This window comes from Ipomoea nil, unplaced genomic scaffold, assembly GCF_001879475.1.
Source record: "Ipomoea nil cultivar Tokyo-kokei standard unplaced genomic scaffold, Asagao_1.1 scaffold1978, whole genome shotgun sequence".
Taxonomy (NCBI): domain Eukaryota; kingdom Viridiplantae; phylum Streptophyta; class Magnoliopsida; order Solanales; family Convolvulaceae; genus Ipomoea; species Ipomoea nil.
Window position 1 is genome coordinate 1,268,302 of NW_017618406.1, and position 121,896 is coordinate 1,390,197.

Sequence of the window (121,896 nt, forward strand, 5' to 3'; positions counted from 1 at the left end):
CACTTTTAGTCCTTCTCATGACTTTTCTTATTTTTAGTAAGGGCATATTTGTCTTTTCATATTTTTCTTTTGTTATTTTTTCCGGGTTCAACCGGTTTAATTGGTTAAGAACTTTAGGTAGCATCTGATTGAGTAAATTTCAATTTTACTTCACTGACTATTGAATTTCTGTTAATTGCAATCCCTGACTTTCAAAAGTGTTAATTTAGTACCTTAACTATGCAATTTTTTCTCAATTCCGGTCACACCGGCCAAATCATCGGTGAAAAATGGCCGAAAAAAAGATTAATGGTAAAATAATGAGGGTATTTAATTTTGATCTTTTTCTTCTTCTCTATTCTTCTTCTCCATTGGGCTTCTTCTACGCGCGGAACTGATGATGGGTTTGTTTGCATCCAGAGCACTCAAACCAAGAAAATTGGCAACAATGGCTTCAACTACAGTAGTAGTTTGATTTATAACTACAACATAAAACAAGCACATCTAGCAAGATAAACTATCAACCTCATGTGGCAAAAATTTAAGGAATTACCTAAAAATTTATGAGTAGTTTGAAGCTTAAAAGTTAAAACATATGACAAAGGTCAAAAAATCAGAGATAGCCCAAGGATAAGTTCCAAAGGGATTGTAACTAAAGTAGATTATAGACTAGAAGGTGCCATGCTTCCATTACTAGAAAAAAGTCACATGCAAGATTTTACAAATTTCTAGTGATTGATAATTTGAATGTGTTGAACTACCGAATTTTAAGAGTGTTTTTTTTCTTCTTCTTAAAATTCAAGCAAAACTTGCAGAGATTTGAATCCTAATCCACATTTCTCCATTAGACTCTAAAAGAATTAGAGAAACAGACAAAGCTGTCTCATCTTATACTTGGGCCAGACGACAAAGTCGACGGAGACGGTAGGGTTTAGGTGAACTATCTGAATTAATTCCTCTAGTTTATTAATTACCTCATTTGAATCCGAGATGAGGGGAAATTTTTCCGGTGGTATAGAAGAGACCCAATGGAGAAGACAAACAAAGAAGAAGCAAAAAGACCAAAATGCCCTCATTATTTTACCATTAAAATTTTTCTAGCCACTTTTCGTCGGTAATTTGGCCGGCGTGACTGAAATTGAGAAAAATTACATAGTTAAGGTACTAAATTAACACTTTTGAAAGTCAGGGATTGCAATTAAAGTTCAATAGTCAGTGAACCAATATTGAAATTTACTCCTTCTAATTTTTAGTAACCATATTTTTCAACCGGTTTTTAGTAAAGTCCTAAACCAATTAAACCGGTTGAAATCGAAAAAATAACAAAAGAAAAATGTGAAGAGACAAAAATGCCCTTATTAAAAAATAGAAAAAGTCATGAGAAGGACTAAAAGTGTCCAAAAAATAATAGTGTGGAATGTTAAATGACAAAAACGATAGTCTGAGACTAAATTTAGAATTGCCACCAAAGACAAGGGACCTCTGGTGGAATTAACTCATTTTTGTATATATTATATGCACAGCTTCTATTTCAATGAAATTGTAACTTTCTTGAATATTTAATATATGGATTAATATTTGATACACCGCCAGTGTATAGATGCTATACACTGGCGGTGAATGAGGAGATGACACATCATTAAAGAATAAAATCAATGTTAATCGGGTCCTTTTTTGCAAAATATCTAAGACTTGTATTCTTTTAGGAAACTCTTTTATTTATAATTAACAAAATATATCTACTTTCCAAAACATATTTATTACTTAATTATTATATATTTAATTATCTAATTAGAAATAATGAAAACCATTCTTTTATTTTTAATTATCACGTATCACAAATATTAATCCTGTACGTATCACTTATAATAATAATAATAATAATAATAATAATAATAATAATAATAATAATAATAAATTTCTAAATATCATTCCTGTAAAAAAATTCAACATACATTCATTATCTAATTATTTCTTCTTTTGTTTTAAAAAATTATTTCTAAATTATTATATTTATAACTAAATTAAAACCTTAGTCACAATTAGAAACAATTGTCACATCTTGTAAGAATATATATATATTCAATAATGTATAAAATCAACACTTAATAAAATATTATGTAATAGTCAAATTATATCTTAAAACTTATTAAAAAGTTATAATGTAATACACTCCATACAACAATATCCAATAATGTAAAAAATTAAATTTGCAAACTAGGACGATAAAACATAAAACGAGCCACATTTCTTATGTCTTCATTATTCTCATCAAAATCAGTTCTTTTCATTTGTCCCAATTGGCGATTGTTGTCCATCTGCAATTAAATTCTACAATAAGTGATTAAAGAGAATTATTATTATTATGAACATTAAATAATATTTAAAAATAAAAAATTTAAATGGAACTATAAAATAAGTTCATACTACATACCATATTTTTATTTTTCAGTGTACAAGTACGCTTGGTATGCCCTTTCTTTTTGCAAGTTGAACATGTAACTCCATTACTTTTAAGCTCTAAAGCTCCTTTCATTCTGATAGACCGAGGACGACCTTTAGTAGTCACACGAGGAGGATCGCGCATTGCTACATTATTATCATCATCATCTTGATGACTTATGATGCTTGTCAAACAACCAGTGCTACTAGTTATGCCATCATCAATCTTCAATGCATCTAATTTTTTGAATAAACATTGCATGCCTTCTATTGTGGTGTCATAATGCTTTTTTGAACGTGAAGCTTTTTCAGAAAGTTGTAATGAGTGAACCATGATATTATTAAACAATGTTGTTGAACACATATTGACATCACTCATCTCTTCTTTATTTGATGTGCTTGTAATTTCTCCCTTTTTAGCATCTGTTGTCCACCTTTTTAAAATGTAGTGCTTCGGTAAAGAGTACACATTTTTCTTGATAAGAACCATCAACTGGTGTCTACAAAGGATGCCCAAAAATTCAAACATGTGACATGAGCACTCTATGGTTGTTGACGAACTCATGAATGTCACTATGTACTCTAATTTTTCTTTGTCAAACTCATGCACCCTATATACAGACTCATGCTCAATAGTAATAATTTTTTTTGCAACATATTGCTGAGAATGAATCAATTCGTCTTGAAACATTCTAAACATCTTTCTTGTATAAACCTTTGAAGCTTCTTCCTCCATTGGGTACAATGTCTTTAAGATAGGTTTTGAATTCAATGTTTTGAAGGTTTTCTCCGTTTCTTTATTGTACCTTGCGTCAAGAGCCTTGTCATATTGAACAACAAACTTACTTATTGGTGTATTAGCATTTATATAATCTTTAAAGTACTTATTCATACTTTCACTTCTTTGAGTAGTAGACATTCCAGCACAAAAACTAGTACGTACATAAACAGGAATCCATTTTTCACAAATGGAATACAACTTCTCAAGCCAACTATTTCCTCGTAAACCATACTTGTCAAGAATTTTTTCCCATTCTACTTCAAAGTCATTCGGGATATATATCCTATGGATACAATGTGAAAATTGAAACTTAAAATCATCAAACTTATGATAAACATGGCTAAGATTTTTAGGAAATTTTTTCTCAATATGCCACATGCAAAAATGATGTGCAGTATTTAGCAAGACCTTTGCAATTACAGTAGTTATAGTTGTATCTTGATCTGTAATTATTATTTTTGGATGGCATCCATCCATTGCTCCTAACCAAGTATTCAATAGCCAAACAAATGTTTCCACTGTCTCATCCCATAATAGAGCACAACCAAATAAAATGGACTGGTGATGGTGATTGACTCCAGTGAAAGGAACAAATGGCATTTTATACCTATTTGTCAAATAAGTTGGGTCAAAAGTCACAACATCTCCAAAAAATTTATAAGCCACTCTAGACCTTGAATCTACCCAAAAAAAATTCGCTAGTTGACCTTCTGTGTCCATTTGTATTGCATTAAAAAATCCTGGATTTTTAGATTGACACTCCTTAAAATAATTCAACATTGCTTGTGCATCTCCTTTCTCAAGTTGCTTTTGCCTTTTGTTACTTAAATAATTTTGAATATCTCGCTCAGTACAACCGACCCTATCTATTCCTCCAGATTCAGTAACCAAAACTGACATTATTTTACTAGGACGAATTCCAGATTCATCAAGCACGTCAATCAAATTCCTTTGAGATTTTGTCCTCTTTCTATGAACTCGATGAAATCGAGCACTACTAGGAGAAGCAAGCACATGATTATGATCTCTAGTAAATTTATATATTATCCATTTGTCTTCGTCTTTTCTAGATACATAAATCATGGCTTTGCATCCCATGCGTGTTTCATCAGATGGAGGTTTTTTCCTATTGTCTCGCTCTAAATATTTTTTTGCACGGTAACCTTCTTTTGAACAAACAAACTCTTGTCCAATAACCATTTGATTCTTTCTAGACTTTTGTATGCGGTTTTTGCGAATTCCAAAACCTTCATGTTTTGCATAATTAGTATAGCACATTAAAACATCATCTAGTGATTGAAACTCCATTCCAATACATAACTCTATTGTCTCATTATTCACATCACTCTTCGCATTTGCACTGGCATTTTGTTCAATCTCAACTATATTAAATTCACCACTATTCACTAATTCATCATGATTGCTTTCACTCAATTCTGTAGTAATTTCACAACCATGATCTTCTTCAATTTCGACTATATTATGGTCTTTATTATCATGGAAAGTAGCCATCATTAATCTGTAAAGAAATATATAAAGGGATTAGAACACAAGTAAACCCATGAATAGGAGCATATTTCAGTTTAAAGACTATTGTCACCCAAGTACCAAAATAGTAAAAAGAGAAAACATATGAGAGCTGAAAAATATAGTCATTACAATGTTCATCATTGTTAGCCACTAACAAAATTATACATATTATGCTCTTAAAATTGAAGACCCGAAATGCATAAATCAAGTTCCAAACTCTATCTTTCCCCTTTATATCAAAACTATAGTTTTTTAGAGTTTACAAATTAAAATAATAATAATAATAATAATAATAATAATAATAATAATAATAATAATAATAATAATAATAATAATAATAATAATAATAATAATAATAACTTACAAGAGGCATTCAAAAAAAAAAAAAAAAAAAACTTACAAGAGAATTTCAACAATAGAAAATAGATATAAAAAACCAACTTACCTGAAGAGAACTCTTTACTAATAGAATACTGATAAAGATTCAGACAGAGAGAAACGATTGACAGGTTGGGTTCTTCTGACAGAGAAAATTTGGATTTTGATGAATATATTTTCTTACAAGATGTTGCAATTGTTTCTAATAGTGACTAAGGTTGTAATTTCAACAATAGAAAATAGATATAAAAAACCAACTTACCTGAAGAGAACTCTTTACTAATAGAATACTGATAAAGATTCAGACAGAGAGAAACGATTGACAGGTTGGGTTCTTCTGACAGAGAAAATTTGGATTTTGATGAATATATTTTCTTACAAGATGTTGCAATTGTTTCTAATAGTGACTAAGGTTGTAATTTAAATTTAGGAGTTTAGAGGTTTAAATAGATTTAGGAGTTAAGATACATATAGAAAATTAGATGATTTTTGTTAATTAAAATTAAAGTATTCTTAGTTATAAATATAATAATTTAGAAATAATTTCTTAAAACAAAAGAAGAAATAATTAGATAATGAATGTATGTTGATTTTTTTTACAGGAATGATATTTAGAAATTTATTATTATTATTATTATTATTATTATTATTATTATTATTATTATTATTATTATTATAAGTGATACGTACAGGATTAATATTTGTGATACGTGATAATTAAAAATAAAAGAATGGTTTTCATTATTTCTACTTAGATAATTAAATATATAATAATTAAGTAATAAATATGTTTTGGAAAGTAGATATATTTTGTTAATTATAAATAAAAGATTTCCTAAAAGAATACAAGTCTTAGATATTTTGCAAAAAAGGATCCGATTAACATTGATTTTATTCTTTAATGATGTGTCATCTCCTCATTCACCGCCAGTGTATAGCATCTATACACTGGCAGTGTATCAAATATTAATCCTTTTTTTTTTAATAAAATGGGGGGCACCAAGCTAGCACGTGACTAGCTCTTCACAAGCACAACATGGGCACAAACACCACCGAGAGAGTCGTTGTAAAGGGTGTTGCTATTTGCATCACCCTTTAGTCAAAAATGGATATAAAGTATCTTGAAATTGTAAAAAGGTAAAAACTTTCAATAATTACATAAGTGTTGTAAATAGCCAAATGGAGGTTCATTTTGCTATTTGCGCCACTTTGATCAAACCTCATTTATGATATATAATTAATAATTTTTTAATTCAAAATTTAATTAATTAAAAAAATTAAAAAAAAATTAAAAAAAAAAAAGATGAAACCATCACTTTTACTGTTTTTTTTTTACATTAAATTAAAACCTCATTTACTATTTTTTTAATGCCTAATTATTTATGCAATATTTTTTTAAAATTTTTATTTTCAATACAAATTTTTTTTAAGTTTCTATTCTCAATACGTCTTTTTTTGTTCAATATATATATTTTTTGTTCATTACATATCTTTCTTAGTCAATATTGATATTTGTGAGATGAAACTATTGGTAATTTGTATTGAATCTCATTTTTAATGAGTTTGAGAGGTCAAAAGCTATCGGGTTCACTTTTGAAAATTGTGGATGTTAATTGCGAACAAATTGTAGACTTCCATGTGCACACGAGCAGGTAACATATTTTAACAATGATAAGTCTATCCCAATTGATTCGATTGACATATTTTAGAGGAACCTCGACTTATCATTTTCTATCTCTCTAACCAATGAGGATTTTGGTGTTGAGCATGAGCTTCATATGTTTAAGGACCAGTTCAAGAAACAATCAAGAACTGGTAAATTCAGCATATTGAGAAAGTTGAGGGAGTTGATCGCGCGCCATCTACAACTTTGATTTGTGTGCCAGCCATGCAAATAAATGTTCGTGGGTGTCCCACTTCAAAATACAAATCTCTCATAAGAACTCTATCTCTCAAAAAAACTCAAGCCGAGCCAAATAATATTCTGTTTCAAGAACTAGCTCGGAATAGTTGTTCAGCTGCATCAATATATTCATCAATATCCGGTTATATTCCATCCTTTCATCATGCAAATGCAAGATGTGAGATCCGACGGGAACTGTGGATTTCGAGCAGTAGCTCTCTTTCTCAGTTTTAAGGAGGACGAATGGTTCAAAATTTGATCCAATTTAATCGAAGAACTAGAGTCTCACAAGATGGAATATACCAATATATTCGGAACCACGTTGAATTTTTTTGCACAAGATCTGTGTGCACCAATTAAGCATTGGATGGCTATGCCGGAGATGGGTGTACTAATTGCTTCCCGATACAATGTGATACTACATGTTTTGAGTATGGCCGGCAATACAACATATTTCCCACTCCTATTTAGCCCACCACCTTGGTACGAGCATGTAGCAATTGCCCTTGTTTACATTAATAATAATCATTATGTTAAGGTAACATTGACAAGAGAGTACCCAATACCTACTATTGCTCCACAATAGATTTATTTTAGATATGATTGTGCAAATGCATGGATTACTCCATATATGAATCGGATTGAAAGTTACAATGAGCATGTACGCTCTAATTGTACTCAAGGAAAATGTTATATTAGATTGAAATTGAATAAAATTTGTCTCTAAGGACTCTCAGCTCGGATCTTTCGAGCACATCCCGTCTGCAATTAAGTCTTTGAACAAACTAAAATTATGCAATTAAATCGAAATTAACAACCGACTACTATGTAGTGTGATTACACCTCTATTACTGTTCCAAATGGGTGATCACATAATCGAACTTCGATTATGATAGGTGTTTCACCCCCTGAAAATATGCTATTTTAAAGCCTTAAACATGCAGAACTAAACCAAACAACAATCACAGCGGAAGACTGAAAGATAGGTGTATATAAATAAACTGGAATACGGGGTACTATGCCACGCTCACCAAAGAGATGAACGCACAGGCAACATCTGCAATGTTTAAATCTAAACCAAATATCTCATTGTTCTACATCTAAGCTGGCTCACAGGCCACAAAAACATAAGGGAGAAGCTATACTAGCAAGCACTAGACCGCGCACTCGTCTAGACATCACCTGAAAGAACACAATAAAACATGGGACGACGCCCGGTCAGCGAATAATGCTGGTAACCCACCAATACTTGTGAAATAACATACATAGGTAAGATATAATTTGTAAAGCCATTTTCGAAACGGAATACATATATATAAGTAAAAAACCAAGAGTAATGATCAACACAAAACTTAACACTCTCAACAAGAACACGGGAACACATCCCAAAACCACAAAAGACAACAACGACTCACAAGAAGTCTCAAGGTATGGTCTATCATCACGCAATATACCAACACCCGACATGCACAACGCAAAGGAAGTAAAGACACGACATACGGCAACACATGCCTTTGTGACTACACACGTCACAAGAAGAGAACACACAACCACGGCTACACAAGCCCTCGTGACATCACCCATCACGAGTTGATATGCCTTCCTTATGCCCTGTTCCAACATTATGGCTACCCCCAACCTTATATATAGTTCCAACCTTTACCTCCTGGAACCCTGTACACCAAGTCCAACCTTATTCCCTCGGGAACCGTCGTTCCCACTCCAACAGTCCCTCCAACAGAACCACCGATTTCATAGTACATGAGGGTACCGATCACACATGGCAACACATGCCCTGGATAACACATGTTATCCCATAAATAAACACGTGAACCTTACACAAAGGCCACAGCTCCATAATCACGTCATGGCCACCACGAGGACCGCTGCAATACCTTGGTGACTAGTGTCCCATACCACTAATCGTGCAATCCATGTAAAGCCACGCACACATCACACCTCAACAGGAATCAATCAACGGATCACAACGAAGATATGAAACCATACTCAATCAAGGAATGGATCACAGTCCACAAAAACAACGATGAATAACACAAGTTATCATCAACCAATAAGAAGGTACAAACAACACACACGCTGGCATTTAAACACCGAACTAGAATGCTTATCAAACGGGCAAACCAAACGTAGTTCCGAAGAACACACAAGACCCATCATGGTTCAACGAATCACAATGTTGAACACTTAGCACGATTCAAGACACCAAAACCTATATGGATACCTACCACATAGTTCTAGACATACGAAACATCAAGAAGACATTCAAATAGATCCACAAAAGAACATCGGGAAGTCAAAAGACCAAATACCGAGTCAAAAGAATCACGGGGAACAAATCCCAAACAAACACCATAGTGTTCCCCGCGGGTAGGCCCACGGCTAGGCCCCTACCCGTGGTTCCGCCCGCGGGTACAGGCCTCCATTTCCTTTGTACCTCGCGGGTGGGTGGCGGGTTGGACCCCTACCCGCCGTTCCGCCCGCGGGTACACACCTGTGCCCAAAAAAATCCCTTCGGGGATTTTCAACACCAAGCTCAAATTCAAGTCCAAAACATGCCAAATCTCACCAAATACAACAAAATGACTTGAATCAAAGGAATAGCCAAGCAATGGCATACAAGAACCCTAAACACAAGCTCTGGATATGCATTTTCACAAGACAATGCATAAACACTCACATTTCATAGCAAAACACATGTAGAATCCAAGAAATCATCATATAGGTAAGCAAAATAGATTTTATAGAGCATGGGTTACCTCTTGTAGACTAAAGACTTCACTTTACACCTCAACAAGCTCTTCACAAGGCTCACCTTCCAAACCCACTTCAAGAACATACCAAAAGATCATAAAGATCCTATCTTTAAGAAAAGACACCTAAGATAAAATCAAAAACACAAGATGAACATAGATCTTTCCCTCCTAGATGCCCAAATATGTGAAAGGTTGAATCTTGGAAGTAACTCTTGAAGTTTTGGCAAGGCTCCAACTTGGCTTAGAAGAAAAGCTATCTACCTTTTTAGAGAGAAGGTGTAGCTAGATTTTTAGAAAGTGTAAGGAAAGAATGAAGGTGGTCTACTTGGTTAGGTTACAATACTAACACCAAGTGAAAGGTCAAGAATACCCTTACTAACATAAGGAAGTGTAAGGGAACAAGGGAACTCCTTACAAAGCTTAAGGTACAACTTTGACTTTGGGGTTGACTAGTCAATTACTAGTCCCCAACTATTAAATTTTCAGGATTTTAGGATTAATTCACCAATTGAAATAGGATTAATTACTCAATTAATCCCTTAATTAGATTTGGATTTTGGGGTGTCACATCCTCTCCCCCTTCAAAGAAGCTTCGTCACCGAAGCTTGGGTACGACGAATTAAAAGCAAACGGTGAAAGGAAACAACAGTGTGACAAGAGGTTCAAGAACAAACTCTTTTGGTCAAAACTCAAAAGGATTCACAAGAATTTCAAAGCAAGAAAGAAGGCATTTCAAATCAAGGATTGGCAAGAGTTTAATCAAACGAAAAAATTGAGCATCACGAATTCTAGTCTCAACACAAACACCGACTTCTAGCCAACCACTAAGAACTAAACAACTAACTCAAAGCACCAACTACTACTAAGCTAACAAAATAACAAAACAACAAGCAAACGAGCACAAAAGCGAACAACAAACAACCAACAACGGCTAAGGAGACACAACTACAGAAGGAAGGCGAACAAGATAGCAACAGCTTCAAACTAGAAGGACTCGCTCTCCGACTCCTCGGTATCTTCATCAGACTCTTCGTCGACTCTTCCTCAGCTAGAACTGACCTCAAGCTGGTCCAACCTCTGGTTAACAGCGATGGACGGCTTCTTCATAAAAGCGAAGCAACTAAACCAACTACTCAAACTACAAGCTAACAACCACGGCAACCAAGAGAGGATGACTAAGCACAACCGAAAAGCGACAACAACAGAGCGGTAACAGCAAACGAGGGAAGAACGAGTTACCACAACAAAACGGTCGGCTTGCGAAACGAATGGCAAAGCTTAAGAGATGAGCTGCAAACGAGGTTTTAAGCAACAAGGGTATTCGCCACTAACCAACGTTAGAGACAGCAAGGGTTTAAAGTAAGGTAGCAAGATTGATAGGCTTGGTCACAATGAAGTTCAACACCAAAACCGTCGGTTAACAAAACGAGAAACAAGATTTAGAGATAGGTTGAGGGTTCACAAAGGTAAGACAATAAAGAAAGATAAGGTGATAGATAAAAGATTTACCAGAAAGGAAAGCTAACTTCACACCGAGCCTAACCCCTGCTCAAAACTAGGCAACGATCTACTCAAAACGAGACGGCTCAGCTAAGGAACAAGCCACAAACAGAAACTAACACCACAAGAACCCTAAACTAGATCACTCGGGATCACAGAACCAGGGTTGCATCTTCAATTGATCTCTGCTGACTTCTTTAACCAAAGGAAACAAGGTAAACACACTACGCAACTTGAGCTCGGCATCCGCTTGAACTTGGCCCTTCACTTCCACACAAAGACTACAACTGCCAGCTTCAAAACACGAGCAGGATGAACTTCTCCCTAACTCTTGGGCTAACTTGATGCAGCCTGCCAACTTAACACTTGCATTAGCACACCACTTCCAACTCTCCACAAAGCAACGTTTGAAAACTCCAAGGCTTCGGTTCGGATGAAAGGTCCAAAACAGGAACGGTAACAAAGGAGAAAGGTAACTCAGGGGAAAAAGGCTCACAAGAAGGGATTCGGTTCAACGGAAAGGGATTAGAGCGAAAGGTTTGGGTTCAGAAACTCAAGGACCACGTTACTTAGGAGTAGGATCAAAGTCATCAAAGTTGCAACTTAGGAAATAAGGTTGCCACCTTGCACAGAATCATTAGAAGCGGGGAATACAAAAACGAGGTTCGATTCAAAGGGAAGGATCAAGGTAAAAGTTTAGGTTCAACAATTCGAGGACCATGTTGATTAAGAAGAAGAGAATTGTAAACGAGGTTATAGCTTAAGGAGTAAGGAAATCAAAATGAGGTTTTAGGGAGTTGAAAGAATTTCCTCACGGAGGGTACCCGATTTAAAACTCAAGGATAGCGTTGATTATGAAGGGAATCAAGATTTTCAAAGTCACAACTTAGAAAAGATGAGGTTGCAACATTGAACAGAATCAATTCAAGAAGGGAACAAGAACGAGGTTTGAAAAGATAGGAAGGATTTCTCGAAAAGGGGCAAGGGATTTGACGAGGGTAAGAGGGGAAGATCGGCTCAAGAGACACAAAGGGTTCACGGCTTCTGGCGAAGCTTCGGCTTGACGCTGATCACTACGCTTGTCGAACTGAAGGCTCTCTATCACGACTCAGACGCGGCTTAACTCTTAGACCTTGCCAGATTCCTTCATAAGCTGATGACACTGCCAACTTGCACAAGATGATTTGGAAAGAAACAAGAACAAGGTTCGGAAGGAAAGGATCACTTGGCAAAACGGGTGATTGGATTTGTCTAGGGACAAGAAAAGATTACAGAGGTCAAGGGTAACTCTCGAACAAGATAACGCCCGAAACTAACACGCAGGGAAAGGGCACAAAGATGAAGGAAGGGTGCAACAAAGAGGTACAAGAGCTTACTTCAACGGTTCGCACTTGCATCAGACTCACAACTGTGGATCTTGCCTTACCGAGGTCCCGACTTCGTACACAGGTCCTGATTGTTACTTCCACTTCGATGCTTACCTCCCGACCGGGGCCTCACACTACCAATTGGTTTTGAGCTTGCTGAAGTCTTCCTCTTAAACTTGCACTCGAACGACCGGTGACCTTTCTTGCCACAAGCAAAGCACTCTATCGGTTTCCCAAGACAGACAATGCCGGGGTGGTCACTTCCACACTTCTTGAAAACGGAGCGCCTTCCCTTAGCCTTGATTTTTCGGATTGGCTGGGGAGCCTTACTTCTCTTAGAGCCATCTCTTTGAAAACTTCTTGTTGATTCGACATCGGTAGCCATCAAACTACTAACCACCGGTGAAACACTTCCGTCAAGCTTCCTCTTACGGTTCTCCAGGATTCCTTTCTGAACTTGCTGAACTCGGTAGGGTCGGTTGCACAAAGGTAGGCCTCCTTGGCATGCGCAGGATAGGACCGCTCACGTAACTTAACCTTCAGGTCTTCTCAACTGAACTCCGGATCTTGTCTACAGGCTGGCCTTTCAAGCATCCAACACAAGTCCGCTTCATGCCGAGGGTAGAACGTAGCTAACTGTTCACTGGTGACTGCTTCTGAAGACTTTGCACGACGTCTCGATGGTGCCATCCTCGACTTCTACAACAACAACACGATCACGGGAAGAAACTCAGGGCCCACACCCGTACCTGGTGCCTTAACTAAAGAGAACCAAAACTAAAAGGAAAACAAAGCACAGACAACACAACAGAAAACGATAAGAGAACTCACAACCTCACCGCGCAACCTAGAGTCCTAAGCCTAACACTTAGATTCTTAAGGTCACTTTAAGGACTCAAACCACATTTAGCCACTTAGAAAGTCTAGACTTAACCCTCCTAGGCTCAAACCTAGGCTCTGATACCAACTGTAACACCCCCTGAAAACATGCTATTTTAAAGCCTTAAACATGCAGATAACTAAACCAAACAACAATCACAGTAGAAGACTGAAAGATAGATGTATATAAATAAACTGGAATACGGGGTGCTATGCCACGTTCACCAAAGAGATGAACGCACAGGCAACATCTGCAATGTTTAAATCTAAACCAAATATCTCATTGTTCTACATCTAAGCTGGCTCACAGGCCACAAAAACATAAGGGAGAAGCTATACTAGCAAGCACTAGACCGCGCACTCGTCTAGACATCACCTGAAAGAACACAATAAAACATGGGACGACGCCCGGTCAGCGAATATTGCTGGTAACCCACCAATACTTGTGAAATAACATACATAGGTAAGATATAAGTTGTAAAGCCATTTTCGAAACGGAATACATATATATATATAAGTAAAAAAAAAAAGAGTAATGATCAACAAAAAACTCAACACTCTCAACAAGAACACGGGAACACATCCCAATACCACAAAAGACAACAACGACTCACAAGAAGTCTCAAGGTATGGTCTATCATCACGCAATAGACCAACACCCGACATGCACAATGCAAAGGAAGTAAAAACACGACACATGGAAACACATGCCTTTGTGACTACACACATCACAAGAAGAGAACACACAACCACGGCTACACAAGCCCTCGTGACATCACCCATCACGAGTTGATATGCCTTCCTTATGCCCTGTTCCAAGCTTATGCCTTCCGTCGCAAACGCCGTCGCTAATCCGTCACTAAACCGTCTCTAAATATCTATTTAACCAAAAAAATAAAATCTGTCACAAAGTCGTCGCTAGACCGTCGTTAAATTAGCAACGGAAGTAGTCCATCGCTAAATCCGTCGTTATTTCGGCGTTTTTTTGTAGTGTAGTTCCAACCTTTACTTCCAGGACACCTGTACACCAAGTCCAACATTATTCCCCCGGGAACCGTCGTTCCCCCTCCAACAGTCCCTCCAACAGAACCACCGATTTCATAGTACACGAGGGTACCAATCACACATGGCAACACATGCCTGGATAACACATGTTATCCCAGAAATAAACACGTGAACCTTACACAAAGGCCACAGCTCCATAATCACGTCATGGCCACCACGAGGACCACTGCAATACCTTGGTGACTAGTGTCCCATACCACTAATTGTGCAATCCAGGTAAAGCCACACACACATCACACCTCAACAGGAATCAATCAACGGATCACAACGAAGATATGAAACCACACTCAATTAAGGAATGGATCACAGTCCACAACAACAACGATGAATAACACAAGTTATCATCAACCAATAAGAAGGTACAAACAACACACACGCTAGCATTTAAACACCGAACTAGCATGTTTATCAAACGGGCAAACCAAACGTAGTTCCGAAGAACACACAAGACCCATCACGGTTCAACGAATCACAATGTTGAACACTTAGCACGATTCAAGACACCAAAACCTACATGGATACCCACCACATAGTTCTAGACATACGAAACATCAAGAAGACATTCAAATAGTTCCACAAAAGAACATCGGGAAGTCAAAAGACCAAATACCGAGTCAAAAGAATCACGGGGAACAAATCCCAAACAAACACCACAGTGTTTCCCGCGGGTAGGCCCACGGGTAGGCCCCTACCCGTGGTTCCGCCCGCGGGTACAGGCCTCCATTTCCTTTGTACCCCGCGGGTGGGCGGTGTAACACCCCCTAAAAACAAGCTATAAAAAGCCTTAAAACATGCAGATAACGGAACTAAACATTCAACACAGCGGAAGTCTGAACGATAGATAGATAGTTAAAGTATGAAACACAGGGTGTTATGCCACGTTCACCATAAGGATGAATGAACAGGCAATATTTGCAATGTTCACAACTAATCCCATAAGTTCAAAGTTCTACATCTACACTGGCTCACAGGCCACAAAACGAGAGGGGAAATCTATTCTAGCAAGTACTAGACCGCGCGCTCGCCTAGACATCACCTGAAAGAACACAATAAAACATGGGACGACGCCCGGTCAGCGAATAATGCTAGTAACCCACCAATACATGTGAAATAACATACATAGGTAAGATATAAGTTGTAAAGCCATTTTCGAAACGGAATACATAAGTATATAAGTACAAAACCAAGAGTAATAGTCAACACAAGACTTAACACTCTCAACAAGAACACGGGAATACATCCCAAGACCACAAGGACAACAACAACTTAAAAGGATAAAGACAAGACCAATGGCAACACATGCATTTGTGACTACACACGTCACAAGAAGAGAACTCACAACAACGGCTACACAAGCCCTCGTGACATCACCCATCACGAGTTGATATGCCTTCCTTATGCCCGGTTCCAACCTTATGGCTACCCCCAACCTTATTTCTTCTTCCAACCATTACCTCCAGGGCCCCTGTACAACCAAGTCCAACCTTTTCCCTCCGAGGACCGTCGTCCCCATCTGCCGACAAACCGCCAACAAAACCACCAATTTCATAGTACACGAGGGTACCGATCACACACACGGCAACACATGCCTTCCCAAGAAAATACGTGAACCTGACACACAGGTCACAACTCCATAATCACGTCACGGCCACAACGAGAACCGCTGCAATACCTTGGTGACTAGTGTCCCATACCACTAATCGTGCAATCCAGGTAAAGCCACTCACACATCACACCTCAACAGGAATCAATCAACGGATCACAACGAAGATATGAAACCATACTCAATCAAGGAATGGATCACAGTCCAACAACAACAACGATGAATAACACAAGTTATCATTAACCAAAGGATGGTACAAACAACGCACACGCTAGCATTAAAACACCGAACTAGCATGCTTATCAAACGGGTAAACCAAAGGTAGTTCCGAGTAACACTCAAGACTCATCATGGTTCAATGAAACACAATGTTGAACACTTAGCACGATTCAAGACACCAAAGACCTATATGGATACCTACCACATAGTTCTAGACATACGAAACATCAAGAAGACACTCAAATAGTTCCACAAAAGAACATCGGGAAGTCAAAAGACCAAATACCGAGTCAAAAGAATCACGGGGAACAAATCCCCGCCATCACCACAATACGTACCCGCGGGTAGGCCCACAGGTAGGCCTCTACCCGCGGTTCCGCCTGCGGGTACAGGCTACCCAACCTGTGTACCCCGCGGGTGGGCGGCGGGTTGGACCCCTACCCGTCATTCCGCCCGCAGGTACATCCCTGTACCACAAATAATCCCTTCGGGGATTTTCAACTCCAAGCTCAAATTCAAGTCCAAAACATGCCAAATCTCACCAAATACAACAAAATGACTTGAATCAAAGGAAATGCCAAGCAATGGCACAAATGAACCCTAAACACAAGCTCTAGATATGCATTTTCACAAGACAATGCATAAACACTCACATTTCATAGCAAAACACATGTAGAATCCAAGAAATCACATATAGTTAAGCAAAATAGATTTTGTAGAGCATGGGTTACCTCTTGTAGACTAAAGACTTCACTTTACACCTTAATAAGCTCTTCTCAAGGCTCACCTTCCAAACCCACTTCAAGAACAAACCAAAAGATCATAAAGATCCTACCTTTAAGAAAAGACACCTAAGATGAAACCAAAAACACAAGATGAACTTAGATCTTACCCTCCTAGATGCCCAAATATAAGAAAGGTTGAATCTTGGAAGCAACTCTTGAAGTCTTGGCAATGCTCCAACTTGGCTGGGAAGAAAAGCTACTCACCTTTTTAGAGAGAAGGTGCAGCTAGATTTTTAGAAAGTGTAAGGATAGAATGAAGATGGTCTACTAGGTTAGGTTACAATACTAACACCATGTGAAAGGTCAAGAATGCCCTTACTAACATTAGGAAGTGTAAGGAACAAGGGAACTCCTTACAAAGCTCAAGGTACAACTTTGACTTTGGGGTTGACTAGTCAATTATTAGTCCCCAAGTATTGAATTTTCAGGATTTCAGGAATTAATTCACTAATTGAAATAGGATTAATTACTCAATTAATCCGTTAATTGAATTTGGATTTTGGGGTGTCACAGGCGGCGGGTTGGACCCCTACCCGCCGTTCCGCCCGCGGGTACACACCTGTGCCCAAAATAATCCCTTCGAGGATTTTCAACTCCAAGCTCAAATTCATGTCCAAAACATGCCAAATCTCACCAAATACAACAAAATGACTTGAATCAAAGGAAATGCAAAGCAATGGCACAAATGAACCCTAAACACAAGCTCTAGATATGCATTTTCACAAGACAATGCATAAACACTCACATTTCATAGCAAAACACATGTAGAATCCAAGAAATCATCATATAGGTAAGCAAAATAGATTTTGTAGAGCATGTGTTACCTCTTGTAGACTAAAGACTTCACTTTACACCTCAACAAGCTCTTCACAAGGCTCACCTTCCAAACCCACTTCAAGAACATACCAAAAGATCATAAAGATCCTATCTTTAAGAAAAGACACCTAAGATAAAACCAAAAACACAAGATGAACCTAGATCTTACCCTCCTAGATGCCCAAATATGTGAAAGGTTGAATCTTGGAAGCAACTCTTGAAGTTTGGGCAAGGCTCCAACTTGGCTTGGAAGAAAAGCTATCTACCTTTTTAGAGAGAAGGTGGAGCTAGATTTTTAGAAAGTGTAAGGAAAGAATGAAGGTGGTCTACTAGGTTAGGTTACAATACTAACACCAAGTGAAAGGTCAAGAATACCCTTACTAACATAAGGAAGTGTAAGGGAACAAGGGAACTCCTTACAAAGCTTAAGGTACAACTTTGACTTTGGGGTTGACTAGTCAATTACTAGTCCCCAACTATTAAATTTTCAGGATTTTATGAATTAATTCACCAATTGAAATAGGATTAATTACTCAATTAATCCTTAATTGAATTTGGATTTTAGGGTGTCACAATAGGAGCTTTGATTCTTTGGGTGAAATAGATTGGTGAATTTTAGTTTAGTTGCATAATCTTGAATTGTTTAAGGATTCAATTGTAGTTTTTTAATTTGATGACCAAATTACTCATTCACGTGTAATTCGGTGACTTATTTAAATATTATTCATTTCATATTATTTTATTGACATATATATTAATATTAGTCTTTTATATGCGCAATGTGCAAAAAATAATGCACAATGTTAATACTTAATATTAAAATCTTAGCTATATTGAAATATTTTTTAAAATAATAATATATATTTTTTTAATTTCATCGCTTTAGAACTAATATTATAATAAATGTATATTTGACAATTTGCATAATAATTATGATATAATTAATAATTGGTTAAGTAAGAATACTAGATATAGTAAATGATTAAATATAATTATGATAATATTTAATATATACTAATAGAAGTTTAACAATTTATGGGTATCATTTTAGGCACACATATCTCTGTGGCCACATAAATACATATAAATAAAATATATATGTACTAAAAAATAAAAGTTATAAAGAGCAACTACAATCAAATTTATTATTGGATAGTTGACTTAGAATAAGGAGGATCACAAGGTGAGTTTCACTTAAAGCACACAATTAACTAACAATCACAGGCTTTATTGTAACTTATAAAAATAAGAATTACACCTTCTTAACATAAACCTACAAATTAAGTCAATAATTACTCATTTTAGTATAATATAGTTTCTTTACATTCAGTAGATTGAGAAAATAGATATAAACAGATACTACATTTGTAATATGGTGTACTAAAAAAAAAAAATTCTTTAGCTTGTTTTATTTATTTATTAATTATTCGAATATTATTTTAATATAATAATAATTTAAATATAAAGCATCAATGTGACACACTCACTCACACATTGGCACATTGCGTGTACAAAAACTAATATAAAGGAATTATGGGCAAATAACCAAATAATTTTTTTAATAAAATATAATTACAACTATCAAACTCCAAAGAATTTCCTTTCAAAAAAAAAAAAAAAAAAAAAAAAAAAAAAAAAAAAAAAAACTCAAACAGAATTTTTTCTTTAAAAAAAAAAAAAAAAAAAACTCAAATAATTCTAATTAAGTACTTGAAATAATTTGTTCCAAAGTTTTTAAATGGGGAAAATGACCCCCCGAATTATAGGCTTATAGCACTTTTTCCAATAGTTATTGCGTGGACCGTAGTCTATACAGCTATGTAGATCACGGTCCAAAAACGACTCCATTTTGCTTAATTTTATTTTTTCGCGCGTCCAGTTTCAACATATACATTTTTATAACTATACATTATTCTAAAATATAATGTACATTATTCTAAAGTATAATATGTACATTATTTTAAAACATAATGTACAGTATATTACCCAAATGTTTCATTATTCTAAACACGTAATATACATTATTCTAACACGTAATGCACATTATTCTAATACATAATGTACCCTATTCTAACACATAATGGATGACCACGGTTCGATTTGAACCGAACCGAACACTATTACAACCGAACTGAAACAGTATGGACGGTTCGTGTTATGATTCAGAACTGGAAAAAATAAAATAATTGTTGAATTTAGACTATTTTAAAAAAATTTACAAAAATAAATAAATAAATAAATTTTGAAACGGCGATTCAAACCGTAACTGGAATCAGAATTAATGTGAATTGAAACCAAACAGATTGATCATTTACAAATGGTGCTTACAAAGTTGTTCGATTTTGGTTCGCATTTATTCTGATTATAGTTTCGGTTTGAACCGCCGGTTTAAAATTTATTTATTTATTTATTTTTGTAAATTCTATTTTCTATTTTAAAATAGTCTAAATTCGACAATTATTTTATTTTATTTTATTTTTTTCCTGTTCTGAATCGTAACAAGAACCATCGCTACTATTTCAGTTCGGTTCAAATTGAGTCGTAGTCATCCCTACATTTGAGGGGCAACATTTACACCACTAATACTTTAAGAATGACATTGATAATTGACATATTATGAAGGAGCATAAATTACAATTTTCCCTTAAAAAAATTAATAATAGATCAGAGTTGGCATTTCATACTATTCAATTATATATCTCTAGAGTTGATTTGTCAGACGACGACGACGAAAACAACGACGACAACAACAACAACAACAACAACAACAATAATAATAACAATAATAATAATAATAATAATAATAATAATAATAATAATAATAATAATAATAATAATAATAATAATAATAAATTTTGAAAAACAATTATGCTTTTGGTCCTTTAGTTATTATGTTGTTGAATTTTGATCTTTTTAATTATAAATTTAACACATTTGATATTGTAATTATCTTATTATTAGTTTTAGAGTTACTCATTAGTTAATATAAGGTGATCATATCACATTTGGTTCTTTAAAAAAAAAATAAATAAATAAAATAAAGAGGGTAAATAAGGGAATATTATTACTACTAAACAAACTGAAACTAAATTACAAATGCAAGTGGAAGTCCATATTTACAACTTATAATTAATGGATCTTAGAGGAGAATACAATGTCTCCTTTACTTTCAATGATTCAGACTTGTCTCCATATGATTGCACATATTCGAGGACGAATCATTTTCAAGAAGGGGAGGATAATGCAACCCAAACTACTGAAGGTCCAAGTTGGGCCAATCACAAGGTCTAAGTCCAAACAATTAAGACAACTCTTCATTGGTTATGTTCAAAAATGGTGGAAATCCAATTCATGCCCAATTGCAAATGATGGCGAAGAACTCAAGGCTTTTTATAATTGTTTAAGTGCTGATTTTGGTGATTAAATTAGGCCCAAATCAGTCCTATTATTTTTGGTCATCATTAATTTAAATTGTTTGGCATAAAAGAGAAAACACTAGTTGTATTTAGAAAGGATTCCTTAAATCCTTTTCTAAATAAAACTCTATTTACTTGTTTTCTAGATTAGGTTTAGAACTCTTTTTCCCATTGTATTTAGAATTATAATGTTGTCCCTATACCTATAAATAGGGCACATCCATATCAGTTTCGATCAGTCTTCAATTCAATAAAATTCTTAAGTTTTTCTTTACACTTGTGTAAGAAACCTTATGGCTAATTGTGGACTCAATTAGTGGCTAGTCGTGGACTCGACTAGCAAATTTATTCGTGGACTCGAATCAATCTTACTTTCTTCAACCTTAGATTTAGGTTCGTGGACTCGTTCTTGAATCGAAGGAAACTTGATCCGACTCTAGTTGATTGAAGATTGCAACATCAAGGTACTTGAAGCTACATGGGATTCTTCCAAGTCTTTGAGGATTCAAGACAAAGGGTTTCTCGTGAGGTTTAAGGTATTTTGATCCATCTCTATCTTTATTTTGAGAGCATTCTTGGGACAATACTCCATCTTATTTGAATCTTAGACTAGGTTCATATCACTTAAGGAGATATGGCCATATGTAATCGAGGTGGAAATGGACGCACAACAAGTGGTGTATGCCTTACGGGATGATTCCGATCCGGGAAGGATTAGTTTTGTTTCATTATAGACGGTGTGAAAGAAATTGATTTTATTACTTTTGTTTGATCGGTAAGAACCCCAAAATCATGTCAACTATATTTACAGGGAGTTCACTAATTCTATCTCTCAGCTGCGGCATCCGCTGGCATTTTCTCCCCATAGATAACTTAGCTTTAATATATGAAAATTAAAGAACAAATAAATTAAAATCAAAACATAACCTTAAGATTGGTGAAATCGTAAATAGTAAATTAATAATTATACTGGTTTTGAAAGAGGTAAGATGAAAATTTAATGCTAACCCACAGAAGTCATTATGAGCTTTATGCTATAGAAAGAATGAAGGTAAAAGGATTTGTTCACCCAAATATTTGAAAAATCAAGACAAACTTCTTAAGATGCATCAATATCACAAAAACAATACTCTACAGTGAAACTCTGTCAGTTAATGTTGAGGAAGGAACATATCAACACAGAAACGATAATGAAGCTAGTTTCAGCGAGAGGAAGGAAAACTGGAAGAATTTATACATACAATACAAACACTCTGGCGCACAGTAGATTGGATTTGAGAGAAAGCAGTAACCGAAACGGCGAAACGGAGAAGTGTTTGAGTTGGGAGACGTTTGCAGCAATTGTATAAATCCCTGTAAAAATAAGGATGGGATAGGCATCTTAAATGCCCAAGAGAGTTAAGCCTATAATGGGTAGAAAAAATGATGGTCAATTTTTTTAATCAAATGAATGGCTCAGATTGGTCAGATTTTAATTTTTCTTTAAGATTTCATAATTTATCCTTAATGAATATGAATATCCGTTAACTTTTCTGTTAATTTCTGTTAGTTCACCGTTAACTTACTCATTGATTTCAATAAGAAAAGTTTTAGGTTCGAACCTCATCCCAATCAAAGTTGGCTTAATTAGTACTCTATTTTACTTTTATTAAATTAAACAATAATTTAAAAGTCACAACAAAAAATAATACATATGCATTTCTTTAATTTAGAATTATGTGTCTAAATGTCTTTATTCAAAAAAAAAAAAAAAAAAAAAAAAAAAAAAAAAGTATTCAAATCAAACACAACAAATTGAAATGGGAAACTACCTCGCAATGTCCTTGTTTGGCAATCAGCAGTTGGCTCTTCAATATTAGTATATATTTAATATTTTTATACCCTAATTTTTATTCGTTCTCCCTTATGTCACGTATTTGATTTCAACTATACCTATACAATTATTTTATTGACAATTATAATCAATCTTGACTATATTATCTTGCATTTGTAAACTTAGAATTACATATTTAAATACGCAAATTCAACATTCAATTAAAATATATATACATATACATACATACATACATACATACTGATAAGTGCCAAAAACTCCTCTTTTGAAGGCCGTTTTATAGGCCATTTTAAGGTAGAATTGATCGTTCATGTCTAAGTTTGAGGTCATTTAAGCTTGTTTTCCTTTATGCTTCAAAAAGAGTACCATACTTTCGGATTGTATACTTTTACAGGTGAATTCAAGCGAAAACAAGGCGAAATGGCGCATCCCAGAATCAAGAGGGACAAAGAGTCAAGCAGGGCCAGCCAACGCACGCACCTTACAATGTGCGTTGGGCAGACGTTGTGAAGATGAAGCAAAGCTTGGGATTTCCAGAAATATCAACGCACGTCACAACTTGCGTTGTGGCCGGCGTTGACGCGTCACTTACGCGATTTTATGTTTAAAAGAGGTCAGGGTAGAGGGAGAGACATTTTTTCAGATTTTCATTTTTAGATTAGAGATAAGGTAGAGTAGAACTAGAGAGAGAAGAGAGAAGCTATTGGATTGGATTGATGACTATGTAATTGAAGATTGGAATTGCTTAGCTTGGTAATCTCTTCCTTTAATACTTTTAAAGCTTTTCTTAATCTTTGTTTCTCTATTTTCCTTGCTTGAAATCCATGCTAGATTTAGGGTTCTTGTTTGCAATGATGAGTAATAGCTAGATTTGCTTGGTTGAGTTAGGATCTAGGTTCATATGACCTTAGGATTGTTTGCCTTGATCTAAGTGGATTATGTATTCAATGAATCCTTGTGTGTTGAGGTTGAACGATTTGGACTTTGTTTGATTGATGGCCACAATTAGGCAAAGGATTAGGTTGGAGAGAGGAGCAAGAGATTGCCCTCTCACCATAGCCCCAAGGCTCACCATCCCCGCCCTACGATCCAAGAGGGCTAGGTCCGGGAGGGGAGGTAGACCAAGTGTTCGATGAAATGCCTCCACCGACGTAGGTAGAAGGAGAGGCTAGGTTTGTCGTGATTTAGCATTGTGCCGAGTACCCTCGCGAGAATTCCATTGATTGGCATATCCCGATTGCTCTTATTAGAGTTGTGTATCCTAAGGTCGTGGAACGGAAGAGATTAACTCAACCAAGTGCTTGCGTTTGTGTGATTCTTCCTTTTCCTTCCCATGTTTAGTTGAAATGTTCGTTTTGTTTCTATCTTAGCATTCTAACCCTTAAGTTTCCAAAAGTAGAACGAGCTAATCGACTCCTACTTGTCATCCCTTGAGAACGACAACCCCAGGAATTCCCTTTCCCAAACTTCTTTCCACCCCTCGCACTATACCCATTTGTCACACACACACACACACACACACACACACACACACACACACACACACACACACACACACACACACACACACACACACACACACACACACACACACACACACACACACACACACACACACATATATATATATATATATATATATATATATATATATATATATATATATATATAGGGTGAGGTTCAAGATAGGCGAGGGTGTTAGGTGAGGACTGTGGACATATTGCATCCATCATATCAGACCATCTAACGGCGCCGATTGCACAAGGAGAGAAATTAAAAGGGCAGTAAATCAGACAAGTAATTGTAGTAGTAATTAATATTGGGGGTAAAAGGGTAATTGTATAATTGTATGTGCAAGACAAGAAAGGAAGGAACGAAGTCTCTGGGTTTGTACGCGTAGGGTTAAAACGGTGGAAGTCTAGGGAAGGTGTTGGCATTGCACAATCAACAGAGAGGAAAACGAAAGCACAAACGACAACTAGGTGAAGAGGTGGGGGCGGCTACACAACCGGGATCTATGGCAGACGGAACACCAAGAAGAAGTCAACGGCGTGCATCTATTGAGGCAACGAGTAGACTAAGTAAGCAAAACATTTTATTTTTTTTATTATGTTTTTATTTTGATCGATTGCCAGCAAAATTGGATTGAATGTTTGTGAAATTGCATATTTGTAATCATTGCTATTGTGTGGTTTTTTTTTTTGGATAATAAACATTGACCGATCCTGGGTGTTGATGGTCGCGACTGGCTTGGACTCCGTTGGAGTGTCGCCGGAGGGTGAGGGCAGCAAATTGAGGGTGGGAACAAGGGGGTGGATTCCGGGAATACATTTGGTGTTAATTGTCAAAGTTTTTTTTTTCCGGTTTTTTATTCTTTTTTAAGAGGGAGGTTTATACGGTTCAATAAGAGCCACGTACCATAATAGGGGTGGAAGTATTGGACTGTATGTGATGGCGTGTGACTCTGCATTGGCGGAGAAGTGGTTAGTTGTGAGATAGTGCAAATACAGAGAATGCACAAATAGGTAGGGGACGGAGAAGACAAAATGTATACTGACTAAGATGTTATAGACAAAGTGGGAAAAGGATAGTGATGTAAAATAGGACCATGAGAATATGCTAAAGGACAAAGACGGCATAAAATGGAAGAGTGAATAGGCGACACATTTATCAATAGCCTAACTCGATGAGTTCGACCAAATGTAGGAACACCCCTCATAATCCTTGTAAAGCATCACTCCTTAAATTCAGAACAGAGAAAGTATGACCACATTAGCAAAAATATTTAGGAGATCACACACAAATATTTACAATCATGAGTAGTATGTCCAAAATATATCACAAGCACCAAATCTAAACACCATCGGTTACCCAAAAATACAAAGGGTCAAAGGGGGATTATCCAAAATAAACAAAATCCGTGATAAGCTCCAATACTAGGACTAAGACTCCTAGTTTCAAAATTCACATTCGAGACTCCACCACATGTGCTTGTGCTATTCACATGTCCTTAACTACTTTGGAATATTGGAACAATACTAATAATGAGCAAATGCCCAGTAAGTGGCACTCCTCTCAACCCCGGATCAAGTAACCCCAATAGAATACAAAAAGCTTTAGAGTAATAAATAGATGCAAAACTCAATCCTTAAACTATATCTAGGTCATAATATACTTCCATCATACTATACACAAGTTCCCAAAACAGAAAACTTTAGCTACATGGGCATCAACATCATTTCATAATGCAATACTTTCAAAAGCACAAAGCATTCCTTAACATATGACTCATTGGCAACCTACAACAACCATTATATCCTGTGGCACAGGCCATTATCAGTATAATGGTCTAAAAAGACTCGACGATTCGGAATGAGTCAGGCTCGACGGTTCTGAATGAGCCGCATGGAACGTTCCAACAAATAATTCAAAAGACTCGACGATTCGGAATGAGTCACGCACGACGATTCGGAATGAGCAATTAGAAACGTTCCAAGACGAACAAAACAAACAACAAAATGTAGGTTGCCTCATGAGTTTGACCAAATATTCAAACTAGTTCTTTAATCAAATAGCCCGATGTAGCAAAAACCATTCACTTAAAAATCAAATAACAAAGTACATATCCAAAAGTGATATGAAATCGGAAACTAATAATTGTCAAAATTAATACTTGATCCTCTTTTAGAGCAAAACACCTTAGTACAAATCATACATATACAAATATAATAAAAAATAGCCATTTTCATTTATTCACAAAATCCAAACTTAGGCATGCCTAAGGATATCTTTAGTCAAGTTTAACAGCTCAAAAACATAGCATAGCTCAAAATACTTTTAACTCATACAAACCCTAGAAAGGGCATTAAAAGCAGTAGAGACTCCAAAATAGGTCATGGGTTTTGCAAAATAAGGAGAGAAGAGTTAACAGTTACCTAAAACATCCAAATCTTAGCTATTTAGCTCCCCCAAAAACTCATTGTCAAAATCCCTAATATTTTCAAACATCAATCTTAGCGCTCCAATGATAAATCCAACTCAAAAAGAGTGAAATATGGAGGTCAAACTCACCTAGAATACTCCAATAGCTTTGAGATCTAAGCTTGAAGAAGATGGAGATCAAAGCTTCTAAGGGGTCGTTTACTTCATCTCTCTGTTTTTCCATTTCCAGTTTTCCAATTTTCCATTTCTCCAGTTTTCCTTCTCCATTCTTCCAATTTTCCATTTCTCCATTCCTCTGTTTTATATTTCTCCATTCCTCCAGTTTTTTTTTTTTTTAAAAGATAATAATAAAACCAACAACAACAACAACAACAACAACAACAACAATAATAATAATAATAATAATAATAATAATATAATACTAATAATAAAATAGCAATAATAATAATAATAATAATAATAATAATAATAATAACAATAAGAATTTAATAATAATATTAGCAAAAATTAATAATAATAATAATAATAATAATAATAATAGTAGTAGTAGTAGTGGCAATAATAATAATAATAATAATAATCTAATAATAATACTAGTGAAAATAATAATAATAATAATAATAATAATAATAATAATAATAATAATAATAATAATAATTTAATAATAATAATAGTAGTAGTGGAAATAATAATAATAATTTAATAATAATAATAATAGTAATAAGAATTTAATAATAATATATGAAGAAGAAGCGACGGCACGCGAAGAGGAAGAAGGTTGAAATCATGAAAACATGGCAAAGGGCGCTACTCAGAGTCGAACACGGGACGTCAGGGTCAGAGGGCGCTACTGTTCACGCATGTGTTTCCAATTCTCCATTTGGAGAAGTTGGATTTTGTATTCTCCAAATTCCTTAAGAAAGTTGGAGATTGGAGATGGAGTAAGCATTTGGAAGAAGATATTTGGTAAACAACTTCTCCAATTTTTATTTTTTCCACTTCTCAATTTCTCTATTTTTTGGAAAATTCTCCATTTTTCCAAGTTAGTAAACGACCCCTAAGTTTTTCCTTCCCTATCTCTCTAGCTAATACTCTTGTTTTTTTTTTCCCCTTTCAAATGATATGTTCCTCCAAGATAAAAGGGATTCCTTAAGCTTTAAGGATAAAGAGGGGCAATTTAGTAAATTTATCTAATGTCCATTTTAATAAGCTTTGACTTGTTGACCTAATTTAATAAACATAGATATATTTTTATTTCTAGGGTAGTGGGTATTACATCTTTGCTTTGGTTATAAATAATCATTTAAAAATTATTAATTTATTAAAATTAAAATTAAAATTATAAACAATTTTAAAAACCTCTCAACCACTCATCTTTTAAACAATTAGAATGAGTTTGCAAAAGCATATGTTATTGTTAGTTTGAACCCAAACTTATGAGCCCATCACACAAGATGAGCTTCAATTGGCCTACAGATCTCCAAATACTTATACAATTAATGCATCCACTATGAAATTGCTAGCAAAATAAAGCATATTAATTAAAACTAGATTGTGAAATGCTAACAATTTTTATGTTGCTAAAGACACGACTAAATGTGTAATTGTGTAAACTCCAACATAAATAATTTAAACTTTTCATTAGCATCAAACTTTTTCTTTGTCATTAGGGTTGTCATGCAGGTCGTACCGCCCCACTGTGGGATAGCAATTTGGTGGGCCGGGCCTCGAAAATCGTAGGGAAAATTTCTTTGGTCCTAACATGCCCCATGCAGGTTGGCAAACCTTGCGGGCCTGCCCACGGGCTAGCTTAAAATTTAAAAAGAAAATTACTTTTTAATAAAAATAAACATATATTAGATTACATACAATATTTTAATATAAAATAGGAAAAATGATGTTTTAATGTTTTATTTATAATCATAGCATGTACTAATGTCTCTATGTAAAAGTATTAATTTATATTTATATTATACAAAATGCAATGGACAATAATGTATAATATGGTTTTAAAAGTATAAATATTTATATGTAATAATGAGTTATAACATTTTATTTTTTTAAAATAATTATATTTTAATATTTGACGACCAGTAGGTTGGCCCGCGGCTCACACTAGTAAACCTGTATGTAAGCTCGAGAGGCCCGCTTCCTTGCAAGCCAAATATTTTTACCCTAACCTGCCCCATGGTTGGGCGGGTTAGGGCCAACCCGCGGGCCACAAATCTCTTTCACGCCTCTATTTGTCATACAACTTTCTCAAATATGCACATAACACTTTGATTATATACATGTGGGCCATTGCGTCACATAATAAGGTAGTGTTGGATTTTGAATTTCGAGGCCTAGCAAGATGCAGGCCGCATGAGCATGCGTTGTTAAGGAGTGGGCCTACCATTAAAATTCCCTAGCTAATTCATAAACCCTAGCTAGTTTCGTACCCAATAAATAGTACATTATAACGAACCCTAATTCTTATTCCATAACATCCTCTCTCTCTCTCTCTCTCTCTCTCTTTCTTTTTCTCTCTCTGTCTACCCATCTCTTTCTTGCCATCTCCCTCTCGCTCACAAACGATCAACAACGACACTAATGTAGCCTCACCAACACCGCCCTTTGACATAGATTTAGCTTTGTTGAAGTAAGATATTCTCTTGCTTTTTTGGTGTTTGTTCTTAAATTTTGTATATTTGTTTCTAATTTGTGTTGTGCTTGATTCCCTTTTTGGTTGATTTTTTATTTTTTAAATTAACTTTAAATTTAATTTTAAAATTTTTTTAAAAAAAAAAAATACACACACACATACAAATTGTCGGCTTCTCCATCCAACATGACGGAGCTAGGCACTCAAGCAGGCCTCTGTCTAGTTGGATGGGGAAGCCGTCGCCAGAGGCGACTTCTTTAAAAAATTAATTATTTTATATGAATTAATAATATTTTTTTAATTTTAATTTAATTACTTTATGTGAATTAATAATATGTTTTTTTAAATTTTAATTATTTTTAAAATTAAAAAAAAAATATCTAGGACCTAGAGCTAACCTGTTAATTAACTTAATATCATAAAAATGAAAATGTTAAATGTCTAATTGAAGCTTCTTTTTTTTTTTTTTTAATTTAAGAGGCTAATTGCACTTCGACCTATAGTCGAATGACATATTTGACCAGAGTAAATACCCAAAATGGTCATCGACTATAATGATTTTTCTCAATTTCGTCCTAAACGACTTTAGTGATCTAATGTAGTCTCAGACTTTGTGTTTTTGCTCAATTTAGTCCTCTGTTTGTAATTCCGTCCATTAGGTGTTAAATAGAGAGACAATTTAGTAATTTCAATATTAGCATCTCTTTATATATTCCTAGACCTGCGAAGTGCGAAATCCCTCTTTCTTTTACGAATTACTCCCAAACCTGCGAATATAAATTTTGATTTGCAGGTTTAGGAGTAATTCGTAAAAGAGTAAAGAGATATCGATATTGAGATTACTGAATTGTCTCATTATTTAACACCAATTTGACGTAATAATAAACGGAAGACTAAATTGACTAAAAAACCCTAAAACGTGAGACTGCATTAGGTCAACAAAGACGTTTAGGACGAAATTGAAAAAATCACTATAGTTAATGATCATTTTGAGTATTAACTCTATTTGCCCATTATCATTATTTGATTTTTTTTTTCCAATTGCAGTACATAAAGCTATTTAAAATTATAAAAGTTTTGAAAGAAAATTATCATATATAAATAATAAATATAAATTGAAATCATTGTAAATTTATAATGATGTATTCAATAGTTTTTAAAATCTATAAATATATAGAATAAACATCTTATACTATTCAATATATATATATATATATATATATATATATGTCAATTTAATAAAGAGCAATCATTATAATTATAATTACTATAGCAATTAATAATAATAAATTAATAATATATTAATTTTTTGAATATTTTATATTCATTAGTGAAAATTACCCTACCCCAAATGTTGAGTGAATTCCATTTTTGGTCTTACTGTTATAGGGGCGTTTTCAATTTTAGTCCACCTTAAGTTTTTTTGGCCACTTTATAACCACTATTATTGAATGTGTTTCACTTTTAGTCCCACTGTTAGTATTTCCATCAAGTGGTCGTGTAATCTAGGGGTATTTTGACATTTCTTCTCATCCAAGACTGTTTGACTAAAGAAATGAGAACATTAAACCTAAAACCTAAGAAACCTCGCCGACCCATGTTGGAATGAACGAAACAATGTAGCTTTGGCTTCCCATTCTCGTTGTTCGAAGAGCCATCTTCGAATATCGGAGGAGGAGGACGAAGCGCCTGAATTAAAAGAGAAGAGACAAACATAAAAAGAACAAAATACCCTTTGATTATACGGCCTCTTAATGGAAATATTAACGGTGGATTAAAAGTGGAACACATTCAATAACAGTGGTTGTAAAGTGACAAAAAAAAAAAAAAATTAAAGTGCACTGAAATTGGAAACGCCGCTATAACAATATGACCAAAAATGGAATTCACTCCCCAAATGTTTAATGAAAATCTTTTCTTACCTAAACTGAAGTGATAACAAGTTGTACATAGGAGCCTATATATACAGGCTAATCGCGCGACTCAGTCACTCATTTGAATTTCAAAATGAGTAGCCAAGAGTCATTTGCTAACAACCTTCTCACATGTTACAACTTAGCTTGTCATTCCAAGTATTGCAATTAAACCATAATCAAAATTTAATCTTAACCTGCTATGTGAGAATATCAGAAAAACTGCAAGGATACTCAAATTAACAAGTATACATCACTTAAATGTATATAGAAGGTATGGAATAAATAAGACAGAAATTCAATTCAACACAAGTACAATAAGATTCTTAGCCAATAATAACTATTTTCACTTTTGTAGAGGCACAAGAAAAATGCAAAAGCTCCTCCTTGTATTTTTCAAAGTCATCATCATTGTAGCACATTGGTGACCGAGTGATGACAACCTCCTCAAGTGCCGGAAAGCAAGCAAGTAGCTCCTTGATGAAAACAATACAATCCTCAAACGCTTCAAATTCAATCAGCTTCAAATACTGTAGCATTTTAAGACTTTGAGCTACAGTACGAAATTCGTCATTGTTTGGAAAAACATCAAAAATCTTCATAAAAGCAAAAAAAAAAAATAGTTAAGACATTTACACAACAAAATTGCATAAAGGAATGCAAAATAATAATAACAACAACAACAAAAACAGTAATAACAATAATAATTAAAACAACTAGAATCAAGAAAATTACCGATAAATTTAAATCAAGTTGACATAATTTTGGACATATTCGAAGCAAATGAATGAATTCTGAAGAAACGTCACTGGTCAAATAAGTGCTTTCTGATACTTCCAACAGTATCAAGTATTCCACATTTAGTGCAAGTGGTTGTGGTTGCAGTCCCCTTCTAGTACATCCTTTAACAAAATCCTTTGAAACCAAATAGAAATGAAGTTAGATTTGTTCCTAACAAATACTTTAAATAAATAATTATTCAAACAAAATAGAGGCTGGCTAAGATACTGACATACCGTGAGAGAATAATTATCCAAATCAAGAGTACGAACAGAACTCAAATCCAAGCTAATAGGGAGTTGGAAAACATGGCAATCGTTGATAGTTAAACTATCGAGTTTTTTAGCAGTAATGTTCACATTGAACATGTTATCACATCTCATAAATGAGAGATTCTTGAGCATAGGAAAATCAACCTGAACCGGAAGATCAACACCATCAAAGTCAACATAATCAAAACAAAGTGATGTGAAATTTGGTAATGTGCAATGGCCATTTATTGATTCAACAGAGATTCCATTATTAAGATGCAATCTCCTTAGTGTTGGGCAAGAAAATATGCAATTCGGAAGCCTGTATTCATCTTCATCCATAAGACTAAGGTAAATTTCTTCAACACCTTTTCGTGTGACAAAAAGTAACCACTGATCCAAGTCAAATGACCGAGGCCTAAGCGTATTCCTAACGAGATCCTTAAAATCAATGAAAAATGTGCAAATAAGTCCATTGTGCTGGTTGAGGACTTTGTTGATTATATACAAAGCTGCAGCCACCCAAACATCACTGTTTTTCTTTTCCTCTTGTGTGGTTTGGGTCCCGATATCACTGCAAGCATGGGAATATTTTCTCTGAATGCGAACAAAAAACATAAAGTCAAAGTGGAGCTTTGTAAGACTGAACCACATATCTCTCCAAAAGGTAGACAAAACAGTCATTCTAGCAGCTTGTTCAATCGGTAATAATCCCAAAATCATGTCAACTATATGTGCTGGGAGTTCACTGATTCTATCTCTCTGCTGGCGTTTTCTCCCCATAATTAAACAAAACCTTAAGATGGGTGAAATAATCGACAATAGTAAATTAGTAATTGTAAATTGCAAGCCTCAGCTGCAGGCGGGAAGATACTAAATTTCAAAGATGCAAGACACAAAATTTGACGGAGTGCCTATCCTAACCCATTGAAGTCAGATCAGTACGAGATTTATGCTATATAAGCATGAAGCATGATTAAGGTAAAAGGATTAGTTCCCCAAGCATTTAAAAAATTCAAGACACACTTCTGCAGAGTGAAGAACTGAAGATGCATCAATACCACAAAAACAATACTTTACAATGAAACTCTGCCAGTTAAAAGAAAAGAAGGAACATATCAACACAGAAACAACTTTTTGTGTTTTTGTCAAGGTGACTAGTACAGGAAAAAGTGCACATTTTTAGACAACAAATTGAACTTGGATCAACCAAAATTCATAAAGCAGGCACCCTGAACTGGGAGATATGATTTTTAATCCGCAATAAATAAATGCAATTTTTTTCACAATAACACCAATGGTGATCTTATATTCCCCATCTTTAATTCGAACAAAACTGCATAGAAGAAAAAAACAGTCTACAATATTTCAACATCACTTATTCAATTTCAATCGCTCTATGAACACATATAAAACATTTATCCTTAAAAGATGAAAGATCGAGTTGTGTAAATCACAGTATGAAGCTTTGAGCGAGAGAAAGGAAAGCCGGAAGAATGTATACATACATACAAACACGCTGCCGCACAGTAGATTGGATTTGAGAGAAAGCAGTTATCGAAACGGCGAACCGGAGAAGTGTTTGAGTTGAGATAAAGCGGTTATCAATGCTATGTTCCTAGTCCGACTACTGCAATCGGATCCGAAAATTGAAAAATCTCCTTATATACGGCATCGTATAAATCCCGGTAAAAATAAGGATGGGATAGGCATCTCATATATATTACAATAATGTTCGAAATAGATTACTGAATTACACACAAATATGCAATTAGGGCCATCACACTTAAATAATTGTAATTAAGCCTTTTTTTTTTAATAAAATGGGGGGCACCAAGCTAGCACGTGACTAGCTCTTCGCAAGCACAACATGGGCACGAACACCACCGAGGTAGTCATTGTAAAGGGTGTTGCTATTTGAACCACCCATTGGTCAAAAATGGATATAAAGTATTTTGAAATTGTAAATAGGTAAAAACTTTCAATAATTACATAAGTGTTGTAAATAGCCAAATGGAGGTTCATTTTGCTAATTGCACCACTTTGATCAAACCTCATTTATGATATATAATTAATAATTTTTTAATTTAAAATTTAATTAATTAAAAAATTAATTTTTTTTTTAAAAAAAAAAAAGATGAACCCATCACTTTTACTGTTTTGTTTTTTTTTTTTTAAACATTAAATTAAAACCTCATTTACTATTTTTTTTAATGCCTAATTATTTATGCAATATTTTTTTTTAAATTTTTATTTTCAATACATAATTTTTTTACGTTTCTATTCTCAATACGTCTTTTTTTGTTCAATATATATATTTTTTGTTCAATACATATCTTTTTTAGTCAATATTAATATTTGTGAGATGAAACTACTGGTAATTTGTATTGAATCTCATTTTTAATGAGTTTGAGAGGTCAAAAGCTGGCGGGTTCACTTTTGAAAATTGTGGATGTTGATTGCGAACAAATTGTGGACTTCCATGTGCACACGAGCAGGTAACATATTTTAACAATGATAAGTCTATCCCACTTGATTCGATTGACATATTTTAGAGGAAGCTCGACTTATCATTTTCTATCTCTCTAACCAATGAGGATTTTGGTGCTGAGCATGAGCTTCATATGTTTAAGGACCAGTTCAAGAAACAATCAAGAACTGGTAAATTCAACATATTGAGAAAGTTGAGGGAGTTGATCGCGCGCCATCTACAACTTCGATTTGTGTGCCAGCCATGCAAATAAATGTTCGTGGGTGTCCCACTTCAAAAAACAAATCTCTCATAAGAACTCTATCTCTAAAAAAAACTCAACCCGAGCCAATAATATTCTGTTTCAAGAACTAGCTCGGAATAGTTGTTCAGCTGCATCAATATATTCATCAATATCCGGTTATATTCCATCCTTTCATCATGCAAATGCAAGATATGAGATCCGACGGAAACTGTGGATTTTGAGCAGTAGCTCTCTTTCTCGGTTTTAAGGAGGACGAATGGTTCAAAATTTGATCCAATTTAATCGAAGAACTAGAGTCTCACAAGATGGAATATACCAATATGTTTGGAACTCAAGGATGGTATAATGTCTATAACACGTTGAATTTTTTTGCACAAGATCGGTTTGCACCAATTAAGCATTGGATGGCTATGCCGGAGATGGGTGTACTAATTGCTTCCCGATACAATGTGATACTACATGTTTTGAGTATGGCCGGCAGTACAACATATTTCCCACTCCATTTAGCCCACCACCTTGGTACGAGCATGTAGCAATTGCCCTTGTTTACGTTAATAATAATCATTATGTTAAGGTAACATTGATAGGAGGGTACCCAATACCTACTATTGCTCCACAATGGACTTATTTTAGATATGATTGTGCAAATGCATGGATTACTCCATATACGAATCGGATTGAAAGTTACAATGAGCATGTACGCTCTAATTGTACTCAAGAAAAATGTTATATTAGATTGAAATTGAATAAAATTTGTCTCTAACGACTCTCAACTCCGATCTTTCGAGCACATCCTGTCTGCAATTAAGTCTTTGAACAAACTAAAATTATGCAATTAAATCGAAATTAACAACCGACTACTATGTAGTGTGATTACACCTCTATTACCGTTCCAAATGGATGATCACATAATCGAACTTCGATTATGATAGGAGCTTTGATTCTTTGGGCTGAAATAGATTGGTGAATTTTAGTTCAGTTGCATAATCTTGAATTGTTTAAGGATTCAATTGTAGTTTTTTAATTTGATGACCAAATTACTCATTCACGTGTAATTCGGTGACTTATTTAAATATTATTCATTTCATATTATTTTATTGACATATATATTAATATTAGTCTTTTATATGCGCAATGTGCAAAAAATAATGCACAATGTTAATACTTAATATTAAAATCTTAGTTATATTGAAATATTTTTTTAAATAATAATATATATTTTTTAATTTCATCGCTTTAGAACTAATATTATATTAAATGTATAATTGACAATTTGCATAATAATTATGATATAATTAATAATTGGTTAAGTAAGAATACTAGATCCAAGGAAAAAAAAAAGTAAGAATACTAGATATAGTAAATGATTAAATATAATTATGATAATATTTAATATATACTACAATTTATGGGTATCATTTTAGGCAAACATATCTCTGTTATAAATAAATATAAATAAAATATATATGTACTAAAAAATAAAAGTTATAAAGAGCAACTACAATCGAATTTATTATTGGATATAGTTAACTTAGAATATGGAGGATCACAAGGTGAGTTTCACTTAAAGCACACAATTAACTAACAATCACAGGCTTTATTGTAACTTATAAAAATAAGAATTACACCTTCTTAACATAAACCTACAAATTAAGTCAATAATTACTCATTTTAGTATAATATAGATTCTTTAGATTCAGTAGATTGAGAAAATATATATAAACAGATACTACATTTGTAATATGGTGTACTAAAAAAAAAAAATTCTTTAGCTTGTTTTATTTATTTATTAATTATTCGAATATTATTTTAATATAATAATAATTTTAATATAAAGCATCAATGTGACACACTCACTTTAGCTTGTTTTATTTATTTATTAATTATTCGAATATTATTTTAATATAATAATAATTTTAATATAAAGCATCAATGTGACACACTCACTCACACATTGCGTGTACAAAAACTAAGATAAAGGAATTATGGGCAAATAACCAAATAATTTTTTTAATAAAATATAATTACAACTATCAAACTCCAAAGAATTTCCTTTCAAAAAAAAAAAGTCAAAAAGAATTTTTTCTTAAAAAAACTCAAATAATTCTAATTAAGCACTTGAAATAATTTGTTCCAAAGTTTTTAAATAGGGAAAATGACACCCCCGAATTATAGGCTTATAGCAATTTTTTCAATAGTTATTGCGTGGACCGTAGTCTACACAGCTGTGTAGATCACGGTCCAAAAACGACTCCATTTTGCTTAATTTTATTTTTTCGCGCGTCCAGTTTCAACATATACATTTTTAGAACTATACATTATTCTAAAATATAATGTACATTATTCTAAAGTATAATATTTACATTATTTTAAAACATAATGTACAGTATATTACCCAAATGTTTCATTATTCTAAACACGTAATATACATTATTCTAACACGTAATGCACATTATTCTAATACATAATGTACCTTATTCTAACACATAATGGATGACCACAGTTCGATTTGAACCGAACCGAACACTATTGCAACCGAACTGAAACAGTATGGACGGTTCGTGTTATGATTCAGAACTGGAAAAAATAAAATAATTGTTGAATTTAGACTATTTTTAAAAAAATTACAAAAATAAATAAATAAATAAATTTTGAAACGGCGATTCAAACCGTAACTGGAATCAGAATTAATGTGAATTGAAACCAAACAAATGGTGTTTACAAAGTTGTTCGATTTTGGTTCGCATTTATTCTGATTATTGTTTCGGTTTGAACCGCCGGTTTAAAATTTATTTATTTATTTATTTTTGTAAATTCTATTTTCTATTTTAAAGTAGACTAATTGACGACATATTATGAAGGAGCATAAAATACAATTTTCCCTTAAAAAAATTAATAATAGATCAGAGTTGGCATTTCATACTATTCAATTATATATCTCTAGAGTTGATTTGTCAAATTAATCAAAATTGACGACGACGACGACGACAACAACAACGACAACAATAACAACAACAACAACAACAACAATAATAATAATAATAATAATAATAATAATAAATTTTTTTAAAAAATTATGCTTTTGGTCCTTTAGTTATTATGTTGTTGAATTTTGATCTTTTTAATTATAAATTTAACACATTTGATATTGTAATTATCTTATTATTAGTTTTAGAGTTACTCATTAGTTAATATAAGGTGATCATATCACATTTGGTTCTTTTTAAAAAAAAAAAAAAAGAAAAAAGAAAAAAAAAAGAGTAAATAAGGGAATATTACCAAGACTATGTGGTCTAATGGTATCCGGGTTGGACTTCCAATTGGAAGATTATGAGTTCAAGCCTCAGTGGAGGCGTTATTGGTTCTTTGTGTTTCAGTAGGTTGAGAAAGTATATGAACAGATACTACAATGTAATAGAGTCAGTAGCTTTCAAAAAAAAAAAAAGGGAATATTATTACTACTAAATAAACTGAAACTAAATTACAAGTGGAAGACCATATCTACAACTTAAGGAAATAATTAAAATTAAAGACCAAATGCATTTACCTTATAAATAAGAAACCACATTTCAACATATAAAATAATTGAGGTACCAAATATGTGATTTTTTTGTAGTTTTAAAAAATTCAAGAGATCAAAATCTTCTTTTGGCAAGCATGTAACAACGCTCTTCTCTACCTACGTTGGATAATTTACATTTATTTACAGATTGTGAGGTTGCTAAGCAGTGTTGGGTAAAGGCTGGTGTTGGGGTTCCAAATGAAGGCAATGAGGCGTTTTAAATGTGGGTAAAGTTTTTTTTTTTTTAGCATGATTTGCATGCATTGACAAAGCCTTTGGTGGGTGTTTTAAAACTCAATGTAGCTAAGCTAGATAGATGTTTCAATTTATCACAATCATAATTGCATGGGTTTTGGATGGGTCTTACGTGATGCATGGGGGTCGTTTGTAGCTGCTAAATTGTGCTCTTGAAAAGGTGTCTTTACTACTCGTGAGGCGGATATAGTGGGGGTTAGGGAGGCTCTTTAGTTGGCTTAAGGAGATATGGCCATATGTAATCGAGGTGGAAATGGACGCACAACAAGTGGTGTATGCCTTACGGGGTGATTCCGATCCGTGAAGGATTAGTTTTGTTTCATTATAGACGGTGTGAAAGAAATTGATTTTATTACTTTTGTTAGTTTGAATTTCTTGCTTGTTAAGTGCTTTGCGAACCAATTCGCTCATGCATTAGTTAGGAAGGCACTCTTTTGTGCAGCGGGCATTTATTGATTCAACAGAGACTCCATTAATATGCAATCCCTTTAGTGTTAGGCAAGAAAATATGCAATTTGGCAACCTGTATTTATCTTCACTCATTAGAGTAAGATCGATTTCTTCAACACCTTTTCGTGTGACAAAAAGGAACCACTGCTCTAAGTCAAACAACTGGGATCTAAGCGTTTTCCTACTGTCACCAAAGGGATCCTGAAAATCAATGACAAATTTGCGGATAAGACCATTGTGCTGGTTGAGGACTTTGTTGATTACATACAAAGCCGCAGATATCCAAATATCACTGTTTTTCCTTTGCTCTTTTGTGGTTTGGTTCCTTAATTATGGGAATATTTTCTGATAATGTGGGAAAGAAACGAGTCAAAGTTGAGTTGTGTAAGATTGAACCACATATCTCTCCAAAAGATAGATAAAACAGCCATTCTAGCAGCTTGTTTGATCGGTAAGAACCCCAAAATCATGTCAACTATATTTACAGGGAGTTCACTGATTCTATCTCAGTTGCGGCATCCGCTGACATTTTCTCCCCATAATCCAGATAACTTAGCTTTAATATATGCAAATTAAAGAACAAATAAATTAAAATCAAAATATAACCTTAAGATTGGTGAAATCGTAAATAGTAAATTAATAATTAAATTAATGCTAACCCAGAGAAGTCATTATGAGCTTTATGCTATAGAAAGCATGAAGGTAAAAGGATTAGTTCACCCAAATATTTGAAAAATCAAGACAAACTTCTTAAGATGCATCAATATCACAAAAACAATACTCTACAGTGAAACTCTGTCATTTAATGTTGAGGAAGGAACATATCAACACAGAAACGATAATGAAGCTAGTTTCAGCGAGAGGAAGGAAAACTGGAAGAATGTATACATACAATACAAACTCTCTGGTGCACAGTAGATTGGATTTGAGAGAAAGCAGTAACCGAAACGGCGAAACGGAGAAGTGTTTGAGTTGGGAGACGTTTGCAGCAATCGTATAAATCCCTGTAAAAATAAGGATGGGATAGGCATCTTAAATGCCCAAGAGAATTGGTCACTGATCTCAGGCCTATAGCCCTCAGCAATGTGGTTTATAGGATAATGGCAAAGGTAATGACTAACAGAATGAAACCCATAATGGATGAATTAATATAAGCTTCGCAGAGTGCTTTTATACCCGATAGACTCATTACAGACAATATATTGATAGCTGCGGAGGTGGGTCATTACTTGAACCGGAAGCAGTGTGGAAAGGTGGGGTGGGGGGCTCTCAAGTTAGATATGGCCAAAGCCTATGACAGAATGGAGTGGTCTTTCCTGCGCAACATGCTTGTAGCGCTGGGATTTGACAACAGATGGGTGGAGTTGATTATGTTATGTGTAACCTCGGTGTCCTATAATTTTTTGATTAATGGTTCACGCAGTGACACGATTATGCCTACTCGTGGATTAAGACAGGGGATCCTTTGTCTCCTTATCTTTTTATTATCTGTGCAGAAGGGCTCTCTTTGTTGTTGCAGTAGGCACAGGCTAGAGGTTCTATTCATGGTTGCAGGGTTGCAAGGGGTGCCCCCCAATATCTCATTTGTTTTTTGCTGATGATAGTCTGCTCTTTTTCAAAGCCAATGCCCAGGAAGCCAGTGAGATTAAGAATTGCTTATCTGTGTATGAAAACTTATCTGGACAGGTGGTTAATTATCACAAGTCAAGTATATGCTACAACAAGAATACTGGTGAGATTGATAGGATTGAAGTGGCACAAATTTTGGGTGTGGTCCAGGCTCCTAACTTTGGTAAATATTTGGGACTCCCATCGTTTGTATGAAGGAATAAGAAAGCGGCCTTTGCATATATTGAGGACAAAATCAGGCACAGGATTGGGTCTTGGAATAAGAAGCTGCTGTCACAGGCTGGTAAAGAAATCTTGTTGAAAAGTGTAGCACAATCTATGCCTACCTTTTCAATGAGTGTTTTTTTGCTACCTGCGAGTTTTTGCTACCTGCGACTATGTGTACGACAATTGAGAGAGTTATGAACCGTTATTGGTGGGGAGCTGGTAATAATCAAGGAATACATTGGAAAGCATGGGACAAGTTGTGTATCCCGAAGAAGCATGGGAGACTGGGCTTTAAAGACCTGCAGGCGTTTAATTTAGCCATGCTAGGGAACCAGGCGTGGCGCCTACTTACCAAACTAGAATCTTTGGTGGCGTCTGTTTATAAGGCTAGATATTATCCCAGAAATTCGTTTTATGAGGCAGAAATGGGGAACTACCCTAGTTTTTGCTGGCGAAGTATTATGGCAGCGAAGAGCCTGGTTTGTAGTGGGGTCAGGCGCAGGATTGGAAATGGTAAGACCACATCTATATGGGCACATCCATGGATACAGGGTGATCAGGAACCTATGTTACAGACAGAGATGCCCTGTGCAATTAGCGGATCCATGGATACTTACTGATTTGTTCCAACCTATAGATGTGGAGAATATAAAGAGGATACCTGTTTCCCCAGAATATGACGACTCTTGGTATTGGCATGGGGACCCAAAAGGGATCTACTCAGTCAAGAATGGGTATAGACGCATTGTTGGAAACTATGAGCATAATGATGGATCTTTTGATAAATCGCTCACCCTATGGAGTCTCAAAATCCCACCCAAATGGAAAACTTTTCTATGGAGGGCAATTAGTGATATCCTCCCAACCACTACAAATTTGATTATAAAGAGAGTGGAGGTGGACCCAAATTGTGCTATGTGTGGAATTGTTCAAGAAGATACTATGCATGCTTTGGTGTTATGTGATTTTGCGAAAGCCATTTGGGAACGATCTAGCCTTCCATTCCCCAATATTGTGACGAATGTTTTTCATACTTGGTTCTCTGATCTCCTAAATATTCTAGACTCTAATGGAATATTATATGCAACAGCAATCTTATATCATATTTGGAGAGCACGGAATGGAGCAGTATGGGATGCCGCTATGCCATACCCACGAAACTCCTAGCCAGGGCCACGGCAACCGTGGAAGCATGGCGCAACGCACGGCTGCCGTCCGCACCTGTGACACAGCCACAACAACAGGAGCCCGTTGGAGGACTGCCACTGCCACATGGTCTCACGCCCGCCATACCCCCCAACACGGCGACAGTGCTACCCAAGACATGCCGCGTGGATGCCGGCTACCTTCACGACTCGGGAGCGGCAACGGTAGGGGCGGTTTTACTCGATGCAAATGGTGGATATGTGGCAGCATTCAGTGCCCCTCTTCCAGTTTGCTTCTCACCACTCATGGCGGAGGCGTTTGCGTGCAAAGAAACATTATCATGGCTTAAAAACCGGGGTGAAACATCAGTACATCTTTACACAGATTGCCAATCATTGCAACGAGATCTCGTTTCACCCCCGTCTACAGTTCGTTCGTATGTTGGTTATGCTCTTGATAGCTGTAAGTCTATTGCAGCTTCGATTGATTTTTGGTCTTTTAGTTTCATACCTAGATCAGATAATTATTTGGCTCATGCGCTAGCATTCGCTGCGTTCCAGCAGCCTACTATTATGTATTGAGATCTATCCCCACCTGACATTATTGCAGCATATTTCTAATGAAAGCACCATGAAAATTTCAAAAAAAAAAAATGCCCAAGAGAATTAAGCCTATAATGTGTAGAAAAAATGATGGTCAAATTTTTTAATCAAATGAATGGCTCAGATTGGTCAGATTTTAATTTTTCCTTAAGATTTCATAATTTATCCTTAATAAATATGATTATCCGTTAACTTTTCTGTTAATTTCTATTAGTTCACCGTTAACTTACTCATTGATTTCAATAAGAAAAATTTTAGGTTCGAACCTCATCCCAATCAAAGTTGGCATAATTAGTACTCTATTTTACTCTTATTAAATTAAATAATAATTTAAAAACTACAACAAAAAATAATACATATGCATTTCTTTAATTTAGAATTATGTGTCTAAATGTCTTTATTAAAAAAAAAAGTATTCAAATTAGTACTCTATTTTACTCTTATTAAATTAAATAATAATTTAAAAGCTACAACAAAAAATAATACATATGCATTTCTTTAATTTAGAATTATGTGTCTAAATGTCTTTATTAAAAAAAAAAAAAGTATTCAAATCAAACACAACAAATTGAAATGGGAAACTACCTCGCAATGTCCTTGTTTGGCAATCAGCAGTTGGTTCTTCAATATTAGTATATATTTAATATTTTTATGCCATAATTTTTATTTGTTCTCCCTTATGTCACGTATTTGATTTCAACTATACCTATACAATTATTTTATTGACAATTATAATCAATCTTGACTATATTATCTTGCATTTGTAAACTTAGAATTACATATTTAAATACGCAAATTCAACATTCAATTATCTATGCATGAACAATTCCAATATAATCTTGCATTGATATACTTTAAAGTACTTATTTAAAAAAAAAAAAAAACATTGGTCATTATCTCAATCGCGCAATGCGCGTAAAAAACTAGTATTAGAATAAAGTTGAAATAAATCACCGAATTACACATTAATATGAATCATCGAATTTAAAACAATTGCATCAAGTCTTTGAACAAACTAAAATTATGCAATTAAACCAAAATTAACAGTCAACTAATATGTAGTGTGATTACACCTCTATTATCATTCTAAATTAATGTTTACAAAATTGAACTTCGATGATAGGAGCTTTGAATTTTAGTTTTTTGAATTTGATGACTAAATTACTCATTGATGTATAATTCAGTGACTAATTTGAATATTATTTATTTCATATTATTTTATTGACATATATAGTAATATTAATCTTTTCTATGCGCAATGCTCAAAAATTGATGCACAATATTAATACTTAACGGCGCCAATTGCACAAGGAGAGAAATTAAAAGGGCAGTAAATCAGACAAGTAACTGTAGTAGTAATTAATATTGGGGGTAAAAGGGTAATTGTATAATTGTTTGTGCAAGACAAGAAAGGAAGGAACGAAGTCTCTGGGTTTGTACGCGTAGGGTTAAAACGGTGGAAGTCTAGGGAAGGTGTTGGCATTGCACAATCAACAGAGAGGAAAACGAAAGCACAAACGACAACTAGGTGAAGAGGTGGGGGCGACTACACAATCGGGATCTATGGCGGACGGAACACCAAGAAGAAGTCAACGGCGTGTATCTATTGAGGCAATGAGTAGACTCAGTAAGCAAAACATTTTTTTTTTATGTTTTTATTTTGATCGATTGCCTGCAAAATTGGATTGAATGTTTGTGAAATTTCATATTTGTAGTCATTGCTATTGTGTGGTTTTTTTGTTTTTTTTTTTGATAATAAAAATTGACCGATCCTGGGTGTTGATGGTCGTGACTGGCTTGGACTCCGTTGGAGTGTCGCCGGTGGGTGAGGGCGGCAAATTGAGGGTGGGAACAAGGGGGTGGATTCCGGGAATACATTTGGTGTTAATTGTCAAAGTTTTTTTTTCGGGTTTTTTATTCTTTTTAAGAGGGAGGTTTATACGGTTCAATAAGAGCCACGTACCATAATAGGGGTGGAAGTATTGGACTGTATGTGATGGCGTGTGACTCTGCATTGGCGGAGAAGTGGTTAGTTGTGAGATAGTGCAAATACAGAGAATGCACAAATAGGTAGGGGACGGAGAAGACAAAATGTATACTGACTAAGATGTTATAGACAAAGTGGGAAAAGGATAGTGATGTAAAATAGGAACATGAGAATATGCTAAAGGACAAAGACGGCATAAAATGGAAGAGTGAATAGGCGACACATTTATCAACAGCCTAACTCGATGAGTTCGACCACATGCATGTAGGAACACCCTTCCTAATCCTTGTAAAGCAACACTCCTTAAATTCAGAACAGAGAAAGTATGACCACATTAGCGAAAATATTTAGGAGACCAATCCAAAACTTGCTCAAAGCCTAAATCATCTGCTAGGTTAAAGCCTAATCTTGCAAAAATTCAAACTTAACTTCTTGACCAACTAAGGATTTAAACCTAGGCTCTAATACCAACTCTGTCACGCCCCACGTCTAGGACATGACTCGATCGTATAGTTACGTAACAACCTGTAACAATACGAAGCCTAACCACACGTATATGTCGGAACCTTCATAAAAAACACTTGAATACATAGTAATTCCACAACCCAAAATCAGAAAATATAAGCAACTTGTTCTTCCCAAAAACTCATAATATCCACACACAAATATTTACAATCATGAGTAGTATGTCCAAAATATATCACAAGCACCAAAACTAAACACCATCGGTTACCCAAAAATACAAAGGGTCAAAGGGGGATTATCCAAAATAAACAAAATCCGTGATAAGCTCCAATACTAGGCCTAAGACTCCTAGTTTCAAAATTCACATTCGAGACCCCACCACTTGTGCTTGTGCTATTCACATGTCCTTAACTACTTTGAAATATGGGAACAATACAAATAATGAGCTAATGCCTAGTAAGTGGCACTCCTCTCAACCCCGGATCAAGTAACCCCAATAGAATACAAAAAGCTTTAGAGTAATAAATAGATGCAAAACTCAATCCTTAAACTATATCAAGGTCATAATATACTTCCATCATACTATACACAAGTTCCCAAAACAGAAAAATTTAGCTACATGGGCATCAACATCATTTCATAATGCAATACTTTCAAAGCACAAAGCATTCCTTAACATATGACTCATTAGCAACCAACAACAACCATTATATCATGTGGCATAGGCCATTATCAGTATAATGGTCCAAAAAGACTCGACGATTCGGAATGAGTCATGCTCGACGGTTCAGAATGAGCCGGATGGAAAGTTCTAACAAATAATTCAAAAGACTCGACGATTCGGAATGAGTCACGCTCGACGATTCGGAATGAGCAATTAGGAACGTTCCAAGACGAACAAAACAAAAAAACAAAATGTAGGTTGCCTCATGAGTTTGACCAAATATTCAAACTAGTTCTTTAATCAAATAGCCCGATGTAGCCAAAACCAATCACTTAAAAATCAAATAACAAAGTACATATCCAAAAGTGATATGAAATTGGAAACTAATAATTGTCAAAATTATTACTTGATCCTCTTTTAGAGCAAAACACCTTAGTACAAATCATACATATAAAAATATAATAAGAAATAGCCATTTTCATTTATTCACAAAATCCAAACTTAGGCATGCCTAACGATATCTTTAGTCAAGTTTAACAGCTCAAAAACATAGCATAGCCCAAAATACTTTTAGCGCTCCAATGATAAATCCAACTCAAAAAGAGTGAAATATGGAGGTCAAACTCACCTAGAATACTCCAATCGCTTTAAGATCTAAGCTTGAAGAAGATGGAGATCAAAGCTTCAAGGTTTTTCCTTCCCTATCTCTCTAGCTAATACTCTTGTTTTTTTTTTTCCCTCTTTCAAATGATATGTTCCTCCAAGATAAAAGTGATTCCTTAAGCTTTAAGGATAAAGAGGGACAATTTAGTAAATTTATCTAATGTCCATTTTAATAAGCTTTGACTTGTTGACCTAATTTAATAAACATAGATATATTTTTATTTCTAGGGTAGTGGGTATTACATCTTTTCTTTGGTTATAAATAATCATTTAAAAATTATTAATTCATTAAAATTAAAATTATAAACAATTTTAAAAACCTCTCAACCACTCATCTTTTAAACAATTAGAATGAGTTTGCAAAAGCATATGTTTTTGTAAGTTTGAACCCAAACTTATGAGCCCATCACACAAGATGAGCTTCAATTGGCCTACAGGCTACAGATCTCCAAATACTTATACAATTAATGCATCCACTAAGCAATTGCTAGCAAAATAAAGAATATTAATTAAAACTAGATTGTGAAATGCTAACAATTTTTATGTTGCTAAAGACACAATTAAATGTGTAGTTGTGTAAACTCTGACATAAATAATTTCAACTTTTCATTAGCATCAAACTTTTTCTTTGTCATTAGGGTTGTCATGCAGGTCGGACCGCCCCACTGTGGGATAGCAATTTGGTGGGCCGGGCCTCGAAAATCATAGGGAAAATTTCTTTGGTCCTAACATGCCCCATGCAGGTTGGCAAACCTTGCGGGCCTGCCTGCGGGCTAGCTTAAAATTTAAAAAGAAAATTACTTTTTAATAAAAATAAACATATATTAGATTACATACTATATTTTAATATAAAAATAGGAAAAATGATGTTTTAATGTTTTATTTATAATCATAGCATGTACTAATGTTTCTATGTAAAAGTATTAATTTATATTTATATTATACACAATGCAATGGACAATAATGTATAATATGGTTTAAAAGTAAATATTTATATGTAATAATGAGTTATAACATTTTATTTTTTTTAAATAATTATTTTTTAATATTTGACGACCAGTAGGTTGGCCCGCGGCTCACACAAGTAAACCTGTATGTAAGCTCGAGAGACTCGCTTCCTTGCAAGCCAAATATTTTTACCCTAACCCGCCCCATGGGTGGGCGGGTTAGGGCCAACCCGCGGGCCACAAATCTCTTTCACGCCCCTATTTGTCATACAACTTTCTCAAATATGCACATAACACTTTGATTATATACATGTGGGCCATTGCGTCACATAATAAGGTAGTGTTGGATTTTGAATTTCGAGGCCTAGCAAGATGCAGGCCGCATGAGCATGCGTTGTTAAGGAGTGGGCTCGCCTACCATTAAAATTCCCTAATTCATAAACCCTAGCTAGTTTCGTACCCAATTACAATTACAATTAATGCAAAACTGTAATTAAGGGATGCCAAATACTAATCTCAGTTTACCACATAATAATTAACCATGACTATAATGAGTCATAGTAGGGAGACTGAAATTAAGGTATAACTAGATTACCATTGTAAAGGCAATATATCAACTATGTACATTGCTTGCCATAAAAAAAATACTTATTGTTAAGGCCCTAAAAACTATTAATAAATTAAAAACATAATCAACTTAAACAATAGTTATAATTCTTAATGGCCAAAACAATAATTATAATTCTTAATGACTTCAAATGGTAATTGTAATCCTTACACCCTTAATGACTTAAAAAATAGGCAAAGACAATAATTATAGCACTAAATTGCTTAAGTCAGGCCCATGAACCTTAATGGCCCAAGTTAATTATAACATGAATGATAAATGTTCTAATATTGAAATAGATTCAAATATTACATTATTACCAACGATAATTACCGTTAACAAAATATGATAGTTAGTAATAATTCCAACTTAATAAACATGTTATAATCAAATAAAAGTGCTACAATTATTATTAAAATATTAATCAAGTAATGATGGGATCCATACTTTAATGACCAAGATAGATCCTAAATAGCTTGTTCAAAATAGGTTTGAAAGTCCCAAGTGAAAAATAGGACTAAAGTATGCTCAAAATTAAATGAGAAACCAAACAAGCTGTCTTAACAGGTTATAATGTCCAAAATTAACCTAAGGATCCAAAATTGAACGATATTTAACATAAAACTATGAGTTAATAATATGCTATATCCAATCTTAATATATGCTTTTCTAAATGTACAATTATAATAAAATAATTTATGAATATACAAAGCATATTTGGATTTTTGCATATTAATATATTATTAACTCATGAATCCTAAATAAGTTGCAATACTTCAAGCAATTTAATATGCACCTTAATATTAAATTAAAATTCAAATTAAACAGCAAATTAAAATTTAATATTTGCTCAAAATTGAATAATAATTTAATTGTGACTAGAATTACTGTAATGGTACTAATAATGGCAATAATTCAATCACAAATAATGCCCTAATTAATCTCAATTTGAAATTTTAATGCCAAAATTTATAGAAAAAACTAAAGAGCATTATTATTTCAAAACAAGCAATTACTTAATATTTACCATTTGCCAAAATCATTTACAATATTAATTAATATAATATTAATATGGCAATATTAAACTAAATAATTACCATTTACCAAAACTAATATATATATAAATATATAATTATTAAGTAAGGAAAATATAAATATGGTACCATTTGCCAAAATCATTTACAATATTAATTAAGGTAATATTAATATGGCAATATTAAACTAAATAATTACCATTTACCAAAATTAATATATATAAATATATAATTATTAAGTAAGGCAAATATAAATATGGTAAATAAAACTAAATTGCTCTTTTATTAAAGCATACCAGGAAGATCGCAATTGTTCTGTCATCCCCGTCGTCTTCATCGCAAGAGGAGCAACCGCCGCCGACTTCATCGCATGAGGTGCAACAGCGTCTTCATCGCGCTGTCACCACCGCCGACGGCCTTAGTCACGCCTGCCGTCAAGCTCGTCGTCGTTGCTCATGGCAAGCGGCGACCGGAGGGAAAAAGACGCAAATCGATAGGAGGGAGCTGCGTCCATGGCGGTGTCCTCCCAGCGGCAAGGCTCACAGCAGAGAACCAAAGCCGAAGCCCCACCATCCGCCGCCCGCGACCCCAAGCCGCGTCGTCCAGCAGCATCGCCTGAAGGAGGGAGGGGCACCGACGTCGCCGGAGTCAGCGCTCCCTTAAGGATGGGAGACAGCACCGGCGAACCGAAATCCGTGCCCGCCTTCGCCGGACCACCATGCCGCGACGCCAAGCCTAGTCGCCGCCGTCTTCTCCAAATCGTGATGCCACCGCCGCCTGAAGAGATGAGGGCAGGGCCGCCGCCGTCGTCTTCATCACGACGCCACAACCGGCAAACAAGCGCCTTAATCACGTCGCCTCTCGTCGCAGCAACAGTAAACCACTGCCGCTGTCGTCGCAAGCTTGGTTCAATGGCATCTCCATCGTCCAGAAACCACAGCAACGAAAAAAATGGAACCAGCAATTCCTTTTTGTCGTCACCCAATGGTGTTGGTTGCAATCACCGTGTCTCCCCTCGTCGGAGTCGTCGACGTCACCCATGAACCAGTCGCGAGCACACGGTGCTGACAAACCAAAAAACAACAAAAACCAAGCAGTACATATCTCCGAAAAAAATATACTGTACTGTAATTATGCTTGTACATTTCGTTGGTTTCCAGAAAACAACAAGAACAAATATATTTTTCAAAATATATATTTGTTACTAATTAATCAACCAGGCAGATAGGGCTCTGATACGAAATGTTAGACAATAATAATGCTAACATAAACTAAAATAAGGAGTAACCTGAATCGTAGTAGCGGAAGCTTCAGGATCATCTGAATATCCCTTGCCATAGTTGTTAGTGTTGCCACTGGGATGATAAAACTGCAGAGTGTTTTGTGTACCACTTCTCTCCCGAATACCTAATGATGCCTGTATTCGGGAGCTGTGGAGGACTGTTTTGCTTAGAAGCCTACATGTCATCAACTTAGGCAGATATTCAGTTAAAGCTTAACTGAATATCCTGAGTTGCCTAACAGATTAAGTTACTAATTGACTCAATCTCCTACTTGCACCACAACCACCCAATAATACAATATATTAAGTCGGGTCGGGGTGTGGGGGGCCCTTAGGGTTGGGGTTCAGCCTTTTGGAAGAATATATTAAGAATATATTATAATATATTGTATTCAGGGAAAATACTTACATAGTATTCCTAAATTAGAGAAGCTGGCTTTCTGCTGTCTTAATAGTGGGATAGTTAGCTGGGTAGCCGCCCACAAGATTCCTTTGAATTAGATTACTTATCTTCATGCAAATGGAATACATATATACACGCAATTAGTTGCTATTGATTTAATATATATAATGTTTTTCAATTCATTCTGACTTGTTAGTGTTCTTTCAAGTTTAAAATTTGCTCTTTATTATTATATTGTTTCTCTTTCAAGAATGCAAAACTTGCAGAAGCCCCAACGGCAATAAATCTACAAGTAATCAAGCTATATCGTTTCAAATTTGATTGTGAGAGGCACTTAAACTTGTTATACAATTGCTTGAAAAATCCCCCAATCTATGCACACTGGAGATTGCTGCAGAGAAACATGTGGGACATATATGATCATATATATATATATATATATATATATATATATGTATATGTATATGTATATACATATATATTTGTCAGTCTTGATTTCTTTTTTCTTTCAAATTTAATTTCCTCTCATTTCTTGCTGAGTTGCTGGAGGAATGGATCGATGACAAAGAAGGTCCATCTAGAATTTTTGAGGGTCCGGACATTATAAATAAGAATTGGGAGATGCTTAATACGGTGAAGATTGAATGGTTTAAAGGATCCCGACATGAAATGCTTTTCTTGAAAGCACTGCTCTCAAAATCTATTGCACTAGACAAAATTGTTGTTCTAGAATTACGTAATAGGCACAATGCATTGGCTCTTATCAACTCAAGGAAGTTGTTTGACTTTCCTCGTGCATCACTAAAAGTACAAATTATCTTCATGGAATACAACTTTAACTATAGACTAATTGATCCTCCAGAATTTTAAGAATGAAATTAGTATGATTCAGTTTGGAATTTGGATGCAGCATAGAAATGTTTTTTTTTTTTTTGGTCTTCTAATGGAGTACGATGCAACTTATGACTTTGTGTGATGCTATATAGTTCTGATATGTGGCTCAGTCTTAAAAATAAATTTGTTTGCTCAATAGATTTTGTAGTATTATGGCTCTGTTTGGCAACGCTAAGCTAGGAGCTTATAGCTTATTTTAAGCTACTAACAAGCTATAAGCTCTGTTTGGTAATGTTTCCAAAATAAGCTCCTAGCTTAAAATAAGAGCTTATTTTGGAACGCTACTTTATGTAGCTTTTCAAAATAAGCTACTAGCTTCCTAACTTTTTTTCCATCTTTACCCTTATTATTTTAAAGTAATGACATATTTTAACCTTATGAATTAAAACCCTTTCTCTTCCCCTATCCCAACTTTCACGTCAATCCCTTCCTTAGTCTTGTTTCCTGCTAAACAATTATGTTGAATTAAAACCCCTCCTCCTCCTCCTCCTCCTCCCCCTCCCCCTTCTTATTCTTCTTCTTCTCTTCCTCCTCCTCCTCCTTCTTATTCTTCTTCTTATTATTATTATTATTGAGAGATCGTTTGAAGTATTGAATAAGAGATGGAAGATACTTGCTAAAATGCCGCAGTTTAGTGAGGAGCCCCAAATTGATGTTATTATGGCTACATAATTATATTCAGAAGAATTCACAAGATGACATGATGTTTAATGTGCTTGAGCAGCATCCAGATTACATACCGCCCGATGAACTTCAAGATTCAAGTAGTAATATCTCCATCAACGAAAATTTAAGTCACACCTCTATGGAGATGAAGGATATTCGCAACAATATTGCTACTTCATTATGCGATGCTAGATCATGATCATGCTAATAGTTTTATTTTAAAAAGTGTTTACTTTTTTTGGAAGACGAAATGTTAAATTTTAATATGTAAACAAACTAATTTAAATTTTATGAAGATGTCCTTTTTAGTCTTTTTACATTTATCAGCTTATCAAAAAGCTAAATTTACCAAACACTTTCAATCATAACAGCTAGCTTAACAGCTCTTCAATTTTCAGCTCCGAGCTTATAGCTTTTCAGCTTTCAGCTCCTTTTCAGCTATCAGCTCCTAGCTTATAGCTTTTCAGCTAGGTTTGCCAAACAGAGCCTATATATCATTTAAATTATAGACTAATTGTGAAATGGTAACAATTTTTATATATATTACTAAAGATACGAGAAAATTGTGTAAGCTCCAACATAAATTTAAACTTTTTACTGGCCTCAAACTTTTTCTTTGGCATAAAAAAACAACATTATATTCCCAAATATAGAAATACATTCCTGTAAAAACAAGTCTTAAAAAAAAACTTGCGGACATATTTTGATCGTCCTATTTGTGATATCTACGGTTATGTTTTGTTTTAGATTTTGGGTCGTGTGGGTTATTAATTCCCCAGTTTTTCTTTTAGTTGAGGGCATTTGGGGATTTGATATTTATTTCTGTTTCCATTGACTTCATTTTCCTCCTTCTTGCTAAATACTAAAAACTCGAAACTCGAAAAATATTTTTCGGAAGTCATTTTATGGGTTTCCAAACGCACCCTAAATTACAGTCAACGAAATATGAGGAGTTTGATCTTTTATTAAGGATTTATTATTCTTCCAAAAGGCTGAACCCCAACCTTAAGGGCCCCCACACCCAGGGGCGGACCTACAGTGGGGTCAGCTGCCCCCACTCACCCCACCCCCACCCATTATATAACCCTTGTATGTATATGTGTATATATAGTACAAGTTTTAGTATAAGTACTAGAAAATAGAGAAATATTAATAGAATGTGAATTAGCCTGGTTGGTTGAGTGCGTGGTTGGTCTGAACCTAGTCCAGGGTTTGATTCTCCTCTATCCCAAATTTTGTTTTCTTATTATTTCACTTTAACACTATCTTTTCTCATTATTTCACATTTTCACTATTATTAATAGTACATATTGCTTCAACACAATAATATAATCTTCATTTATATATTAATAATGAGATGAGATGTGTAATTTATAATGGATCTTTTATTCAAATTATTTTATCAAATTGATTATGTTCATATTTTGTTATGAATATTTTTATAATGTTTTGATGTGTTTTATAATTTTCTTATATCCAACATTATTTATGGCTATACTTTTTAAGTGTTTCATTTTTTTTTCTAATTATCAATTTTGCTAATATTTTGCCCCCGCTGAAAAAAATTCCTGGGTCCGCCACTGCCCACACCCCGACCCCACAGAGTATTTGGGAGGATGTAAATCATGGTAACTCAACTGAACATGAACCACAGATGCTAGACCTTTGCTCACTGCGAATGATTTATTATTAGTTGTGGTTATGTTATATTAAAGATGAGTCACTAGCCTTAAAAAAAAAAAAAAAAAAAATGAGTGGTTATCATCAATTGGGGAAGGTAGTTGGAGTGGAAAAGCTATAAAGGATAGGAATTTCTATCTTTTACCTTCACGAATTCCAACACCAATATTGATAGGAAATTTCTACACATTCTACATCTGCTAATCTGATTTCTATATTCCATATAACGTGAGGACATTGCTGGAGCAGTCGTCTGGAGCTGGTTCAGTTGCATCAACACTTGAAGACAAAGATAACATGCACGTTTTGATCAGGACGCATAATGCATTGTGCACCCTGGTGCACGGTATAATTTGCTGACTCACCATCCAATACAACCCAAAAAAATTCGATCCATATGGAATGGATTCGAATGGGTATTTGCTAGACAAATTGAAATTACTATCTCTAGTGGGAGATGGTGTGTGAATGACTAAGTAAATGAGTTCTTTTTTTTTTTTTTTTTTTTAATTCCATTTTTGAAGTTTGATGATGAGAAGAATATTTTGAAAATTTTGGAGAAACTTCCTTGTTTGGCTCAAGCGCACAAAATGTTTCATACTTAAAAGCTTGAAAATTTTGAAGGGAGGAATCTGGAATGCTTTTCATCAAGGGGATACTAGCTTGCTTTCCATCCCTTGAGAAAGTCATTATATTATTACATTTCCAAAAGTTGAAATTGTTTATATCTATTTTTTTTTTTTGGATGCTACTAGCTCTATTAGAACATAGTATCTGTTCATATACTTTCTCAACCTACTGAAACAACCAATAACACCTCCACTGAGGCTCGAACTCACAATTTTTCAAATTGGAAATCCAACTCGGGTACCATTAGATCACATAGTCTTAGTATTTTTTTTTATTATTTTTATTATTTTTGCATTTTTTCCAATTTAGTTAATGAGAATTTATGCTTAATTTTTATATTTGACCCATGCTATTGTTTATCTTTTGATTCAATCATGTACTTCATTATTACTTTTGGCAATTCTTGAAATTTCTAATCCACACCCTACCTTATTATGTAGTCAATGGTTATGTTGGGGAACCGTGTCCAGCTTGCAAAGTGGACACAATTCTATATTCATAATTACTGAACTATATATTCATAATTATAAAGTTATACATTCATAATTATAAAGTTATATATTCATAATTTTTGAACATCATATTTATAATTATTAAACTCTATATTCACAATTATTTAATCTCTATATTCATAATTACAGAACTATATGTTCATAACTATGTTCACAACTCTATATTCATTCTTTCCAACACAACTCTATGTTTACAACTCTGTATTCATAATTATAGAATTACATGTTCATAATTTTTGAACTATATATTCATAATTATGAACAATTTTGAAACATTGTCCACCTTACAATTATTTATTTAATATTAGATTCATATATATAGATGGATGCAAATGATTTGTTCTCACATTCTCACCTAAGCAAGTGTTCTCATTAGAACCCTATTATATGTATATATATATAGTAGGGTTCTAATGAGAACACTTGCTTAGGTGAGAATGTGAGAACAAATCGTGTGCATCGATCTATTATTTTTTAATTATTTAGATTAAATTAAGTGTGTGCGAATATGAATTAAATGTGTGCAAAATAGCAAATGCGATTTAATATAATATAAATCTAAAATTAAATGGACATTCAATCTGTTAAATCACAAAAGCTCAAAAGTCCATTTATTATACTTAGCCCAACCCATATTACCTTGGCCCACGTATAAAAACCCATACCAAAACCCCAAATCCGACATCCGGACCACTTTGTATTCTTTCTGGAAGCGACGTTTACATCTGCGATCAACACAATGAACAAAGCTTCGATTATCCGGATATATCCATTCAAATCGCCCCCAAAATAAACAAATTCGAGCAACTTTCATACTCATCTTCCTAATAATGTAACTTACCAAGGTCGTCTAAGAACCCGTTACGAAGCCCCTCAAATCGACGACCCATACACTGGCCATGTTTGGTTATCGGCGGATCCGTCATTTTTTGGCGGATCCGCCATTCGCCAAAAAAATATGTTTGGTTAGCAGCGGTTTGCTCCAAACCGCTGCTTTCGCAAACGCTGCAAAGTGCAGCATTTGCGGTTAGCGTTTTGAGGAAAATTAAATTTTCCCCAAAACGCCCCTGTTTATTAAAAAAATAATAATAAATAAAAAAAATAAATAAAAAAAAAAACTTTAAACTTGTATATGAGGAGCCGAAATGGCTCCTCAAATTGAGGAGCCAAAACGGCTCCTCAATGTTGCCCATCTGGGATGGGCAACGAATGAATTCATGGAGCCTTGAGGCTCCTTAAATAGGAGCCTCAAGGCTCCATTCCCACTTTTCCCACCGATGTGGGACTGTGGGAAAAGTGGGAATTCAAGGGCCAAGAGGGGAGCAGCTTCTTTCTTTTTTTATTTTTTTATTTAAATTATTATTATTATTATTATTAATTATTAATTTTTAATTATTATAAGGGTATATATGTCATTTTACATGTTAACCGCTAATCTAAACCGCTAATTTTACCAAACACTTTTTTATAAACCGCTAATACAATCTGCTGGTCAAACACGCTAATACAATCCGCTATTTGATAACCGCTAACACAACCCGCTACCGCTAATCACTAACCGCTGATAACCAAACAAGCCCACTGCAATGACGGAACTGGTGAGACGAATAGCGTACTACGGGTAATCCTCATTTTTCTCTGTGTAAATAGATTGTGTTTCATTTGTATACATTTTTCCAAAATTGCAGTATTGAGCAGTCGAAATTTTACTGCATGCTTTCTAAATTTCCCTTCCTTTACGAAATCTTGCAGTCGAAGAAGAGTGGAACGATTTTAGGTTTTTATTTCGATTGTAGCAAAGAATCATTTAATGGCTCGGCGAAAGCTTATAAGCGATTCAACAAGTGAGCTTCCGGTAGAGGTAAAGGACAGAATTTTGGAGTGTTTGCCCACCCGAGACGCCGCCAAAATGGCTCTGCTCTCAACCTACTGGAACGATGCTTGGTTGCAGCATGGGCAGCTTGTGTTTGATTCGAACTTCATTGAAAGTGTTGATCAGTACTGTGATGGTGAAGGTATAACCTTCTTGAACATAATCAGTAATATCCTCTTTCTCCGTGCTGGGCCGGTTAAGAAATTTACTATAAAGATAAGGAAAGAAAATAATCCTGAGCTGGAGCGGTCTGATTTCGATAGGTGGTGTCTTTTTCTGTCAAGAAATGGCGTGGAGGAACTTAACATATCTTTAGAGACGGCTAGTTATGGGAAGGAATATAAGCTGCCATTTTGTTTACTCTCTTGCAGGACAATTAAGCAGCTGATAGTCCACGCTCTCTTTATTGATTTGCCTGTAAATGCTGTTGGTATATTTTCCAATGTCACTTCATTAGCTTTCTTCGATATTACGTTTAAGCGCAGTGTTAATGGAATTGCCTCTAGTATTAGTATTCCTAAACTTGAGAAGCTGGCTTTCGAACTTTGTTTTGGGATCAATAAATTTGAGATCAGCCCTCCAAAGCTTGAAATCTTGTCTGTTATTGGTTCTATGTATGATATAGTTGATTCGAGATGGTTGGCGCCGCATTTGAAAGCCATTAAGACTCTTTGGTTGTGTGCCCCTTCGTTCCGGGTGAGAATCTAACTCATTCTACTTTATGCAAATGGATATATGGATACATATAATGGCTTTTTAAAGTTATTGTGGTGGCTAATTTTGTTTTTTATTTTTATTTTTTTATTTCTATTTTTCAAGTATATGGATGTATCTATGTTTCCAATTGCAATAAATCTGCAAGTGATGAAGCTGTATGAATTAAGGTTTGGTTGTGGGAAGCAGCTCACCGTTGCTATGCAATTACTTCAAAAATGCCCCAACCTATGTGAACTAGGAATTATGGTGGATAATGAGAGGTTGAGTATGCATGCATTTGGCAATATATCATGCTTGATTCTTTGTTTTTTCTTTTTCAAATGTCCTCACAGTTGTGTGTTTCTTTCATTTCTTTTGAGTTATAGAGATTGGGGGAATTCGGATGACAAAGAAGTTGCTTCAAGGCTTTTGGAGGATCCAGATGGTTGCTTTGTTATTCAGGAGTTGAAGATGCTTAACACAATCAAGATTGAATCATTCTGTGAATCCGCACTCATAATATTTTTTATGAAAATGCTGCTCTCAAAATCCTCTGCGCTAGAGAGAGTTATTCTGAAGCTTTGGTATATGGATGACTCTGAAATGAGCGAAATCCTAAGGAAGTTGGAATGCTTCCCTCGTGCATCTCCAAACGCACAAATAGTCTGCGCGGGCACTTACTGCCAGTTCGATTACTATGAGCGTGAGGAGTATTTGGATCTATACCCTTGGTTTTAGCCTTTTAGAAACCTAGTATGGCTTGGTGAATCTCCATGGGGTTTCAATTTGAGTGCAACTTAGAAATGTAAGCAATGGTTGTGTTGGAAGTTGAAATGTTTCCTAAGTTGTTCAGCATAGGTATTTGTAATCAGCAAACATAGACTCCAAGAATGGTCCTCCATTTGCTTTTGTTAATTGTACTTGTTACTACTTTAGATGATGTGGGTTATCGATCACTGTTCAATCAGTTGTTTCTTGTGACTTCAACACAATGATGTTTCCATGAAATCTTTTACTTTCTTGAAGATTTAATAAGTAATTCAATTATGCCGTCTTTTCTTTTGGCAAATTTAACCTCCTGTGACTGACAAATTATGTTGCATTTTCTTGCTCTAACATTGAGTGGTTCATTTTGTGATTATATGTGTGTGCATATTATTTTGTTTGCAGTATGCATATATAATATAAAAAAATAGTATATATTATACTCCGTATATGCATATGGTATAAAAACTATTGTTTTTCTAATTGCAGTGTATATGTGTATTAGTTCAGATTATTGAACAGCCCAGAGATAGTTCAGAGTATTCAGAAGCATATCACATTTACTCAAACTAAAAAGTTGTGCACCAGTACATTCAGTCGTTATATTATAGACCGCGGTGCATGTGCACCGCGGTCAAAAACGACGCCGTTTCTTTAAGTAAAGAAATGGCCCGCCGTTAGAGTTAACGGAGTCCGCTTGTTTGGTGTATTAAACACCAACCGACACTACAGTATATCCAAACCGACACTGCAGTTATATCAAAATGATACTGTAGTTATAGTGAAATGAAACTGCAGTGTATATAAACTGAAACTGAATAACATTTCACATATTTGAGTGTATATTGTACAATGAAGCTGTAATTATATCAAAATGATCATGTAGTTGTGTTTTAATGAAACTATAGTGTATATAAAATAAAATTAAATAACATTTTCACATATTTGAGTCTATAAATATCGAATGAAACTATAGTTATATCGAAATGAAATTGTAGTTGTGTTCAACTGAAACTGCAGTGTATACAAAATGACACTAAATAACAGAGTTACTTTTTGCAAAAGGGTGCGAAATGACGGAAACAAACACGGTTAATTTTCATTTTTAAAAAAAAAGACGCGCGGTGCATAATCGATTATGCACCGCGGTGCATAATATAATTTGCCCAGTACATTCTATGTAACTTTAAAAGATATCTATTTTTACTTTTATTGAGCCATGACAAAAATACAAAAGCTTCTACGTAACATTAAACTCCTTATTACTTTCAAAAATTTCGTAACAAATAATGATAAACAAATTTTCAAGTGTTGGAATTCTAGCCCCTTAAGCATTTCAAACTTTGATCTTTAAATGAGCGCTAAGCTTCAAAGTATGCAGCATTTTGTGTGTTTGAGATTTTGAGCTACACTACGAAGTACCTCCAGAAATTTCAACCCATTTAACACCAAAACACCAAAATTTTTCACTAAATGTCACATCAAAAAGAATATTCTGAGCATATTTTTACACCAAATTTTATTCATCTTCAACTCATTACACCAAAATGCTAAAGTTCTACATCAAATGCTATTCTAAACTAAAATAATATTTTTTTTGAATGCTACTAGCTCTATTACAATGTAATATCTGTTCATATACATATTTTTTTTGAATGCTACTAGCTCTATTACAATGTAATATCTGTTCATATACTTTCTCAACGCTTCTACTGAGGTTTGAAGTCACAACCTTCCAAATGGAAGTCCAACCCGGGTACCATTAGACCACATAGTCTTGGTCTACACTAAAATAATATGGTTTCTCTAATTTTTAAATTTTATTGTTGTTATGTTTGATTTATTTTAATTTTTAATTAATCTATATATAATATTAGTCTTGTTTTGATCGTCTTGATGAGATCTTCCAAATGATATAATTTATTTATAATAATATAACATTTATGTTTAAGTATTTAACAAAGTATATAAATACATAAAAACAAAATAAAGAATACAAAAGAAATTAACAAATAAAAATAGGGGCAAAACAGGAATGGAAAATTATACAAAAAATGGCGTGTATGAACAATGTTGCGCCATATTTGGCACAGCACGGTTCACAAACGACAAAAAAAAAAAAAAATTTGCCCATTTTGCGGTACGTTGGAATTAAAAAACAGCAAATTTTTTAACGATTTGGCGCTACATTGGAGATGGACTTAATTTACAAGTTGGTTACATCGAATTTAAAAAAAGCATATTTTTTTTGGAAAGGAAAAAAGAACAATATATTAATCACCATAAATCAAATGTTGAATATACGTAGGATAGGTAGAAAACCAAATACGATGACCACCAGATTGAGAACTAACTACCCTTGTCAAAGCATGAACAATCTTATTCGCGAATCTAACAATAAAACGAAACGAGACACTGAATATTAATGCAATCATTCGCCACAGTATGTAGCATGCAAATTAGAACCAGTATGGTTTTAATTTGATTATGCATGTGCAAGCCATTCCACTCATCATCAGTAGACCAAACTTTTGGATTCCAAACAAGTTCATTTCTGCTCCTCCAAATTGCAACACATTTATACTTCAAAATTATTCTCATCTACAGCCACAAAATCATTCCATAACGCACAACTGACAACGGACAAGAACTATCAATATTAATACCACGACGAGCAAGAGCAGTACGTACCGGTAGAATGGACCTCCCACATCTATGTTGAATATGGTGAATAAATCGATACACAAAATATATATTTATGCGAAAATGGAATTTAATTTGTACAAAATTATTTCCTACTAATTTTTGGTACAAAAACAAAATCAATATATATATATATATATATATATATATATATATACACACAAAATATATATTAATAAAATAGTGATTTATTTTATCAAAAATAATCCCTACTGCATGAACTAGTACCAACTAGTACAAGGGATTTAATTTTTACGAAATTAATCCACCTCACTTGGTACGAAACCAAGAACAAATATATAAAAGAATAATGAGAAATGGTTTCTAACCTAGGTTTTAACCCAACACAAATAAAAGGAAGTCCGAGTCGTGTGTACACACTCTCCTTAAAATTGATTCGCCGCCTCCCAAGCTGAGGGTGCTAGGAGCATTGTGGCGTCAGTCTCTCAGGATAAAACGGACTACGACTTTGGCGTTCGAGCACTCAACTCCAAAGCCCGACGAATTAAAACACAAGATTGAGCACTTCGATGTTTCACGGAAGTGTTGACAGAATTCTTTTCTTTTGTAAATGAGTTGAGAGTTGAGAGAAACAAAAGAAAATTGTTTTTGAGATTCAAACTAGCAGGCCAAAACAGTCTGCCAACCACTAAGTATTTGAAGGGAAAAGAGAATAAATAGCATTATAATGGATCATAAAACCTATGGCTATGCATCGGACGGGTTCGGATTTCGGGAATGAGAATCCGTTCGATTTTCGGATTACAGCTATTAATCTCCTATCCGTTTATTTTTTAAGGTTAAACTTATCGGATATGTAAAAATCGGATTTCGGACGGTTTACATCGGATTTCGGACTAAATAAGATATAAATAAAAAATTCGTAAAAATTACAAATTAACAAATTAACTACTAAATAAGTAAATCAGCACTAATTAAGTTGTAACTTGTTAACTTCTAAGTAGTAACTACTGGTAGTTAACAATTTACAACTTCAAAATCACAAGTTCACAACTTAAAAGTTAGCCCTATGTCCCTAACACCTAACAAGTTATATAAACTTTACAGCTTACAACTTACAAGTTACAATTCAAAAACAGTATACAGATTCAAATTCTCAAAAAATCATCTGTTAAGGCAGCATTCAAAAACTAAATGTAGCAACAGCAAGCTAGCAACTCAGGCACTCAGCAATCAGCAATCAGCATTCCTCATCTTCCTGCTTAAGGTGCAAACTTAAATAACAGAAAAAAAAAACTGAAAAGAATAACAGTTTAACATTTTTTGCTCACAAATCCAAAATAGGCTCAGATTGCTGTGTTTTCATATCATTAAGATTTGAGGGAAATTACTTCTAAAGTTTTGGAACAAAATCCAAAATTTGAACAACATACCAACCCCAAGTCCTTTGATTCAGACAAAGGTGGAAGAATCATCATAGCCCATACTACTGCACATATTGAACTGAATCAACTGATATTGTTATACCTGTAAAGCTGTAACCTGATGTTCAATCAAGTGGAACTATGGAAGGGACTGAGGCACTAAAATGCACTTACATAATTGAATTCATAAGCCATAACTCATAACAGAATGATAATCTAATTTTCTAAGAGAACAGAATAACAGCTAAATATAAAACTGAGAGTAGAACGAATGAACATTACTGCAATGGTTGGTAGGGAAGTTCCAGCAGTCCTAACTCCACTTGGCAACTCTGCAAATAAAAAACACATATTAATTATCATAAAAAAAAATACATAATAATGAAAGTATTTAAGTAGTAGTTAATTACCTTTTTCAAGCCTTTCACAATCATCAATAATTTCTTCAATTTGTATAGGTTGATTTGGTAATCTCAACGAATCCTGTGTACAAATTAAAGATTCCACAATCTTAGGAGTTAAGGAACTCCTAAATGGATCCAACACTCTATCACGAGTTGAAAAAGCACTTTCAGAAGCCACAGTGGATATTGGAACTGCAAGAATATCGCTTGCCATTTTAGAGAGAATTGGCAGTCTATCAGAGTTCACCTTCCACCATTTTAGGATATCAAAATCAACCTTATCATCCACAATGGCCTCACTCAAATATATTTGCAGGTCAGTCTGTTTAAGGCTTCCACCACTCTCCATCCTTTGCCTTTTCAATTGAATTTTCAACTTACCTTGTGGCCTACCAACAGTTATAGCACTAGGCTGCACAGTCACAGGTTGAGAAGGTTGAGCAACAGCAGCTGGTTCAGTGTTCACATCCACAGAGTAAGTGGCAGCATAATCATTGTACAGCTCAAGAAGTGTAGATTGAACCTTCTCAAAACAGGCTTTGCCTTTATCATCACCATAAAGTTGAGTTAACTGGGCAGGCATGTACTCAACTTTACCTCTAGGGTCCAAAATAGTGCCAAAGAAGATCACACAGTTCATTTTTTCAGGGTCCCCCAATATTTCAGAAACTTAGTTTTCATTTGGGTGCCCATTTCCTGTAACAAAGCAAAGAATTAAGATTTGTTAATAGACAGATTTGTTAAAAAATTAACCCTTTAACAGGAATGGAATTTACCTTTTCAAATCCAAGTTACCACCAGTCATGTCATCTAACATGCAACTAAGATCAGAGATCTCACTGAAGAAAGTGTTAGATGTCACATAAAGAGAACCAGAAATTCTCACAGTCATGTCATAGAAAGTTTTTAGCAGAGTTACCAAGCTTTTCACATCAAACCAATCCATAAAAGTAGGCACAGAGGTACCAAGGTCAGTATAAAATGAGGAATCATTCCCCAAATAGGCATCAAAGACTGCCTGGTACTGGAGTGCAGTGTTCAACATCATATATCTGTTATTCCATCTTGTAGGAACATCCAGCTGCAAAGCTGATTTGGCTTCCACCCCAATAAGTTCAGCAAGATCTCTAAATTTTTTTAGCCTTGTAGGGGAGTTCCTAACCCATCTAACTACTTCCCTAACCCTCTTAACTGAACTATCAGCAACCTTCAACCCATCTTGCACCACCAGATTCAGAATGTGGCCTATACACCTCATGTGCATGTACTTAGACCTTACAGAAGTGGTACCCCAAGACATCAACTTACTCTTAAAAAATCCCATGGCAGTATCATTGGAAGAGGCATTGTCAACTGTGACAGTAAAGACATTCTTAATACCCCACTCAACCAGACAAGTCTCCAAGGCCTTGGCTATATACTCTCCCCTATGAGATGAAACAGGGACAAATGCTATGATTTTTTTGTTAAGCTTCCACTGATTATCAATGAAATGTGCAGTAATGCAGATGTAGTTTATCCTCTGTACAGAGGTCCATGTGTCAGTGGTTAAGCTGACTCTTTGGGAGCTACACTTGAAAATTTATTTAAGGACTAGTCTCTCATCTAGGTATCTTTGGAAAATATCCCTCGACACTGTCCACCTAGAAGGGATTTGGAACCTAGGGCAGGCAACTAGAATAAATCTCCTAAACCCTATCCCCTCAACAAACCTAAAGGGCAACTCATCTATTATAATCATCTCACATAAAGCCCTGCTAATGGCTTCCTGATTAAACACCCATGTGCCTAAGGCCCCAATTACCCCTTCAGAACCCTCTGGTGCAGAGGATGAGACAACATTGAAGGTCAAAAGTGACTGCCTTGTATCCTTGGAGTGAGAATTTTTAAGACAGCTGACCATATGATTTCTTACAGAGGAAGTGTCATGCTTTTTTGGCTGACAATGAAATTGCCTAGAACAGTATAGGCACCTCCCCTTAATCAGCAATTTGTCTTTATCATATATCTTTTCAAAGTGTTCCCACACCTTGGATCTAGCCTCAACCTCTTTTCTCTTTTTTTTCTGGAACAGCAGGAGTCACTTGAGGCTGCTGAGGTATCTCAGTGCCTTGGGGTTGTCCCTCCTGAGTTGAAGGTTGTGGTCCAGATCTAGGTTGAGAGATGCTCTCCATCTATAAAGATGGGCATCAACAACATTCAGATTTCAGACAATTATTTATCAAACAGAGAAATAGATTGCCAGATCAAGCATACAAACAATTGAAAGAAATCCAGATTCAGACACTTGTTTGTGTCATCATCTATCAAGATTTCATAATATTACATTTACATATTTACATTATGCACAAACAGTTAGAACATTTAAGGGTCATACATCCATATACATATTCACAAAGAAATCCAGATTCAGGAACTTTATCCAGTTCATCATTATCTGGATTTCAGTTAAGGGCTTCCACCATTTCACATTTAAGCCTTTAACTTTTTAAGGGACATCACAATTCAGAATAGATCACATAACATCACAAAACATCGGATAATCACAACACTTTTCAGTTAAGGGCTTCCACCATCAGAAGATTCAGAACATCAGATAATCAGAATATATCACAAGTCACAATTAAGGGCTTCCACCATAAAAATATAACATATTCTGATATTCATAATACAACACAAACAAATCAACATTCAGTGAGCCAATGACTAAAATGAACAAATCATACATAAAAAAAAAAACTAGGGGTTGCGATTACAACAGCTTCCACCATAAAAATATAACATATTCATAATACAACACAAACAAATCAACATGCAACGAATAAAATCAACAAATCATAAATATAAAAACTAGGGTTTCAGCTTTACTTGATTTCCCATGAATATTCCCCGGAGAACAAGGGTCTCTACTCTGTAATCAGAAGGGCTTCCACCACCGTCCACCGGAGTACTGGACAATCGGACTATCGGAGTCTCGGAGATGTCTGAGATTCGAGAGATTCAGACTTTAGAACTAGGGTTCTAAAGTAACAGAGACTCAGAGAGAGACTATCGGAGAACAAGAGAGGAGAAGAGATCAGACACTGAGTTAGAGTCTCATAAACTCAGAGAGATTAAGAGAATCAGAGAACTAAGAGGTGAGAAGATCAGACCAGAGAACTCAGAATCTCAGAGAAGAGACGAAGAGTCTAGAGAGTAGAGAGATTAGAGAAGCTGAGGTCTGCGACTGCGTAAATGAAGAGCTAGGGTAAATGAGCTGATCAACATACGCTTATATACTTAGCTAATACGACGTAGTGTAGTACTAGGGGTGTGCAAACTCTAATATATTTCGGATATTTCAGGCGGGTCGGATGCGATTTTACACTACACTATCCGAGCCCTCTATTCCGACGTCGTTTAGGCCTTTGGATCGGATAATGACTCTTCGGATACGGTTCGGGTCGGATGGTGTTTGGCGGATTTCGGACCGGACAGTTTCGTCGGATTCCTTCGGTTTTGCACAGCCCTAATAAAACCTAACATTAATCAAAATTAATAATAGGATTATAACGTTTGAAACAGTCATATTTATTATTGTAATAATATCAACGGTCACGAAATTAATATACGATAAATCTGTACCAACCATAACGACCTGGTTAAGTTTACAAGTTTTATTATATTTGTCGATTTGAGGGAAAGTATTTTTGGCTAAGTTTACAAGTTTTATTATGAAATTTACTTCTTTATCCCTGGAATTAACTTTGTCAACACACCATTAGCATCAGGGACCAAACTTGCCACTTCGCTAATAACTGAGGGACTGAACTCAAATACAGCCATAACTTAGGGACTGAGTCGGAATTTAGTTATAACTCAGAGACTAAAGATGCAATTTTTCCGTATGTAAATATATAATATGTGTATGTGTCTTCTATGTGATTTTTGTATCTTGTGTTATAAAATTCTGTACGTTACGTGTATATATTCGGTACCTTATTGTTTCGATCCAAGGTTCATAATATTATGTGAATTTGGTTCACGATATAAATAGCAATGACTGAATAAAATATAAAATGGATCCAATAGTGGATTATAGATGTAACCCGAGTTTTTTGCACTTTTGGTCCCACGACTATAGTGGCACTAGCAGAATTGATCCACGACTTTTGAACCTTGCAATTTTAGTCCACGACTATTGATTATTTTGCAAAAATGGTCCTTCCGGCCACTTTTCCGTCAAAATTCCACCGGAAATTTTTTTTTAAATCCATTTTTAACAGGGCTAAAATTAACATTTTACTTATTGTATGTAGTCAAATGTCAATTTTTTTCTTTGATTTTTTGAGATAAGTAAAATGTCAATTTTAGCCCTGTTAAAAATGGATAAAAAAAATTTCCGGTGGAATTTTGACGGAAAAGTGGCCGAAATGACCATTTTTGTAAAAAAATCAATAGTCGTGAACTAAAATTACAAACTTCAAAAGTCATGGATCAATTCTGATAGTGCCACTATAGTCGTGGAACCAAAAGTGCAAAAAACTCGATGTAACCCTCCCCCGACTTATTACGGAGTATCATTCTTACATAAACCTTGATATTAAATATTAAGTCATCAATCATTTACCAAACACGACTTAAAACTATCAATGTGAAATTTGAGCAGCTAAGCATTTGTCATTCGTACCAGGCAAGGTTTACGACGATCGTATTTTAGTCAATCTCTAGGGCTTAGGGGAGGGGATTGATCGAAGAAAGCGACGGATAATGGAGGGGAAACGTGCGTCTTTCTCATACACGCCGCCGTACGTTACTTCTCCGTGATCCTCTTAGAAGATACAAGGAGCTACATAATCTTCACCCACCGATTCTAAGTTACTCTCTGCGGAGTCCTTTGCAGTGTACCCGATTTCACTCGGGTCGGAGCATATAACTGGCGCCCGATTATCCTCTTCCCGGTTTCGATTACAGGTTTGTCTGCGTGTATGTATGTATTCTTCCGGCTTTCCTTTCTCTTACTGAAACTCCTATGAAAGCTCGCATTGTCACAGCACAAGTTATTGTCTCCGATTCTCCGGTGTTCATTTCTGCAAAAACATATAAGCTTTAGGAGTTTAGTTGTGTCACAGCAAAAGATATTTTTATTTTCGTATCCAATGGCTAGTTGTGGTCGAGGCAAATCGGCATTGAATGCAAGAAGGGATATTATAAGTCAGCTGCCAGCAGATGTCAAGGATAAAATTTTGGATTGTTTGCCCTTTCGAGATGCTGCCAGGATTGCTCTGCTCTCAACTGAGTGGAAGGGTGCTTGGTTGCGGCATGGGCGGCTTGTGTTTGATAACAGCTTCTTCTTCAAATATAGATGCTACGAACGCTTGGTGAACATAATAAATTGTGTTCTCATGCAACGTGCTGGACCAGTTAAGAAATTTACTTTAACCAATACCCAGTCAGATCTTATTCTGAAACAGTCTGATTTGGACAGGTGGTGTCTTTTTCTATCAAGAAATGGGGTTGAGGAACTTTACATTGCTTTAGTTGTTTCGAGACAAAGATATGATCTGCCATTTTGCATAGTCTCCTGTCCTACAATTAGGCATCTGTACCTTGAAGGTTTCATTTTTAGTTACCCGTGTAATGCTCCTTGTATATTTCCCGGTGTCACCTTATTACGGTTCACGAATGTGGAGTTTAAGAGAAATGCTAATGGAATTGTGTCTAGCATTCCAAATCTTGAAAAGCTGTCTATCCGAAGTTCATGTGGAGGGATCAATACTTTTGAGATCAATGCTCCAAAACTTGAAAGCTTCTCTGCTATTGATGTAGTGGGTGTGCATGGATCGAAATGGCTTACGTGTCATTTGAAAGCAATACAAATTCTTTACTTGTCTGGACTTCTGTTGTCGGTGAGAATCTGGACTTGCACATTATCTTAATGCAAACGGATATGCAATACACACACACACATCCATTATTTATATAGACTGATTTTCGTTTTTGTTGTTTATTATGTTTTTGAAGTGTAAACATGTTGCAGCAGCCGTATCGACATTCCCAACTGCAGTAAATCTGCAAGTAATGAATATGTATGAATTAAGTTTTGGTTGTGGGAAACAGCTCACTGTTGCTATGCAATTGATTCAAAAATGTCCCAACCTATGTGAACTGGGAATTATGGCAGTACAGGTTGAGTATATATTTGGCAATCATGCATGAATCTTCTGTTTTTTTTTTTTTTTTTTCTTTAATTCTTTTTCAAATTTCCTCACAGTTATGTGTGTTTTTCATTTCTTCTTGAATTGTAGTCAAGTTGGAGGGATGACATAGAAGCAGCTTCAAGACTAAGACTTTTTGGGGATCCAGATGATTGCTTTAATATCCAGGATTTGAAGAAGCTTAACACAATCAAGTTTGAATGTTATAGTGGATCCACACTCGAAATGCTATTTTTGAAAGCACTGCTCTCAAAATCCCCTCAACTTGAGATAGTAGTTATTCATAAGGACCGGTTCGCCACTATTGAATCTGATATCTCAAGGGAGTTGTTGTGCTTCCCGCGTGCATCTCCAAAAGCACAACTTGTCTTCAAGGAGGTTTGGGGGTCGTATACCCTGCTTGATTGGGTTTGGTACTCTTAGCTTTTCGAATTTCTCCATGGGTTAGGATGCAATATATAGAAATGTAATCAGTGGCTGTGGTGGAAGTTGAAACTTTTTGGAAGACAAGCTAAGGATGGTATCTCGTATCCTAAGTTGTTTAGTAAGTATTATTTTGTAGGGCATGTATTTTGAATCCTCAAGCAGTAGACTCCAAGAATGACCCTCTTTTTGGTAAAGTTAATTGTACTTAGATTTTTACTTCAGATGATGTGGGTGCTTAGCCAAGCTAAGTGTTTCTTAGGCTTCTCAACCACTTATCCTTCTTTTGGATCTTTATTGGGTAATATTAGGATTCTATCTGTCATTGTTCTATTGTGACTCTTCCTTTGTATATAATTGTTGTATTCTGTGATTATTGTCAGAAAAATACATTTCTCATATGGTATTAGTAGTCTGGTTTTTCCATGGCTGCTCAGTCTTTAGCCAATGACTGCTCTGTCGGTTCTTCTGAACGGAAAGTCTCGGATATGGCTGTTGTGCCCTCATTGCTTGTGTCAACAAACTCGTTGTCCACAACTCATCATTTTGTTAATATCAAATTGACTACGAGAATTTTTTTTGTTCTGGAGAACGCAATTGGTTCCGTTTTTACCTAGTCAAAATTTGATAGAATTTGTTGATGGAACTGTACCTTGCCCTCCTACTGTTTCTGCCGGAAATCCTTCTTCCTCAGTTTCGTCTGGTGCTCTCCCGGCTGTTGTCGTTCATACGCCAAACATGGCTTATGCCATCTTGATGTAACAGGCTATACTGTCGATGTTTATCTCTTCTCTCTCTTGAAGAGGTTATGCATCTTGCCATTAGTTGTTGCACATCAACAGAGGTCTAGGAATCCATTGAGCGAGCTCTAGTGTCTTCCTCCCGTGCTCGCGCATTGAACCTGCTCGGCCAGCTCCAGTCGCTACGTTAGGGAGATGCATCGGTCACTAATTATCTTGGCCATGCTCAGGTGTTGGTGGAAGATCTTGCACTCGTCGGACGGCCTGTCTCCCTTGATGAACAGAATTTGTACGTTTTTAGGGGTCTACGGCCGGAGTTCCACTCTCTGGCAGCTTCCTTGTCTGTTCGTGGTGAGATGGTGACTTTGCAAGAGTTAGAAGATTTTTTGGGTGCTCACGAATTCATCTTTGCTAAAGATTTTACATATATTTTGGGAGGAAAGATACAACGTAAGTTTTTTTTTTTTGTTTTTTGTTTTTTTTTTTTTTGGTACTAAGTAGCTGTCTATACATACTTTGCACGAAGAGTCAAAATATTGCTTTCAAATGTCTATTAAATAGGGACATTTGAGATTTTATATGATCATCTCTCTCTCTCTCTCTCTCTATATATATATATATATATATATATATATATATATATTTATATTTATATTTATATTTATATTTATATTTATATATATAGGACTGTGCGGACTGATTACGGACACAGTCACTAATTATTATCTTGGCTGTGCTCAGGTGTTGGTGGAAGATTTTGCACTCGTTGGATGGCCCGTCTCCCTTGATAAACAGAATTTGTATGTTTTTAGGGGTCTACGGCGGGAGTTCTGCTCTCTGACAACTTCCTTGTCTGTTCGTGGAATCGTGGTGAGCCGGTGACTTTGCAAGCAAGAGTTAGCAGATTTTTTGGGTGCTCACAAATTCATCTCTGCTTAAGATTTTACATATATTTTGGGGGGAAAGATACAACGTAAGTTTTTTTTTCTTTTTGTAGTACTATTTTTTTTTGAAAATTTTTTTAGTACTATTAATTCTGTTACAATGTAATATTTGTTTATACATACTTTTTCAACCTACTGCAGCACAAAGAGTCAATATATATATATATATATATATATATATATATATATATTTGGCAGTCTTGATTTCTTTTTTCTTTCAGATTTAATTTCCTCTCATTTCTTGCTGAGTTGCGGGAGGAATGAAATGGTGACAAAGAAGGTCCATCAAGAATTTTCTAGAGTCCGGACATTATTAATAATAATTTGGAGATGCTTAACACGGTAAAGAAATGATTCAAACATGAAGTATTTTTCTTAAAAGCACTGCTCTCAAAATTCGCCGCACCATACAAAGTTGTTATTCAAGAATTATGTAATGGACGTAATGCAATGGCGCTTAACAACTCATCAAGGGAGTTGTTAGGCTTTCCTCGTGCATCTCCAAAAACACAAATTATCTTCATGAAGTGCAACTTTAACAATAGACTAGTTGGTCCTCCAGAATTTTAGGAATGAATATAGATGTTTCAGTTGGGATACAACATAGCGGAAATGTTTTTGTTTTTTTTTTTTTGTTTTATTTTTTTAATTTTTAATTTTTAATTTTTTTATGGATACAATGCAACTTATGACTTTGTGTGATGCTCTATAGTTTTGATATATGGCTTAGTTTTTAAAATTATTAATTTGTTCGCTCAATAGATTTTGTAGTACTATATATCATTTAAATTATCTGGGGTGAGAATCTATACTTTTTTTTCTTCTTGGTTTCAACTGGTTAACTATGAACAACTTAGACTGAAAATGATCACACTAGCTAAGGGCAAACCCCAATTAACTACAGGTAGAGCGGTCTATTGGTATGAATTAGTTGTTCATTTGGCCGTCTAGATTTCAGCCGGTCAACCATGGACAACCTCCAATTAAATTGATTAGACAATTAACTTATGGAGTTGTCTATTTAATTTCTTGATTTGAACATATTGGAGTCAATCATAGATAACTAGGGTAATCTCAACTAAATTAGTTGGATAGTTAGCTTGGTAATCTCAAGGTTTCTTTGAATTACATTAATTCATGCAAATGGAATACATAAACTATATGCAGACTGGAGATTGATGAAACACAGGTAGGTTGTGAGACGTATATTTGGCAGTCTTGATTTATTTTTTATTTTCAGATTTAATTTCCTCTCATCATATCAGTTGTATGAGTATTCATTTCTTGCTGAGTTGCAGGAGAAATGGACTGATGACAAAGAAGGTGCATCAAGAATTTTCCGAGGGCCCGGACATTATTAATTAATAAAAATTTAGAGATGCTTAACATAATAACTATTGAATTATAACAAACCAAGTTTATGTATTTATCTCTTTATTTAAAATAAATAAATAAATGAACTGCACATACAATGTATTCTTCCTAAGCGGTATGCGTTAGACGGAACTCTTCCCAACTCAAACATCTAGGCGATAGACTATAGAAAGGATACTTCTTCCTCCCCTAATCTCTTTTCTTCCCAAATATCATATCCTTTGATTATATTTCGACTCCAACAGAAGTACAGTAGCAACAACAACTCCTTAATTAGTTGAGCTTGATTAGTATCGATATGATCTTCTAGTAGTGGCGGTGAATTTCTCTCGCTAGCTAGCGCACTCATTCTTGTTTCCAATTTAATGGCTACGATCGAAACCGGACCGGATTTAATAAGTGAACTGCCCGAAGATTTAAAGGAAAGAATTTTGGAGTGTTTGCCCACTCGATGTTGTCAGAACTGCTTTGCTCTCAACTCACTGGAAGGATGTTTGGTTGCGCCATGGTCGGCTAGCATTCGATTGGAACTTCATCAATTGGGTTCGAGAATGCAAACTTTATGACTCCACAAGTGTCACGAGCATAATTAACAATATTCTCTTGCACCGTGTTGGGCTCGTCAAGAAATTTACTCTGCACATCTCATGTGTTCGGCCGCTGCAGTGTGACATAGATAGGTGGTGTCTTTTTCTATCAACAAATGGTGTCGGGGAACTTAACATATGTTCTTTGTGTTTTCCACACCTGGAATATAAACTGCCATTTTGTATAGTCTCGTGCCACACAATTAAGCACCTCAAACTTGAAGGTTTCGTTATTGATTTGCCAGTAAATGGTGGTTGTATATTTTCTGGTGTCACTTCATTAGCTTTGAAGTATGTTTCCTTTAACCATAATAGTGTTAAAGGAAATGTCCTCTATAGTATTCCTAAACTAGAGAAGCTGGCTATTCGAGGTTGTGATGGGATTGAGAATGTTGATATAAGTGCTCCAAAACTTAGAAGCTTCTCTCAGTTCTGTTCGTATGTTTCTATACCCAGATGGTTTACTGCTCATTTGGAGGCAATTAAGTATCTTTGCTTGTCAGCTGGTTTGTCAAAGGTGAAAATCTCTCAATCTCAATTTTTTTTTTTTTTTTTTTTTTTGAATACTACTGACTCTATTATAATGCAATATCTGTTCATAACTACTTTTTCAACCAAATGAAGCATAAAGAGTCAATATCATTTCCACTAAACTCAAACTCACAACCTCCCCTATATATAAGAGAGCAACGGTACCATTGGACCACAAGGTCCTTGGTTTGAATCTCTACTTTATAATCGTAATTTATTCCATAATATATCTTTTGTTTTTTTTTTCTTTGCGGACAACAACATTATTATTATTATTATTATTATTATTATTATTATTATTATTACTATATTTGTTTTAAAGATTGTAATTTTAGTAGGGCCTCATTTATTTATCAGAATGGGCTTAGTAACTACTCTTAACTAGAATATATATATATATATATATATATATATATATATATATATATATATATATTGAACTTGTTGTCTATTTGGCCTTTCAGTTGGTCTTAGGCTGGTGACCTAAGTTGGTAGGATAGGTAAACTATAGGTCTTCTTGGTTTGGATCGGTGAACAACCTAGGCCAATTTATTTTTTGTGGTCTTTTATCATAAATTCACAATCTAGGCCTTCCAACGATATGATAGACAATTTAGGTTGATTTACCCTAACAACCTAGGTTTTTCAGGGATGGATAACCTAGATCGGTTTACGTACCCTCCTTTGTGGACAACTTAGGCTAGCCCGTGATGAACAACGTAACCTAGGAGGGTTTACCCTTCTTGTGGTCCTTTATCACAACCTAGGCCTTTCCGGTTTACCCTCCTTGTAGTCCTTTGTCACTAGGGTCAAATGGAATACACTAAGTTGGTCAGACAATTAGTTTGGTAGCTACAAGCTTCCAAGTTTGACTCTCCATAGAGAATTTTATATTGACTTTATTGGTTTGAATCGGTTGTCTATTTCGACTTCCTGGTACCATTGACAACCTAGGCTGGGAATACACACATGATAGAGCTAGGCAACATAGCCCCAACTAAGTTGGACAGTTAGCTTGGTAGCTCCAAGGTTCTAAGTTTGAATCTTTAGAGTTGTTTATTGACTTTTCTAGGTTTGAGCTGATTGTCCATTTCACTTATTTCTTGGTTTAAGCCGATCAGCTCCCATCTAAGGTCAAATGAAATACACATATTAGGATAATATTATCTAATTTATGAGACAATTAATTAGTTGGGTAGCCGCCCACAAGATTCCTTTGAATTAGATTACTTAGCTTCATGCAAATGGAATACATATATACACGCAATTAATTGCTATTGATTTAATATATATAATGTTTTTCAATTCATTCTGACTTGTTAGTGTTCTTTCAAGTTTAAATTTGCTTTTTATTATTATATTGTTTCTCTTTCAAGACTGCAAAACTTGGAGAAGCCCCAACGGCAATAAATCTGCAAGTAATCAAGCTATATCGTTTCAAATTTAGTTGTGAGAGGCACTTAAAACTTGTTATACAATTGCTTGAAAAATCCCCCAATCTAAGCACACTGGAGATTGCTGCAGAGAAACAGGTGAGACATATATGATCCTATATATATATATATATATATATATATAGGCTTCGAATCCGGTGCACCCCCTCTAATAGATGAGACCATGAGGCCTCCTAATATCCATTGATTCAATTTTCATCAATGGTTGAGATTATAAGAGATTAGGATAGTAATTAATGACATTTTTCAATGTAAAGGATATATTAGTAATTGTAATTCTAATTTATTTATGGACATAATTTTATTGGAATCTGTAGCATTAAATTAGGGAGTTTGTGGATGGAAATTAATACTTTGAATTACTACAAAGGCTGATGAGGTGAACTTGGCGTGAACAAGGCTTGAGGAGAAAACGAACGGGTAAGTGCATTTACGTGCCATCGTCTGTGCATACACTGAATAATTGGGTTTTCCGCTGGGATGGTGGGAGGGGGGTGGGGGTTGGTGGACAACCTAGAATATCTATTATGTGCGTAGCGCGTGCGTGTTCAGTTGGTGAACAAACTATTTTTTTTCTTCTTTTTTTAGGCCGGTGCACCACTGTTTTCGTGTTGATGTGTTTTTTGGGGGTTGCCTTGTTTGGTGTGGTTGTTTGTGCGTAGCAGTGTCTTACCGTGTGCAAGATAAGGTGTGGTTTAGTTGCTAATTGGCAATATTATTTATATTTTCCTGTCTTTCTCATTTAGTTTATTTGCGTTTCTTTTGTTAGGTTGATGCGTGTGTGTTGTTTGGTTGGTGCGTGAACCAAGCGATTTTGAGCAAGAAGGTTTAATTAAAATTAGATGCATGACCTAAAAATTGATTGAGAACTGGATCCGTGTGTAAATTAATTTAGTTCTAGATATAGACATTTGCTTTGGAACTTTGTGCATTTTTGGCAATGGAACTTTGCATCATGTGGTCCGTGTCTTTTTTTTTTTTTTTTTAGTTTTGTTATTTACACTGGTGTGTGCATTTTTATGGTATGGCGTGTGCAAATTTTTGGCAATGGAACTTTGCATCATGTGGTCTATTGTACACGTCATAACACTCCAATGCACACACCAAATACAAAAAACAAAAGCATATGAAGAAATAGGCCTGTGCATATCGCCTGTACAAAAAACAAAAGCATATGAAGAAATTGGCATGTGCATATGAAGAAATTGGCCTGTGCAAAAAAAAAAAAAAAAGGCGTGTGCATGATAGTAGCGTAGGCATGTGCGTAGGTGCTGGGATTTCAAACACATGATAATATTAAGTGGAACTGGAGGACACATCTTTATTACGAAAATGTTAAGGTCGAAATTCAAAAACTAACACCAACTACTTGGAAAGGGGAACCAAAGTCAGAACCCCCAGCTAACGCATCGGACTCGAAAGTCAGGCCCAGGAGGTCATCATGGAGCTCCATAAAGTGGGCCATGTCCTCCAAAGCTCCAACTAACACATCGGACTTCTCAGCATATATCGCAGCCACAGTCTGCAACATTAAAAAATTGTGTTCATATTACAATGCATCCACCCCTTTACATCCCCTGTTTATACTATAATACATTAACCTCCTACCACATACGCACATAGCATACTTGTAAAAAAAAAATTAAAAAAAAAAAAACAGCAAGCTACATTACCAGCAAGAAACCAACCTCATTGCAAAAAAAAACCCCATTACGAAACAAACACAAACTTAACCCCATTACGCACAAACCCATACTAATTAAAGCTACACCATGTTTACACTGCACTGCATTCATCGCCTAACCCCTACGCACATAGCATACTTGAAAAAACAACTTAAACTATTTTACCGGCAAAAATCTAACCTCAGCATAATAAAAAAAAAATCCCAATACGAAACAAAACACACACAGACTAGTTACAACACATTAGCATGACCACCAACCCCCTACCCCCCACAAAAAAATACACTAATCACAGACTATGTACGCACAAACCCATAGTAAATAAAGCTACAACAAGGGTATACTATATTGCATTCACCTCTAACCCCCTACGCACATAGCGAAATTGGAAAAAAAAAAAGATATACACAGTAATACCAACAAATACCCAAACAATATTTCCAGTACATTACAAATACTATAATGCATTAACCTCCTACCCCATACGCACCTAGCATACTTGTAAAAAAATTAAAAAAAAAAAAACAGCAAGCTACGTTACCATGGTGGTTGTATTTTGCTTTCTGTATATCACTTTAAGCACATGATTATGAATGAAGAATTCAAAGCCATCCAGCCACTACATTATGGACACTACAACACATCTTTACATCAATGCCTCCATACACACACAGACTCCAAACCTCAAACGCACACACTAAAGCAGAAGACACACAGGTGATCATCACTACAAATCTCACACCACACACAGTAAACAACACAAACCTAAATTCCCACCCCCACCTAACATCAGTACACATACCAGACAAACCCAGACAACCCCACACCCATAACCCAAAAAATAAATAAGTAAATCATAACCCCTAACAAAACAAAATTGAAAAATCACCCCCTCCCCTCCCCCCCCCCCCCCCGCCCAGAAAAGCAGCTAACCCCCGTGCCAAAACCAAACAACACCCTCGCCGGAAAACCCTGCCACACCAAAAAGAATTTGATAAAAAAAAAATTACCTTGCACCCCATCAGAGGACGAAGGCTCTCATCGGAGGAGTGAGAGACATAGACGCGATCGGAGAACAGGGATTCGAGAATAAAAAATCAGAGGACAAAGGCTCTCATCGGAGGAGTGAGAGATGTGGACGCAACCAAGAATAAGGATTTGAGAATCAAAAAAACTTTGCACCTTCCAATAAAAAGTAGGAAATAAATAAGGTAACATAATAAATATAATGTCAAAAGACTAGAACACCCTTGTCTATTTACAAACTCAGCTCACACGCATTAAAAATGCAAAGCAATCTGAAGCGTTAAAATTTAAAAATAAACGAACCAGATCTGATCTCACGAGCTCATCTGCCAAGGGGGTGTGCACTGGATCCAATATATATATATATATATATATATATATATATATATATATTTCTTTTTTCTTTTCAGATTTAATTTCCTCGATCTCGATCAATTGTATTAGGATATGATTCATTTCTTTATGAGTTGCAGGAGGAATGGATCGATGACAAAGAAGATCCATCAAGAATTTTTGAGGGCCCGGACATTATAAATAAGAATTTGGATATGCTTAACACGGTAAAGATCGAATGGTTTAAAGGATCCAGACATGAAATACTTTTCTTGAAAGCACTGCTCTCAAAATCCGTTGCACTAGACACAGTTATTGTTCAAGAATTACGTAATAGGCACAATGCATTGGCTCTTATCAACTCAAGGAAGTTGTTGGATTTTCCTCGTGCATCTCAAAAAGCACAAATTGTCTTCATGAAGTACAACTTTAACTATAGACTAATTGATCCCCCAGAATTGTAAGAATGAATTTAGTATGCTTTAGTTTGGAATTTGTATGCAACATAAAAATGTTTTGTTTTTCTTCTAATGGAGTACAATGCAACTTATGACTTTGTGTGATGCTCTATAGTTTTGATATGTGTAAATAGTAAAGTCAAATGTTGAAACGGGCAGAGGTTTAAAACCTTGGGCTAAAGTTTTGTTTGGGATGAGGTTTGGAGGAATAAATGCTGAGGGGAGGTTTTGCTTGGGAAAAAGCTTGCGCATAGGTTTGAATAAGACAAATGCTTGGGCATAGGTTTCTCCTAAAGGGAAAAGCTTGGGCCCTTGGGCTAATGTTTGTGTAAGGAAAAAAACCTAGGCTAAGTTTTTCGGAAAATTATGCTGTGTATCCGTATGCACCATGCATGGTGCATACGGATGCAAAAACGACGTTGTTTTATTAAAAACGCGCGTCTCACTTAAAAAAAAAATCAATTTCGATTCCAAGCAACAACATTATATTGTGCATAATTTGAACTATATATCTAGTATCAATGAACTAAAATTCTAGAATCGATGAACTAAAATTTCAGAATCTATAAACTAAAATTCCAGAATGAATGAACTAAAATTCCAGAAACTATGAACTAAAATTCCAGAATCAATGAACTAAAAATCCAGAATCAATGAACTAAAAATTCAGAATCTATGAACTAAAATTCCAGAATTTATAGACTAAAATTCCAGAATGAATGAACAACATAATGCTGTTGAGAGGAATCGAAACTGATTTTTTTTTTTTTTAAGTGGGATGCGTGTTTTTAATAAAACGATGTTGTTTTTGCATCCGTATGCACCCTGGGTGCATACGGATGCACAGCATAACTATTCAAGTTTTCTTGCTTGCAGGAGAAGAATAGCATTAAATGCTTGAAAATTCAAGTTTTTCTTGCTTGCAGGAGAAGAATAGCATTAAATGCTTGAAAATTTCTAGGCAGACGGTTTGCTATAAATAGGCAATTCCTTTGATAATAAATTATCTCATCAGATTCATTCATCCCATTCGAAATACAGAGAGTTGTATAGCGAAATACAGAGAGTAAAAAATAGAGAGTTGTATTTGTAATTCCTATTATAATATCATTTTGCCAATACAGAAAATTCTTATTTATGATTTATTTTAAATCTTACACTAGAAATATTCTCATTATTTCAAGTCCAAGTTGCTATTGTATTTTGGTGTTGTGAACCGTATCGATCCTAACAATATGTGGCTCAGTCTTTAAAATAAATTTGTTTGCTCAATAGATTTTGTAGTACTACATACGGGGTATCATTTAAATTATAGACTAATTATGAATGGTAACAATTTTTATATATGTTATTGAAGAACAAAACTGAAAAAGAACAATGATTCTATCAAAACGACGGCTCTGTTTGGCAAACCTAGCTGAAAAGCTATAAGTTAGGAGCTTATTTTGGGAACCTTACCAAACAGAGCTTATAGCTTATTAGTAGCTTAAAATAAGCTATAAGTTCCTAAATAAGCTCTGCCAAACAGAGCCGACGTCACTCACCATGGGCGGGAAAATCCAATAATCTGATTGGCCATAGAACTATAGAAGGATGTGAAATTTGAGCAGCTAGGCATTTGTCATTAGTACCAGGGTTTACGTCGTCGTATTTTAGTCAATCTCTCTCTAGGGGATTGATCGATGAAAGCGACGAATAATGGAGGGAAAACGCGCGTCTTTCTCATACGTGCCGCAGTACATTTCTTCTCTGTGATCCTCACCCGCCGGTTCTAAGTTATTCTCTGCGGAGTCCTTAGCAGTGTACCGATTTCACTTGGGTCGGAGCATAGAACTAGAAAGGTTCTCCTCTTCGCGCTTTATATTACAGGTTTGTCTCCGTATATGTATGTATTCTTCCGGCTTTTCTTTCTCTCATTGAAACTCCTATGAATAACTAGAAAGCTTGCATTGTCACAGCAGAACTTTTTGTCTCCGATTCTCCAGTGCTTATTTCTGCAAAAACATAGAAGCTTTAGGAATTTCGTAAGTTCAAATATATTTTTGTTTCGTATCCAATGGCTAGTTGTCGTCGAAGCAAATCAGCATCGAATCCAAGATGGGATATTATAAGTCAGCTGCCAGGAGATATTAAGGATAAAATTTTAGAGTGTTTCCCCACTCGAGATGCTGCCAGGATTGCTCTGCTCTCAACTGAGTGGAAGGCTATTTGGTTGCGGCATGGGCGGCTTTTGTTTGATATGCCCAGAAATGCAGAGGCTACGAACACATGGTGAACATAATAGGTCGCGTTATCATGCACTGTGCTGCAACAGTTAAGAGATTTACCCTTGCCAATTCCCAGTCTGATCTTATGCTGAATCAGTCTGATTTAAGCAGGTGGTGTTTTTTTCTATCAAGAAATGGGGTTGAGGAACTTAGCATTGCCTTGGTTGTTTTGGGACAAAAATATGATGTGCGATTTTGCATACTCTCTTGTCCTACAATTAGGCATCTGAACCTTGAAGGTTTCATTATTGATTGCCCGCGTAATGCTCCTTGTATATTTCCTAGTGTCACCTTATTACGGTTCAAGAACGTGGAGTTTAAGCATAATGCTAATGGAGTTGTTTCTAGAATTATTCCCAATCTTGACAAGCTGGCTTTTAGTGGTTCTTGTGGAGGGATCAATACTTTTGAGATCAGTGCTCCAAAACTTGAAAGCTTCTCTGCTATTGATGTACTGTATGTGTTTGAACCGAGATGGCTTACGTTTCATTTGAAAGCAATAACGACACTTTGTTTGTCTGGCCTGTTGTTGTCGGTGAGAATCTGGACTTCATATTATCTTAATGCAAAAGGATATATGTATGTAATACACACATCCATTATTTATACAGAATGATTTAGTTTTTGTTGTTGTTGGAATATTAAAAGTCTTGGGTAGCTCACTAGCCTTAGTAATTAAATGGGCAGCTCACAAGCCTTAGTAATTAAAGCCTTGGGGAGATGAGTAGTTTCTTTATTTATTATTGTTTACTCTTGTAGACCTATATATAGACTTGTAACTTGAAGTTAGATGAATATATACAAGAACCCTTTCTAGCTTTTAACATGGTATCAGAGCCACTTTTTTGGGGCCTGAAATTTCTCTCAAACACCTACAGCCGACGAACAGTGGTGACTGTTCATCATCCCTTTTCCGACAAAATTTTCCAAATCAGTTCGTCCCTTGTCTGCGATTATATGGTGATTTTCTCATATTTTTCTGAAAGCTATGGCAAAACATGAAAGTTTAAACAAAATGCTGAAAGTTGCCAGGACCAACTTGTCTCATACTGCTCTTGCATTAAAATCTGATTCATCTTGGATTCTTGATTCTGGAGCCACTGATCACATTTCTGGTAATCTCTCATTTTTCTCTAATATTGAGTTCTCAGATTCTCTTCCCGATGTCACATTTGGTGATGGATCAAAAGGAAAAGCTATAGGAATTGGAAAAATCACCATTCATTCTTTGTCTTTATCCAATGTCCTTTACATTACTGGTTGCCATTTCAATTTGATTTAAGTTAATCAACTTACTCACTCACTTAATTGCCTTGTCACCTTTTCTTCTGATTCGGTGGTTATTCAGAACCGTCAAACAAAAGGGACAATTGGTGTAGGATATGAATCACGAGGTCTTTACCATCTTTCATGTTCCGCCAATACCAAAACAGCTTGCTCGGCTTCTATTTCACCCCTTCTTAACCATTGTCGTTTAGGACATCCTGACCTCAATAAATTAAAACAACTGGTTCTTGGATTGTCGAATTTAAAAACCATAGAGTGTGAATCATGTCAGCTTGGGAAGCATTCAAGAGCTTCATATCCTAGTAGAGTGAATAAGAGGGCCAATACCCCATTTTCTTTAGTTCACTCTGATGTTTGGGGACCGTGTCGAGTTTCATCCACTTTGGGTTTCTCATATTTTGTTGTCTTCATTGATGATTTCTCTCGATGCACTTGGGTTTTTCTAATGAAGAACCGTTTTGAATTATTTGATGTGTTTCAAAAATTCTACAATGAAATTGTGAATCAATTTGGGGCATCTCTCAAAATCTTACGCAGTGATAATGCAAGAGAATATTTTTCTGACCCTTTTACTTCTTTCTTTTCCTCAAATGGAATACTTCATGAATCATCATGTGCTAGAACTCCTCAACAGAATGGAGTTGCTGAACGAAAAATTCGTCATCTTGTTGAAACAGCTCGTACTTTGCTTATTCATAACAAGGTACCTAAGAATTTTTTGGGGGCATGCTATACTTCACTCTTGCTATCTCATAAATCGAATGCCTTCCTCTGTTTTGCAAGGAAAAATTCCTCTTCATATCTTACGTCCACAGGAACCTCTCCATAAACTTCCATTGCGAATCTTTGGGTGTACTTGCTTTGTTCATAATACTTCTCTAGGGCGTGATAAACTTGATGCCAAGGCAATAAAATGTGTTTTCCTTGGGTATTCTCGCCTCCAAAAAGGCTTTAAGTGTTACTGTCCTAGAACACACCGGTTTTATACATCTTCCGATGTTACCTTTTTTGAAACAACACCTTTTTTCTCTTCCACCTCCGTTGAGTCTAATTTCCTAGGAGAACCCATTGAAATCATAGAAATTCTCCCTGTTCCTACTTTCTCAGAACCTATATCTCCCACTGTTCCTGAAAGGACCATACCTATTCCTGAAAGAACTATTCCAACTCCAACCATTCAAGAGGAAGGACATATTCCACCGTTGTTGTACACCTACCAACGATGCAATCATCAAGATTCCCAAGAGGATAGACATCCAGTTGAGTCATGTTCTACATCATTGTTACCCAATGATGCTGCCCAAAACACCACGACAGACTCTCCCATTGCCAGTCGGGTAGGTAAAAGATCCACTCGAAATCCTTACCCTATCTATAATTTCCTTTCACAAAAACGTCTGTCTCCATCATATTGTGCCTTCATTGCTAGTTTGTCAACTGCTTTTGTTCCAAACAATGTCAAGGAGGCATTAACTAATCCAAGGTGGACTCAAGCAATGGTTGATGAAATGAAAGCACTAAATTCTTCCGGGACTTGGGAGTTAGTACCTTTACCTCCTGGTAAAACTGTGGTTGGTTGTAGATGGGTGTATAATGTGAAGGTCAGTCCAGATGGACAAGTTGATAGACTTAAAGCTCGACTTGTGGCTAAAGGATACACACAGGTTTTTGGCATTGACTACACGGATACCTTCTCACCGGTGGCCAAGATCACTTCTATCCGCCTCTTACTCTCAATGGCAGCCAACCATCACTGGCCACTGTATCAGTTGGATATAAAGAATGCCTTCTTACATGGGGATCTGAATGAGGAAGTGTATATGGAGCAGCCACCTGGATTTGTGGCTAAGACAGGAGCTAATCTTGTTTGTCGTCTTAAGCGCTCTCTCTATGGGTTGAAGCAATCTCCACGTGCCTGGTTTGGGTGATTTAGAGATGTGATCCAACAATTTGGCATGATTCAAAGCAAGGCCGACCATTCTGTTTTCTATAAACATTTACTTGGAAAAAGTATATATCTTGTGGTTTATGTTGATGATATTGTCATTACAGGGAATGATAGTGAAGGAATAAATCAGCTTAAGAAACATTTGTTTCAACATTTCGAGACAAAGGATCTTGAAAAATTGAAGTATTTTCTTGGTATTGAAGTTGCTCAATCCAAACAAGGTATCTATGTGTCTCAACGAAAATATGTTTTGGATATTCTTGAAGAAACAGGAATGACAAATTGCAAACCAGTTGACACACCCATGGATCCAAATGTCAAACTTCTTCCAAGACAGGGGGAGCTCCTAAACAATCCAAGTAAGTATCGGAGATTAGTTGGCAAGCTATTGTACTTGACTATCACTCGACCAGACATCTCCTTTGTTGTAAGTGTAGTTAGCCAATTTTTGCAAGAGCCATGTCAAAGTCATTGGGATGCAGCCATCAGAATATTGAGATATGTGAAAAGGTCTCCAGGTACAGGGTTGCTCTATAAAGATCATGGACATACAGAAATTGTTGGCTATACAGATGCAGATTGGGCTGGATGTCCTTGGGATAGGAGATTAACATCAGGATATTGTATTCTATTTGGAGGTAATCTTGTCTCTTGGAAAAGTAAGAAACAAGATGTGGTTGCACGCTCAAGCGCAGAAGCTGAATACCGAGCAATGGCACTTGGAATATGTGAGCTAATTTGGGTTAAACAACTTCTTACAGAACTCAATTTCTATAAGCAAGGTCCTATGAAATTAATTTGTGATAATCAAGCAGCGCTCCACATTGCGTCTAATCCTGTCTACCATGAAAGGACTAAACATATTGAGGTTGATTGCCACTTTATACGAGAGAAGGTCGCGTCCGGAGACATTGTTACCACATTTGTTGGGTCAAATGATCAACTTGCTGATGTTCTCACTAAATCTCTCCGTGGACCTAGGATTGAATACATTTGTAGCAAGCTGGGAGCTTTTGATTTATACGCTCCAGCTTGAGGGGGAGTATTGGAATATTAAAAGTCTTGGGTAGCTCACTAGCCTTAGTAATTAAATGGGCAGCTCACAAGCCTTAGTAATTAAAGCCTTGGGGAGATGAGTAGTTTCTTTATTTATTATTGTTTACTCTTGTAGACCTATATATAGACTTGTAACTTGAAGTTAGATGAATATATACAAGAACCCTTTCTAGCTTTTAACAGTTGTTTATTATGTTTTTGAAGCGCAAACCTGTTGCAGCAGCCGTACCGAAATTCCCTACTGCAGTAAATCTGCAAGTAATGAAGCTGTATGAATTAAGTTTCGGTTGTGGGAAGCAGCTCACTGTTGCTATGCAATTGATTCAAAAATGTCCCAACCTATGTGAACTGGGGATTAATGCAAAAAAGGTTGAGTATATATTTGGCAATCATGCATGAATCTTCTATTTTTTTTTTTGTTCTTTTTCAAAGTTCCTCAGAGTTGTGCGTGTTTTTCATTTCTTCTTGAGTTGTAGTCTAGTTGTAGGGATGACAAAGCTTCAAGAATAAGAGTTTTGGAGGATCCAGATGGTTGCTTTAATATTCAGGATTTGAAGAAGCTTAACACAATCAAGTTTGAATGTCGTAGTGGATCCACACTCGAAATGCTATTTTTGAAAGCACTGCTCTCAAAATCCCCTCAACTTGAGAAAGTATTTATTCAGAAGGGTTGTACTATGGCATCTGATATCTCAAGGGAGTTGTTGTGCTTCCCGTATGCATCTCCAAAAGCACAATTCGTCTTCAAGAAGGCCTGGTTTCCACATACCCTTATTGGCCACCCTGATCTTTACGAATTTAGTATGGCGGCGGATTGGTAGCTCCATGGGTTAGGATGCAATATATAGAAATGTAATCAATGGCTGTGGTGAAAGTTGAAACTAAACTTTTTGTAAGACATGGATGGTATCCTAAGCTACTGTTCAGTAAGTATTATTTTGTAGAGCATTTTGAATCCTCTCTCAACCAGTAGAATCCAAGAATGACCCCGTTTTTTTGGTTAAGTTAATTGTAAACTTCAGGTGATGTGGGTGCTTAGCCAAGTGTTTCTTATGATTTCAATGCAATGATGTTTTAATTTCACTACATGTTTGTATACTTTGACTGCAGGAGCCCCAAGTCCTAACTGGCCTGGATGGCTTAGGCTTCTCACTCACTTATCCTTCTTTTGGATCTTTATTGGGTAAGTCAGCAAATGAGAATGATGATGGCATTTCATATAGTGCTTATGGAGTAAAATCATATTTTACTTTGTTTGGTTATAAGAGAATTATTCTTCAAGTTTGAGGAAAATGAATTTATTGTTATCTTTTTGATATTTTACTAGTATTGTCCTGTGCGATGCACGGTTAAGTATTGAAGATTTGTTTATAGCATTTCAATTAATCAAAATAAATTTATTTATTAGACGCCCATCCATTATGTTAAAGGTATTTGACGAACAAACAAAAAAGAATAACAATTTAATGTTTAACAAAAAGTAATTGTCATTCTATATTATGTAAATAACAAAATATTGGACATTATTAAACACTTTACGGTAAACAACGTTAGTAGTTGACGTACTAACATTGTTCGAGTGAGTAATAAGCGTTAGTGATATAAAATGAAAAATTATTTTAAATTACAAATTATTAAAGACCTCTTTGTAAACTACATTGGTGGTTGAATTACAACTATTGCCTGACTCATTACAAATCAAAATTTTGAGACCATTGAGATTGCTCATTCAAAATTTTCAAACAAAAATATTGATTATTGTAATTTTGCATTTTCTCTTTTTAAACAGATTAACTGGATTAATCGACTGACGTAATGGACTGACTGATTCAGCGATGAAGTCAGTCAGTAATAACAAATCATAGAGAAGATTAAAGAAAAGATAACAGCACAAAGCCAATGACACAGAATGTTTACCCAGTTCAATACAGTGTGTATCTACGTCTGGGGGATGATCACATAGGCGTCCAATCCACTAAATCATAATCCAATGTACAAAGGTAGATATACAATAATCTTACCCAAGTGCCCCACACAAGGTACATACCCAGTCTACACAGGTTTAGTGGATTGTTGAAGATGGAGAGCCATGCATACAGAAGTCCAATGAAATCCCTTCACTTGGAGAGCCCACTCTGATGCAGTCCACTTCAATGACGCTCTTTACAGTTGTTCCCACAACAGTGTGATCACAGTGTCTTTTCGTTTAAGCAGCAGCGATTCTTCTCAAGTTCATCATCTTAATCACCATGAACATGTTGTATTGAGAAGAGGCAAGGTAATCAAAGATCTGATCTCATAAAACTGATGTGGAGTGTTTCTTCTCTCTCAAGGCGTAACCCTAATTCTCTTAGAATGAGGGTACTTATAGATCCGTCGATAGAACACTCCTTCCATAGATGTCTTTGATTGTAGATGGTAGGACAATATTTGAAGAATGTAATCTTAAAGATTCCGTCCATACCTTTCCAAAGTAGATACGCTGATCTTCCTTCCAAAACTGTCTTCTGTAAACTGCGTACAGCTTTTAAGTAAACAGCTTCTTAAATCAGATATTCAGTGTCAGTTCTTCTGTTGTTGCTTCTGATTGATCAGTCTTCTGTAAAGCTGAACGGACACTACGCTAAACCTATATTAGTATGCCATAATAATTTGCCAATTATAAGATGGGGTTTTTGAACAATTAAAAACACTAACAAACTCCCCCTTTGGCTATTATTTGGCAAAACAACTCGACTATGTAGATAGACATAAACATAAAGAACTAAGATAGGTTATCATAAAGAAACAACCCATGAGTCTGATCTGATTACATAGCAGAACGAAAACAAAACACAGCATACATATCATGTTGGATTAAAATACAGTCTAAGAACATTCTTCAAATAAGAAAAAGGTGCCGTAAAAAACAACGCCCAGCAAGGGCCAGAAGGTACTAAAAAAAAATAAGAACTCCCCCTGAGTTCGTACTACTCCCCCTTTTTGCCAATGAGAGCCAAAGGTCAAGCATTGGAGGGAGTGTCACTGTCGGACTTCGCAGGTTCAGTAGCAGCAGCAGATTCAGATAGGCTTAAACGAAGAAGAATGGTTGTCAGCTCAGTACGGGCCCTAGTCAGTTGTTTAGCAATTATACCGTGAACTGTCTCAAGCTTAGAGACCCGTGCCTTTAACTGAATGGAGAGATGAAGATCCTTGGCATGGGGCGAGTCATCAGCCACAGTATCAGCTTCAGAATTGGAGGGGGCAGTTACCGGTATAACATCTCGAATGTGATCTCCAGTCAAAAGACGCCGATCAACAGTACAGAGCAGAGTTGGAATTATCACTTCACTCGGCATAGGCTCAAGACCCTGAGTTGTAAGAATGCCATAAATCAGATTCGGAAAGGGTAGCCTTACCTTCTGCTCTTGTGGATGGATCATGGTGAGGATGTGGTTGTAAATCCAGTTTCCCAGATCAATTGGCATCTTTAATTTGTTCCAATTCGGTACAAGAAACCAGCCAGGTGCTTACCAACCGTGTGAAAGTGAGCTGATGGGAGCCAGTTATGAAGAGCCAGACGATGCAGAATAACATATCTAGATGTGAGTTGAGAGCTCTGCAGATAATCCTTGTCACCCGTAGGCCAAGAGTCAATCTGTCCACCCTTTAGAGTCTTGGCCACCAAGTTCCAGTCTGTAATTGCCTCTTCTTGTACATCAGTCAGTCTATAGTATTGGTTGATCATGTCAGGCCCAAAGATGTACCACTTCCCTCTAATGAAAATCTACATTGGTCGTGGCCCGGTTAAGATGTCAATCTCGTCATTGAGATTACAGTAGAATTCATACGTGAGGAGCTTTGAGTATGGGCAGATGGCTGTGACAGTCTTCAGCAGCCCTACTTCATTCAGCAGTGGTAGAATATCACATACAGAATTCAGCTGATTCTCATCAACAGATCGTTGAACAATAAGATCTCGTCTGACCATAGTGGACCATTTTCCCTGAGCAGCTGGAGAAACAAACTGAGGCTTGTAAACAGATGTGTCAGACCCTTCAACAGGTTGAACTTCAGGAGTTATGCTTCGACCTCTAGAACGTGTGGATGGTTTACCCTTTCTAGCAGATGATGTAGCTATAGCAGCAGGTTGAACAACCGTAGGGCCCTTTTGTTTAACAGAAGACCTTAGAGTCTTAAACACTTGTTGAACAGGAGGATTTGTCTCAGGTTTTGCAGGCTCACTAGACTTCCTTTTCTTCTCTGGTTGATCTACATCAGCAGTGTCCTCACCAGAGTCAACCACAACCTTCACAGGAACATTCTTCCTTTTCGACCTTCTTGTCTCCTTGGATGGGGAGTGGACAGGAGACACAGAGTGACTAGAATCAGACACATGCGCAGATGAACCACCAAGGAGATTAGTGACCTCTCGTATTTTGAACGTGGTGGAATCAGGATGAGCAGTAGCTTCAACAGATGGAACCTGAGATGTAGGGGCTTGGGTGCCATAGACTTCAGCCAGTATTTTTTCATCTTCACTTGAGGATTCAGAAGGGTGAATCACTCTGTAGGGTTCTGGAATGGAGGCAGCAGGAAGACCAGCAAAATGCCTAACATGATCAAGACTCTCCGTCAAAGAGGAGGAGGTGTAGACTGGAATGCCAACCATTTTCTTGGGTTCATGGGGGCTTGAGGATTGCACATTCTCAATAGTAGCAGGCATATCAGAGGGATCAACAGAGGAGTCGACTTCTTGTGGGACATTAGCAACAACAGCAGGAGACAGAGAAATATTATCAGACTCAAACACAACCAAACTCAGATTGTTGGGCTCATCAATCGGTTTGTCTTCCTCTACAGATGCTTTAAGCGACTCACTATTCAAGGGATCAGACTTCTCAACAGGTAAGCAAGGAGGATCAACAGATATAGATGATTTCTCAGAGACTAAAGCAGGCACATTCTCAGAATCAACATGAACAATAGATGGGGCAGCATTAGACACTAGATTCTCAGGTTTATTAGGTGAAATTTGTATAGGAGAGTCAGAGGAATTTGACCTGTTTCACAGAATCTCAATACGATGCCTGGCCTCATTCTGAGCGGCCTGAAGATACAGGGGTTGAGCAATTTCTCGACGACGGGAGATTTCTTCAGACTCAAGGGCTCTTTGAGCAAAGTAATGGAGGAATGCCCCAGCGCGATTTCCATCCGAGGGTTCTGGAATAGATGCCGGATAAATGTCATCACCTGCTTCGGAGGCCAGCAGCAATAGTTCACTGGTGTCGTCGTCTGACCAGTCTGCATAAAACTCTGGATAATCGGACAGTACAGTGACAATGATTTCATCTCTGAGAATGGGATCAAGCCTCAATTTTTTCTTCATAGCCAACATAAGCAGGGTTTTGACGTGTTTGGTGGCTATTTCTTGTGAATGCACCTTTCTTCCAAGCTTGATGATCATATTACGAACTGCATCCGCCATTGATGAGAGATTCGAGAAGACGAAGAAGTAAACCCTAGATAGGAGATTAAGGAGAATACAGTCTGTGTGCTGAGAGAGTCTCTTGTTTGTTCTCTCAAGTCTTCCTTGATACTCGATTATAAGCCCAAGGGAGAAGAACCCCAATAAATGCAGCTAGTCAGAATACATGCAGCGCTGATGTGATTGACGCAACGATATACTTCCTTTTTAGGCAAGAAACGGATGCTAGGCATATTTCAAATTTGAAAAAGCCTAATTACTTTTATGGTAATATAGGTTAAGATATTCTCTTAACAAAAAGAAGGGAGTTTTTAAAAGGAAGTCAAAACTGAAATTTGACCAGAATACGTAAACCTTGCACTCTCCTTCTGATTGATGATCTGCCCTATTAGTCAATTCTGCAGATTCCCAGAGCAGATCTGAGAATCTCAAACCGGTTTTCGTCTAGGGGCTTAGTCAGGATATCAACCAACTGTTTCTCTGTTTGAATATATTCCAATTCAATCTCCTTTGATGCTACCAGATCTCTGATGTAGTGATGTCTTATATTAATATGCTTCGTTCTGGAGTGTTGAACTGGATTCTTTGAGATATTAATAGCACTGACATTGTCACAATAGAGTGTCATAATTCCTTGAGTAAGACCATAGTCTAATAACATATGTTTCATCCATACTAACTGAGTACAGCATCCACCACCAGCTATGTATTATGCCTCTGCAGTACTTAAGGAAATTGAGTTCTGTTTCTTACTCAGCCATGACACCAAGTTCTTACCAACAAAGAAGCAACCTGTAACACCCCGTGTTACGGCCTTTAATCCTGGATTAATTATTTAATTAATCCCGCTAATAATAATTAAATATGATTAATTATGTTAAGTTCCCCTTTAATTAATTAACTAATAGGGTCCACCATGAACCGTGGACCCTTGCCTAAATTAGAGGCTTAAGCCTATTAGGGATAAAGATAGTAAACCTTTTACTATTCAGATCCTAATTAGAAATCCTAGACCTAGTTATCTATTAGGAATAAAGGAAGTAGGCCTTTTACTATTCAGATTGTGATTAGGATCCGCTTTAATTAGTATGGACCCTTATCCCTAAAGCAAGTCCCTGAGTCCTATAAGGAATAAAATTAGTAAACCCATACCATTCAGGCCCTAATTAGGAGCCTTAAATATATAAATAGGGAACTTAGGAGACACCTAGAACTTCCCACACGCCTAAACGCCCCATCGCCCCAGGAGAGCTCCAAGAATTCCCTTAGAAGAAATCAAGAAAGCAAGAAAGCTTAAAGAAAGATCCTTCATAGCCAAGGAATTAATTAAGGCTAAGAGGTAACCCATGTCTCAACAAAACCTATTTTCATAGCTATGATTTCCCCTTAGGGTTTCCCCCATATTGTTGTAAATGGCGATTGATGATGATTATTATTGATGTCGATATAATGATTCCATGAGGAATCTTGGTAATCTTGATATTGGGAGTTTCTTGATAATTATGATGTTCTTGATGATTAATTGGGGTTTTGATGATTATGTGTTGTTCTTGATGATTACGATGTTTTTGATGATTAATTGTTATCCTTGATGACTATGTGTTGTTCCTACCGAATCTTGCAATAAGAAGACGAATTGTATTCTTGTTGATATAAAAGTGATTAGAACCCTAGGTTGTATCGTATGATATTATTCTTGGGTTATCGGGTGGGGAAATCGCATGTTTGGGTGTTGATTATGATTAGAAAAGCATGATAGGTTATGTGCCATTCGTTTATCGTATTTGATCCGTTAATTGTCTATGTGTTGTCGTTGATTACGTTGAAAAGTGTCTAAGCATGGTTTCGGGTTCCACAATGGTTCCCGGGACGAAAAGTGGTGAAAAGAGTCAGTGGGGGGTAGGGGACCCACCACCTACCCGCGGCAATTCGGGCAGCTCCGGCAGCGGGCAGCCGGCGGGCGGGCAGCTGCCCGCCGGGCACCCGCTGCCCGGAACAGTGATGGCTGGCGGGCAGCCGGCGGGTGGACCCCCACCCACCGGCTACCCGCTGGAATTTGTCCCCCCTCGGGACCCCGTCTTCCCCGTTTGATGTTTCCCCGATCCCCGTGGTGTCCCAACGGACCCCGTTTGTCGTGCCTATGTCTAGTTTGATATTTCGGGTACCGTTCGTGGGTTTATGAGTCTATTATTGCATGCTAGTTGAATTGGTATCCCGTTGACCTAGGAGGAAGAAGTATGATCCCCTTAGGACTATTCTTAGTACGTGATGGTTCACGCATAAGGTTGTTATACGCTTTATCCCCCTTCCCAATGTGTAATGTGGGTTGCATGTGCTTGCTATGCGTTATGTGTGCGTGTTGCCCCAATTCGGTTGCGATCGGATTGGTTATCCTGAGCTGCGGTTCAGAAGCCGGCTACAGTCAGATGGGAATTCCTGGCTGCAGTCGGATGACGGTATCCTGGGCTGCGGTCCAGAAGCTGGTGGTAGTCAGATGGGAATTCCTGGCTGCAATCAGGTGACATCTTTCCTGAGCTGCGGTTCAGAGGCTGGCTGTAGTCAGATGGGAATTCCTGGCTATAGTCAGATGACATACTCTCTTGGGCTGCGGTCCACTGTTTGGTTGCGATCAAACATTTTGATGAGCTGCGGTTCATCGGTCGGTTGCGATCGGCCTCCCCGTGTTGCGATACGGGCATGGTGCTGTGGGGCCGTGTCAGAGCTATATGCGCTGACCAGCATGTATGGGCATGCGAGTGGTCCTGTGGCACCAACAACGTGCGTTATGTGTTGTGATATGGACAAATGGTGATTATGAGTGTCTTGGGGGATGTGACTATGGGATTTATATTGGGGATTGTTCATGTTGGGTTATGATCTTTGTTTATGCTCTGCCTTATCTGCCTTATCTGTTGTGAACTGCATATGCTCGTTATAACTGTTGCTTGTGTCTGACCTTATCTGCCGAGTCATTCCCGGTTTTAAAGCTAGAGTTCGTAGGATATATTCTCATGCTCAAAATGGTTTTCGTATATCTATATATATATTGCTATACGTATTGTATTTCAACGCGTTGGAGTGGGTTACCAGCATTTCTCGCTGAACAGATATATTTGGCTTTCAGGCACAGAGGATTAGAGCACTGGAGCGCGCTAGAACTGGAGCGTAGAAGTAGTATAGTTTCCCTTTCGGCCTGCGTGCCGTGTTATGCATTTATATTTCAGGGGACAGTAGTTAGATAGCCTGTGCACCTGGGTTCTCTAGCCCAGGTGTGGCATAGCACCCCGTACACTTATGTTACGCTTTGGGATTTAATGAGATGTTACCTTTATTATTAAGTTTTAAATGTCTTGAAAATCAGGGGTGTTACACAACCACCAGATGTACTCTTACGGTCATCAATGTTCCCTGCCCAGTCAGCGTCACAGTATGCATTCAGACTCAGTTCACTGTCCTTGGAGTACCATAGACCATACTGACTCATTCCTTTTATATATTTCAGAATCCGTTTAGCAGCTATGAGGTGTGATTCCTTTGGATCAGATTGATACCTTGCACATATTCCAACACTAAACATTATGTCTGGTCGACTAGCCGTCAAGTGCAGCAGACTTCCTATCAGGCTTCGGTAGACTGTGTTATCCACTGATACACCAGTGTCATCTTTGGATACTTTTGTGGATGTGGAGATCGGTGTCCTGGATGGTTTACATGATTCCAGATCAAACTTCTTGACTAAATTCTTAGCATATTTCTCTTGTGAGATAAAGTACCCTTCAGAACATTGCTTAACTTGCAGTCCTAGAAAGTATGTCAGTTGACCAACCATTGACATCTCAAATTCTTTCTTCATAACTTTTACTAACTCATCTGTGTATTTCTGTAGAGTTGATCCAAACACAATGTCATCCACATAGATCTGAGCAATGGTGACATGACTCCCAGTAGTTTTCATGAATAAAGTTTTGTCAACACTCCCTCGTTTATAACCATGCTGTAGCAGATACTGAGTCAGTCGTTCATACCATGCCCGTGGGGCTTGTTTAAGACGATAGAGAGCCTTTCTAAGCTTGTAGACATGTGATGGATGTTCTAGATCTTCAAATCCCTTAGGTTGCGCCACATAGATATCTTCATGCAGGTACCCATTTAAAAATGCTGTCTTGACGTCCATCTGAAACAATGTAAATCCCAGAATGCATGCAACAGATAGTAGAATTCTGATTGACTCTAGTCTAGCCACAGGAGCAAATGTCTCATCATAGTCAATTCCTTCTATCTGAGTGTACCCTTGTGCCACTAACCGAGCTTTATTCTTTGCAATATTCCCAGCTTCATCAGTTTTGTTTTTGAAGATCCACTTTGTTCCAATTATGTTGACACCATCAGGTCGTGAAACTAGATCCCAAACATGATTTCGATCAATCTGATGTAGCTCCTCCTGCATTGCCTTGATCCACAGATATCCTGTAAAGCTTCTTTTACATTCCTGGGTTCTATCTTTGAGGTATAGCAAGCAGACCCAGATATTTCTATCAGATTATTTCTTATTCTGCTCCTGGTCTTCATCCCATCTGTTGGATCACCAATGATGTTATCTGATGGGTGGTTTTTCTGAGTTCTGGTGGGTTTGTCTTTACCTGTATCATTTATGAGAGTTGTCTCCTGTTCCGAACTTTCTTGATCTTCATATGAGGATTCTTGTGATTTGGCCTGACTGTTGCTGCCTGCAGTATTTAGTTCACTGAGAGGAAGCTTTGTCACTGGATCTGTCACTGTTGTGTCTACTGATTTTTCTGGACAGTCATCTATAACCACATTTACTTATTCCATCACAGATTGGGTTCTCTTGTTGTAGACTCTGTAGGCACGACTGTTTGGAGAGTATCCAAGGAAGATGCTCTCATCACTCTTAGGTTCAAACTTCCCCCTTTGTTCTCTATCAGCCAGCACATAACACTTTGTTCCGAACACATGAAAATACTTCAGGTTTGACTTCTTTCCCTTCCAGATCTCATATGGTGTTTTGGTCGTTCCTGGTCTAAGATAGACCCTATTAACAGTATGACAGGCTGTGTGTACTGCTTCAGCCCAGAAGCGCTGCGGCAGATGAGAGGCATGTAGCATAACTCTAGCCATTTCTTGTAGTGTTCGATTCTTTCTTTCCACCACACCATTCTGTTGAACAGTTCTAGGAGCTGAGAACTCATGTGAAATACCATGCTCAGAGCAGAAATCTGAATATAGTGAATTCTCAAATTCTTTTCCATGATCACTTCTCAGTCTCTGAACTTTTATTATAGACTCATTCTTTTCCTTCTTAACCCTTATGCACAGAGTTTTAAAGGCCTTGAATGCTTCTGATTTTTCTCTTAGAAAGTACACCCAGCTGTATCGAAAGAAATCATCTACACACGCAAATATGTATTTCTTTCCCCCAATGCTTTCAGTCTGTGTTGGCCCCATGAAGTCTATGTGAACAAGATCTAGACACTTCTCAGTGGTGATACCTCTGACTGCTTTGTGCGGTGTTCTGATTTGTTTCCCAATGGCACATGCACCACAAACTTTTTCCAGATCTATTCTGAACTTAGGTACACCTTTCACAGCTTCCAGTTTTATCAGCTTATCCATATCTCTGAAGTTTACGTGACCCAGTCGTCTATGCCAGAGTTTTGATTCATCAGTTTTGGATTGGTGACATGCAGTTTCATTTGCCAAAACATAACAATTGTCTGAGGACCGGGTTCCTTCCATGACAAGTTGATTTGCTTTGTCACTAACTCTGCAGCAGTTACGATCGAAGCACACATTCCAGTTTTGATCACACAGCTGACTGATGCTAATCAGATTAGCTTTCAACCCACTGACTAACAGAACTTCTTCTAATTGAGGCAAACCTGGTACATTCAGGGTACCTTTCCTAACTATTTTCCCTTTTTGTCCATCTCCATATGTTACAGCTCCACTGCTTGGTTGAACAGCCTTCAGACACTTTACATTTCCAGTCATATGTCTAGAACAGCCACTGTCGAAATACCATCTAGCTTCGGTTGTAGACGCAGTCAGAACTATAGTGGGGTAGCATATAACTTCTGACTTTCTGACCCAAACCTGTCTAGTAAACGGTGTAATAGTCTTGTTCTGATATTTCTCCTTCCTTTGATCTCTGTAGAAAAAATAACATTCAGGTCGAGTATGACCTTTTGTTTGACAGTAGTGAAAAATGGGTGTGTAATGTCTAACTTTTACAAGCTTATTTTTGAACCTTGAATAATGAGATTGATGGGTTACTTTGGCAAGGTCAGTATCTGCAGTCTGGTCATATCTCTTTCTCTTGTCAATTTTCTGCACTGACCGAGATGACTGTCCTTGTTCAAAGCTGTGAACTGCTGTGGTCTTAAACATACCCTCTTTGACAAACATAGGTGCATTATTCGAAGATTCACCTCGTTCAAAACCGAGACCTTTTTTGTCATTAGGATTTCTGCCAGAGTCTAGAATCTTGTCTAAAGTTGATGTGGTGTCCATCATCTGGATATATTTCTTCAGACCCTCCAGTTCCTTTATCAGTTTTCCTTCTCTGGATCTTATCTGAGTGATGAGATCTTCTTACATGACAAGGTCTGTATTCAGTTTTTTAGAAGATCATCCCTTTGCTTCAGTTCATCATTCAGATTTTTATTGACTTTCACTAGTTGTTCTCAGCTTGCAACAAGTTTAGCAAATTCTATTTCAAGTTGAGTATGTCTCTCTTCAAAATCATCAGTTGATATGTAAGATTCTTCATCTGATTGGTTTCCGTCTGACTGAATGTCTGTAGCTGTAAAGAAGGCTACAAAGTTTCCCACATTATCATCTGACTGATCATTGGATGTTTCCTCCTCATCATCGCTTAATGTAGCTACTGACATAGCCTTTTTCCTCTTGAGATACGTTGCACATTCAACCTGTATGTGACCATACCCTTCACATTCTCTACACTGCACTGACCAGTTGAGGGACTTCCCTGTCTCTGTGGAACTGTTTCTGTTCTGTCTTGTTCGACCAGTCTGAGATTGATTGTTCTGTGAAAAAGGAGTTGTTTCGGCTTTCTGATATGAGGAGTTATTGCCTTTGTATTGTGTCCTGGTGGGCTGACCATGACTCTTTCTGTTGAAACCTTTTAATATTTTCTTGAAATTCTTGGTTAGAAGGGCCAAAGTTTCATCATCTATGTCGTCTGTGTCAGATTCTCGATCAGCCTCAGCTACAAAAGCCACTGACTTTCCTTTTCTGTTGCTTGCAAGATCATCATCGGCAAACACTTCTAGTTCGTATGTGTGTAAGCTTCCCATAAGTTCTCCGACAGTCATCTTTTCCCAACCTGTGTGTTCCTGAATAGCAGTTACTTTCATCCGGAAGCGTTTAGGCAAAGATCGAAGGATCTTTTTGACTACTCTCTCATCAGTGAATGGTTCACCAAGAATTGAGGCTTTGTTTATCAGATTCTGAACCTGACTGTGAAAGGTCGAAATGGTTTCCTCTTCATTCATTCTAAGGGCTTTGAATTCTGACAGTACCATTTATAGCTTTGACTGCTTGACATCACTAGTTCCCTCAAATCTGGTTTCAAGAATTTCCCATACACGTTTAGCTTCTGTTACCCCGGTGACAAGAGTAAATACAGATTCATGCAGAGATCCTACAATCGAGTTCAAAGCTTTGTTGTTTAGATCAGAGGCATTCATTTCATCGTCTGTCCAAGTCTCCATGGGCTTATCTCCAGTGGTTCCATCCTCATTCTTAACAGTTGGACGACTCCACCCAGTTAGGACAGTACGATAAACCCTGGTACCTTGTGCTTGGAGATATATCTCCATGCGAACCTTCCAGAATGAGTAGTTGTGACCATCTAGTTCTGGTGGTTTCATACTTGCATCCATCCTGAACAAAAGCAACCAGCCAACGAACACACAGAGGCACTTCCAAAAGATAGAGAACAATGCAAAACTAAAACAACCCGTACGGATCAAGTCACTATGTAGACTTAAAAGCTCTGATACCGCATGTAATTTTGCATTTTCTCTTTTTAAACAGATTAACTAGATTAATCGACTGACGTAATGGACTGATTGATTCAGCGATGAAGTCAGTCAGTAATAACAAATCATAGAGAATATTAAGGAAAAGATAATAGCACAAAGCCAACGACACAGAATGTTTACCCAGTTCGATACAGTGTGTATCTACGTCTGGGGGACGATCACATAGGCATCCAATCCACTAAATCATAATCCAATGTACAAAGGTAGATATACAATAATCTTACCCAAGTGCCCCACACAAGGTACATACCCAGTCTACACAGGTTTAGTGGATTGTTGAAGATGGAGAGCTATGCATACAAAAGTCCAATGAAATCCCTTCACTTGGAGAGCCCACTCTGATGCAGTCCACTTCAATGACGCTCTTTACAGTTGTTCCCACAACAGTGTGATCACAGTGTCTTTTCGTTTAAGCAGCAGCGATTCTTCTCAAGTTCATCATCTTAATCACCATGAACATGTTGTATTGAGAAGAGGCAAGGTAATCAAAGATCTGATCTCATAAAACTAATGTGGAGTGTTTCTTCTCTCTCAAGGCGTAACCCTAATTCTCTTAGAATGAGGGTACTTATAGATCCGTCGATAGAACACTCCTTCCATAGATGTCTTTGATTGTAGATGGTAGGACAATATTTGAAGAATGTAATCTTAAAGATTCCGTCCATACCTTTCCAAAGCAGATACGTTGATCTTCCTTCCAAAACTGTCTTCTGTAAACCGCGTACAGCTTTTAAGTAAACAGCTTCTCAAATCAGATCTTCAGTGTCAGTTTTTCTGTTATTGCTTCTGATTGATCAGTCTTCTGTAAAGCTAAACGGACACTAAGCTAAACCTATCTTAGTATGCCATAATAATTTGCCAATTATAAGATGGGGTTTTTGAACAATTAAAAACACTAACAATTATAATTTGTTATCTGTCTACTATAAAAAGAACATACACAACAAATATAAAAAGCATAAAAATACCGTTACATCGTTTTGTATGTAATAGTATAAAAAGACAACAGACAGACAGACACCCACACTCACAATCGGTAATATATTTACATTTATATCGAAACTTTTACATTTACAATTATTATTATTTTTAATTTTTTTTCAATTAAATTGTTTTCAATCAGCATTCTTATATTAATTCTGATTATTATAGATCTTTTTTTTTTTTGTAAATAGAATGTGTGTTGATTCATTTTAACTTAAATTTGCCTATACTTCTATCTAGAAATTTAATTCTCACATTCTGTTTTATTTATTTAATATTTATTTATGTAAACAACATGTGTGCTGCTCCAAATTTGCAGTAGAGGTCATTGTCACAGATTCAACACAGCTCCCTGTAAAAGTGAAATCTGGTGTTTTCAATTCTAAGCCTCTTCCCACTTTAATTTTCAATTCCAAAGAGACAGGCACTACTGCCCTTAGAAATAAATGTATCCCAATGTAATAGACAAAGTAAGGCATGACAAAACTTAATAAAAATTGAATTAAAATTACAAACCATTAAATACTTCGTGATAAACAATATTAGTAATCGAAATACAACTCGTTTCAACTTCATCGGCAATATACAATTGGTCATGTACAAACACAGTTTCCTAGCCTAGCGAAATGATTTACCTAATATATTGAGCTCATCTAGAACATGTTTAATATCTCCAACTATATCGTATTTGGTAGAAATATTAACAACTTTCACCTACTGCTTTAAATTATCATTATCTGAAAGGAAAATAATATAAAAATTAGTCTAGACAAATTAATATATAAAAACTTATATACACTCCAATATATACAAAATATCATGTAAGAATAAATATATAAAAAAAAAACATTACAAAAGTACTCGTATAAAAGATTATATAAAAAACAACTAAATAAATAATACATATATTATGTAATATGTAATTAATATACATATATATTAATATATATTGTGGTCTTAGACCACCGAATGGATCTGGAAACTTCTTGCTCTTGGCATTTTTCTTGATCTTATCGCTAATCGCTGCAATGGATCGGGATCTGAAAACTTCACTCACTCTCCATCCAGATCCAATAAATCCAACTCACTCTACTGATGCGGCCCAACATAATGAAGATCCATTAAGAGTACAAATTGGGCCAATCACAAGATCCAAGGCCCAAATAAGCTTTATTATTTGTGGTCATCGTCATTTTAAATTGTTTGGAATTAAAGAGAAAATACTAGTTTATATTTAGAAATGATTCCTTAAATCTCTTTCTAAATAGGACTATATTTACTTGCTTTCTAGATTAAATTTAGGACTCTTTTTGTATTTAGAAAAGGATTCCTTAAATCCCTTTCTAAATAGGACTATATTTACTTGCTTTCTACATTAGGTTTAGGACTCTTTTTCCCATTGTATTTAGGATTACAATGCTGCCCTATACCTATAAACATGTGACATCCATATCAGTTTTAGGGAGGCTTTAATTCAATAAAATTCTTAAGTTTTTCTTTTTTAAAAAAAAAAAAAGAAGAAAAAAAGAAGAAGAATAAGGTTGGGGAAAGAATAAGGTTGGTAGGAGAATCTTGGAGGGAAAAGTATAAGGTTGGAAGGAGTTCTTGATAGATTCCTAATTGGTTGTGGTACACGTGAACCCCTTTTATATTCTATTTGTCTCTATCTTTTGATATTGGTCTTGCATATCTTTATGCCATATTTCATTCTTTGGTTTCCTTTTTCTTTCAAATCTTGTTTAGTTTCTTTGCTCGTATTGTCCTTTTTCTTTGCTTCTTGCTCTCAATTTTATTACCTACCTCGCGGTACACTTTACTCTCAAAGGCTTGTGAAGTCTTCCAAGGTACGTTTTCTTAAACTTTGAGGTTGAATCCATATCAACTTGAGTACCATACTAGAATTTTCCTTTTTGGAAAAAGGATTGTGAGAGTATCTGCCACCTTGAGCGATACACGAGTGGAGTGTGTGTTTGTAAGAGTGTGTAGTGCACCCCCAGAGCCATATAATCCACCTCTTACCTGTGAGCTGAGAATAGAGAGGGAGTGAGCCAACTTGTTGGTTTCACTAACATGAATACTCACATATCTTCTTGTTTTTAGATTTTGTTTCTCATCTACAGATGGCTGAAGAGGTTCCAAACACACGTAAGAGATTAGAGCAGAAAATAGATGCTCTAGCCGTTGCCATGGAAGGTTTAAGCACTCGAATGACTAATCTAGAGCAACACCCTAAGAGAGTGCAACTGCCACTCTATACTAGGGGAAACATTCATGGAAAGGGATGCATTATTGTTATCAATTCGGATCGTTGTATGAATTTAGCTAGTGCAGCCATGGTGGACTACCTTAAGTTACCTCTTATCAATCACCCCCAACCATACAATCTTATTGATTCAGGGGATGTGAGAGTGACTAAACAAGTTTTTATTCCTTTTTGTATTGGCAAGTATTATGATGAGGTTCTATGTGATATTGTGTCAATGCGTACTGCACATGTTTCACTTGGAAGGTCATGGCAACATGATAGACATTTTTATCATAATGCACTCAACAACACATTCAATGTCACCTATAATAGATTTATACATGTGCTTAAGCCTCTACTTCCAAAACAAGTAGAAGAAATTCAACTGAGATCGAAGCAAGCTCTCAAACCATCATTGAAGAAAGAAGAAATCAAAGAGAGAAAACTGGAACCTCCACGTTTAGAATTGGAGTCACCACTCCAGTCCTCTAACTTAGATTGTAGCCAAACAAAGGAACCGCTATTAGTGGTACAGTGGAAAGAACCAGCCAGAGCTATCAAAGTGCAGCCTCGCTTGCTAACAAAAAAGGATAATAAGCAAGAGAAAAGAAGGGGAGTAACTATTTACTCACTTTTATTTCAAAAGCATGCATTAAAATTCTCTAGATTTGTTTGCCATGTTTCTATTAATGACCTACTTGCTAGATATGTTAGAAATTTGTTTCCCTCCATACATCCAAGATTCCTTAATTTTGATTTTACTAAAACTTTATTTGATAGAGATAAGGAATCACTTGGAAGTTATAAGGCACATTTGAAAACTTCTTATGGCAAATACTACTTGCACAAGGGGTTTTGGTTCAAAGTCAATGGGATTGGCACTTTTTGCTTTGTTTTGGGCAATGATTTAATTGTTGATTCACATAAGGGACATTTTGATTTTCCAAAGAGTGATGATGTTTTGCATGAATATTTTCATTGGCCAAAGAAGAAAAAAGATGTAGAATCTTATGTTCAGAATTGTGCTACTTACCACCATAATACATCTAAATCATTACTTGATATTTCCATGAATTTTCTGTTTGATTTTACCTTAAGCTCTAGGAGGAAAGATTTTGTGCTTGTTGACAATTCAAACAAGATGCCTAAATTTAATATGTCTCATTTTGTTGAATTATTACCATCCAGAATGTTTAAATTCTATGATGTGTCATTAGACTTAATTGCCTTACTTGTTGATTGTAGGATGATGATTGGAGCGACTCATGTCAAGCATTCCAAGAAAAAGTTACATGAGCGTGATAAAATAGAAAGTGAGCTTGCTACTTTGTCTTTCATTGAAGATTTGGTTTCGAGGACGAATCCTTTTCAAGAATGGGAGAATAATAGGAACCACTACACATGGAATCCAATAAGGGTAAATAGTGGGCTCATCACAAGGCCCATAACTGCATCCTTAAAGCATCAATGGTGGAAGAAACAAGAACGTCCAATAAAAATTCCATTCGAATTGTGAAGAGTGAAGAGTTATTTATAGTGTTAGATTTATAGAAGCATTCATTTTAAAATTAATGTTTAGTCTTCAACAGTCATCTACTCATATTTCATTCTATGTAATGTTTAGTCTTCAACAGTAAGCTGCTCATCTTCCATTTCATGTATTGAATATATTATTAAATGTGATATTAATATTATTTTATTATTTTATTATTTATATTTTATTATTTATTTTACATATTTTTGGTAGAAACTGCACATTTTGCTTTATTATAATAAAAGATATATATATATATATATATATATATATATATATATATATATATATATAGAGAGAGAGAGAGAGAGAGAGAGGCTAATATGTCAATATAATAAAGAGCAATCATTATAATTATAATTTCTAAAACAATTAACAATTAATAATAATAATAATAATTATTTTTTGAATATTTTATATTCATTAGTAAAAAAAATTTCTTACATACCCCAAATGTTTAATGAAAATCTTTTTCTACATATCCTAAATGTTATGTAGATTGACTGTGTAAACTGAAGTGTTTTACTCCTGAAAACCGATGGAAAACAAGTTGTACATAGGAGCCTATATATACAGGCTAATAGTAGGATTCAGTCACTCATTTGAATTTCAAAATGAGTAGCTGAGAGTCATTTGCTAACAACCTTCTAACATGTTACAACTTAGCCTGTCATTCCAAGCATTGCAATTAAACCATAATCAAAATTTAACCTTAACCTCTTTTTAAAAAATAAATAAATAAATAAATCTTAACTTCCTATGTGAGAATATCAGAAACTGCAAGGATACTCAAATTAACAAGTCTACATCACTTAAATGTATATAGAAGGTATGGAATCAAGACACAAAATCAATTGAACACAAGTACAATAAGATTCTTAGCCAATAATAACTATTTTCACTTTTGTAGAGGCATAAGAAAAATGTATAAGCTCCTCCATGTATTTTTCAAAGTCCTCATCATTGTAGCACATTGGTGACCGAGTGATGACAACCTCCTCAAGTGCTGGAAAGCAAGCAAGTAGCTGCTTGATGAAAACAATACAATCCTCAAATGGTACAAATTCAATCAGCTTCAAATACTGTAACATTTTAAGACTTTGAGCTACAGTACAAAATTCGTCGCTGTTTGGAAAAATATCAAAAATCTTCATAAAAGCCAAAAAAAAAAAAAAGTTAAAACATTTACACAACAAAATTGCATAAAGGAATGCAAAATAATAATAACAACAACAACAAAAACAGTAATAACAATAATATTTAAAACAACTAGAATCAAGAAAATTACCGATAAATTTAATTCAAGTTAACATAATTTTGGGCATATTCGAAGCAAATGAATGAATTCTGAAGAAACGTCACTGGTCAAATAAGTGCTTTCTGATACTTCTAACATGTCCCCTTCTAGTACAAGTGGTTGTGGTTGCAGTCCCCTTCTAGTACATCCTTTAACAAAATCCTTTGAAACCAAATAGAAATGAAGTTAGATTAGTTCCTAACAAATACAATTAAACAAAATAGAGGCTGGCTAAGATACTGACATACCGTGAGAGAATAATTATCCAAATCAAGAGTACAAACAGAACTCAAATCCAAGCTAATAGGGAGTTGGAAAATATGGCAATCGTTGATTGTTAAACTATCAAGTTTTTGAGCAGTAATGTTCACATTGGACATGTTATCACATCTCATAAATGAGAGATTCTTCAGCATAGGAAAATCAACCGGAACCGAAGATCAACACCTTCAAAGTCAACATAATCAAAACAAAGTGATGTGAAGTTTGGTAATGTGCAATGGCCATTTATTGATTCAACAGAGATTCCATTATTAAGATGCAATCTCCTTAATGTTAGGCAAGAGAATATGCAATTCGGAAGCCTGTATTCATCTCCATCCATAAGACTAAGGTAAATTTCTTCAACACCTTTTCGTGTGACAAAAAATAACCACTCGTCCAAGTAAAATGACCGAGGCCTAAGCGTATTCCTACTATAATAGGCATCGTGAAAATCAATGACAAATTTGCGGATAAGACCATTGTGCTGGTTGAAGACTTTGTTGATTACATACATAGCCGCATACACTTTCTTCCCATAATCCAGATAACTTTAATATATAAAAATTAATGAATAAATAAATTAAAATTGAAACAAAACCTTAGGACGGGTGAAATCGACAATAGTAAATTAGTAATTATAAATTGCAAGCCTCAGTTCTATGCAAGGAAGATACTAATTTTGAAAGATGTAAAATTAAAGGGACTTATCCTAACCCACTGAAGCCATTATGAGCTTTATGCTATAGAAAGCATGAAGCATGATTAAAGTAGATTAGTACACCCAAACATTTCAAAAATCAATACCAAAAGCCAATATTGTACGGTGAAACTCGGCCAGTTAATCGAAAAGAAGGAACATATCAACATAGAAACCATTGGTTTTTCAAGGTGGCTAGTACATTAAAGATGGTGAATCTGCAATAAATAAATGCATTTTTTTTTACAATAACACCGATAGTGGTTTTTGTTATTTTTTTTGGTTTCAACCGGTTTAATTGATTTAAGATTTTACTAAAACCAGTTGAAAAATATTATTACTAAAAAAACAGAGGTTACATTGTTGAATAGTAGAAAGATTCATTGTATTCAACTCAAAAGAACTGTACAAACATCTACTATTTAAATAGGAATATGCTATTAACCTAATGGGCCTATTTCTAAAAGGACCTAGGGTTTCAACACTCCCCCTCAAGCTGGAGAGTATAAATCATATGCTCCAAGCTTGTTACAAATATACTCAACCCTAGGAGCTCTAAGGGGTTTTGTCAAAATATCAGCCAATATTGATCTGCAGAGTTGACAAAGCTTGTTTTGATACACCCTGACACAATCTTCTCTCTAATGAAGTGACAATCAACCTCAATATGTTTGGTTCTCTCATGATAAACTGGATTTGAGGCAATATGTAGAGCTGCTTGGTTGTCACATATCAATGTCATTTGAGCAACCTTGCCACATTGCAACTCTTGTAGTAAGTGCTTCAGCCACATAAGCTCACACGTGGCAAGGGCCATGGCTCGGTATTCAGCTTCATCACTGGACCTGGCAACAACATCTTGCTTCTTACTTTTCCAAGATATGAGATTACCACCAATGAGTACACAATAACCTGAAGTAGAGCGTCGGTCAAACGGACAACCAGCCCAATCTGCATCAGAATACCCAACAACCTGAGTATGTCCTCTATCTTCATATAGTAAACCTTGTCCTGGTGCTCTCTTGATATACCTTAGAACCCGAACAGCAGCATCCCAATGAGTATCACAAGGATTCTCAAGAAACTGACTCAACACACTAACTGCAAAAGAGATATCTGGTCGTGTGATTGTGAGATAATTCAATTTTCCAATTAGTCTCCTATATCGTTCTCGGTCAAGTAATGGCTCCCCCTGTCCTGGTAAGAGTTTAACATTCGGATCCATTGGATTATCCACCGGTCTACAATCCAACATGCCAGTTTCTTCTAAAATATCCAGTGCATACTTTCTTTGAGAAATGACAATACCACTACTAGACTGGGCTACTTCAATTCCAAGAAAGTATTTCAGTTTACCCAAATCCTTAGTCTGAAATCGACTGAAGAGATACTCTTTCAACTGAGATATGCCCTCTTGATCACTCCCTGTAATAACAATGTCATCCACATATACTACAAGGTATATGCATTTCCCATTAGAATGACGATAGAAAATAGAATGATCAACTTCACTTCTAGTCATACCAATCGTGCCTTAAGGCGATCAATCTTGCATCAGGGCCCACCTTCACAGTATAAATCCACCTACAACCAACAATAGTTTTACCAGGAGGGAGGGGAACCAACTCCCATGTTCCACTAGACTCCAGGGCCTCCATCTCAGTGAACATGGCTTGGCGCCAATCGGGATCCGAGAGGGCCTCACGAGTGGATTTAGGTATAGACACAGAAGAAAGGTGAGAAAGGAAGGCAAAGTATGAGTATCCAATCTCAAGCTTTCAAAGGAGTGTCCTAAATGGGTTTGAGTTATTTGTTATTTAGTTATTTTGGGTTATCACTCATTTGTGTAACAAGTTGGGCATTATTAAAATATATGCTCCAACTTGAGGGGGAGTGTTAAGGAATATATATTTGATATATAGAATCTCTATATATTAGGCAGTTTAGGGTTTTAGGTAGGTAGGACATATGGAAACTTTCCTATTCGTAGTTTTCTAGTACCTATTTATAGGGCTTTGTATTTTCTATTCCTATGAGAGTTTGATATAATATATGACAGCACATTAGAAACTCTCTCTCTTCACTTTCGTAACATACATAAAGTTATAAACCAATTAAACCGGTTGAAATATGAAAAATAATAAAAGAAAAATATGAAGAGACAAAAATGCATTTACTAAAAATAGAAAAAGTGATGAGAAGGACTAAAAGTGTCCAAAAAAATAATAGTCTGGGACGAAATTTTGAATTGCCACCAAAGACAAAGGGACCTCCGGTGGAATTAACTGTATAAATAATAAGTATTAATAAAAATCATTGAAAATTGGTAATGGTTATAGTTTTATTCTGTATCAACTCGGAATAAGAAAGCTTCAAGAAAGTTCTGCAGAACACCGATCCAAGTGGTCATCGAACCGCTGTACTCGGCGGAGAGATCAACTCGGACAATTTGGAACGCAGTACTAAGAAGACGAAGCATGGCGATTTGCCACCTCCGGCGAAACAGCCATCTCCGATAGCAGACATTGTGCTTGAAACACCAATGGACAACGATGCTGGGTTTCTGACTCCTCAATCCGGTGCATCAACACCGGCTACCTTCGGACGAACGCCACGGGATTCAAACATTCCAATGACGGAAGACGTGGATTCTAACAAAGACATAGCCTCAGACGATGACACAATGGGGGAAGACACGGAAGATGAAGACTGCCCGATGATACTAGTCACTAAGGCAAAGGAGGAGAAAAAAAAAGGCTATAGAAAATAATTAAAAATCTATAGATGTATAAAATAAACATCTTATACTATTCAATATACATATCTCTAGGGCTAATATGTCAATTTAATGAAGAACAATAATGATAATTATAATTACTATAGCTATTTAATAATTAATAATAATAATAATAATAATAATAATAATAATAATTTTTTGAATATTATATATTCATGGATGAAAATCGTTTCCTACGTACCCCAAATGAGACAACTTAGCTTGTCATTTCAAGACTTTCAAAAAAAAAAAGCTTGTCATTTCAAGTATTGCAATTAAATGTAATGACAATAACCAAAATTTAATTGGATTAATCTTATCCAGCTATATGAGAATATATTAGTATAACTTGCAAGAAAACTCAATTCAATATCAGTACAATAATATCCTTAGCCAATAATAAATATTTTAGCTTTTGTGGAGGCACAAGAAAAATGCAAAAGCTCCTCTTCGTAATTTTCAAAGTCCTCATAATCGTCAGAGTCCTCATCGTAATCGCACACTTCTGAACGTGTAATAACAACCTTCTCAAGTGCAGGAAAGAAAGCAAGTAGCCCCTTGATGAAAACAATATCCTCCTCGTGCGCCAAAAAATCTATCAGATTCAAATTGTGAAGCTTTTCAAGTCCTTGAGCTACAGTATGAAATTCCTCGGAAAGTGTTCCCAAAACATCAATTAACTTCATAGAAGAAAAAAAAACATTTAGACAACAAAATTGTATTAAGGAATGCAATAACAATAACAATAATAATAGCAATAGCAATAGCAATAGCAATAGCAATAGCAATAGTAATAGTAATAGTAATGGAAACAACTAAAACCAACTAAAGAATTAATACAGGGAAATTACCAATAAACTTATATCAAGTTGGCATAATTTTGGGCACATTCGAAGCAAATGAATGAATGCAGAAGAAATGTCATCCCTTAAAAAAGTGTGCTCTGATACTCTCAAGCATTCCACATTTAGTGCAAGTGGTTGTGGTTGTACTCCCCTCAAAACAAAGTGAAATGACATTTGGCAATGTCCAGTGGGCATTTATTGATTCAACAGAGACTCCATTAAGATTCAATCCCCTTAGTGTTGGGCAAGAAAATATGCAATTTGGCATCCTGTATCTATATTCATTCATAAGAGTAAGATCGATTTCTTCAACACCTTTTCGTGTGACAAAAAGGAACCACTGGTCCAAGTCAAACGATCGGGACCTAAGCATTTTCCTACTATGATAGGCATTGTGAAAGTCAATGACAAATTTGCGGATAAGACCATTGTGCTGGTTGAGGACTTTGTTGATTACATACATAGCTGCAGACATCCAAATATCATTGTTTTTCTTTTGTTGCTCTTGTGTGGTTTGGGTCCTGATATCGATGAGAGCATGGGAATATTTTATGGTAATGTGGAAAAGAAACATAGAGTCAAAGTTGAGCTGTGTAAGTTTGAACCACATATCTCTCCAAAAGGTAGACAAAACAGCCATTCTAGCAGCTTGTTTAATCGGTAAGAACCCCAAAATCTTGTCAACTATATCTACAGGGAGTTCACTGATTCTATCCCTCCGCTGACATTTTCTCCCCATAATCCAGATAACTTTAATATATGCAAATTAAAGAATAAATAAATTAAAATTGAAACATAACCTTAAGATGGGTGAAATCGAAAAATAATAAATTTGTAATTATAAATTGCAAGTAAGACAGAAAGATACTAATTTTGAATGATGCAAGATGCAAAATTTAATGCTAACCCACTGAAGTCATTTTGAGCTTTATGCTATAGAAAGCATGAAGCATGATTAAGGTAATAGGATTAGTTCACCCAAACATTTCAAAAATCAAGACAAACTTCTTAAGATGCATCAATACCTAGGGGTGTTCAATCGGTTAACCGAATCGATTTAACCGAAAATTTTAAACCGTTAACCGAATCGAAGTTTGTGTTACCGAATTAATCGAACCAAAATTTGTTTCGGTTACTCGGTCGATTAACCGAACTTTTTTAAACTAAAATTTAAAATCTTAAAAATAACACCTAAAATAATAAATTCAATTAAAATAATACATATCATAATAAATTCATAACAAAATATACAAAAAAAAAAAATCGTAACAAAACTATAAACATATCAAATTACAGATTAAATTTAAATATTTAATACATTATATATATATATATATATATATATATATATATATATTAAAAATTTCGGTTAACCGACACTTTCAAACCATTAATCAAACCGAAAAAGTTCGGTTAAAAAACGGTTAACCGAACTTTGTCGGTTCGGTCGGTTAATCGAAAATTATCGCTTGCACACCCCTATCAATACCACAAAAATAATACTCTACAGTGAAACTCTGCCAGCTAATCGAAAAGAAGGAACATATCAACACAGAAACCACTCGTTTCTCAAGGAGGCTAGTACAGGAAAAAGTGTACATTTTTAGACAACAAGTTGAACTTGGATTAATTCTAACAAAACTGCAGGGAAGAAAAACAGTAAACGATACTTCAACACTTCATTTAATTTCAATCGCCCTATGAACACTTATAATATAAGTTGATGAAAGAGTTGGGTAAATCACAGTATGAAGCTAGTTTCAGCGAGGGTGGGCTCATCACAAGGCCCATAACTGCATCCTTAAAGCATCAATGGTGGAAGAAACAAGAACGTCCAATAAAAATTCCATTCGATAGAGGAAAGTATTATAAGTGGCCCGTTTCAAGTGATATCACAGATCGAAGACAATGTTTAGAAAATTCGAGGTCGGATCATTTTTCAAGAAGGGGGATGATGCGACCCAACATAATGAAGATCCATTAAGAGTACAAATTGGGCCAATCACAAGATCCAAGGCCCAAATAAGCTTTATTATTTGTGGTCATCGTCATTTTAAATTGTTTGGAATTAAAGAGAAAACACTAGTTTGTATTTAGAAAGGATTCCTTAAATCCCTTTCTAAATAGGACTATATTTACTTGCTTTCTAGATTAAGTTTAGGACTCTTTTTGTATTTAGAAAAGGATTCCTTAAATCCCTTTCTAAATAGGACTATATTTACTTGCTTTCTACATTAGGTTTAGGACTCTTTTTCCCATTGTATTTAGGATTACATTGCTGCCCTATACCTATAAATATGGCACATCCATATCAGTTTTAGGGAGACTTTAATTCAATAAAATTCTTAAGGTTTTCTTTACACTTGTGTAAGAAACCTTATGGCTAATTGTGGACTCAATTAGTGGCTAGTCGTGGACTCGACAAGCAAATTGATTCGTGGACTCGAATCAATCTTACTTTCTTCAACCTTAGATTTAGGTTCGTGGACTCGTTCTTGAATCGAAGTAAACTAGATCCGACTCTAGTTGATTGAAGATTGCAACATCGAGGTACTTGAAGCTACATGGGATTCTTCTAAGTCTTTGAGGATTCGAGACAAAGGGTTTCTCGTGAGGTCTAAGGTATTTTGATCCATCTCTATCTTTGCATTGAGAGTAATCTTGGGATAATACTCCATCTTATTTGAATCTTGGACTAGGTTCATATCATCTACACTACAGCAGCTGAATCTTTCTTATGTGTTACTGCTACTCCGTTAATGGTTTCGTTATTTTTGGTATTCGTGTCCTTTCGAAGCAGATCTAAGCCTCTTGTCTTGGATGTTTTTGGTTTGCGGAACCTATTCTACGCAAACAAATCTTCAATTACGGCAGTACATATGAACTCAACTGGCTGACATTGGCTTATAAAGACAGGTATTGAACATTTTTATTGAGCAAATATGAACAGCTGGTACATATGTTATTCAGAGTTATTACCTTTTCCTTCCTATCGCGGCTGATCTTGTTAGTTGCTTCATTCTCTGAGTAATTCAGTTTGTAGCTTATCGCAACATGCTTAATACTCATTTTATATGCAGATATCACAGATCCCGTGTTTTAGCCACATCATTTCAGCCTTTCTCCTCCGTATACATGAACTTGTTTCATGAATTGTGAAGAGTGAAGACTTATTTATAGTGTTAGATTTATAGAAGCATTCATTTTAAAATTAATGTTTAGTCTTCAACAGTCATCTACTCATCTTTCATTCCATGTAATGTTTAGTCTTCAACAGTATGCTGCTCATCTCCCATTCCATGTATTGAATATATTCTAAATGTGATATTAATATTATTTTATTATTTTATTATTTATATTTTATTATTTATTTTACATATTTTTGGTAAAAACTGCATATTTTGCTTTATTATAATAGAAGATATATATATATATATATATATATATATATATATATATATATATGTATGTATGTATATATAGGCTAATATGTCAATATAATAAAGAGCAATCATTATAATTATAATTTCTATAACAATTAATAATTAATAATAATAATAATAATTTTTTGAATATTTTATATTCATTAGTAAAAAAAATTTCTTACATACCCCAAATGTTTAATGAAAATCTTTTTTTACATATCCTAAATGTTATGTAGATTGACTGTGTAAACTGAAGTGTTTTATTCCTAAAAATCGATGGAAAACAAGTTGTACATAGGAGCCTATATATAGAGGCTAATTGCAGGATTCAGTCACTCATTTGAATTTCAAAATGAGTAGCTGAGAGTCATTTGCTAACAACCTTCTAACATGTTACAACTTAGCTTGTCATTCCAAGCATTGCAATTAAACCATAACCAAAATTTAACCTTAACCTCTTTTTAAAAAAAAATAAATCTTAACTTCCTATATGAGAATATCAGAAACTGCAAGGATACTCAAATTAACAAGTATACATCACTTAAATGTATATAGAAGGTATGGAATCAAGACACAAAATCAATTGAACACAAGTACAATAAGATTCTTAGCCAATAATAACTATTTTCACTTTTGTAGAGGCATAAGAAAAATGTATAAGCTCCTCCATGTATTTTTCAAAGTCCTCATCATTGTAGCACATTGGTGACCGAGTGATGACAACCTCCTCAAGTGCTGGAAAGCAAGCAAGTAGCTGCTTGATGAAAACAATACAATCCTCAAATGCTACAAATTCAATCAGCTTCAAATACTGTAGCATTTTAAGACTTTGAGCTACAGTACAAAATTCGTCGCTGTTTGGAAAAACATCAAAAATCTTCATAAAAGCAAAAAAAAAAAAAAAAAAAAAAAAAAAGTTAAAACATTTACACAACAAAATTGCATAAAGGAATGCAAAATAACAATAACAACAACAACAAAAACAGTAATAACAATAATAATTAAAACAACTAGAATCTAGAAAATTACCGATAAATTTAAATCAAGTTAACATAATTTTGGGTATATTCGAAGCAAATGAATGAATTTTGAAGAAACGTCACTGGTCAAATAAGTGCTTTCTGATACTTCCAACATGTCCCCTTCTAGTACAAGTGGTTGTGGTTGCAGTCCCCTTCTAGTACATCCTTTAACAAAATCCTTTGAAACCAAATAGAAATGAAGTTAGATTAGTTCCTAACAAATACAATTAAACAAAATAGAGGCTGGCTAAGATACTGACATACCGTGAGAGAATAATTATCCAAATCAAGAGTACAAACAGAACTCAAATCCAAGCTAATAGGGAGTTGGAAAATATGGCAATCGTTGATTGTTAAACTATCAAGTTTTTGAGCAGTAATGTTCACATTGGACATGTTATCACATCTCATAAATGAGAGATTCTTCAGCATAGAAAAATCAACAGGAACCGAAGATCAACACCTTCAAAGTCAACATAATCAAAACAAAGTGATGTGAAATTTGGTAATGTGCAATGGCCATTTATTGATTCAACAGAGATTCCATTATTAAGATGCAATCTCCTTAATGTTAGGCAAGAGAATATGCAATTCGGAAGACTGTATTCATCTCCATCCATAAGACTAAGGTAAATTTCTTCAACACCTTTTCGTGTGACAAAAAATAACCACTCGTCCAAGTAAAATGACCGAGGCCTAAGTGTATTCCTACTATAATAGGCATCGTGAAAATCAATGACAAATTTGCGGATAAGACCATTGTGCTGGTTGAGGACTTTGTTGATTACATACATAGCCGCATACACTTTCTTCCCATAATCCAGATAACTTTAATATATACAAATTAATGAATAAATAAATTAAAATTGAAACAAAACTTTAGGACGGGTGAAATCGACAATAGTAAATTAGTAATTATAAATTGCAAGCCTCAGTTCTATGCAAGGAAGATACTAATTTTGAAAGATGTAAAATTAAAGGGACTTATCCTAACCCACTGAAGCCATTATGAGCTTTATGCTATAGAAAGCATGAAGCATGATTAAAGTAGATTAGTACACCCAAACATTTCAAAAATCAATACCAAAAGCCAATATTGTACGGTGAAACTCGGCCAGTTAATCGAAAAGAAGGAACAAATCAACATAGAAACCATTGGTTTTTCAAGGTGGCTAGTACATTAAAGATGGTGAATCTGCAATAAATAAATGCATTTTTTTTTTTTACAATAACACCGATAGTGATTTTTGTTATATTTTTTGGTTTCAACCAGTTTAATTGGTTTTTAAGATTTTACTAAAACCAGTTGAAAAATATTATTACTAAAAAAACAGAGGTTACATAAAGTTATAAACCAATTAAACCGGTTGAAATATGAAAAATAGTAAAAGAAAAATATGAAGAGACAAAAATGCAATTACTAAAAATAAAAAAAAAGTGATGAGAATGACTAAAAGTGTCCAAAAAAATAATAGTCTAGGGATGTTAAATGACAAAAATAATAGTCTAGGACGAAATTTTGAATTGCCACCAAAGACAAAGGGACCTCCGGTGGAATTAACTGTATATATAAATAATAAGCATTAATAAAAATCATTGAAAATTGGTAATAGTTATAGTTTTATTCTGGGATCAATGACTAGAATATGCTATCAACAACCCAAAATTCCCAATATGTGTCGTATTTTTTTTTGACAACAATATGCAAAACTCCTTTGGGAGTTGAGTTTTTGGTGTATATATATTTTTTTTCATGTATTTCTGTAAAACGCAAGAGGTAGTTGCATTTACGTATTCGTATACGTAAAACGCATTATGCTCTTGCGTTTTTGAACGCATATGGTATCCCCCAAAACGCAACTTACTTTTGCGTTTTACGTATTAAACTAAGTTGCGTTTTTGACATTTTTTTGTACCGGCCGTCTCCGGCGAATTTGAAGGACGGCGAGAACCACAAAACGCATGTTGCATATGAGTTTTTGGTTCGAATAGGCAAAACGCAAATTGTAAATGCGTTTTTTATATGTTTAAAATTTTCCGGCCACTTTCGAGATGATGGTGAAAGACCAAAAGATTCCGAGAAGGAACACCGGACCGGACCTAATGTATCTGTGGAATACGAGGTGCATGTGGTTGATAAGAAAATGGTTGGCGAGGCAGGGACATCAGCTGCTCGCCCCAAGGCTCGCGGTGGTTTCAAGGGTGACTCTGATGTTGTTAGGGAGATTCAGGTTCAATTTGATCAAGCTTCAGAAGCTGGTGCTGAGCTTGCTAAGTTGCTTGAGGTTGGAAAGCTTCCCTATAACCGTAAACATGCCACATCTCAAGGTAAAAAGAACCATCTTTTCTCTTCAATTGGTGTCAAGTGCTAATCTTACTTTAATGCCAACTTTTTACCAGTGATGAGTTCCCAGGCATTATGCAATTTTGTTTGTTCTAACATTGATCCAAAAAAGAGAACTTGAAGTGATATTTTATGCTTGAGGTTATATTGATTGCCTTTAATAGTTGTTTCACTGGCCTTTTTTTTTTTTTCTGATAGTTTCTTCAAAGATGTTTCGCACAATTATGCCTTCCTCCTCTTTGGAATCATCACAACCTTCTACATCAAATGCCACTCAGACTGAGATGGCCAATCGTGCTATATTAGATGCAGAAGGAGATGTCAGTTTCTTAAAGTCCAAAAACCTTTCTTCTACATTACAGAAGCTGTACCTTTGGGAGAAAAAGCTGTATGAAGAGGTTAAGGTATTTTTTTTTTCTTTCTTGAGTCTGTGATTCATTCCATTTCCAGTCCTTTTTGCTTTACCTGTTATAGCAACCATCTTATGGAGATTGCCTTTTTGGGTGTTTGAATGATGAATGTTCTGTATGTTGTTCAGTAGATCTTTTAGATGCTTCTTACCATGTCATGCTTTCCATATGTAAATGTAAATGCCACTTACATCCTTCCAGTTTACCATTTTGACTAGTTTTAATGTTTTATTCAAAAAACGCAATTCTTTCTTGTATTTTTGTAAAATTCTCCTGCGAAATACACCGATAAACACACGCATTTTGGTCTTGCGTTTTACATATTTAAAAGTATAATACGTAAAACGCATCTCCCAACTGCGTTTTAACGTATTCAATACGTAAGATGAAAACGCATTTGGGAGATGCGTTTTTCGTATACAATACGAAAAACGCAACTACTAGTTGCGTTTTAAGTATTTAACGAAAAAAAAATACGGATGAAATACCTTCAAAAACGCAACTGGTAATAGAGTTTTGCATATTTTTGTCAAAAAAAAAATCAGCACACATTTTGGCAATTTCTCACCCCATTCTACACATTCTAGTCATTGATCCTTTATTCTGTATCAACTCGGAATAAGAAAGCTTCAAGAAAGTTCTGCAGAACACCGATCCAAGTGGTCATGGAACCGCTGTACTCGGCGGAGAGATCAACTCGGACAATTTGGAACGCAGCACTAAGAAGACGAAGCATGGCGATTTGCCACCTCCGGCGAAACAGCCATCTCCAATAGCAGACATTGTGCTTGAAACACCAATGGACAACGATGCTGGGTTTCTGACTCCTCAATCCGGTGCATCAACACCGGCTACCTTCGGACGAACGCCACGGGATTCAAACATTCCAATGACGGAAGACGTGGATTCTAACAAAGACATAGCCTCAGACGATGACACAATGGGGGAAGACACGGAAGATGAAGACTGCCCGATGATACTAGTCACTAAGGCAAAGGAGGAGAAAAAAAAAGGCTATAGAAAATAATTAAAAATCTATAGATGTATAAAATAAACATCTTATACTATTCAATATACATATCTCTAGGGCTAATATGTCAATTTAATGAAGAACAATAATTATAATTATAATTACTATAGCTATTTAATAATTAATAATAATAATAATAATAATAATAATAATAATAATTTTTTGAATATTATATATTCATGGATGAAAATCGTTTCCTACGTACCCCAAATGAGACAACTTAGCTTGTCATTTCAAGACTTTCAAAAAAAAAAAAGCTTGTCATTTCAAGTATTGCAATTAAATGTAATGACAATAACCAAAATTTAATTGGATTAATCTTATCCAGCTATATGAGAATATATTAGTATAACTTGCAAGAAAACTCAATTCAATATCAGTACAATAATATCCTTAGCCAATAATAAATATTTTAGCTTTTGTGGAGGCACAAGAAAAATGCAAAAGCTCCTCTTCGTAATTTTCAAAGTCCTCATAATCGTCAGAGTCCTCATCGTAATCGCACACTTCTGAACGTGTAATAACAACCTTCTCAAGTGCAGGAAAGAAAGCAAGTAGCCCCTTGATGAAAACAATATCCTCCTCGTGCGCCAAAAAATCTATCAGATTCAAATTGTGAAGCTTTTCAAGTCCTTGAGCTACAGTATGAAATTCCTCGGAAAGTGTTCCCAAAACATCAATTAACTTCATAGAAGAAAAAAAAAACATTTAGACAACAAAATTGTATTAAGGAATGCAATAACAATAACAATAATAATAGCAATAGCAATAGTAATGGAAACAACTAAAACCAACTAAAGAATTAATACAGGGAAATTACCAATAAACTTATATCAAGTTGGCATAATTTTGGGCACATTCTAAGCAAATGAATGAATACAGAAGAAATGTCATCCCTTAAAAAAGTGTGCTCTGATACTCTCAAGCATTCCACATTTAGTGCAAGTGGTTGTGGTTGTACTCCCCTTCTATTACATCGTTTAACAAATTCCTTTAAAACCAAATAGAATCAAGTTAGATCAGTTCCTAAGTCCTAACAAATACTTTAAATAAATAATGATCCAAACAAAAAAAGTCTGGCTAAGATACCTTGAGAGCATAATTATCCAAATCAAGAGTACGGATAGACCTCAAGTCTGAGTTAATAGAGAGTTGGAAAGCACGGCACTCATTGATTGTTAAACTTTTGAGTTTTTGAGCAGTAATGTTCAAATTGGACAGGTTATCACAATTTATATATGAGAGATTCTCGAGCATAGGAAAATCAACTGGAACTAGAAGATCAACACCATCAAAATCAACATTCTCAAAACAAAGTGAAATGACATTTGGTAATGTCCAGTGGGCATTTATTGATTCAACAGAGACTCCATTAAGATGCAATCCCCTTAGTGTTGGGCAAGAAAATATGCAATTTGGCATCATGTATCTATATTCATTCATAAGAGTAAGATCGATTTCTTCAACACCTTTTCGTGTGACAAAAAGGAACCACTGGTCCAAGTCAAACGATCGGGACCTAAGCATTTTCCTACTATGATAGGCATCGTGAAAGTCTGACAAATTTGCGGATAAGACCATTGTGCTGGTTGAGGACTTTGTTGATTACATACATAGCCGCAGATATCCAAATATCATTGTTTTTCTTTTGTTGCTCTTGTGTGGTTTGGGTCCTGATATCGATGAGAGCATGGGAATATTTTATGGTAATGTGGAAAAGAAACATAGAGTCAAAGTTGAGCTGTGTAAGTTTGAACCACATATCTCTCCAAAAGGTAGACAAAACAACCATTCTAGCAGCTTGTTTAATCGGTAAGAACCCCAACATCTTGTCAACTATATCTACAGGGAGTTCACTGATTCTATCCCTCCGCTGTAGCCTCCGCTGACATTTTCTCCCCATAATCCAGATAACTTTAATATATGCAAATTAAAGAATAAATAAATTAAAATTGAAACATAACCTTAAGATGGGTGAAATCGAAAAATAATAAATTAGTAATTATAAGTTGCAAGTAGACAGAAAGATACTAATTTTGAATGATGCAAGATGCAAAATTTAATGCTAACCCACTGAAGTCATTTTGAGCTTTATGCTATAGAAAGCATGAAGCATGATTAAGGTAATAGGATTAGTTCACCCAAACATTTCAAAAATCAAGACAAACTTCTTAAGATGCATCAATACCTAGGGGTGTTCAATCGGTTAACCGAAAATTTTAAACCGTTAACCGAATCGAAGTTTGTGTTACCGAATTAATCGAACCAAAATTTGTTTCGGTTACTCGGTCGATTAACCGAACTTTTTTAAGCTAAAATTTAAAATCTTAAAAATAACAACTAAAATAATAAATTCAATTAAAATAATACATATCATAATAAATTCATAACAAAATATACAAAAAAAAAATCGTAACAAAACTATAAACATATCAAATTACAGATTAAATTTAAATATTTAATACATTATATATATATATATATATATATATATATATATTAAAAATTTCGATTAACCGACACTTTCAAACCATTAACCAAACCAAAAAAGTTCGGTTAAAAAACGGTTAACCGAACTTTGTCGGTTGGGTCGGTTAACCGAAAATTATCGCTTGCACACCCCTATCAATACCACAAAAACAATACTCTACAGTGAAACTCTGCCAGCTAATCGAAAAGAAGGAACATATCAACACAGAAACCACTCGTTTCTCAAAGAGGCTAGTACAGGAAAAAGTGTACATTTTTAGACAACAAGTTGAACTTGGATTAATTCTAACAAAACTGCAGGGAAGAAAAACAGTAAACGATACTTCAACACTTCATTTAGTTTCAATCGCCCTATGAACACTTATAATATAAGTTGATGAAAGAGTTGGGTAAATCACAGTATGAAGCTAGTTTCAGCGAGAGAAATGAAAGCCGGAAAAATGTATACGTACATACAAACACGCTGGCGCACAGTAGATTGGATTTAAGAGAAAGCAGTAATTGAAAAGGCGAAACAGAGAAGTGTTGGGAGAGGTTTGCAGCGCTGGGTGCATTTGTTGATGAGGAGAATTTGTTGCGTGGGATACGGAATCAGGAAATCCTCAATTTGGATAGCATAAAAAGGAATGTCACTCTTTTGGCATAGGCATTATACGTTTTATTTTAATTAATGCGCAGTAAATACGGTAGGTGAACCGTCCACCTACAGACGTATACAGGTATACTCCCTTCAGTTCTCTCCCATTTGCATGTATTCTATGATGCATTAGGAAAATGTTATATGTACTCCCATTTTGTACATGATTTTTATTCATGATATTTTTGGTAATAATTCATGAATATGTATTGTTTATGGTAATAATCCATGATTTTTATTCATGATATTTTTTGTAATAATTCATGAACACGTATTGTTTATGGTTTTTGTTTTATATATATTGCGAGACATGTACAATTATTATTTATGTTTGTAGTTTGATTTTTCCACAGGAGATTGATGTTTATTAGAATTGTTCTTTAAA

General features: G+C 35.5%; 7 protein-coding genes across 8 annotated transcripts; 3 read left to right on the forward strand and 4 right to left on the reverse strand.

Annotated features, from left to right (window-relative positions):
• Window positions 1–2,183: 2,183 nt before the first annotated feature.
• LOC109147207 (protein FAR1-RELATED SEQUENCE 5-like) lies at window positions 2,184–4,714 on the reverse strand. The gene is made up of 2 exons (XM_019294840.1): window positions 2,414–4,714; window positions 2,184–2,297 (listed from the first exon to the last, which is right to left on the reverse strand). The coding sequence occupies exons 1-2, from the start codon at window positions 4,712–4,714 to the stop codon at window positions 2,184–2,186; spliced, it is 2,415 nt and encodes an 804-aa protein (XP_019150385.1).
• A 27,329-nt stretch (window positions 4,715–32,043) lies between these two features.
• LOC109147244 (F-box/FBD/LRR-repeat protein At1g13570-like) lies at window positions 32,044–33,575 on the reverse strand. The gene is made up of 3 exons (XM_019294889.1): window positions 32,787–33,575; window positions 32,506–32,685; window positions 32,044–32,366 (listed from the first exon to the last, which is right to left on the reverse strand). The coding sequence occupies exons 1-3, from the start codon at window positions 33,522–33,524 to the stop codon at window positions 32,097–32,099; spliced, it is 1,188 nt and encodes a 395-aa protein (XP_019150434.1). The 5' UTR covers window positions 33,525–33,575; the 3' UTR covers window positions 32,044–32,096.
• Window positions 33,576–57,631: 24,056 nt separating this feature from the next.
• Window positions 57,632–97,828, forward strand: LOC109147208. The gene is made up of 8 exons (XM_019294841.1): window positions 57,632–58,308; window positions 78,943–78,945; window positions 81,799–82,201; window positions 86,162–86,331; window positions 87,799–87,805; window positions 95,501–95,504; window positions 97,319–97,324; window positions 97,728–97,828. The coding sequence occupies exons 1-8, from the start codon at window positions 57,632–57,634 to the stop codon at window positions 97,826–97,828; spliced, it is 1,371 nt and encodes a 456-aa protein (XP_019150386.1).
• On the forward strand, window positions 84,763–102,443 carry LOC109147246 (uncharacterized mitochondrial protein AtMg00810-like). Of its 2 annotated transcripts, XM_019294892.1 has the most exons (3): window positions 84,763–85,960; window positions 89,041–89,044; window positions 89,825–89,834. In XM_019294892.1, exon 1 carries the CDS (start codon window positions 84,909–84,911, stop codon window positions 85,935–85,937), a length of 1,029 nt encoding a protein of 342 aa, XP_019150437.1. In that variant the 5' UTR covers window positions 84,763–84,908; the 3' UTR covers window positions 85,938–85,960; window positions 89,041–89,044; window positions 89,825–89,834. The 2 variants fall into 2 exon arrangements, with proteins under 2 accessions (XP_019150437.1, XP_019150436.1); XM_019294891.1 differs by lacking the exons at window positions 89,041–89,044; window positions 89,825–89,834 and adding an exon at window positions 102,427–102,443.
• Window positions 102,444–107,100: 4,657 nt separating this feature from the next.
• On the reverse strand, window positions 107,101–108,054 carry LOC109147209 (uncharacterized mitochondrial protein AtMg00810-like). Its single transcript, XM_019294842.1, has one exon. It carries the CDS (start codon window positions 108,052–108,054, stop codon window positions 107,101–107,103), a length of 954 nt encoding a protein of 317 aa, XP_019150387.1.
• An 8,663-nt stretch (window positions 108,055–116,717) lies between these two features.
• On the forward strand, window positions 116,718–117,522 carry LOC109147254. Its single transcript, XM_019294911.1, has 2 exons — window positions 116,718–116,928; window positions 117,143–117,522. Exons 1-2 carry the CDS (start codon window positions 116,745–116,747, stop codon window positions 117,376–117,378), a joined length of 420 nt encoding a protein of 139 aa, XP_019150456.1. The 5' UTR covers window positions 116,718–116,744; the 3' UTR covers window positions 117,379–117,522.
• A 1,255-nt stretch (window positions 117,523–118,777) lies between these two features.
• LOC109147210 lies at window positions 118,778–119,965 on the reverse strand. The gene is made up of 3 exons (XM_019294843.1): window positions 119,474–119,965; window positions 119,265–119,375; window positions 118,778–119,068 (listed from the first exon to the last, which is right to left on the reverse strand). Exons 1-3 carry the CDS (start codon window positions 119,963–119,965, stop codon window positions 118,778–118,780), a joined length of 894 nt encoding a protein of 297 aa, XP_019150388.1.
• Between the last annotated feature and the right edge of the window lie 1,931 nt (window positions 119,966–121,896).

Coding starts and splice junctions, on each gene's coding strand:
- LOC109147244 (XM_019294889.1), bottom strand. CDS start 33,524: ATGATTTTGGGATTATTACCGATTGAACAAGCTGCTAGAATGACTGTT. Junction 32,686..32,786: donor TGGATAATTATTCTCTCACG/GTATGTCAGTAT, acceptor TTGGTTTCAAAG/GATTTTGTTAAAGGATGTAC. Junction 32,367..32,505: donor AACTTGATTTAAATTTATCG/GTAATTTTCTTG, acceptor GCTTTTATGAAG/ATTTTTGATGTTTTTCCAAA.
- LOC109147210 (XM_019294843.1), bottom strand. CDS start 119,965: ATGGTCTTATCCGCAAATTTGTCAGACTTTCACGATGCCTATCATAGT. Junction 119,376..119,473: donor TGGATAATTATGCTCTCAAG/GTATCTTAGCCA, acceptor TTGGTTTTAAAG/GAATTTGTTAAACGATGTAA. Junction 119,069..119,264: donor TAAGGGATGACATTTCTTCT/GTATTCATTCAT, acceptor TCTTCTATGAAG/TTAATTGATGTTTTGGGAAC.
- LOC109147209 (XM_019294842.1), bottom strand. CDS start 108,054: ATGACTAGAAGTGAAGTTGATCATTCTATTTTCTATCGTCATTCTAAT.
- LOC109147254 (XM_019294911.1), top strand. CDS start 116,745: ATGGTTGGCGAGGCAGGGACATCAGCTGCTCGCCCCAAGGCTCGCGGT. Junction 116,929..117,142: donor TAAACATGCCACATCTCAAG/GTAAAAAGAACC, acceptor TTTTTCTGATAG/TTTCTTCAAAGATGTTTCGC.
- LOC109147208 (XM_019294841.1), top strand. CDS start 57,632: ATGGCTCGGCGAAAGCTTATAAGCGATTCAACAAGTGAGCTTCCGGTA. Junction 82,202..86,161: donor TGTCTGGCCTGTTGTTGTCG/GTGAGAATCTGG, acceptor ATGTTTTTGAAG/CGCAAACCTGTTGCAGCAGC.
- LOC109147207 (XM_019294840.1), bottom strand. CDS start 4,714: ATGGCTACTTTCCATGATAATAAAGACCATAATATAGTCGAAATTGAA. Junction 2,298..2,413: donor CACTGAAAAATAAAAATATG/GTATGTAGTATG, acceptor ATTTAATTGCAG/ATGGACAACAATCGCCAATT.
- LOC109147246 (XM_019294891.1), top strand. CDS start 84,909: ATGATTCAAAGCAAGGCCGACCATTCTGTTTTCTATAAACATTTACTT.